Source organism: Rhinolophus ferrumequinum, chromosome 9 (assembly GCF_004115265.2).
Source record: "Rhinolophus ferrumequinum isolate MPI-CBG mRhiFer1 chromosome 9, mRhiFer1_v1.p, whole genome shotgun sequence".
NCBI lineage: Eukaryota > Metazoa > Chordata > Mammalia > Chiroptera > Rhinolophidae > Rhinolophus > Rhinolophus ferrumequinum.
Genome location: NC_046292.1, coordinates 68,673,431 through 68,817,609, shown reverse-complemented (window position 1 = coordinate 68,817,609; position 144,179 = coordinate 68,673,431). Strand labels below are relative to the sequence as shown.

Here is a 144,179-nt window from a genome sequence, read left to right as displayed (position 1 = left end):
TCCTCTTTCTTAAAAGTCTTATAAGGATACTTAGAATTGTTACATTTAGGGCCCGCATGGATAATCCAGAACAATCTGCCCATCTCAAAATCCTTAATTTAATTTTATCTGCAAAGCTCTGTATAAGATAACATTTACCACAGGTTCTGGGGGTTAGGACTTGAATATCTTTATTCAGCCTACCACACTCGTTTTTTTATAAAAATAAAAAACACAGGCATAGTTACTTTATTCTGAAGGTTCACAACCTTCTTAGTTTCCAATAGTCTTTTCTTAACCTTTTTTTTTGATACATCTGTTTGTAATATTGTGGGGATAGAGCCCCAAAAAGCAGTTTCCAGGCTCTCGGCCTCACATAGAAAGGTGCTGGCTCAGGTAGTAAATGGCCATCAACTGTGATCAAATGGCCAGCAGCTGTGGCTAGTTGGCCGTCAGCTGTAACCAGTGAGCCATTGGCCACGAATATAATTGCTGTGGTTACGCTAGCAGAAAAAGGGGGAGCTAGCAAGAAGATGGTGGCTGAGTCTGCAAGTGGCACAGTGAGGGTTGAGAATTGTGTGGCTCCTGGTTCCTGTGTCTCCAACCCAGCCGCCAGCGAGAGTATAGTCACTCCCCTACCTATGGCTCCGTGGGTGTTCCTTTATGGCCTCACCATGTCCTGCGTTTTTATATGGGGAGTGGGACCAGAGACCCCATCTGACACCCCGCATGACAAATATTGACAACTAATAATACAAACAATGCAAATATGGACTGGATCAAATGGACATACATATATTTCAGAATGTTTTATATGGGAATGTTGTGAGCTTGGAAATGCAGACAGAATTTTAAGATCAGGGTGTATATTAGGCTATGATTCCCCCATTCATTCCCCTCCCCCCCACCACCACACACACAGTGTTGCCCTCCAACTCACAGGAGCAGATCCTACAGTTTTATTGAGTCTATGAGATTTTACATCGACTCAGTTGATTAGGTGAGGAATAAACACATCAAGCTGGGCCAGATTTTTTCTTCCAAGGAATTTGGAATTTTACATTCAGAGATGTTAATGCTAATCAATCATAGCTACCACCTGAACTCAGGGAGCAATCCCTTGCCATACATATGAAAAAGCTGAGAAAACTGGTCTACAGAAAGAGAAGAATGCAGCAAATGTTTAGTCTTCCAACAATTACTTCCACCTTCCTCTCTCTCTTTTTTTCTTTCCTTTTTTTTTCTTGCTTCAGCTATTTTAAGTGTATATATCTGTTATTTGCAATGAAAAAATTCTTTTATCAGAACAGGGTAGAATCTTTAGTGATACACACTACTCTGATATTAGAACAGGAACAATGATTGGGATTTACGAGTATGCTTCAAGATGTAGAAACTTCTTGTGGATAGTATCTTAGCTTTAATGAAACAAACTAATCCATATTTGAAGTTTTTCATTTTTTGTGAGGGAGAGACTATTTTACAGTGAATTTCTAGATAGAATTGCATTTTTAAGGATAAAGTAAGGATCCCAATTTATAGGAAAATTCTTTTCTCTACTTTTATTTTTCTTTCATCTCCGGATACCTTATTTTTTACTTTGAAACAATTATCTACAGGTTATACTTTTAAAACAATCCATTTGTCTGTAACTAAGTGGGTTTTTGTTTTCCTTTGCTTTTAAAAAATGAATTTAAGTTTGGAAAAATCTGAATTTTGGTGCTTTTCCTTTATCGAGAGATTGTTTCAAAGTTTAGTGGAAAAGCTTTCTCTAAATTTTATCTCTTTATTGTGACTACCAGAGTTTCATGAAAGAGAATTTTTAAAATTGTTTTCTTCCTTTCTGCTTTGAACACCAATTAGGCACAGAAGACATCTGAATGAACCCCTCAAATATTAACCTTTATACTTGTAACTTATAATGAAAAAAATTAATTTCCTTGTCTGGAAAACAAACTGGCGGTCTCAGGTTTGTCCCATAAAGTTTTGTGGCATATAAAAAAGTGATAGCAAACAAAACTTGAGATTTAAAAATTTCTTCATTTTGGATATTTTCTCAAAGGCTTGCATGATGTAGAAACCTTCCTATATATTTGGTTAAACAATATACATTTTCTGATTGTCTGCTATTTTTGATTTTTAAAAATGGTAATTTTATATTGTTCAACCTAAAAATATTCTCATTTATACATATAATCTTGGTCTGTTTGACAAATACTTTCCGTTGTGTTGTTTTATGTATCTTTTCTTGGATACTTTCTATTTGGTGAAATGTTCATGGCTATCAAATGTATATTTTGTTCATAGTGGTAAAATGAACAAGTCATTTCTATTTCTCCTCTACATTTATAAAATGATTTTCTGAAAAATGTAAGCCATATGTGCTTGTGTAGATTAAATATGAAAATATTACTTTTGTTTTAAAAAATCTTTCTTAAAACAGTTCTCCTATTTTAGCTTTCTTCTCTATGCTTGAATGAGGGACATCTGTTTCTGTTTTCAGTGTTCTTTTGTTACACAACGAAGTCAGATATCAAAGTTCTCCTCCTTCAACAAGGAAAGAATGCTGTAGTTATGGTTTTTATTTCCTTTTATTTATTTTCACTAGTTTAAGAATTACAAATATTGTACAAAAAAGGATGAACTGCTCCCTGGAAAAATCCAAACAATAGGAAGTACAAAGTGAAAACCCCTCTCTCATCTGCCCTATTCCTGCTCTCTACAGGTGACCACTGATTGTCTACTTCCAGACCTTTTCCTATGCACATACGTATACATGTATACATGAATGGATCATTAGAAATGGGATCATATTAAACAGATTGTTATAGAACCTGATTTTTAACCCATTAATAAATCATGAATACATTTTCAGATTTGTGCACCTTTATTGACTACCGTTGTATAACTGTGGTATAATTTATTCAATCATCCTCCACTGATGAAAATTTAGATAATTTCCAATATTTCACTACAACATCAAATACTGCAATGAACATTGAGATGCATGTCTCTATTCTTTCTGTAGCATAGATTCCAAGAGATGGATTTAACTGTGTCAACGGTCTATATATTTAAATCTTTCAAAGGTGTGGCTAAATTGCTCTCCAAAGAGGAAATTGTACCAATTTATACTGCTCTGGTACTGTATGAGAGCACAGTATCTACTCTTATTTTCATTAGAAATTATCAATCTTTAACATTTTTACTAAACTGACAGGCACAATTTGATATCTCATTGTAATTTTCTGTATTGTCTTCCTAATCACTAAAGAGATTAAGCATTTTTTTTTTTAAGTTTTATTGGGGAATATTGGGGAACAGTGTGTTTTTCCAGGGCCCATCAGCTCCAAGTCATTGTCCTTCAATCTAGTTGTGGAGGACGCAGCTCAGCTCCAAGTCCAGTCACCGTTTTCAATCTTTAGTTGCAGGGGGCGCAGCCCACCATCCCATGCGGGAATTGAACCGGCAACCATGTTGTTGAGAGCTCACACTCTAACCAACTGAGCCATCTGGCCTCCCCTAAGCAGTTTTTAAAAGTATATTTGTTAATCCTTTGAGTTTTTTCCTCTATAAGTTGACTAGTCATATCCTGTATTAGTTCTCTATTGCTGCATAACAAATTAACACAAATTTAATGGCTTAAAACACACACATTTATCATCTCATGGTTTCTGTGGGTCAGGGTCTGGGCGTGGTTTACCTGAGTCCTCTCCTTCAATGTCTCTCACAAGGCTATGCTTTCATCTGAAGGTTTATCTGAGGAAGGATCCACTTCCAAGCTCATGCGGTTGTTGGTAGAATTCAGTTACTTGAGTGCAGTTAGACTGAGGGCCTCAGTTCCTTACTGGCTGTTGGTCAGAAGCCACTCTCAATTCCTTGCCATGTGGCAGCTGTTCAATGTATGTGTCACTGGGCTAAAGTAAAGGTGCTAGCAGGGCTGTGTTTCTTACTGGAGGTTCCAGGAAAGAATCTGTTCCCAAAATTATTTATGTTGTAAGCTGAATATTTATGTTGTAAGCTGAATAACATTTCTTTATGGTTATAGGATTAAAGTCTCCATTTCCTTCTTGCAGTTAGCTGGGGGCTGCCTTTAGTTCCTAGGGACCCTTCTGGTCCTTTTACATGGGCCCCGACATCTGTGAGCCAGGAACAGCATGTCAAATCTTTCTCTTACTTTCTGTCTCTCTGACTTCCTTTTTGGCCATATCTTTCTTCTTCATCTTCCACCATATCTCTTGGACTGCAGCTGGAGAAAGCTCTCTACTTTTAAGGGCTCATGTGATCAGATAGGGACCACATGGATATTCCAAGGAAATCTCCCATCTTAAGGTTTAAAATCTTAATTACTTTGCCATATAATGTAACATATACAGAGGTTGCAGGGATTAGGGCACTTTTTACGGTGAGCAGGGCACTCTACCTCCGTATTTTGAGGTCACATTTTGTTACATTACTCAACAGGCTGTGTGAGGTAATCTAACCAGAACAGAAGGGGGTAAGACTAGTAATTGAGTGACTATTCTAGGTCAATGATGATAAGGACTGAAAAAAATAAGAAGGGCTGAAACTAAGGAATAAAATAGATTTTATACCCAGGCTTTGGTAACTGATTAGTTGAAGGGGTTGTAGCCAGGAAGACTCAGGCATGGCTCTCAAGTAGCGCCATTTGGTGGGATAGGGTTACAAGATCAGGCTTGAGGGGAAGATGATAAGTTTCCTGAGGCACTACAGAGATTCCTGAATTTTGTTAATGAGTCATTTATGATTAGCAAATTACTCAAAAGGTTACATTTCTTACTGTTTTCAACATAGTACCCCTTATAGGGATTCTTAGCATGTTAAGAGATTATCTTAAAACACAATTAATAGTATGTACTCACTCCTTTCCAAACTTTAACATTTGATGTGCTAATAGCTTAGTTTTTCTTTGCATAAAGTCTGTCAAATCCTTTTTTCCCCCTAGATATTTATAAATGGTGCTATATAATGTTTTATTCCTGTCCTCTATTTAATAAGACAAATAGTTTTGATACCACGGAAATCACTGAAGGGCACAATAGATGATACAAGAGGAAAGGGCACAGTCCTTCCTGGCCTTGATCTTTGTCCTGGTGTTCGAAGGACGTTACAGGATCAACAAAAGCTGATTAATCAGAACATACTTAAAGCTGGTCCCTGTATTTCAAGGGAAAAGCAAGACAAATCCAGAAAAGGGTACTTGAATGGAAGTGACATTTGTCTAGAAAAAATTAGGAGACGTAGGTTCTAGCACAGGTTTGTTTATTTTTCAGAATAGCTACATTTTTCTAAGTTACTCTTAACAAAACATCTCACATAATCCTTATAATAAATCAGAGAAGTGGGATTTTATTATTCCCACAATCCAGAGGAAGAAACTAAGCCTAAGTGAGGCTACATAACTTGTTCTAAAAACCATAGTTAGTAAGTAGTAGAGATAGAAAACAAACTGATAACTATTTGATTCCAACCTTCAGACTCTTTATGAAGCTCCAGGGCTTCACTCTTGAAGACTCAGGAAGAAAAGGGACTTTCCAAACTACTATTTATATGACTTCACTTTGGGGACTCTCCCTTGATCTACCTGACTGTGTAATTTTCTTTTACCTCCACGTAGCTACACTTACAGCTTTTTTTTGGGCACTTGTCCACAGTTGTACATTATTTGTGTAATTAATATCTGTCTCCTCCCACTAGACAATAAAGTCCACAGATTAGGTACCTTATGGGTTTTTGTTTACCCTTAAATTATGGTTCTTAATTCAGGGCTCAGCACATAATAGGTGCTCAAAAATTATTTGTTCAATAAATGTATGCACGCATGCATGAGTGAATGAATGTTATTTAACTTCTCTAGACCACCAGTCAGTCGTCTTTGAAATGATGCAATCAGGACAGATGAATTCATTCCAAAACACTTTTGTGGGCTTAAGAAATGATCTATAGTTTTCTTTGTAGAAAGACCAAATACAGTGAAAAAATATATCTACTAGAAGTGTGTTTATATGTGTTTATATTTTTCTATATCTATCCGTCTATCTCCTTTCTGTGTATAACATTTCTTTTTCACCTATAATTGTTAGTTACCATTGGGCTGTTAATAAAACCATTTAATAGTGAGAAAATTATTAAACATACAGAAGGATTAGAACACTAATATGTTCTATTAGTATCATTATCATAGTTGATTTTTTAAAATGTGCCCTTTAATATTTGAGGAAACTTTATAGATTTATAAATGTAATTAGGTTAGCTTTATATCTATTTATTTTTTACTGCAAACTCTTTTTATATTTTCTTTGTAATTGAAGCTGATAACACAAAGCATTGAATATACGAGATATAAAGTGTTTATGTTTGTTGTGTCTCATTTATTTCTTATTCTGCAGTTCTGTAATTGGAGCTACAGTGTTACATTTTATTTTCTACAGGCTACTGCTTGCTCTTTTTCTTTAGTTTATCTTAGTGCAAATGTATTTCACTTCCTCAAGTAGAAAAATTGTAAAAAACCTTTTTTTCACTCTCCATAAAGGAAGGTTTGCTGTTATTGCTGTTTCATTTATTAAAGCTACTTTATACCTCTAGTATTTTTAAATATATGAACAATAATAATATTTTTTAAAAATCATCCAGTTGTTTTACGTATTTACAATTTACTTATATTGAGATTGATATTTGAGCGACATTCTTTAATGTATATAAATTGTCTGGTTTGGATAAAAAGACTCATTTCAAGATAATATACTTTATCAATAAAATGCAACAAGAAAAGTCTTAAGATAAACAATGAACTCTAAAACCGAGCAATGTTTTCACCTGTTATTCTTCGTGTATTGAAAATGCTATCATAAACAATTCTTCCAAAGTTTTTAATGATCTTTCAATAACTGAAAACTATTCAGTATTTGAGTGCTTATTTTCTATAAGATTATATATTTATTATTGATGAAGATGGACAAATTGAAGTGACCATTTCTTCAAGTATCTTAAACCCATGGAACAGAAACAGCAGAGAATGATTTTGACCCACTGATCTCTGCAGCCCACTCACCACACTTTCACTGCTTCTCTTTCTTTCATAGTAAACTATCAATGTTAGTGATGTTCTGAATAACTTAGAGTATTTTCCTGACAGCAGCCCTCCCACCTGCCAGTGATACTTACCTTTACCTGTAACTAGTAGCTATAGAAGAAATTCATTCTCATTTAAGAATATATGGTACAGACAAAAAACCTATTTGAAGAAAGGAGTAGAAGTATTGTTGATTTTTTTTCACCTGATAATAAAAGCAATCCACATACATACCTAGGTGTATGGAGAACTACACCATATTTAAGAATTGGAACACTAACTATTGTTAAGATGGCAATTCTCTAAAAACTGTCTTTTAGATTCTATACAGTCCTTAACAAAATCTCAGCAGGCTCTTTTTTTGTATTAATTGAAATGGATTTTAAAATTTGTATGGAAATGCAAAGAGCTTAGAATAGCCAAAATAATTCTGAAAAAAAGAAACATGTTGGAGGACTTTACTCCTTATTTCAGAACATACCATAAAGGTATATTAACCAAAACAATATGATTTTGGCATAAAGATAGACATATAGCTCAATGAAGCAAAATAGAGAGCTCAAAAACAGATGTAAAGTTAATTGATTTTTGGACAAAGGTACCAAGCTAAATCAGAAGGAAAGGTTTTTTGTTTTTTTTTTTTCTAAATAATGGTGCTAGTATAATTGGATATCTGTCTGCAGGCAAAATAAAACCTTAGCTCCTACGTTCTTCACTCATACACAAAAATTAACTTAAACTATATAGGTCTATAATACACAATATAATATGCAATATACCTAAATGTAAATGCTAAAACTATGAAACTTTTAGAAGAAAAGATGAGAAAAATATTTGCAACCTTAGGCAAGCAAAGATTTCTTAGACATGATGCAAAAGGCACAAACAATAACATTGATACATTTAACTTTATCAAAATTAAGTATTTTTGTTCTTCTAAGAACACCATTTAAAAAAAATTAAAAGACAAGCCACAAACTGAGAAGAAATATTTGCAAGACATGTATTTTAAGATGAATTGTATTCCATATATATAAAGAATGCGTACAACTCAACAATAAAAACAAACAACGCTATAAAAGACATTTGGGGAACCTGGTTTACTTACTTCACTCAAGAAGACATACAGATGGCAATGAGCATGTGAAAAGATGCCCAACATCTTTTTGGGTACTACTATGTACCCAAAAGAATGGCTAAAATTTGAAACTGACAATACCAAGTTTTGCAAAAATTTGAAGAAACTAGAATCCTCATACATTGGTACAGCCATTTTGGAACAACTTAGCAGTTTCTTTAAAAGTTACTATATACACCAGAAAATCCACTCCTATGTATCTACTCAAAAGAAATGAAAACACATGTCCTCATAAAACTTTTTTCATAATAGCATTATTCACAATAGCCAAATATATTCATATAATGGATAAATTAAAACTTCAGCAATAAAAGGAACAAACTACTTATATATCTAACAACGTAGACAAATCTCATAAACTCATGCTATATGAAAGAAGCCATATACAAAAGACTGTATATTGTATGATACCATTTAAGCGATAATTTAGAGAGGGAAAAATGATAGAAAGCAGATCAGTGGTTGAGAGTGGGAGAGAAGGTTGATGCAAATGGGTACAATTTAACTTTTTAGAGTAAGAAAAGTTCTAAAACTTTATTGTACTGTTTACAAAAATTACATACATTTACTAAAACCCATTCAATTGTATATTTAAAGTGGTAAATTTTATGGTATGTAAATTATACCTCCATAAAGCTGTTAAAAAAACAAAGAACAAACACACTTAAAGGAAGTAACAGACTGTGAGAAAATATTTACAATATGCAATTAACAAAGGATTAATATGTACAAAATATAAAAACTCCTTTAAAACGATAACAAGTAAAATAATTAGAATATTTAGAAATTAGATCTAAGGGGAAAAATTACTCTCATACTACTATGAACATATCACATTTCTTTCCAGTCTTTTTTTAATGCATGTTATAACAAATGAAATTATAATTTTGTGAGCCAGATATATTTTTGAGAACCTTAAGATTTATTTGAATTATTTGAAATTGTGCTGATGAATGTGGTTAAGGAATCAGCAGTGACCAAGAAATGACAACTTTTCAAATCTCTATCTGGAGGGGAAGCCAGGCATTTTACAAACAATTATAAATAATTAAAGTATAAGCTCTGAGACTAAATCTGAACTCTGTGTTCATTAGCCAATGTCCAATGTATATACACGCCCACCCTTGGCCTTATATCTTCTATGCAGCATCATACCCATAAGGTTTTGTGTTTTTTTGACCCTCGTTCAGTCTTGCCTCTGTTGCCTGTTTTCTAATCTCTTCCTCACTGACATCTGGAACTGCTCCAATATCAGCAAACTGGCCTGCATTCCCAGACTCATCCTCCTCAAACAGGCTATTTAATACTGAAATTCACTGAAGCTCAGCTTAGCCTCCTTCCCTTCGCTATAATCTCTCCCCAGGTGATTGTGATCTATATGCTGACAGTTCCTAAATATCTATGTCCAATCCAGTCTGTACCCTTGAACTCCGGACATGGATATATAATTGCTGACTTGACCTTTCCACATGACATCTTAAAGTGACCTGCAACTCAACATGTTCCACATTTTGAATTTGTGGGTTCTGAATGCCCATTCTGAAAAAAAGGAAGAGACAAAAGGAAGGGAGGGAGGAAGAGAGAGAGAGGGAGGCAGGGAGTGAAGGAGGGAGGAAAGGAAGAGAATGGCACCATAATCTATGCAGTTTTATTAGCAAGAAATTCAGAAATCATTGTTATTCATTGTCTCCTCCTTCCCCCAAAACCCATCTGAGAACTGAATAAATTAAGAGGAAGATTAAGTGTCAGGAAGATAGAGATCAATGTGTCAGCTTTACTACTGATAAAGACCAGGTTGAAGAATGTGACTTAGGTACAAGGCACAAATGAGCTCCCTAACTCTGAACCACACCTTTAGGAAGATTTACCTTACCTGTCTTTGGTAACACCAGACCTCTCCAGCCCTCTCAAAAAACGTGACGCCTATGCAGACAAAGAGGACATGCTCCTTGCAGACAGGCCCGTCCTAAAGGGAAGGTAAGAAGGGCTGAGCCTCGCATGCTGTTACTCTCCCAAACTCATCACTCATGTGGAAGGAGTATGAGGTGAGGCAAGAAGCAAGGAAAGTTTAAGGAAAATCCCTCTTCATGAAAACCAGAGGAGTAGGGAACCGCCCCTTTCTTAATGTAATACAATATCAAAGCCTGTTGATTTTACGTCCGAAATATCCCTGACAACATTACCTTTGTTCTGTTTCTATTAGCACTCCCTGATCAAAGCTAATATCATTTCCCGCCTAGATCTCTGCAATAGCCTTCTCACCATTTTCACTGCTGGAAACATCCATTCTCACCTATTTCTTACCTGTTTTCTACACATCATCCACCGTGATATTTTTCACAATGCAAATCTGATCATATTTTTTCTTCCCCCCCTTCCAGTTTCCCCCTTATCAATGGCTCTTAGCATAAAGACCCCAATCCTTTGCAGAGTCCTCAGGGCCTTGCAAAATCTAGCCCCATCTTCTGCTTCGGGAGGTCTTATAGGTGTCCCCTTGCTCTTTGCTCTCCAGTGACACTGGCCTCCTTTCTTCCTGAATGCATCTGAGTACCACCTGCCATAAGGCCTATGATATGTTGTCCACCTGTGAGAAACCTATCTTCTTCCAACTCACTGTTAATTCCTACTCAACCTCCAGGTTTAGATGAATCAGCATTTCCTTGGGGATGCATTCTTGTCCCATTAAGTCCTTTCAAAGCACCATATACTATTTCATAGCACTTTTTATAATTACAATTTTACATTACATGTTTGATTATTTGATAATTTCTGTCTCTCCTATAAGACTCTGAGATATGTAAGGAAGGTTCTATGTCTTTTTTTCCTCATTAATATCTGTCTCTAGTTCCAGACATAGTACCTAGCCTATAGTCGGTTCTTGATAAATGTCTGTAATATTGAAACACCAGTTTAAGAGGGAAATTAGACATAGAGTGAGGGGTTGTGAAGGTTTCAATGAGGAAACAACCTTTAAATGAGACCTGAAGGCTAAGAGTAGTTAGGTGACAAGAAGAACAAAGGATTCCAGGCCAAGGGAACAAGTAGGAAAACTCATTAAGCAAGCAAGAGCCTGGATAGTGTGTCCCAGGCAACGAAAGCTTCAGAATGATTACAGCTAGGAGAGTAATAAGAAAACAGGTTGGTAAAGAGTTTAGAACGTATCCTAAAGGCAATGGGAAGCCCTTGAAGGGTTTTAAATAAAACAGTGACGTGGACAGATTTGCATTTTCTGGCTATTGTGTGGAAAACTGGATTGGGTGGGAGTGAAATAGACTACATGTGGGGAGACAATGTGAAATCTAGGTGGAGTATGGTGGTGGCAATGAGGAGAGCGAAACAGACTTGAGACATCTATATCTAAAAGGTATAAGGAATAGACTTGACGACTGATTAAATGTGACAGAGAGGGTAGAGTCAGGAGTGACTGCCAGGTTTTTAAATTGGACAGCATTTGAGTGGATGGTGACGCACTTACTGAGACAGGAAACATTGGAAGGGCCTTTGGAAAGGGGACCAGTTACTTTGGGGTATTTTAATTTTGAGGTGTTTTTAAGGCAACCAAAAGAAGATATTCACTAAATAATTGGAAATATGAGTCAGTTGGAAATTAGAGTTCATAACAGAGATCTGACATGGGTTTTGTTTTTTTTTTTAAAAAAAGTGAGAATTATCATTTAGATGGTAATTAAAACCCCCAGGAAATTATTTGTAATGGATGAGACGCCTAAGGAGAGTACACGGAGTTAAAATAGCATCTCAGATAATCTTGAAGAACTCCAATATACGTATATTGGTAAAGGAGAAAGACCCTACAAAGGAGACTGAGATGGACCTACCAGAGAGGCTGCCGGAAACCAGGAAAGTGCGGTGCCACTGAAGTCAAGGGAACGGTGTTTTTAGGAAGAAGTATCCTCCTATGTTGACAGCCCAGTTTCTACAATCTACATCTCAGTTTTCAGGAAGAAATGAATCTAAAATATTTTTCATTTACTGAGCCTTTTTTGTATCGTCTCCCCCACTCCTTTCTCTGCTTTGGGAAACAGAAAAAAATGTTTCACTCTATTACTGTTTTCTAGGGCACCTTTCATATTTTACTATTGTCAATTGCTTCCATGATTATCTTCACTGTTACATCATGACCAGCATGACACCTGGCATATAGTGAGTGGGAGGTATCAATGACAGTTGAGCAAATGAGTGACTCAATCGGTATAAATAATAAGAATATCTATCATTTATTGAATATTTCATGTTTCTGGACATCTGTAATAGTGTTTGATTTGTAATAACTCTTTTAAACCTTGTAAAAACCCTATAGGGGGACATGATTATTCCCATCTTATAGATGAGGAAACTGAGGCTAAGACAAAAAGGGCACTTCTCCAAAGTTAGTAAGTTGTAGAGCTGCAATTCACAAACAAGTCTGCCTGATTCCAAAGTCCATGCTTTTAACCACCACCTCTCCCATGAGAAGTAAACATTCACATTTTCCAGACATCTGTGGAAGAGACATTTTTAAACTGGCAGCTTTCCCAATTCATCTCAAATCATAGCACAAGCAACAGCCTGCTCTCGTTCCAAGAATGCTTTACTCTGGGCCTGAATGAGCCCCCACTGAGTTGCCCTTCCCCATCGCAAAACAATAGGCTTTTCCTTCACCTAAGCCTGTCTGCCTGAACAAACTCTGGCTTCCTAACCAGGAGGTCTGTCTTGGAATCAATACTCTAATTCCATTTTCCCCTTCCTAATAGTTATTATCCCACTTGGCCCATAGGATTAACTAAGAATCCTGTGTGTTAAGTGCCCGGTGTAGTTTCTTACATACTAACTTCTAGTATTGAGCTATAGTCAACACACTAGAATGTAAGCTTCATGAGGGCAGGGACCTTGGCAGTCTTGTTCATAGAATTATGCCCAGTATCATGAACAGTGTGATTCTCGCACCCAGTAGGAGAGTGATAGATAATAATTGACTGAATGAGTCTGATGGTGATGCAGCCCCAAAGTTGGCTAATGGTCATAGCAACACAGACGTGCTGTGCCCTGGCACTTTACAGATAGTAAAATCATAAACTCATGGCTGCCAAATACCTATCAGAAGCTCAACTGAGAAAAAACGTTTTCAGGAAGGTTTGCCTGAACGCTCTGCAGGCCAATCCTTCTAGACACAAACAACAGAGTGAGTGAGGTGAGACAGAGTAAGTTATCTTTGGGAGGAGGGAGGAATTCTTCACAAGTTACTATAGATAATTCACAAAGTAATCTGTCTTAAAAATGATTTAGAGTTATTTATATAAGTTTTCTCTGATTATTTATCTAAATAAAAATACTGAAAGCACATTATAACAACAGGCTCTAAAAACTGCAAAGGTTCCTAAAAGCTAGGGGAAATTATGAATTCCAGCACCAATCTTTTTCATATGTGGTGGGGTGCTGATCAAATTACAGTAAATTCATGGATCTTCTTCTATTTTGTTGTCATTTCAGCAATTTCTTCTGGCAAGTATACTCACAGGCAAAATATTACTAGTTGGCTAGATGTAACCTTTTACACTTAATTATGAATGATGACCATCCTGGAATTTCCAGCCAGATTCCTTATCATGGATTCCTACAGGTCAAACCTGTGCCTTGACCTGATTTAGGTAAATATTTGGCACGTGATTACTTTTCTTATAAAAAATTCATTACTACCTGTAGAGATAGAGAGATTAACACTTCATGTCTTTAGAGATGTGTCAGGCAGAGTTCATTTTTCCCATTTTGTTCCTTAGGAAAATTTCATTGTCACCAGAAAGCTTCCCTCAGGGACTATTGCAAGACCACTTTGTTTTCCTGTACAATTCAAAAAAACTGTTGCTTTTCTGGTCTTTCTTTGCAACATTTTTTTCTTATTAGTCAGGTTGGCTATCACTGCTGTTTTCCAAAGCCTACTGCCAAACTCGTCAATTTCTATTCCCAACCCTTAGGGATTCATTTTTCACAAAAAGAAACATCCTTTATGCATTTGTGCATATTTTTAATTTTAATTTTTTTTTGGATCACAACAGCAGTAGAGGAAATAACATGCATATATTTTGATATACCCTCTTTTTCTTTTGTTACTGTTTAGCTTTCTCTTCCAGTGGTGCCCTTATGGACAGGATATTGGTAGTCAACTAGATTACCACTGTACACTGAATTCTGGCCCAGAATTATAATCTCATATAGCATTTCTTGCTGTCCTCAAAACAGACTTACAAAAGTAGAAAGAGACTCTTAATTTTCTAATCACCCCTCAAAGCAAACGTAATGTGATTTCTAACTCAACATTCCATATATACTATATATATATATATACATATATATATTATATATATATATACACACATATATACACACATATATAATGTATATGTGTGTGTGCATACAGAGGACAGAGGGTGCCAAAAATATGTATACACATTTTAAGAAAGGAAAAAACTGTATTAAAATTGTAATACTCAATATATACCAATAACAAAAGATGAATACAAGTCACGTTTGACTTCTGCAATTACAAGAGGTGCTCAAAGTGGTTACCATCAGTGTCCAGACACTTCCGATCATAGCGAACTACTGCTTGAACATAGATAACATCTTTTAAAATGTGCATACATTTTTTTTTGCACTCCCGGTATATACATACTAATGTATTCGACTATTCGGTATCTGGTATCCCTTAAGAAGATAAAGAAATAATTTAATGTGTCACTTCCATTTGATGCAGTAGTGCCACATTGTTTAATGTGTAAAGATTTCGTAATAATCTGTTATCCGAATGGGGTGAGACAGCAGTTTAGCATTCATCTTTAAGAGAAAGTTTCTTAAATTTCAAGGGAAGGAAATGCCTAAAGCTGTTATGACAATATACTAGGTGGCTGTATACATTTCCTTTTGCCCTTGATCTCTAGTTAGAGAGCCTAGGAATTCAGTGTTGGCCACATATTCTCCCAGCTCACAATACCCACACAAGAAGGAATGCAACATGGATTCACTTTGAAAATGGGGCCATGCAATGGAGCCACCCTGATGAAGGGTGGCCAAGTGATCTGTAGCTGATATGAGTCCCAGGGGTAACTTGTGTTTGGGAAGAGTCTGGTCCCCTGAGATCTGCAAGGGATCAGGATAGAGCCTGGGGAAGCAAGTAGCTTATTTAGGCATGGAAGCCAGAAAGCAGGGACCACGTATATTTATACTACTGTATGTTCAGTGCCATTAGACACCTCAAACCTGAGTCAAAGGGGCTCAATAGATATTTATTGGATGGATGGATGAATGAATGAATGAATGAACAAAAAAATTTCCTTGACATGTCTGGCAAATGGTGGAGCAGATGCCATAGAAACCTGAGCACTCAAAAGATTAAGGAAGCTTCTGAAAGATAAGACATGTTCAGAGAAAAGAGAGGGCTGTTTCTTCACCTGTACTGCTGACTTGTGCTAGAGAAGATTAGATAATGATACAGAAATCCTGTCACTATAGTATCTTGGTCTCTAATACTATCAACAGACGCCTCAGTGGTAACGTGTAAGCTCACCCACTCTCCACAGCAGCTGTTTCAAACTCGCTCCACTCTGCTCAGGTTTTCTACTTACTTCCTTCAGGTCATTTTGTGCAGAAAAGCTTGCTGCCAATTTTACAGACAAAATGGACAGCATCTAGCTAAAGAAATAATCTCATCCACCTGACACACCAAGTAGAAATGTGTTAAAGAGGACAGTTATCTCCCCGCCCCCACGTCCAACTCTAATCTTAACACCGTTCTATTTTACCACTTCAAGGAACTCACTCCTTCCATTACCTCTCTTTAAACATTTTTTTTAAAAAAAGAGTTTTATTAAAGCTCTTTATTGGAACAATAGACTGTGCGTATTTAAACTGTATAATTTGATACGTTTTGACATATATCTATAACTCTGAAGCCATCATTATAATCAAACTAATGAACGTATATCCATCACCTCTGAATACATCCTCAGGTCTCTACAGTCCCTTACCCCCACTCTTGTCTCTTCTTCCTTCTCCACAACAGGCAACCACTGATCTGCTTTTTGTCACTGTAGATTAGTTTGCATTTTCTAGAGTTTTATATAGAAAGAGTCATACAGTAAATATTCCTTTTGGGGGCTGGCTTTATATGTTCACCTACCGATAGACATTTGAGTTGTTTCCAGTTTGGAGCTATTCACTATATAGTGTGTATGTTAACTTCTTAAAGAAACTGCCAAGCTTTTCCTAAGGTTGTTGTAACACTTTAGATTTCCATGAGCAGTGTAGTAGACTTCTAGTTGCTACACATCCTGGCCAACACGTAGAATGGTCAGTCTTGTTAATTTTAGCCATTCTCATAGTTGTGTAGTGATATCTCATGGTGGTTTTATTTGGATATTCCTAATGACAAACAAACATTTTTCCTGTGCTTATTTGACATTAGTATATGTTTAATGAAGTACCTGTTAATTCATTTGTCTATTTTTTATCAGGTTATTTGTTTACTTATTGAGTTTTGAGAATTCTTTATATATTATGGATATATGTCCTTTAGCAGTATGTGATTTGCAAAATATTTCTCCCAGTCTGTGCATTGTTTTTCATTCACTTAACAGAGTTTTTCAAAGAGCAAAAAATTTTAATTTTGATAAAGTCTGTTTTATCAATTTTTTTTTCTTTTATGAATTGTACTTTTGGTGTCATATTTCAGAAATCTTTGCCTAACTGGAACTCATGAAGATTTTCTCCCAGAAGTTTTTTGGTTTAGGTTTTACATTAAGTCTATGATTCATTTTGAGTTAATTTTTATATAAGGATCAAAGTTCAACTTTTTGCATATGGATATTCAATTTTTCCAGTATCATTTGTTGTAAAACTGTTCTTTCTCTACTTTTCACTTTTGCCAAAAATTAATTCACCATGTATCTGTGGGTCTATGCCTAGGCTGTCTATCCTCTACCGTTGATCAATTTGTCTATCATAATGCCACACTGTCTTGATTACTGTTTTCCATGCCAGTTATATCATAGGCCACTTGTCAGCCTATGAATTTGGTTTTCTTTGGATCAGGTTCCCTACTATGGCCCAGTCAGCTGCAGCCAAGTGTTAGAGGGAACAGGCTTACAAAGTACAAAGCATGGCTTCTGAGGACTCTTTCTGTGTGGGCTGAGAACATGACAATTTCCTTTAACATATGCTATCGTTATACAGACACCAGGCTCTATCCCGAAAATATCCCTCTCTCTCTCTCTGCATCAAGTTTTACTCCCTTCAGTAAAATGTTCACACTGTAGACCTTTCTAAAATGCAAATCTGATCACATAATTTCTTTTTAAAAATCCACCAATGTTTCCCACTGCCTTTGGGGAAAGTCCAAGTCTCTCGACCTTTGAGATCTATCTGACTTCTGCTTCCCTTCCAGTTTCAATTGTTACCACTCCTCACTCTCCATGAATGTGCTATACTCTAGCCATATGAATTACTTGCCACTCCCCAAACATGCCACATACTCTTGCTCTTCGGCTTTTTCCACATTGTTCCCTCTGCACAGAATACTCTTCCCCTACTCTTTTCCCCAGTTAGCTTTTAAAAGTCATTTAGGTCTCAACTTAGATATAACATCAATTCAGTTCAGCAAATACTTTTTAAGCAATTAATATGAATTAACTATACTATGAGTAAGGGAGGTAATACGAACACCTAACATGTCCTCATGCAGTGTATAGTCCAGAGGAGGAGGTGGACATTAAGCAAGTAATTATAGTAAAATTCATATCTACAATGATGTAGAAAATAACATAGAGTAAAATCACGTTCCCCGATAACACAAACCAACTATAATGCACCTGACCATTAATCCTGTCCTCTGCCGAGTTCCCATTTTCAAATGCAGTGGGCTTTAGCCTGGAATGGGAAGAGGCAGGTGGAATGGAGGAAGTGAGATGCTGCATTCTCAGTGTTCTCCCAAGCCAGTCCTTCTGGATTCAACAGACGAAATGAATGTCAAGTGACTGGGAGATTCCTGGAACCAGTGCTGCGATCCTGGAATTCCCAGCTAGTCATAGGACCTGGAATCATACCTAGTGTATTCAAGCTGGAGAAGTCAGGTAGGTACCAGCAGATTGCTCTCAACTCTAGCTGAGACCAGGGTGGATTTTGTGCACACAGCCAGTCCCCTGGAGCTCTAGCCAGCAAACTATGTAGGCTCTCTCCAGCCATTTCGTTACTTCCTAATATAATAATATGACCTTATAATTTACAAAACCGAGTTTTTGGGGCCCCATTTGTTTAGTCATAGTAGAGTTGACTGTACATGTAAGATGAGTGAAACAAAGGAAAAGTGTGGAGTGCTGGGGGGATGTGAGGTGAGGGGGTGGGGGAAAGCCTCTCTGACAGAAGGACATTTAACTAAAACCTGAAGAATGAGTAGGAGTTAGCCCCGGTGAGGGAGTGGGAAGATGGTTTTAGTCAGAGACAGCCTTCTCCGAGGAGCCTTCCCTGGTCCCCAGACTGGCTAAGGTCCTCCTTCTTGCTGTTTCTGAGGTGCTACTGGGTGCTTACTCCTATCTTATACTTATACAATGTTTTTTTCTTTGTTTATCTCCTCCATTAGAATGTAAGCTCCTTGAGGTCAGGGACTCAGTAGTTAGGACCCATTGACCTATCAATTCCCTTTGTGTGAAGTAGGAAAGAGGAATTAGAAAAAGACCTTCCCTGGGCAGGGGATTGAAACAGGTGACACTCTGAGCAGAAGAATTAGAAATAGGCTGAGGTAGGCCCTTGGGTGCTAGGATTATTTTGGAAGGAAAGACAGTTTTGTGGGAAAAAGAAGGCATCCTTTCCTGAAGAAAGATTCAGCCCTGTACTAAGGGGCATGATTTGGTGAGTGGAGAACAGGCTGGATTTTAGCATCCATTCACTATTTGGCTGAGTATCTTTGTGCAGTGCACAAACTCCACAACTGTACATAGTGACTGTATGGATTTTTCACTACCGTCTCTTCAATGACTAGTAAAGAGCCTGACACATAGTAGATAAATATATATGTTTTTTAATTTATTGGGGTGACAATTGTTAGTAAAATTACATAGATTTCAGGTGTACAATTCTGTATCACATCATCTATAAATACCATTGTGTGTTCACCACCCAGAGTCAGTTCTCCTTCTATCACCATATATTTGATCCCCCTTACCCTCATCTCCCACCCCCACCCCCCTTACCCTCTGGTAACCACTGAACTATTGTCTGTGGGTAAATATTTTTTAAAAATCAGTCTATAGAAATAAAAGTTTAGATGAACAATCCCAGTGATGTCTTACTCCCATGTGTATTCCAGACTGTCAGCTATGGGTATGGAGGTGCCTGGCCCCAAATGGTGGTGCCATGTGGGAGGCAGTCATTTCTAGTAGAAGGTCACAGTAGCCACTGAAGATAGCTTGTTGTATCAGGGGAGTAATGAGGTAACTGGTAGGACCTATTCCTGAGCATACATGAGACTCCCTTAAGGAACTGTGCAGGGTTGTTAAGAGGTCTGCAGCAACAAGTGGTGTCAAAGTAACTGTGAAGGTTACTTCTGGGTTACTTAAGGAGCAAAGAAAGAACTTGGCATGAACTGTCCTCCAATGTTCTGTAGCATTTGGGAAATTAGCTCAATTATAACGGCCTGATCAGAGTATGAATTAAGGAGATTAAAGCTTGACATTGTTTTAAACTTAGAAGAATGATATATTGGGGCCACTACTAAGTTTATGGAAGTCAATTTACCAAAACAGAATTAGAGGAGTTTCTAGAAACATCAGGCCATTATTCTAAGATATCACTGATTGAAAGATATGCCATTATTTTATGAACCCCTAAGAAAGCAAAAGATTGCCAATTACAAACTATAGTAAAACACATCTTGATTTCAGAGATGTTACAATATTTTTTAAAAAGTGTTACAGGATTGATGACATTATGGATTATAAAATACTCTATCTTTTTGTGGTTTTAATGTATTTTTACATATCTTTAAGGAAAATAAGAGTTATTTTCCTGGTGAGAGCAGACTAACATGTTCAACTTCCCTTGACAGGTACGTCTTCATGGCAGAGTGCAGTTTGCTATCAAAGTTTCATGACACCATCTGTTAAGATCATTTTTGTATAATTCTTTGCTCATTGAGCAAATAATTTGGTATTCCCAGCACCCTTCTCTACAGGGGAGGGAACGTGATGACCAGTCTGCCTGCGTATACCATTGTGTTTGACAGTCAAAACTTTTACTGTAAATTAATATGTTCACATGTGATTTATACATTAGTCTTTTATATGTTTCATGTGTCTGAGCTTGATCAATTCTGGTTTAACTGATTCTCAACCTGCAAAACTAAGAGTGAAACCATAGAGGAAAATGACTCAATGGCATTCTCATCATTATCTGAGGCACTAGTTGAACAATAAGCTGACCTTTTCTTTGTCAACTTTAAAACGTAAATAGCACTTTTTTAAAAAAATTAGTTTATTGGCATGACAATTGTTAGTAAAGTTACATAGATTTCAGCTGTACAATTCTGTAATACATCATCTGTATCTCACATTGTATGTTCACCACCCAGAGTCAGTTCTCCTTCCATCACCATATATTTGACCCTGTTCACTCTCTTCTAGAACCCCCCCTTACACTTTGGTAACCCCTAAACTATGTCTATGTCCATGAATTCTTGTTTCTTCATTTGTTTGTCTTGTTCTTTTGTTGTTTTCAGTTTTATATACCACATATCAGTGAAATCATATGGTTCTCTACATTTTCTGTCTGATTTATTTCGCTTAGCATTATAATCTCAAGATCCATCCATGTTGTTGCAAACAGTACTATTTCATCTTTTCTTATGGCTGAATAGTATTCCATTGTGTATATATACCACACCTTCTTTATCCATTCATCTATCAAAGGACACTTTGGTTGTTTCCATGTCTTGGCCACCATAGATAAAGCTGCAATGAACATTGGAGCACATATGTCTTTATGCATAAGTGTTTTCAGATATTTTTGGTAGATACCCAGGAAAGGGATTGCTGGGTCATATGGTAATTCTATTCTTCATTTTTTTGAGGAACCTCCCTCCACACTGCCTTCCATAGCATTCCCAATCTGCATTCCCACCAACAGTGTATGAGGGTTCCTTTTTCTCCACAGCCTCTCCAACACTTGTTGTCTTGCAAATAGCACTTTGAGTATATGACTTTTGATCTCTTTTACTATAAGATATGTGAGAGCTGAATGTGTTCTATTTATTTTTACATTGTCCAAGAGCCCAGTACAATGCCTGAAACATTGTAGGCACTGCAAGAATATTAGAAGAGATGATGGGTCTGTATCTTCAGTGCATCTTTCGTCTCTGGGTAAAAAAGGATTAAATTTATCAGCCTCCTGGAGACCACAGCCATTCTATGTTGAGGGTGAAGTATGGCAATCAGGAAGGGATCTGACAGTTTGTAAGAGACACTTCAATGTTCTGGAATAAAAAGAGAAATGGATCAGAAAAATAAAGATGACATCACCAAGTTAATTTTTAGACCTGTATTTCTATTTCAGACTAATTGTTATCTAAATCTATTTTTGAAGGTTGCAACCACCATTCTTTTCCATCTTACAATATATTTAGAAAATTTAAGTAAATAATACATGATAGAGATTTTAAGTTTCAATTTGAAGACATTTAATTTCATTTACAATTAAGTTAGATATCAAAGTCCAATTGCTAATTATTATCATGTAATTAAACACATTTGTACAATTTTATCTCTCAATATTGATAACAAAGGAAATCAACACATATAGTGTAATATTTTGGCTTACTATTTTACGTTCATTTTCTTTAGTAAAGCACATGGATCGCTGAAATTACAGATGCCCTTTTTCCTTGGATGGATCTCAACCAAATATTCCGGAACATCTGGAATCTTTCACTTTGGAAAAAATAAACAATGAAGGCATTTCTTAAGTTTAATGTGTGTGGAGTTTGAAGAAGGCTAGTGAGAGTTTTTATCTTAACAGGAGAAGGCTGGCTGATTAATTACCAAGAATCCTGGAGCAGTGGCATTTAACTAAAGCCTCCATTTGTCTCTCAGCCTTGTGAGTCCAGTTGCTAGGTTTCCAAAGTTGATCAGACTCAGTTACTATTTCCCCTTTCTTCCCAAATCCACTGCAGTGGGCTGAGCCACTCCACTGATCTTGTTCACACCATGGTCCCCAGTGATCTTGTATAGCCAATGGACACCACTTATCTCTCATAACCTCTCTGCTACATTTACACAGGATGTGCAGAAACCCTGTTTTGTGCCCACCAGTCCCATTTCCTTTCCTGCAGGACATAGAGCCTAACTACATTCCCCAACCTCTGTCTAGAGTGCTGACTAGAGTGCTGACTAGTGGAAAGTGAGAAGTGACCTGTGCCACTTCCGGGCTTGGCCACTTCACCTTGTCACACTCATGATTCTCCACGTGTGTTCTCTCTCTCTTTGCAGAGGATCCAGTAGAAGATTCTAAGGGGATGGCAAAGGCATATACAAGTATATAACGGTAGGACCTTAGGTGCTTGAATAACTGCTCCCAGGCCTCCACCACCCGCTTCCCACTGACTTCAGTAGAGTGTGATGTGAATAAGAAAAAAACTTTACTATGGTAACCCATGGAGATTGGGGTTATTTGTTGCAGCAGTAAGCTGTTACCAATAGCTCCCTGGCTCTTGCTTGTTACACTCTTGCTTGAATCTCTTCTTATTCCTCTGTCCCTTCATTTCTTATTTTCTTGGACTTTTTCTCTACTAATTCCTTAAATATTTTTTATCTACGTTTCTGTGGCCCACTGTTTACTTTCTCTATATGTGCTCTGTGAAAAAGCTCATATACTCTCATGGTCTACTTCGGATAACTGAGAGTTAGAGTAATAAATGTGTTCTTAAATATTAGATATAATTTTTACTAAATATAGTTATACTAAACCTATTTTGTACCCTGTTTTACAAGGTTTTGTTTAACGATGATTTTGAAATCTTTATTTTCTGTTTCCTCATCTTTCCCATACCCTGGTAAATTGAGAGTTGATGATACCTTTTTGTCTAGTTCTTTTATTGGACTATACAAAGCTCCTCATTTATTTAACAACTACGTATTGAATATGTACAAGGAACTGTCTTATTTCTCTTTTTGCTGACAGTGCCTAGTACAGTACCTTGCATAGAGTAAGCAATTGGTGAATATTGGTTGAATTGAATTATTTATTGTATGCCCATTATGTGTAAGGCTCTGTGCTGAGGTTACCGTGAGACAAAAATAAGGTTTGATGTATTTACTTCTTCATCTCTCTCTATGTCAAACATCCTCCTACTCCACCCTAATTAATGAACATATTATAATATTTGCAGTTTTACAGATGAGACTGCCTTGCACTTTTGGTACTCAGAGATGGGTCCAGAACCATCTCTTGTGAGGTCCTAAGACAAATCCAAATTTTGACTTGACTTTATTACTAGGATGGTAGATTAATCAAGTGTTTCATTTTTTCTTTTTGCCTGGAATTCAGAAGTATTGGAATGTTGAGAATTACCTGCTTTTATCCAACAAAAACAATTGCATTTCCTTTTTGATTAAGTCATTTGAGACCACAGCTTATTTGAATATTTTATTGGGTAATTCCATTCACTGGAATAACTAATGGATTCATATATTGTCTAATATTGTCAGATTTTAACATATTAACAATAGCCAGGTCTTTCTTTCTTTCGCTCTCTCAGCCTCTCTCTCTCTCTCTCTCTCTCTCTCTCTCTCTCTCTCTCTCTCTCTTTCTCTCTCTCTCGATTCTTCATCAGGTGAATTCATCAGAGCACTATTTTATTATAGTGAGTAGATGTGCTTTGTGAATTTTCTCTCGGGGCCAAACTGTTTTTTACATCTTGATTTTCGTTCTCAACTACAATTTCCTTTTAATGTTTTTAAATATTTTGGCATTGAGCCACATAACTGGTTCTTGGATTTTTCCAGTTTGCCTGCTTTTTACAATTTCTTTACACATTACCTTATCCAAGCTTTCTGCCCTTATCTAGTTTTCTCCCACTTATAGAAAGTTTTTTGACATATATTTTGTTTATAAAATTTCATCAACTATTACTACTTTGACTATTACAGTTACTACTATTACTATTTCTTTAGTATTGCCATTTAATTGTTGAATTCTAGTATAAACAGCTTCATTAGTGAGATAAGTGTCTGATCATGATTGAGTTGTAAGTAGTTCTACTTTCTTGTGGTATGCTCTGTCTGCACATCAGTCAGTCAGTAGTGTACATCCACAACTGAGTTTTTTTTGTTGTTGGTAACTGTTTCTGTAGTGATACAATATTGTGAGTATATCCATAGTACATAGTACTTTTATTGTTTATTGTAAGTCAGTATTAAACTGAGAATGTCCAATTTTAATGGATTCTGTAGATGAAATGACCCAAAGGACACCCCACCATTGGCTGAAAAAATTTTTTTTTAATATTTTATTGTTTATCGATTTGTGTAAGTGAAGAAAGAAAAATTGCATTTTGAAAGAGTCCAAAGAGATGTGTGACTTTGAAAAAATTACCTAACCTCTCTTTCCCTTATTAGGTTGGAATGAGTTAAACAATGTTTGGCACATAGTAAGCGCTCAGAAGTGTTAGCTATTATTATAAACGAATGCAGCAAGTATATGTATCTGTTGTTTGGAACCTATGTTTGCTGCTGCTGCTGCTGAAGTCACTATCTTATAGGAAAAAGAATGTTTCCTACTGTTCTCAAATAAGTGTAATTACAGTGTATTCTTCTGAATGCCAATAACATCTTGAAGGTTTGGAGGAGCACAGATTATGATAGCTGCTAAACTAATGAAAACTTTTTTCCTTTTTTTAATGAGAAAACAGAGATTCAGAAAAGCCAAAGAATTTATTAAGGCAGGACTAGAAGATTGCTCTGAACTTGGTTCATATGAAACATGTTAGCAACTTCTTGTTTGTTCAGTTCAAAAGCAAAGACAGAAATAGCCTCTAATTTGTGTTTCTCAAAGTGTGAAACTCTGCCCTCAGACTCCCATAGTGGATGCTTGTTAAAAGAAAGATTTCCAGAACTCTCTTGGGGCCTACTGATTCTTTGAAGGTTAACCCATGCTCGCTCAGGTGCTTCTTATATCGCTTTAATTTGGAGACTCATGCACATTCAGTAATGCAGAGAGAAAGTATCATCAGACTCAAATTGGACCAAACCCAGGGCACCTTTGAGGGTAGGCTGTTCCGCTAATTGAGATGCCACATTTGATGCTTTGCCTGGCCATCAAGCATCTCCCAATAATTGTTCCCCTTCAAATCCAAAAACCTTCCTCTGCCATTACTCTGCAGTCGTAACTGGCAACTTGAGTTCTTTAGCTGTTTTCCTCAACAGTAGGAAAAGAAAAGGAATCCTGGCACGCTAGTGATTGTGGAAATCAAATATGGGCCTGTTCCACCTTAAAGAGCCTAGGCTTGCCTAAGTGTTTGGGTCTTGCAGAGTTTGGGCACCACCATATTTGGAGCGTGCCTACTTTGGGGCGGGAACCTCCTTGAGAGTGATTAGGTCAGCGCTGGGGGAGGTGACCTTGTTTGGTTTCTGGCACCCGACAACAGAGGTGCACTGTTTCTGCTCCCCGGTTTGTCTAATTGGCCCAGGAGCTCCACCAGCGCGAAGCTGCCCAAGAGCTCTTCACTGGCCACCCCCGCGGCCCGCAGCTCGGTAGAGGCGGGAAAGCAGCGCGCCTGCGCCGTGGGAACCGGGGCCGGAGGCGAAAAGCGGGGAGCGGAGGGGGGCCGTTGGAGCCGAGTAGCGTACAGTGCAGCGTGTGACGCGGGGACGCCGCGCGCTCCCAACGTCGCCCCGGTTTGACGCACACGGCACCAAACTGTGAGTTTCAGGGGTTATTTGGTCGGATTCGCCGGGACCCGAGTGGGTTTCGGGACTCTGGGCTGTGGCGGCGGCGGGACTGAGGGTGGCGGAAGAAGTTGGGGGACCCGGCCTTCGGCGCTTGGGCCCGGGGAGCTACGCCCTAGGCTGGGTCCCAACCATCCAAAAGGACGCATTTTGCCGCACAGGCTAAGATGGCGGCGGCGGCCGAGGAGGCGGAGTTGGTGCTATACAAGGAGCCCGGGCCCCGGGTTCGGGGAGGTGGCGGCCGCGGCGGCCGCGGGGGGCGGCGGAACCTGAGGTGAGCGGCGGCCGCCGCCGCTGGGCGGGACTCGGCGGAGGCGGTAGGGGGAGGACCTTTCCACGGCGGCGTCGGAGGACCCGGTAGCGGACACAAAGGGGCTGAGCTGGGCACTAGACTTGGGGGTTTTGTTTAGTCACATGAAGACGAGCAGCCAGTGAGCAGTAGGGGGAAGGGGCCCAGATCTGGCGGCTTGGGGAGCCTGGCGGTCGCCATTGCAATGCACTGAGTAACGGGGCGGTCCGAGAGCAGTCACCAAGCCCTCTCTTCGTGGCTGCCCCGGCTTGGCCAGAAGCGCCAGCTCTAGCGTTAACTGTACACATCCCTCCCCTAACATGGGACCAGGACCGCATAGCCCTCCCCTCCCCCTGTTCTGCAAGATCTTATGCCGCTAGGTGTCCGGGAAGTAGCAGCAAGAGGTAAATCGCTCAAAGTGTTTGGGTTGCCAGGGGCTTGGTGGGTGTCCAGCTAAAGCTTTTTGCTTCTCCAGGTCTGATTCCCTGGCCTTTGTGTCCCTGGGAGCTTAATCTCTGCCAGAGGAAAGCAGGTGTGCTCCACTTCTCCCGTGAACCTGAAGATGAGTTGTCCCAGACCCTTCTCAGTGATTGGAAACTTAGGTGGTGGAGCTAAAGGTTTCTTGTTACGAGACTTCCGCAGACGACTCTCGTGTTGGGATCCATCCATGGTTTAGCAACATTAGTGGAAAACTTTTCTTGAACTGTTTTAAGTAATACTGACGTAAATTTAGTTGTTATAGAACTTTTATGTTTAGACTTCAAATTTTGTGTGGTCATTGAGAAGTACTCAACAAGGGATAAATTCAACTGGGGGCCTGAATGATGGTCCTGTTTTGTATACAAATTAAATAATTTCAACAGAAATACCAAAACACCATCATCTATTCTGGCCAGTCCTGACTAATGCCAGGCTTGTTGCATCCGGATGATAGATTAAATTTGCTTTACTAGTACATTGCCTCTCTGCAGTAGTTTGGTTATATTTTTTGGTCCTGCAAGAAGTAAAGCATTTCAAAAATAGACAACTCAAGTTGCTCAAAGCGAGGAAACCGGCTGTTTGCCTTCAGTGTCATGTGTAAGTATCCAGGGAACTTGATGGCAGCAATATTGCATTGGTAGGTTTGGAAAGAAAAAAATAGTTTTTATGAAAAAGTTATAATTTAGACATTTTAATAGGTGTAACATGAAGTTTTGACTAATATTAATGCCATGGTATATATCTATTGCTGTTAAAATTATGGCAGTGTAAATGTTAGAATTTCTAACAAAGTTATACTGCGCTTAATGGCTGCATTATACTTTGTATATTGGTATTAACTAATTTTTGAAGTACAAAATTTGGAAACAACTCATGTTTTGACCATGTCACATTAACAAAATTATTCAAGTGACTGAAAGAATACTTAAACACGTTTCGATCACTAACTTTAGATCTCTGTTCAAATTTCAAGTTGAACTTTTCAACTTTATTTAAAATTTTCCTTTTCCTTTTATTTTCCCTCCAGATTTCCCTGCTTTTAGCTTTTCTCCTAACAGAGAACAGTCTTCTTGTATTAACAAATAGGCAATATTAGCATTAGCAAAATGTATTACTGAATTACACAGTTTTAGAGTGGAAGGAATCTCGAACAACTAGTCTTACTCTCTTATGCTATATTGAAGGTCAGAGATGATTAAGTTAGTGGCATAATGGAAAATTCTCAACTTCTACCCCATTGCTGTTTTCATTGGTTATGTTGCTGGCATGAGAAGGTGACTCTGTAACTAATAATGGTTAAAAAGTAAAACAAGGAAGTGTGTTTGAGAATACTTGTTAATTAGGTGCTGTTTATTAGAACTGACAAGTTAAAAGACATTTAACATGATATGATAACTTAGTTTTTAAAATACTTCCAGTGAAACAAATTCAGATAAAAAATAACACATTTCAGAGCAATGTTGCTTTTGAATTTGGGGGTTTTCAAAAAGCAATCTTTTTATTAAAACTTTTATTTATTTTAAGTGTGTTTTTCCAGGACCCATCAGCTCCAAGTCAAGTAGTAGTTTCAATCTAGTTGTGGAGGGCGCAGCTCACAGTGGCCCATGCGGGGATCGAACCTGTGGCAACCTTGTTGTTAAGAGCACCGTGCTCTAACCAACTGAGCTAACCGGCCGCCCCTCAAAACCCAATCTTGATTTAAAAAAAAGAAAAAAAAAAAGGTAGCTTGATAAACTTCTTGGAAAGTTTGAAATAACTGCCATTATTACCAGTTATTACATAAGAAATGAGATGCTGAAAACAATGGTGCTAGTGCCTTTCATTTTGTAACTGTATTTTAGTTGGGTAAGTTAACATGCCTTTTAATACTGGTTCTAGTTAGAAACAACGTAAGACTACTGCTACTGAGTAGTAGTTCTGTAAAATCTATTAGGAAATTCTTTCAACAAGTAGTAAAATCATTTATAGTGGAACGCCATAGTTATCTTGAACTTTTTTGGATATCAAATTTAACAAAAATGGTTAAGTTGTATGGAGGTTTTAAAGCTTTTATTTAAGGTGCATTTAAATTATTGCCTTTTCTAAGAAAGTTGGTAAGTTATTTTTAAATTTTCAACACTATATGAGTGGATTTAATTACACGCTAGTCTTGTGATAATTAGAATTACTCCCAGAATATTTACAATTATAAAGTGAATCTGTCATTTGCAAACCTTAAAAATTTTGCAGGTTTAATTTGTCATTCAAGTTATAAGGGGGAGAGTTTTGGTTGTGGTTGAATTGACATTGTTTTGGATAGCAGGAGGAGAAAAGAAAGACTGAAGGACAGTCACTAGAAGTGATTGGGATATCTGCACTTGAGAGAAATTGGTTGTCAGAAAAGATCAGATTCACCTTTCTCTCATCCCAAACACAGTTAGAGTTTTGAGTTACTTATTTAGACTCTTTCTCAGGTTGTGATTCCAAAGGAAAAGAGTGGACCTGATTCTTGTAGGAATGTTTTTCTCGTGACTGCTTGCTTTGCAGGCAGATCTTAAGGCAGCTGTAGTTTGCACTGAATGCAGAAATTGGTATGTTGAATTACTCAGTCCTAATTTTATAGAACATTAATTTTAGGAGTCCTTTTAAAAAAAGTGTTCTTAATTTTTAAAAACATCGATTGCCCTATAAAATAAAAAAAACCCATGAGAATAAAAGATGGCTACTGTAATATTTTGAATAAATATTCAAATGAGCTTTTTTTTTTACATTTATTTATTAATCCCTCTGGTATAGAGAATGTTTGTTTTGTAAATATTAAACAAACTTAATGAGATGTAGCACTGATTGAAGCAATTCTAGAAGTAGTGTCTTTTACTTTAGGTTTATTAGAGGGAAATAGCTGCTTTTAATAGTGTAAGCCATTTACACCACTGAATTTTGAGAGAATTGAGAATAATCAAACAAATTCTAGCACTAGCTCACCCTGCTGGTTGGCTAAAGTATCTCTCTTCTTTCCCCTCTTAAAAAAAAACAACAAACAAAAACATAAAGATCACTTGAGACCTAGATGATAAAACACCAAATTCAATTCATAGTCTCTCTTCAGGGAGGTGGAGTCTCTATGAAAAAGGTTTTCTCATCTCATCTCTAGGGCCTCAGTTGCTCTCCTGTTAAATTTAATTTTTTCTTAGATCTGCCAAAGTTGAACGATGGAGTTACTATTCTCTTTGAATTTACTGGGAACTCTTAATGTGATTATGGGGAGTTGGTATGTTTTTGTTCTTTTAAATTGAAGACATCCTTTGACAATTGAGAGATTTTAGCAAGAAAAACAAGTTTTGTGAGATAACTTCCCAGGAGGAGAAAAGCAGAGGATTTCAAAAGGGAGAGAAGGAGGATAATGTCAGGGCAGAAGCAGCAGCAGTGCACACTTCTCTTGAATGGGGAAAGGTGAGACTGGATTATGGTTAGTGTTTCTAAGAGATTTCCTTTACACTCTCCCTCTACTTACTAATCATTGTTCTACTGCATCTACAAGCTGTAGCCTTCCCATTCATTTGGGATTCTGGGAACTGTGATCTTGTGAATAACTTTGTGAAAAGTATAGATCTGATTTGTTCCTTGAAATTTAAGGAACAAATTAGTTAGTCTAGATTGTAGTGCAATTGAAGTTGGTTAGTGATAAATAAAAATTTTAGGTTATTAAGTGTTTTACTGTGTGTGTCATTCATTGACGTTGCAAATACAGCTTTTAAGACTTTGTTCAAAATCCAGAAACGTAAATGTTATGAGCCAAACTTATTATTTAAAACAAAACAAAACTAATGTTAGGATTAATTTATAGTTTACAAAACACATTTACCTATATTTTATCAATTATTGATCAAATTTTTTAAAAGATTAACATTTTTATCCTTCCATGGTGTTTATCCTTTTATTCAAAAGCATATCTTTTTCATCAGTTTCTTGAGGAAGATGTTAAATATAACTAGTACTTTCAAAAAACCATTTATTGGGGCGGGAGTGATTCCCAGTTGTTGAATGGTTTGTGAAAGTAGATAAAAACCTTGTCAAAGTTGGGATAATTGCCTGTTGCTCACTATCGACTTACTGAATATTATGTACACACACAAACATATGTAAGTTTATATATACACAGAAAATCATAGTTGCATTTCTAATTATGTACATGTAAATAAAGAGGCAGGATGAGATAAGATTTGAAAGTGTAAGCCTTGAAGTACAACTGGTGAGGTTAAAATCTAGCTGTGTGAGCAGTAGGTAAGTGGATTTAACAATAATACTGTATTACTAGCTTTCTGATATACAGCAAATGCTGAGTAAATGTTATCTTTTATAATAGTAATTGCCATTGTTTAATTATTTTTTGAAATTTTCACATGTGATTTGGATTAGTGTACTTTTGTCAGTGTTTCATTTTTAGATCCCTATCTACAAAGGGAATGCTGTTATAAAGGAAGTCAGAGGTAGGCATCACACTGTGCCTCATACAGTTTTAACATTTTAACAGTTCAGTATTTCAGGAACACATTTCCCTTTTATGACTGTCAGCTGATGAATAAATGCACTTGGGAATGGGTACATTTTAGTTAGGTTATTTCTCAGTCAGTGTATTGATACATATTTTTTTTTTTTTGGTTACAGCTTCCTGAATTTCTTCCCTCTAAATTTTTGATCATGAGGATGGTGGTGACCATTAGCAGAGAGAAGAGGGTGTGTGACTATGTGTATTTGTATGTAATGTACATGTAAACCCCAGATGAGAGTGAGGAGTGACTTCAACAGTAGCTAGATTTTGGAGAGGCATGTTATCTTTTCGTTGCTTGATTTTTCTCAGACAGCATTTCCTTTTACCATTTTCCACACCACACTTTGTTTTGTATATGTCTGTGCTGGTATGGCCTTAAACTTACTTCTCCCTTTAATTTTTCTTCTGTTTACCTCCCTACCACCAACACAAATTTTAAGTTAAAAAAAAAATATAAAAGGCAGCTAGTAAAAGTAATTTTAAGTTCACTTGAGGGGTGTGAGTGTGAATTACTAGAAGTTTAATTGTGCTTAAAAAATACTTTCAGCAGTTTGAAAAATAAAGGGGGGAATTCACCCATAATCTTAATCACCATTTTATATATATATATATATATATATATAATCATTAGTGTTAAAGGAAAGGGAGATAAAACTGATACTTTTTTTTAATACTGTGATGTGTATATTTCCATTTTACATGCAAGGGAACAGACTCGGGTCAGAAAGTTAGTAAATAATAGAGCAGCCAAGTTTGAATCTAGGCCTATCTTGATTCTACAGATGAGACTTTCTATTCTGCCTTCCTGTCCTTTCTATGTATTTGTCCTTTAACCTAATTATATAATTTGTAAGTTTTATCTCCTACTTATAAAACTTAACATTGTAAGCGCATTTTTTTTGCCTACCCTTATTTCAAATGGTATCTTATTGCCCACATTGTTTATTCATACCACCATATAAAGGCTCTTTGTCTGGGCTGTTGGACATTGGTACAATGATATTGGTCAAAATGGAAGCTGCCTTTTTCTTTACGGAGTGACTAAGAAGAAAAATAGCTTAATCAGAAATAATATATCTGGGATTAGAAATGCTGCTGGTTTAATAATAACTATCCTTTCTGGGGAGACATTTAACTCAAAATTGGCTATATGTAAAATGTAGATGACATTTTCAATTTATAGCTGTATGAGAACTGAACTTAAATTTTTATACTTTTCAATGCTTTAAGCTTCTTTGTTAAACTTTTTAAAAAGGATATTAAAAATAGGCACTTAATAGTTTAGTTACTATTAATAATTCCTAATGTAATAATCCTTTATGGCGGGGAAAAAACTTAATATTGAATTTTTACACTCATTTTTACAGTCATATAAAAGATAGTTTGTGGGGCATTTATAAATAGATTGTATTAGGTTAGCATTACCCAATAGAGGTATGCTAAATGACAAATGTGATTTAAAATTTTCTATAGCCATGTTAAAAAATAAAAAGAAATAGGTAAAATTAATTCTATTAATGCATTTTATTTAACTCAGTATATCCAAAACATAATATGTAAACATGATTGAGATATTTTGCACTTTTTTTTCACACCAAGTCTTCAGCATCCAGTGTGTGTGTATTGTACTTGAGGCACATCTCAGTTCAGACTAGCTGGCTTCAAGTGCTCAATAGCCACATATACTATATTCAGCAGTACAGATACAGATAGTAAGTTCTGTACAAGTATGAAGAAAGGATAAAGTAGAAATTGAACCGAGCCTTAAAGGATAGCTGAGAAAAGAGTGTTATGGCGAAGAACATTCCTGCAAAGTGATGGGAATTAAAATGGGAGCTATAACTTGAAACCAGATAACAGACTGGCTTGAATCCAGTTTAGGGAATTTGGTTTCTATGGTGTGTGTGTGTGTGTGTGTGTGTGTGTGTGTGTGTGTGAGAGTGAGATATTCTATGTCGGAAGGTGCCTAATCCATGTATACGAGCATTTGAATGAATATTGAATTAATATTTAAGTGAATTAATATGAGGCAAAATAAGAAAAATTCTGGAAGAATACTAAAAAACTTTGTGAATCTTCTAAAAAGAAAGAGTTGCATTTAGGGAATATTCGTGTTCTATGATTAGCTATATGATGGAGATGATCAAAAATGAGAGATTTTTGGGTTTGACCATTGATGACTTTTTAAAATGTTTTACTTAGATATAACTTACAGAAAAGTGCTCATATGATGAGTACAACTCAAAGAAATTTTACATATAAATATACCCAGGTAACTTCTCCCCCAATCAAGATATATAACGTTTTCTGCACTGAAAAAGGTACCTTATGTCCCCTCTTATTAATTCCCCCTTACCAGAATTACCACTATTCTGTCCTCTTATCACCATAAGTAAGTATGGCTTGTTTTTGAACTTGCTTATGGCATATTTGTCTTCCTTTCTAAGGGTAGTGAGAATTGATTCTAACACGTTTTCTATTCTTGTTTGGCATTGTGTGAATTTGGAGGTTTTTTTCCAGTGTGGTTTATATCACTATCAGAGAGATGTTTCATAGTTTCATTAATAGTAAATAGTAAAGAGGTTAGCTTTATCATTAGAAAATTTGTTTAGAATGTAGAAATTTGAATTGCTTCTACAGATAACATTAATTGTCTGGCTTGCTTTCATTCTAGTATTCTCTAGGCATATAGCCAAGAAGTAGGTAGAGGTCTTGGATTGCCTCCTTATATAGATGCCTTTTGGAACCTCTTTAATAGTAGCTTCTCGGCATTATGTAAGTTAACTTTCAGGCATTTCAGGTTACTTAATAAGGTATTTGAGTATTTCTGGTTGTGATTGTAAGGGTAGGAATAAATTGGTGTACTTATGGTTACAGGTAAGTATTCACTCTCAACCAGAAAGATTTTGACATTTATGAGTAAGGAACTAGAATGTTACCTTCTGGACAGTTGCACAAAAGTTTGAATGATTAAACATCCAAGAAGGGCACTTTATACACTGACAAATGAAATGGAATTACTGATCATGATTTTTACTTCTGGTGCTTGAATCAGTTTTATTTTTCAAATGAAATTAATGGTTACAGCATTGTTTTCCATAAATATTGAGCAGCAGAAGCCTTGTGGTAGTGTGATAATTAGTGCTTTTGGGATAAGGATTTTTTTTGAAATATGTATTATAATAAAGTTGTAAAAAGTATATAACAATGAAAATATGTATCTTCACGTTCTAGTATGCCTAGTTTTGAGGAAAGATGTTTTATAAATTGTGCAGAAATGGACATGAAAATACTTTATCATTGTTTGGATTATGAATGCTTTTGAGCTTAAGAATGAAAATATATAAAGAAGTGGTGAAGTTTTATTTTTTTGAATATGTAATAAGTTTGTTTAATATATACTTTTGCTCCAAGAATTTTAATAGTTATCTTGAAGAAATAAAACCTCATCTGTCAACTTTTCTTATATAGGTTTTGTATTTGTCAACTATAGAACGTTAAAAGCAAAATTGGTTAGACATTGAAAAAGTATGTTATCTACACAATATTAAGACTTTATATAATAACCTTTTTGGGCTAGATTTCAAAAACCAATTAGAATGTTATTGATTAACAGCCTAAGAGCTGACTTCAATGTGTAAAAAATACACTTACGGGGAAGGTTTGTTTTCACAAAAAAATGAATGTTACATTTGAATTTAGTTTGGGAGATTTGATTTTTTTGTATTCAGAGAAACCTTGTTTTATGTGTTTATATTTTATCTGATCTTCGCTTGTCTTAATTGAGTTAGTTATTACACAAAATTCACTTAGTACCTCACAAGGGGTAAGAATGCAGATATGCACAGCAAATGATATGGTTACTGCTCCAAAGATCTCATGGATCTAAGACAGATCTAAGACACTACTGAAGAACACTCAATAATGAAACATTTGAATTGAAACTGAGCTGACATAATATGAATGGCATATAGTAAGGCTGGATTAATTAATAAAGCTTCTTGGCAGAAAATTTTTATTTAGATTTTGAAAAAGTGATGTATATAGATTGGTGCAGAGGGAAGGCAATATTAGCTAGGGGGGAAAGCATGTTAAACACAGAGATGGGAATTGTGGAGTGCAAGCTTTTTCCTTGCTCTAAGTATATTCGACTTTAAGTGAATTTAATGAAAAAATAAAGTTGGTAAGATTAGGTCCTGAGTTGAAGGAACCTAAAGAAATTTGAATTAGACACTAGAAAATAAGGAGTACTGAAGACCATTGAACAGAAATACATAAAGAAAAATGAGAAAGATTAGCAACCAGAAACAACATGATTGGAGAAGAGATTGAAGTGAGAAAGGCCAGTTAGAGGTTATTATTGCAGGGGTGGGTCGAGGATATACAACGGAGCCAAAAAAATGTATATATGTTTTAAGAAAGGAAAAACCTGTGTTAAAATTGTGATACTTAATATATACCAGTAACAAACGATGAATACAAGTCGTGTATACATGTTTTTGGCACCCCGCTATACCAGAGTAAGGGGGCGGGGGCGGTGGTAGTTTTAAAATAAAGTGAAATACTTCCTCCTAAGTTTGTAGTACAAAGTTAAAATAAGAATGGAACAATTTCTTTTTCATCTTCCGGTATTAAAAATAAATTTACCTGGACACAGTTTGCAAGTACATTATTAACACTAATTGAGGTCCATCTGCCTTATTCTATAAAAAAACTGATGAGCTTTTTAAAAAGTTTCATTTGAAAACTTACAACCCAAGAAAGTTATGCTATAGTGGTATTTTCTGAATAGCTGGTACTGTGAACTAAAAAAAAAAAAAAAATTGAGATGAAGGGTAAGAGGAACTTGTAATTGCAATGCCGTATTTTGAGTTATAATAGTACATTTTAGCCATGGTTTAAGAGACATTCTAATTGGTATAAGAGTTCGTGGGAAAACAAGAGATAATAAAAATTAACAATCTGGACTACCAATGTTTAAAATTTATTTTAAAATAGATACTTGTTTTAAAATTTAGGAACAGTTGAAAACACACTGCTTTTATGGGGGGGGGAATCCCTAATATATAGTTCCTTTTGGGCAGTAGTAGTTTTTGATATTTATGATGTAAGGTACTTGTTTTTAACAGGAGTTTTTAAGAGTTCTTGAATGTATACTAGTATGTCTTATAATGAGTAAGGTAGTTATTAAAATAGAATTAGGAAAATTTGAAAAAGTTATAGAACATAATTTAAAGACTCGTTTCTGCCTTGTTTAAAGTTAGTAAATAGGAAGAATTTGGGAGTTAATAGAATCTTAGAGTTTTAAGATAGAAGGGTAGTCTTATGACAAATTTACATTTTAACGATTCTCACTGTAATAGGTTTAACTTTAGTTAGTAAAGAAGTTAGTGAGATTTTTGGCAACATGGTAAAATAATGAGTTACATTGGACTCCATCCATATTACCTGTTGAAGCATATCAGCTAAAGCAAAAGAGAATAGATTGTCCTCTAATATCACTGGGAAAATAGATTTCATCCACACCTCTGAAATGAAATTTCTGTATAGATAGTATGGATTTCTGTATAGATGGAAAGGGGGTTTCTGTATAGGTAGTATGGATGAAAAGGGATGATAGCAGAACTATTTACTGTTCCCTGATTATCCTATAAACTAGTGGTATGGTAGTAGGAAGCTTGTCTGGAAAATCCTGCCCTGAACTTCTTTCTTAAGTAGTTCCCTGTTTATACCTAGTTGTTTTGCAGACTTCTTGGAAATAAACCCCTCCCCACCTGTGTATGCTGCCTTGGGTCTCTGCAAGCTGAAAAGCCATTAAAAAAATCACGACATGCATGAGGAGAGGGAGCAGTTTGAAAGGGATGGGGACTAGGAAACCAAACTGACTATTTCATATACATTGATGCTGCTGAAACAGCTCATACAGTCATGCAAAAAAAGAGGTGGAGAAGATAGAGATAAATTTCAGTGGCTGTGGTGTAACCAAAAATGTTGCGCTATGTCAGTGAATGTCTTAATGGTAGCAGTGCCATAAACAGTAATACACTCCTGGTTCATCATATTTTCCAAGCCCCATTCACCGACTTTCCTGTCAAGTTTGATTACCTAATACTTTTCCATCAGCTTTTTCTTAATTTAACTGGAATCGATTGCCTCCCATCCCCTTTCCAAATTGGATTAAAAATTCTTATGTGGTTTTATGAGTTTTATCTAAGTCAAAATGCCACAAACGTTGAAAATAAAAGAATGTCAAAAATAATACTATTAAGTTTCATCGACATTAAGCAAAGGATAAAGCTTTTCTAGGCCAAAACTTTTGAGTGAAAAATAATTTTTTAAATTAATAATTAGTACTACTAAACAGTATCCCGCTTGAACTTTTGTGTGATAAACTAATAGCACTGAAACATAGGAAATAGAGTTTTTTTCTTTTTTTCGAGAAATTGATAACACCTGTCATTTTAGGAGACTATAATTCACCTCTCAGAATTTAATCAAGCAAACAAAAATTAAGTCTGTAAAGATTTGAATAGCAATATGCTTTATTTAATAGATGTATGTCAAACTTTGTTTTCAATAGAGAATACACATTTCTTTTAAATTCCTGTGAATTTTTTGAAATTGTGCTTTAGGATTCTTAAAGGATTTGAAATTTTAAATAAGAGAAATCGTATAGAGCAGTATTTTTTTGTCTACACTATAGTAAAACTAGTTAAGCCAAAGTGGTTGTAACTACTTGGACGATTAAAACTCTGTTCTATTGGAACTCGAGCTTAAATTTCATACTACAGTAGTACCTCAGTTTTTGAACGTAATCCATTCCGAAGACCATTCGAGTTCTGAAACGTTCGAAAACAGCCGACAAGTAGGCTTCGGAATCTTGCACTCAGCAGAAGCTGTGTGACATGTTTGATTTCCAAGGCGTATTCAAAAACCGAAGCATTTACTTCCAGGTTTACGGCGTTCGTAAACCGAAATGTTCATCAGTAGAGACGTTCGCAAACCGAGGTACTACTGTATTCAGAAATGAACAACAGTAAGGACGTAACACATCAAAAGTGATGAAATGAATATTCATTTAAATATGGTAGATTAAGTCACCATTTATTTGCTATCAAATCTCTACCAAAATAAATGATGGTTTAAAAAAAAAGGCATAGGGTGTCTAGGACAAAGAAAACTGGAAAGTTGATAACAAGTAAAATTTTAGAAGCTGGAAAGCAACAAGTGGTAACATTGTAGATCTGAGAAAACTGAATTTTCCCCTATTAGTGGGGAAGGCCTAGAATTGGTGATAAGTAGTAGCGGTGGGATGCTTCAGAAATTGGGGGCTGCAGGTACCTTGAAAGAATTCTGTAACAAGCAAGCAACGCATAGTGCCAGGAATGGGTCTGGGGTCTCTTCAAGTTTCTTCTCTGATATTCAAAGGGAGTATGTCTGTTCTTGGGAACACGAGGCACAGCTCAAGTTAAGGGTGTCAGCCTCTTTTCCCCTCCTAGTGCTGAGAATACTGGATATCAGGCTTCTAATCTCAGAATATAAAATTGGAAAATTCATTCTGTTATAGCAAACTGATCATCAGGAAAAAAGATCAAATAATAACAGATTGGGGTCCACCAGGGAAATGGCCCAGACTGTGACTCCTATTAACAAAAATTCTTGGCAACTTTTAAGTGTTTCATTTTAAAACGTGAGATTGAGGCTCATTGAACATTTGAGGATAGAGGATAACCCCTATATGAAAGAGAACAAGGAAATACTTAGGTTGGTGTAAAAGTAATTGCGGTTCAAAAGGTTAAAAAAAAAAATTGCAAAAACCGTAATTACTTTTGCACCAATCTAATAAAACAGTTCAAGAAGATAAAAAAGTTACAGGTATCTTCGGAAGTAAAGGGGTAGTTATATCTTTGAAACAAGAAAGGATGCTATAAAAAAAAATAACGGTCCTCAGAAAACAGCCCTTAGGCATTTAGAATATGAAATAGGATTAGAATATAGAATACGAAATAGTAGAGTTAGAAATTTAGAATATTAAATTCTTAGTAGAAGGTTGGGAGGTAAAATTGAGAAAATCTCCCACAAAGCAGGAGAAAAAGAGATATAAAGTAGGAGAAAATAAAGTTAGGATCATACTTGGTAAGTACAATGTGTGAAAAATAAAAATTACAGAATGGGAGAAAATGGTGAAGGAAATTACTTTAAGAATAATGAAACAAAAACTTGAGTTTCCACATTAAAAGGGCTCACAGAATGCTCAGCATGTTGGTTAACAAAACAACACATCAAAGTACATTATGGTGAAATTTGAAACATCAGAAATAAAGGGAAGATCCTAAAAGCTTTCGGATATGGAGCATACAAAGGATTAGGAATCACTAACATTGGAAAGTGATCGATAATGGAATAATGTCTTTAAAACCCCGAAGGAAAGTTATTTCCAAACTAATTCTATACCTTACTGTGAAGTATGGGAGTAGGCTAAAAATTTGAAACCTAACAGGTAAGAATATTATATATCTCAGGAAGTTGCTAGAGGACATGGGTTCCATCAAAAATGATGAGGTAAATAAAAAAGATTTAGGATCCCGTACAGGAGGAGAAGTGAAGAGAGTAGGATGATGGTGAAGGGAGATCCAAGGAGAGTGCTGTTCAAACAGCCTGAAGAATAATCAGTTCAGATTGGACAGGAGGGCAAAGGGGTCTAGATGGTATAGAGATGCGCGTGTGCAGTGGGGTTTCCGTGACTATTCATAAGGGATATTTGTAGTTTTCCTATGATGTTTTTGTTTGGTTTTGGTATGAAGGTATTAATGGCCTTGTAAAATGAAGCGGTGGTCCCTCCTTTTTGGGGGGGGGTAAGGGAAGAGTTTGAGAAGGATTGGTGTCAATTCTTTAAACAGTTAAAGGTAGATTTCACTAGAGAAGCCATTCGGTCCTGGGTTTCCTTCTGGGAACTTTTTCATTGCTCCCTCAATCTCTTTGCTTGTGATAGGCATATTCAAAATTTCTGTGTTTTGATCAGTTTTAGTAGTTTATTTTTTTCTAGGAATTTTTCCATTTTATCTAAGTCATTTAATTTGTTGCCATACAGTTTCTAGTGTTCCCTTATAATCCTTTTTATTTCTTATAACATCAGTAGTAATGATCTCCTTTTCATTCCTGATTGTAATAATTTGTCTTTTTTCATGATCAGCCTTGCTGAAGGTTTGTCAATTTTCTTGGCTGTTTTCAAAGACCCAGCTTTTGGTTTCATTGATTTTTCGCTATTATTTTTAAAGTTCTGTTTTGCTTATTTCTGTTGTGGTCTTTGTTATGTCTTTCCTCTGTCTGCTTTGGGTTTAGTTTGCCCTTTTTCTGGTTTTTTAAAATAGATTTGAGGTTTTTTTTAAATGTGAGCATACATAGTTATAAATTTACCTTTAAACACTGCTTTCACTTCATCCCATAAGTTTTGGTGTATTATGTTTTTGTGTTCATCTCAACATATTTCATAATATCCCATGTGATTTTTTTTCTTTGACCTATTGGTTATTTAGGAGTTTGTTACATAATTTCCACATACTTGTTAATTTTCCAAATTTCCTTCTTACTTATTTCTAGGTTCATTCCGTTGTGTTTGGAGAACATAGTTTGTATGATTTCAGTTTTCTTAAATTTATTGAGACTTGTTTTATGTCCTAACAGATCGTCTATACAGGAGAATGTGCACTTGAGATAAGATGTATTCTGCTCTTGTTGCGTGGAGTGTTCTATAGGTGTCTGTTAAGTCAAATTTACAGTGTTCAAGTCTTCCTTGTTGGTCTTCTGTCTGGTGCTACCCATTATTGAAAGTGAGATATATAAGTCTATTTTTGTTTGTTTTGTATTTCTTTCAATTCTGTAAGGTTTGCTTCATATATATTCTTTGTTGTTAGGGGTTATATATGTTTATCATTGAATATAATTTTTGGTGGATTAACCTTTTTATTATAAAATGTTCTTTCTTGTCTCTAGTAACAACTTTTTTCTTAATGCTTATTGTGTCTGATAAGAGTATGGCCACTTGAGCTCTCTTTTGGTTATTATAGTATAAAATTATATATATCTCTTTTGGTTTGTATAGTATATATCTTTTTCCATCCCTTTACTTTGAATTTATTCAAATCTAAACTGTATCTCTTGTAGACAGCACGTAGTTGGGTTTTGTTTTTTTACCCATTCTGCCAGCCTTTTTGATTGAAATGCCCAGTTAATTTGCATTTAATGTAATTACTGATAAGGTGGGATTTATGTCTGCCCTTTTGCTGTTTGTTTTCAGTATGTCTTAAAATTTTTTCTGTTATTCTTCTTTTCCTCTACTATTGTCTTTTGTGATGCTGAATAGATTATTTTCTATTACCGTTTAAATGCCTTGTTGATTTTTGCACTGTATATTTTTTCATTTCATAATGATTGGTCTGGAAATTACAATTAGTAACTTTATTTCACTCTACTTTGGATTAATAGCAATTTAATTTCCATAATACACAAAAATTTTGCTCTCTTACATCTCCATTCTTTCCTCTTTTTTGTCCTATTCTCATGAAAATTACATTTTTTTTTTAATTGGGGAAGGGGAACAGGACTTTATTGGGGAACAGGGTGTACTTCCAGGACTTTTTTTCCCCCCCAAGTCAAGTTGTCCTTTCAAGTCTTAGTTGTGGAGGGCACAGCTCAGCTCCAGGTCCAGTTGCTGTTGTTAGTTGCAGGGAGCACAACCCACCATCCCTTGCGGGAGTCGAACCGGCAACTTTGTGGTTGAGAGGACATGCTCCAATCAACAGAGTCATCCAGGAGCTCTGGGGCAGCTCAGCTCAAGGTGCCGTGTTCAATCTTAGTTGCAGGGGGCACTGCCCACCATTCCTTGCGGGACTCCAGGAGTTGAACCGGCAACCTTGTGGTTGGGAGCCCACTGGCCCATGTGGGAATCGAGCTGGCAGCCTTCGGAGTTAGGAGCATGGAGTTCCAGCCACCTGAGCCACTGGGCTGGCCGAAAATTACACCTTTATATATATTTTAAATCGGATTAAAAAAAAGTCACAAATTAAAAAAAATATTCCTTTTTATATTTGCCTACCTAATTGCTTTTACCATGCTCTTTAATTTTTCAGGTGGATTTGAGTTACTATCTAGTGTTCTTTCATTTCAGTGTGAATACATTTCTTGTATTTCTTATACAGTAGGTCTGCTAGCAACCAGTTTTCTTATATTTGTTTATCTGTGAATGTCTTAATATCTCCTTTATTTTTGAAAAGTAGTTGTAGACTTTTGGTTGACAGTTTTATTTTTTCAGTACTTTGAATATATCTTCCCATTACTTTCTGGTCTTTATGGTTTCTGATGAGAAATTAACTGCTATTTTATTGCGGATCTCTACATGTGACAAGTTACTTATCTCTTGGTTTCTTTCAGGATTCTCTTTATTAGCAGTTTGATTATGGTGTGTCTCGGTGTGGATCTCTTTGAGTTGATCCTATTTGTAATTTCTTGAGTTATTTTGGTGTTTAGATTAATGTTTTTCACTAAACTTGGGGAAATTCTAGTCATTATTTATTCAAATATTCTTCTGCCCATCTCTTCTCTTCTGGTAATGCCATTGTGTGTATGTTGATATGCTTAATGGTGTCCCTCAAGTATTTAGATTCTGTTCCTTTTTTTTCTTTTTGTTTTTCCTTTCTGTTCTGAAAAGTAGATAATCTCAATTGACCTTTCTTCAGATTCTCTGATTCTTTCTTTTGCCTGCTCAAATCCGATGCTGAAACCTTCTAGTGAATTTTTCATTTTAGTTATTGTATTTTTCAACTCCAGAGTTTTTATTTTGTTCTTTTTTTCTTTTTTTTACTTTGTCTTTATTGATATTTTCTGTTTGTGACACGTCCATATCATACTTTCCTTTAGTTTTTTAGAAATGGATTTCCTTTAATTCTTTGAGCGTGTTTAAAATAGCTGATTGAAATTTTGTCTAGTGAGTTCAATGTGTGGGTTTCCTCAGGGGCGTTTTCTGTTGACAGCTCTGTGTGTGTGTATGTGTGTGTGTACATGCACACACACATGTATGAGTCATACTTGTTTTTTTTAAATATTTTGTCATATTTTGTTGAAAAACGTACATTTAAAATAATGTGGCAGCTCTGATAAACAGGTATTCTCCCCTTCCCACTATTTGTTGTTGTGTTTGTTCAGAGGTTTTTCTGAACTAATTTTATAAAATCTGTGTTGTTTTTATCATGTGTGTCCCCTGCAGTCTCTCTGCTTAATTAGCTTGGTGGTCAGCTAATGATTGGGCAGAGGTTTCCTTAAATGCTTGGGACCATTAAGACATTGGGACCAGTCTTATTGAGAGCTTCTGTGTGTGTTCCGACATGGCAGCACTGAGCCAGGAAGTTTGTAACTTTGCCATACCCTTCACTTCCGGCTGGTGCAGAGCTTCCAGGTTAGCCAGAGGTAAGTGCTTAGGGCCTGCTCAGGCCTTTTCCTGAGCATGTGCACAGCCATGGCCATGTGCCCTTTGCATGCATGTGGCCGTCTAGACTCTCAGGAATATATTTGAACTTCTCTGAGCCCCCAGTTTTTCTTTTTTAATTTCTTTGGTTAGCCTGTTGCTTGTCTCAGCTCTTATCCACTGCCTCAGCTACCATTTGAAACAATTGCCTCTGATTGTTTTTGACAAATACCTTTGGAGAAAAGACTGTTTTTTGCACTGTCTGAGCTCTGAGTCAGGTCAAATTAAGATAGCTTTGGGAGTGAGGTCTTCTAGGAAACTACTAGATATGTCGAATAATGACAGTCCTCTGGGAATGGGATAGTGAAAATGCTCCCACCCTCTTCTGCCCCCATCAGGTAGCTACCAGGCTGGTGGTTTTCCCTAGACTTGTGGAATATTGGCTTTCAAAACTATGGTTCTTGGGTGTGTGGATGGGATTAGGGCAAAATAAAATGTCACAGAATTTATTGGTCTTATGATTTAGCCATTTTTCTTGAATAAGTTCTCCCAAGATTGCTGCAAGCCTTTGGTTAATGTCTAGAGTTTTGAAAATATTGACTCTATTTTGCCAGTATTCTTGTTGATTTTATGGAGGAGATTTTGAATGTCCTTATTTTGATGTTTTTTGCTGATGTCTTACTTTTGAGTTTTGAGAGCTTTTAGATTTTAGATATGAGTCTGTTGTTTGAAAACATTTTCTTCAAATCTGACACTTAAAAAAATCCTCTTAACAGGTCTTTCATAGAGTAACATATTTTCATTTATGAAGTGTAATTTATTAAGTTTTTCCTGTTATGTACCGTGCTTTTAGTGTTGATTCAAAGAATTTTTTCTAGTTCTAGATTCTGATGATTGTTCTTGATTACAAGATTAATAATTTTTCATTTCACACTTAAGCCTATAGCCTGTTTTGAACTAATATAGGTATAATGTGTGAGATTCAGTCGGTATGTTTTTTTCCCCTCTATGTCCAGTTGCTCCTACACCAGTTGTTGAAAAGACTTTTTTCCTCCATTGAATTGCTTTTGCATTTTTAGAAAATCAGCTAGCTATCCTCATGTGGAGTTATAGTATAATTTGGGAAAATTACAGGAGGGACATTAAAAGAGTTAAGTTATTTTCTTATGTAGGAGGCAATCAGATCCAAAATGAACAATCAATATACCAGTATGACAGTACTGTTAGAAATGGGGTGGGGTGGGAGGATTAGGAAAAGGGTGGTGGGTAGTGCTGTTTTTCATAACAAGCTTTATTTGATTTTAAAATATGCATTTGTATAACTTTAATTAAAAACAAAATACTGTAATGCCAATGCATTATTTAGGGGAAAATTCAAAGCCTTAAATATGTTTATTTTTAGTTTTGAAAAGTTTTTTTTTGTGTGTTAAGATTTTATTGGGGAAGGGGAACAGGACTTTATTGGGGAACAGTGCTTCCAGGCCTTTTTTCCAAGTCAAGTTGTTGTCCTTTCAGTCTTAGTTGTGGAGGGCGCAGCTCAGCTCCAGGTCCAGTTGCCGTTGCTAGTTGCAGGGGGCGCAGCCCAGCATCCCTTGCGGGAGTCGAACCGGCAACCTTGTGGTTGGGAGGACGCTCTCCAACCAACTGAGCCATCCGGGAGGCAGCTCAGCTCAAGGTGCCGTGTTCAATCTTAGTTGCAGGGGGCCCTGCCCACCATCCCTTGCGGGACTCGAGGAATTGAACTGGCAACCTTGTAGTTGAGAGCCCACTGGCCCCTGTGGGAATCGAACCGGCAGCCTTCGGAGTTAGGAGCACGGAGCTCCAACCGCCTGAGCCACCGGGCCGGCCCAGTTTTGAAAAGTTTTTACTGTGGAAATGATACTCAGAATAATGTATGGAAAAAATATACAATTTAAGTATTCAAAAGTGTATACCTGTTTAATCACCCACAATCAAGAATTAAAACACTGCCATATCCTCTACTCTGGTCCCTACAATCACACGTCTCCGTCTTTCCTTAGGAGACTACCAGCCTACCTTTTATGGTAGTCCTTTTTTTGCTTTATGTTTTTATGAGTTAAAACTACAGTTTTTCCCCCCCCCCCTTTCTTCTGCCTCCCCTCCCCACTCAGGTTCAAGCTGTTGTTTCTCACCTCAGTCTAGTTGTGGAGGACACAGCTCCCTGGCCCATGCGGGTATTAGGAGCTTTGCGCTCCCCCCAGCTGAGGCAGTCGGTCGCCAGTCGTCTGTCAGCCACTCACGGCAGCTCTCGCAGGCTGCTGGCCTCTTACAATGGCTGCCGGCCACTCATGGTGGCCCATGGCAGCACACAGCAGCTCACGATGGTTGCTTACCACACAAGCTGGCCGCTGGCCACTCATTGTGGCACACGGTAGCCGGCGGCAGGACACAGCAGCCCAACGCTGCGCACGCCAACCTCCGGTACTCACAGCAGCCCAGCTCCAGGGAGAGCTGTTGTTCCAATCCTAGCTGAGAGGGCGCAGCTCACTGGCCCATGTGAGAATTGGACCTGCGAGCTGGTGTTAGGAGCGTGGCACTCCAACCACCTGAGCCACCAGGCCAGCCCCTAAAAATACATTTTTGAACTATATATATATTTTTCCTGTTAGGAGGTTTATATAAATGGATCCTTCTTTTGTGAGATTCATCTCTGTGTTTGCATACGTATAACTGTAGTTCACTAATCATTGCTGTACAGTATATTATTTGAATATTCCACTATTTATTAATTTTCGTATTGATGGAAATTTGGGTTGTTAACAATTTTAGGCTTTTGTGAATAATGTTGTTATGCATTTTCTTGTACCTGTCTCCAAGTGCACACATGCACACGTTTATATTTAGTAAATACCTAGGAGTTTTAATAGCTTGGGTTTAGAGTGTATGTTAGATCTCAGAAGACATTTAAAAACGTTTTTTCCAAATTGTAATAATTTATAGTCTCATCAACAAAGTTCCTTTTTCACTTTATCTTCATCACTTTATATTGTTAATCTTTAATTTTAGCCATTCTAGAGGGTGTGTAGTGGTATCTCCGTGATTTTATTTTCCATTTCCCTGATCCAAATGTGATTGCACCTTTTGTTTATTGGCCAGATTTTGTAAATATTTTGTGTGTATTTGAAAAGTGTGTATTCTGCAGTTTTTTGGGTGCAGTATTTATATGTGTTAAGTCAGTTTTGTTAATCATGTTGTTCAAAACTTCTACATGCTCACCAATTTAATTTCTGCACTTTGGTTCAATTAGATTTGTTAAAATTTTCTACTGCTGTTATGGATTTGTCTTTCTTGTGTGGCTATTTTTGTTTCATATGTTAGAATCCGTGTTATTGAGGCACACAAATTTAGAGTTGCTTTATGTTTCTGATGAGTTGATTCTCTTATCATTGTTTTTCATTATCTTTAGCAATGTTTTTTGCTTTGAAGCCTACCTTGATTGATAATAACATAGCTATACCGGCCACCTTATAGCTAGTGTTTGTGTGGTTCATTTTTTCCCCAAAACTTTTATTTTAAAATTTTCCGTTCCTTTATGTTTTGGAACTGTTGTGTATACACCATATTGTTTTACTTTTAGTGCCATCTAACTCTTTTAATTATAAAGTTTATTTAGGTTTCATATAATTGATGTATTGAGGCTTAAATGTATGATTTTGTGTGCTTTCTATTTATTCTGACTTTGTTGTATTGCCATCTTTCCCCCTACTTCCTTCCCCCTCTTTTTTTTACTCTGTTTTGTCTGCTGCCCACAGGTCTGATTTTTGTTTATCTGAATGTGTCTTTTTTTACCTTCATTTTTGAAGGATAATGTCACTAGATATAGAAGATATTGTTCCGATTCTCAGTTATTTTTTGATGATAAGTTAGCCATTACTTGTATTGTCATTTCTCACATGTAACCGTTAATTTTTCTCAGGCTGCTGTCAAGGTTTCTTCTTGGGCCTTTAGCAGCTTGACTGTTATGTATATAGAAGTGGTTGTTTGTGTTTATTCTGCTTGGGTTTGTTGAGATTCTTGGATGTGTAAGTTAATGAATGTTGTCTACGAAATTTGAGATGTTTTTGGCTATTACTTCTCTAACAAAAATTATTTTGTACCTTTTCCACTCTTTTCTCCTTCTGTTACATCTTGCACGTCTTTGTTGAATTGGGTTATATCTATGTTGGACTACCTGAGATTGTCCTACCGGTCTCTGAGATTCTGTTAACTTTTCTGTAGTCTTTTCACTGTTTCTTTGGTTTGGACAATCGTATTACCCTAGTTCAAGCTTACTAATTCTTCTTCCACATCTAAACACCTCCTTCTGGTAAATTATTTCAGTAATTTTTCTGCTTTTTGCTTTTTATGTAAAGTTTCATTAATACTTTGAATGGATTTTAATTTTAATAACAGAATAACTACTTTGAATTCTTTATGTGCTAACTCCAAGATTCAGGGTACTCAGAATTAATGTCTATTGACTCCCCCATTTTCCTGAGTATGGATCAGATTTTCCAGTTTCTTTGCATATCCTGTAACTTTCATTTGAAGAACTGGACATTATGAACAGTTTTAGTGACGCAGGATTGTTAATGTTCTTCTGAGAATTACCGGGTGAAGTTTATAGTCAGATTTTGAGTCTTTCCCTGTGGTTTTCTTCCTTCTAGGGATTCTACTAATTACAAACTGTTCTGCTGGGCATGGGTTTTATCTTCTGACACTTCAACCTTGTAGGGCTTCAGCTTTCTGCTGAAGCAATGCACACTGTTGAAAAAGCATCAAACTTACAGTACAACTCTATTTTTCAAGTGAAGTTTTTTTTTCTGGCTCTGCCAACTTCCCCACCCCCCAACCCTTTCAGTTCTTTGTGTATACATAGTTTATCAGTCATCCAGTGATTTGGGCGGACATTTATACTGAGAATTTTTGTTTTACTCCTCCTCTGATCCTCTCGCTGCTATGTTCGCTCAATTTAAATTTTCATCTGCTTTTCCAGGCCTAAACTTTAGGCCCTATGGTGATACTATCTTTTTCTTTTGTTTGCTATGGCATGCCTGGGGTCTCCAGCAGTCTAGGGTACCTTAATTAAATTTTAGGGATTGAGATTTTTTTTATTTGGCTACCTAGATGTCTTTAGGTAAGGCTGTGGTACATGCAAGGAAGAGTTAAGTCCTTTGGGATCTCAAATAGTGGGCAGCTTAGCGTGGTTCTCACTATTTCTGAACCTTGTTCTCCCCTTTTGGTCCCTCTAGCTCTACAATAATATCATAAATGATTAGTTTGTCAGCTGCCTCATCTCGATTGGCAAATAATCCCCAAGGCAAAAACATCCACGGGTGCTGGGTTTATATCTGTAGGATTCCATCTTGTCTTGGATCTTGGCCTGGTCATTCTTTACTGTTGTATTACCTTTTTGACGTTTTCAAGTTGAAGATTTTGAATATTTTGTTTAGTTTCTCTAGTAGGTCTCAGTAGGCGAGTTGATAAGTATTACCTGTTCTATTACTGCAGTTACTTCATGTGTGTTTGGATTGATAGGTGCATGCAATATGAGGATAATGTCTCCATCTCTTGGTTTGGATTTTTTCTGTGGTGGCTTCATTCTTAAATGTATTATCTCCATGAGGTGTCAAAGATGGCCACTGGCTGCTCTGACCTACATTGTTCTCATAGCTGTTAATTCCACTGAGGAGTGTACCTTCCCCAGTGCTTGCAAACATTCTGAGGAGGATTCCACATGCCCCACTTTGGGCTATTCCCATCCCTGAGCAGATTACTGTGGCTAGGAGGACAAGGTACTCTGATCAACCTGGGTGTCACCTGTTCATGCGTTGGTTCAGAGGCCTAGGATTGAGTAAGAGTGTTTCCTTAAAGGATAATCAGAGTGCCATTAACATAAATAGGAAAAGGAATGTTAGGCAAGATAGCAGATTGCCCTGTGACAGTTTTCATAGATTTTTGGAGTATCCTGAAAAATTTCATTGTATGGCTGAATTCAGTAAAGCTGTCTAACAACAAAGTTGAAAAACTATAGTTGACTGTTAAAATTACTTGTAAAAATGATTATGCTAAGTTTACATATCTCTGAGATTGACAAACTGATGAAATGTTTTGTAGAGTCACTGCTAATAAAAGAATAAAAGACACTGTCTTTTATATTTTTTAAACTTTTGCGATCAAAAGTTTAGAGGCCTAGATCAATTGTTAATCTAAGATAACTCTTCTGTGGATAAGGGTAATTTAATATTGTATCTCTAAGATAGTAGTTGTGGTATCACTTGCAAGTGTTGAAAGATTATTCATTTGTATCTTTACTCTTGGTTGTAAATGAGAATGTTTTATATTCATTATTTCATTCTGACTTGCTGTATTAGCTATTGCTGTTTAACAAATTATTCTAAAACATGGTGGTTTAAAACATTTATTACTAGAACAAGTCTATGCGTTAGCTAGGCAGTATTTCTGGTTTTTGCTAGGCTCATTTATGAGACTGTTCAGCAACAAGAAAGGAAGGTGGCTTTGCTGCTCTTGGCTGGGTTCTCTAGCATGACCTGGGGTGGGACATCTGTGCCATCTTCTCATCCTCCAGCTGGTCAGAGTGGACTTGTTCTTATGGTAGTGGTGGCAGGATTCCAAGAGGAGCAGAAGAAACCTAGCTCAGACTGGCAGACTGTGACATCTGCCTCATTCTACTGGTCTTCCTAATAAGGTCAAGCCCAGAGTTAAATGGTGAGGGAAGAGACTGCCTCTTGATGGGAGAAATTGCAAAGCCTCATTGCCAAATGAATGGATAATGGGGTGCTGCAGAATTGGGGCTATTTTTGAAGACAGTTGTTTTGATTCATATTGTAAAATTAATTTTCAGTTGTTATTTAGTTCTAGGTTGAGTCCCATTATTTTCAGTAGGAATTGTGTTTAAGTATGGAAGTTGGGGCAGGTATAAATTACATCAATCTGTTCAGTAGTCCAGATGACTTTAGTTTTATTTGTTTTATAGGGAATGTCTGATGAGATTTTGGAAACATTGTTTGTACATAGAATTACCAGTGGTGGGGTAATTGTAGTACCAGTTGGAAATGTTCAAAGATAATTCATTTGTACCTTTATTTACTCTTTTGGTTATAAATGACAGTGTTCTTTTTGTATTCATTATTGCATCCTAACTTTCTTAATTCGAGATTTGACTTCATTTTTTCCTCCAAGTTTATCATTTTCATATTGTGATTTTTAAAAACATTAATTAAAGGATAATGTATAATAAGTTACACGTTTAAAGTGTACAGTTTGAACAGATTTGATGTCTGTATACACCCACAATATCACCACCACAATCAAGATAATAAACGTATTCTTTACTCTCAGAAGTTTTCTTGTGCACCTTCATACCCTTTTCCTATTCATTGGTCCTCCCCTTAATGCAGTATGTAATCATTTTGTCCACATAGTTTAACTCCGCATCATTATTCTTAGATTCATCCATGTTGCATATATCATAAATTTAGTACTACTTATTCATTATAAAGATGTAATGTAAGGATTCACGTTGTTGGGACATTTTCCCCCCCAGTTTTTGGCTATTACAAATAAAGAGCGTTTGTATGTAAGTTTTTATATGAACATCTGCTTTCATTTCTTTGAGTAAATACTTAGGCGTGCAATGATAGGTGACCATTTAGTAGGTGTGTGTTTGACATTTTAAGAAATGGTAAAATTTTTTACAAAGTTGTACCATTTTATTTTCCTGTATGAGTTTCAGTTCCTTCACATGTGCATCAACATTTGGTATGGTTGGTTTTATTGATTTTAGCTATTCTTATAGTTGTGTAGTAATAACTCGTTGTGGCTTATTTGCACTTCCCTAATGACAAAGGATGCTCAGTGTATTTTCAAGCACGCACTTGTCATTCATGTATCTTTGGTGAAGTGCTGCTTGAACTTTTCTGCCCATATGGTAATTGGGTTGTTTGTTTCATTGTAATTGAGGTTTTGAAAACAGACTTGTTGACATGTGATTAACATATTATGAAGTACACATATTTAAAGTGTGTAGTATGGTAAGTATTGAGATAACGTATACACTTGGGAGGCCATCACCACAAACAAGATAATTAATATATTTGTCACCCCTAAAATGTTCCTTATGCCACTTTGTAATTCTTCCTTCCTGAACCACATGCCCCTTTGGGGTCTGGCTTTCAAACAGCGTTTAATACAGGGTTACTCTAGTCAGGGCTGCCTGAATTAAGAGGTTTTCCACTCTGTCTTAAGGGAATAGGCATTATTTCTGGCTTTGTGTGAGACTAGGGCAATAATCTCTCTTATGCTTTTGGGTGGCTCTTTTTTTGGCCTTAGGTACTGGATACTGAAAAGTGTTTTCAATCTGTGCAGTTGTCTTTTCTCCAGTACTCTGCAATCTTTAGCTGTCTTGGCTTTTTTGGACTTTTAGCTCAGTCTCCTCAACTTAGGGAGACCACAGGCTCTGCCTGGGTACTCCTTCTAGGCAGTAAGTTGGGAATTATTGGAGAGCTCACCTATTTTGTTTCCTTTCTTTTAGAGTTCACCTTTGGTAGTTCCCTAATATCTGACAACTGTCATTTCATATATGTTTCTGGTTTCTTAGGATTTTCAGGGAGAGGACAAACTCAGTCCCTGTTACTCCATCTTGACCTTTGTATTTTTCTTGGTATTTATTTTTTAAATTGTGGTAAAAATACATAAGATTAAATTTACCATTAATCATTTTTAAGTGTACAGTTTAGTGGTTGTACAGCAGTCCTCTAGAATTTTTATATTGTAAAACTGAAAATCTCTCCCCCTACTGCCAACCCTTGGCAACCACTTTTCTACTTTATTTTTCTCTGATTTTGACTACGTTAGGTACTCATATGTGTGGAATCGCACAGTATTTGTCCTTTTGTGCTGTGCTTATTTCACTTAATATAATCTTTCCAAGGTTCATGCGTAATGTAGTGTTACAGGATCGTTTTCTATTTAAAGGCTGTATGATTTCCATTGTATGTATACCACATTTCCTCTATCCATTCATCTGTCAGTGGGCATTCAGGTTGCTTTCACTTCTTGGCTATTGTAAAGAATGCTGCAGTGAGTATGGATATGTAAATATTTCTTTGAGGTACTACTTTGAATTCTTTTGGATATATATACCCAGAGCTGGGATTGCTGGATCATACGATAATACTATTTTTAATTTTTTGAAGAACTGCTATACTGTTTTCCATAATGGCTGCACTATTTCACATTTCCACCAGCAATGCACAAGAGTTCCAGTTCTCTGTATCCTTGCTAACACTTGAGATTTTCTGTTCTTTGGATTGCGGCCATCCTATTGGATATGAAATGATATCTCATTGTGATTTTGATTTGCATTTCTCATGATTAGCATTGCTGAGTGTCTTTTCATATAGTGTTGGTTATTTGTATATCTTTTGGATATTTGTCTATTCAGAGATCCTTAGCCCATTTTTAATTGAGTTATTTGATTTTGTTTTTTGTTGTTGTTGAGTTGTAGATATTACTTATATATTTTGGATATTAACCCCTTATCAGATACGATTTGCAAAAATTATTCTCCCCTTCTGTAGATTGCCTTTTACTCTGTTGGTTGTTTGCTTTGATGTACAGAAGTTTTTGATAAGGATTGCATTGAATTTTAGGTTGCTTTGGGTACTATGGATGTTTAAACAACATTAAGCTTTCCAATCCACGAACATAGGATGTCTTTCTATTTATTTGTACCTTCTTTGATTTATTTTAGTAAAGTTTTATAGTTTTTCTGTGTACAGGTCTTTTGTCTCCTTGGTTAAGTTTATTCACAAGTCATTTTTTTTTATGCTTTTGTAAAGGAGATTTTCATAATTTTGTTTTTTCGGATTGATCATTATTGGTATATAGAAACAACTGATTTTCATGTACTGATTACACATCTTGCAATTTTGCTGAAATCATTTACTAGTTTTAAGATTTTTTTTTGTTTCGTTTTTAAGAATCTGTAGAGTTTTCTACCTAAATGATCATGCTATCTGCAAACATAATTTTATTTCTTCCTTTCCAATTTGGATGCCTTTTATTGTTTTTCGTATTATTTTGCTCTGGCTAGTACTTCCAGGACTATGTTGCATAGAAGCAGTATGAGTAAGCATCCTTACTTTCTTGATCTTATAGAAAAAGTTTTCAGTCTTTCACTATTGAGTATGATGTTAACTGTTGGCCTTTCACATATGGCTTTGATTATGTTTAGGCAGTTTGCTTCTGTTCTTAGTTTGTTGAGTGTTTCTATGATGAAATTGTATTGAATTTTATTAAATGCTTTTTCAGAATCAGTTGTGGTGATTGTGGTGTCTGACCTTCATTTTGTTAATGTGGTGTATTACATTGATTTGTTGAGCCATCCTTGCATTCCAGGAATAAATCCAACTTGTTTCACTTTGTGTAATTCACTTAATGTGCTGTTGAACTTGGATTGCTAGTATTTTGCTGAGGATTTTTGCTTAGTACCCATCAGGGATATTGGTTTGTAGTTTTCTTGTTGTCTCCCAACACTCACTTAAACAATATCCCAATTGTACTTTTAAGTACTTTCTATAAAAATTATAAAATCTTCTTTTACAGGAAATACAGTGTTTTAAATGACCTGGTTTGGCTCTTGGGGAACAAATGCAATCAAAAGTTTTTTTCCCTAGACTTTAAAATGTAACTATGACCAGAACAAGAGAAAAAAATTAATAGAACAGTTGAAGTCCGAGTTATCATGTTTCCCCGAAAATAAGACCTAACCAGAAAATAAGCCCTAGCATGATTTTTCAGGATGACATCCCCTGAACATAAACCCTAATGCGTCTTCTGGAGCAAAAATTAATATGAGACCCAGTCTTATTTTCAGGGAAACATGGTAGCTATTGTGTGGGATGAGTTTGTGTGTACTTTTTTTTATTATGGTAAAATGTGCCCTTAATAAAATTTAACACTGTAAGCACTTTAAAGTGTACAGTTCAATGGGATTAAGTGCATTCTTATTGTTGTACAAACAGGCACATCCTTTTTTATTAGTCTGCTAGGGCTGCTATAACAAAATACCACAGGTAGGATGGCTAAACAGTAGAAATTTCTGGAGGCTAGAAGTTCAGGATTAGCGTGTTAGGTTTGGTTTCTGCTGAGGCCTCTTTCCTTGTAGTTGGCTCTCTTCTGTCTGTGTCCTCACATGGCCTTTTCTCTGTGCATGCATCCCTGGTGTCTCTTTTATAAAGATGCCAGTCATGTTGGATTAGGGCCCACCCTTGTGACTTCGTTTAACCTCGGTTACCTCCTGAAAAGCCCTATCTCCAAATAGAGTCACATTGGGTTTAGGGTTTCAACATGAATTTTACGAGGACACAATTTAGTCCATAACACCTTTTATGTAGCGCTTCTAATTTATTTTCTCGAGAACCTACAATCAGTATATTAGTTTCCTTGGGGCTCTTCTAACAATTTACTACAATCTAGGTGGCTTAAAACAACAGAAACTTACTCTCTAGAAGCCAGAAGTCTGAACTCTGTATCACTGGACAGAAATCAAGGTATCAGCAGGGTTGTTCTCCCTGCACAGGCTCTAGGGAGAACGTGTCCCTTGCCTCTTTCAGTTGTTGTGGTTGCTGGTGTTCTTGGCTATGGCTGCGATCTTTAAGGCCAAATTTCCCCATCTCCCTCTTTATAAGGATACATGTGATTGTATTTAGTCTTCATAGATGATCCATGATAATCTCTCCAAGACTTTTAATTACTCTTGCAAAGACTTTTTCTTGGGGAGTGAGGGGGCGTATAAGGTGGGATTCACAGGTTCCAGGGATTAGGATGTGGATGTCTTTTGTTGGGCCTATCACACTTTGATTGTTGTCACTTTGATTTATAGTTTCGTTTGTAATAGTTCCCAATATCCAGTTCTGGGTGGGTAAAGGTTGGTGGCAGTGAGTACAGAGAAAATACTCTCTTTTCTTCTAGACATTACACAGAAAACTGTCTGTGGTTCTCAGTATGTGGTCCTGGACATAGCAGCATCAGCGTCACTTCAGGAACTTACTGGAAATGCAAATTATAGGCTCCACTCTTAGACTTATATAATCAAGAACTTTTGAGTGTGGGGCCTGGCATTCTGTATAACAAGCCCGAGAGATTCTGAGCATGCTCAAGTTTGAGAATCACTTTTCTAGATTATGGATATTATTAGTATTAAAACCAGATTTGCCTTCTTGTCTAACTCTTTTACTGCCTAAAGCTAATACTTAAATTAGTCTAGGACTTAAAGTCCACAGACTGTTTTTTGTAGGGATGCAAACATTTAGTACCAAAATTTTGGTGCTGATAATGAAGTTAATTTATTCATCCAATAAAAGGTTGCACTTGGCTGATTATCGTCAGTTGTATTTTTACTTAGACGTAGTTACTTCGTAAAGCAGCATTACTGGATCCAAAAGTGATGTGAATTTTTTTCCTTTGGTCTTTGAAAATGTGAATTCAACTCATTAGCCTGAATTTTATTTTTTTCTCTTCTACATTCCTATGTAAAATTTAGGATACAACACAAAATTTCTGTAGTCTTTGAGCCTACATTGTTACGCCTTTATAGTATGCCATTCAATGAAAGTGCTAATATGAGATAAAAGAATTCTTGTCCACACTGTAGTTCAGAAAATACATGAGTAAACTAGGTTGATACAGAGCTATCACTAGTTGCTATAGCAATTGAGAAACACAGCTTTATGTAGTTGAAGAAATTAAAGAAGGATCTGTCAGGGTGACTGAGCTTAATATTGAAAAACTAGTAAAAATATATTAGGAAAGTTAGAGATAAGATGGGTATAGCTCATCATGTAAAGACATGAAAGCTGAGAGCATGGCGGCTCCTCTGGGAGTCAAAGGGGTTTGGGACAGTAGAAACGTGGAGTGAATGGGAGAGGAATGATTAAGGATCAATAGAGATGGCTGAGATCATTGATGAGTACTATTGAAGGACTGGAAGCATAGGTCTGACATCTTCAAGACAGCCATTGCAAAATGATTACTTAGATATTTATGGGAAGGATGAATTTGAGATGATACTGAGTCTGGAGATAGCACAGTTACAGTAATTTCGGTAACAATGGCAGTAGGTATGGTGGTGCCATTTTTCAAGAAAAGAATTCAGAAGAGTAACAAGCTGTTTTCAGGTAGGGGACAGGTGTAGAGTTCAGGCCAGGAGAGAACTGAGTTTTCAGAATTTATGGAATGTGATGAAATTAGAGGTCGGTAGATTTTTGAAAACTAAATTTTCAGTGGAGTTTTGGGGTAGAGGTTGCATTACACTAGAGTGAAGATTAAATTGAGGAAGTAGTGAGTATCAATGTATGCTATTCTCTGGAATAATGATCTCTGGCATTTAGTAAGTACTTGGTGTTAGCAATTATTATGGTTACTGTTGGTATATACTTTTATGCCATCTCATTGTATTTTTTTCTTCAGCTTTTTGGCATTTTTTTTGGTATATACTCAGTAGTATTAGATAAAGATTGATCTAGATAGTAGTGTGTGTTTTTTGAACAAATCCTGACTTTAATTATGGTTATTGCCATATCATTAAAATTAATGAAAACAATTTTGTAAATTTATTTTGAGAACTAGAAAGTTTAAGTTTTTTTTATTTGAATAGATTATTGTTTCTCAAGATAATGATACTTTGCAAGTTTCCTGAATGTAAAAATGATCATGTTTTAGTTGAGCACTTTTTCAGGTAGATGTTATATTAAGAAAAAATTTTGATTTGCAGTTTTTAATTTAAAAGTATAGTGTGTCATAGATGCACTTATTCATACCTGAAGCAAAAAACTAAGTGATGGTTTTACCTGTATTCTTTCAGGTTTGATTTAATTTCGAATGAGATTATTCTTGCAGCAAGATGTTAATAAGGCACAATCTAGGTAAGTAGAAGACGACTTTGTTAAATGTTACATACTAAAGTAGGAGTAATATAAAATGTTTATTTTTTAAAAATGTGCTTCCAAGTTCAGAATCGAGGTTTTAAATAAAACTTTGAAATACGAAGAATTGACTATTTGATGCACTTGGTCCAGTTTATTTGATGGGAGTAAAAATACAGCTATCAAATTGTGGAGCTAAATTCTTACTTTTCCTTTTTATATTGAATTTTAGAATTTAGGTGTGCAGTCTCCATAGACTATAAAACATGTTAGAAAATCAAGTTGGTGGTTGGTTTAGCCATTCAAAAACCAGTTCAATAAGAGATTTGTTAGATTGCTTCCGTGTTCTCCTCTTAGTTGATTATAGTACTTTGGTAGTCATTGCTTTTGTGAATTTTACTTCATTAATGAAACACTTCCATAAATTGGTTAAATTATCCAAATTCTGATTTCGTTATATAATGTTCAGAATTATAAATGATTGTTTTGATATTTTTCTTGTGGGTATCTCTACTGAATGATTTTTCTAATTTAGCATTCTGATTGGCTTTAATTTTTAAAGATTGCTGACTTTCACAATGTTGAACTGTAGTCATGTTCTTTTGGTCTGGTATGTGAAAGATTACTTTTTAATGATATAAACTGTTGACATGTTAAAAAAGACACGTTTACTGTCTATTGGTATGTGAACATGGCTTCAGGATATAAACAGATTAAGAAGAATACTTTGATAAAATTGCAGTTAACTTGGTTTTTCTCTAACTAGGTGTTTCAGCTGCCAGAAGCTTGCTGATCTCAAAGTTTTTTTAAAAAAAACCCTAGTTGAGAAGTACTGTATTTGAGTGATATGTCATTAAATATTATATTCTCAGTAAGAGGATTAGGCATATTTTGAGCAAATTTTTGCTTTTATTGCTATTATGTAATAGTAATACTAGTTGTAGTTGAAGAGTAATCTCTCTAGGTCATGTTAAGTGCTCGTTGTGCCTCATTAATCTTTATAGTACCTCTTCTAAGGTAGGAAATTTTTATTTTTTGGTTAATAGTAAGCGGTTTGTTTTTCTTTAGGAAGAGTACTTTATTTGCATAGCGTTTATTATGAATAACATTTGTCTATATAACTTCCTGAAGAGGAGAAGCAGCTAGACTTTTGTATTTAAGATCTTCTAGGGAATTTGCTTATTAGTTGAATGGGCAGTGTCTCTATTGGAGTCTTTATTCTGATTTCTTTATGTTAGAAATTGCTCATGGGATGACACTGGTTTAATTTATTCTGATCTTATGCCACCACAATTATATATACATTTTTTTATTTACTTCAAATTCATGTATAGTAAAATGTGAAAAATTTAAAGTATAGAGTTGCATGAGTTTTTACATATATGTCCACATGTGTAACTGCCATCTAGGTCAAGATGTAGAACATTGTTATTGTCCCTGAAAGTTCCTCTTGCTCTTCCTTTCGAATCCAGTAGGCTTTCTTCCTGAGGCAAGCATCTTTCTGAATTCTATCAGCATACCTTAGTTTTTCCTTGAACTTTGTGTGTATAGAATAATATAACATGTACCCTTTTGTATCTGTTTTTTAATTCAGTGTTTTTGAGTTTCCTCCATGTTGTATCAGTAGTTCATTATTTTTTATTGATGAGTAATACTCTATTGTATAAACATACTGCAAATTTTTATGCTTTCTCTTTAATTTTGTTCCTTGGATTCTTCAAGTCTCTGACCTCACTTTCCAAAATTCTGCACTGCTTGCCTTCCTCTAGTTGTCTCTTTCATTGACCACCATCACCTGCCCAATAAAATGTTAAGCTCTATAGGAAGGCATACAGTGATCTCTCTGTAGCTATTCCAGAATGCCTAGAATTAACTAAGTAAACAAAATATGTTTCCTATTCCTAGTTGTAGTCATATGTATCTGTTGTCACTCTTCCCCACCCCCTTGCCTGCCAGCTGCCAGTGTCCTTCCTGCTGGATGTCCGCTTCTCTCCTGAATTAGTCCATCTCAAGCACCATGTTGGCCTTTGAGCCACGCCTGGCCATACTGCAGTAGTCTGTTAGCTCTTTGAAGGTAGATACCGTATATGTCCTAGTTATCTTATGATCACAGTGCCAAAGTACTGTGTACTTTGTGAATGTTTGTTAAACATGAACAATGAACAGCGTTCTCTCTCAGACAAATAGGGATTCAGAATGTTTGCCGGAATGGGATGGGGGCATTGGCACTTTAGTTGCTCTTGGGCTGTGGCAAGGAGCCAGTGAGAACAATACAGAGGCAGCAATATAGGCATTATGGAAAGAGAAATAAAATATCCCCCAAGTGATCTTTCAGTCCAGTTGCAATAAAATGACTAGTCATTGTTAATTTTGATTACTCTTTTCCAGGTGAAGGCATTAATCCATGTTATGGAAATTAAAGTGTTTGCTACTGTAATAATAGTATTCTCTTTGTGACTTTGTACTAGTTATTTCCTTAAATCTTTTAAAAGATGTGTTAGACTAATACAAGTAGAAGATTAGGAAGACTGGTCACATCTGTAAAAAGTAAAAACAACTTTTCCTTATTTTCCTGAGGGTAAAAAACTTGGAGTGGAGGAAGAAATTGAATCATAGCCTGGAATTGTGATAAACATTTTTGATTCCTATAGCTTAGAAAGCTTGCTGTTTGCTAAAAAGTATTTTTTAAAAAAATTTTGTTTTGTCATTGTAGATCTGTAATATATTTAAACAGTATGTTTTCCTAAGAAATGAAACTTTAAAAAAAATGTAAAGCATTTGCACTAGTTTTCTTCCATATTTTAAATTCGGCTAGTTGGGTTGGCTATCGTAGTCACCTGGGGGATTTTTATGCCTGAAGCTTGATTGCCTTCTAGCAAGTCCAAAGCAAGGAGCGGTTCATTCCCACTGGGATCAATTTGTTGCTTTTCCTCTCTGCAGCTTCTGCCGTAAAGGTTGAACAGAGTTGGACATTGACCCCATCTCATGCTGTTCCTCTATCTCCCTTCAAGGATTTTCTTAGACATAGATTTTTATTAAATGTAGACCCTCACTTGTTTCTTTTGTTTCATCCTGGATGTGAAATGTGTTTAGTTTTCTTTGTTGTTGTTGATTAATTTGAGTATTCAGAGAAATTTAACCTTGTGATTGCTTGACTTATGTGTCTTTAAAATATTTGAGACTAGTTTTTCTCAGAGGCTGTTACGTATACCTCAGTTTCAGACTCTTCCACTTGATTTTGTGCTTCAGTATTTTATGTACCGTAGTCAACTGCTTCTAAGCTTTTCCATTTTGCAGAATCCTTGAATTCAAGGATTTGAAGTTCTTTATGCATGTTTGTCTTACATTAGTTTAATTTCCTTAATTTCCAAGTTAACTATCTGTGCTTCAATTTTAGTAGCACCATAGATGTGTTACCCAGTGTTGTAATGTGAAAAAGAACCTTTTAATTAATAAAATTATGTGTTCTTCATTCTTGATGAGACTGCATAGTGTACATTTGACCTTTTTCAAATATATTGCCAAGCAACATTTAATATTTTCAAAATTTTATTTTTTAAATGAAATCACATTTGTTTATATATGTGAGCAAATAGTATAGAAATGTTTAAAATAAGATGTAAAACTTTCTTCTCTCACCCAGCACTGTACTCCTCATAAGTTACCAAAACTAACTGGTATGTATTCTACATCTTCCCGTTTCCATTTACCAGTATATCTTGAACGTTTTACAAATATATGTTACATTTAATAAAATGCAACTTTTCTTATTGATAGACATTTGGGTATATCTCAGATTGTTTTCTGCTTGAATAAGCAATGTTGCATATTCTTGACTGTTGTATATTCTTGAATAAGCAATGAATATTCTAAATATTCTTGATTGTAGAGTATCTGTAAGATAATTTGTAGCAATGGATTGCTGGGTCAGTGTATATGTGCATTTAATTTCTGATACATATTGCAAAATTGCAATGAGGTTGTAGCACTTAACATTCTTATTAGTAGTTTTTGAGAATATATGTTTCCTACACCCTGCTGAATATTAACTTGTATTTTAATTCTTGCCAATCTATTCAGTGAAAAGTGTTTATTTAAAGTATTTAAAAGTATTTATTTGCATTTCTTTGTGAGATTCCTCAAAGGTTTGAAATGTCACCTTCATCATATCTTAATTCCATGGAAAAATACATAATTTGCAAAGGTTGTTTCCTTTGTTATTAAATCCATCAATTAACATACCTTGGTGTTTTATGTACTGCATTCAATTTTTAATGTTGAATAACCAGATTTTAATAAAAGTCATATATGCTTATGAGTGAGCAAATAGCTTTCTTGGTTCCCTTCGTACTGTTTATTCGGCGTAAATATTTCCTGATGGTGAATTTCTTTATAATTTGGCAAACATTAATGTTAGCATAGTCTATAAGTAAAAATATAATAAAAGCCATTACTAAGTATTAAGTTAAATCTAGATTAACAGCATGCCACTCGAAATCCATTGTCTTTTGCAACTCAAGCATTAGAAAACTCTCCTTCTTTCTGTTTTTTTTTTACTGCCTTTAGCATATGTGAAAATATGTAATAATTAGCATCAGATCCAGCTTTAAAGTCAATGAACTCCTTTTTTCAAATTCTTTAATTCTAACAAGTGCTAAATTTAAGACCAGAAAAAAGAGAGCTGAGGAAATCCCTAACGTTATCATAATGGTTTCTCTGAGTTATTTTTAAGGATTAAGATAATTGCCTTTTGGGGGGCTGTTTTTTGGTACATTATTTTCCAGTGTGATGCCTTTACTCCTGAATATGTTTATATTTCTCTTATTCTTCATCTTAAAACTCACCCTTGGTTTCACTATGTTGTTTCATTTGTTGAAAGGGTTAAGGAGGCAGCGTTGATCTGTTTTTAAGCTGAGTTGTCAATTTATCTTTCCAAAGAAAGTTTCATCCATGACTCTATTTATTACAAAAATTTCTAGCCAAATCTGAATTGTTTTGCAACTTAACAGTTAAAGGCTAAGTGGCAAATGTCATTTCAATATCTGAACAGGAAACCATAAAACTGCCTTGTCAGACCAAAGAATTTTGCCGTTGCTGTACTTGAATATTCTATGGTAGGTCTAAACTGTAAATAAAAGTGCTAAATAAAACAAAGCATTCAGTAAGCCTTTATTGAAACACAATGTTCTAGGCACTATGCTATATGTTACATATGCACTGATAATTAGACTTCTCAGTGCCGTGTATTATGTTACAAGTCATGAACAGAATACTGTCAGATATGTATGGTATAGTAGGACTACAGAGGGAATTTTGAAGGCAAATATCAGGGAAGGCTTCATAGAAAGAAGGTGACATTTGAGTTGGACCCTGAAGGACACAAAGGAATTTCGATTATAAGATGACTGTGGGAAAAAGTGGACAGAGGAGGTGTGAACTAAATTTTAGTTTCCAAAAATTATTTTATAACACAGTTTCATTTGACTTAATGTCCATGTTGTCAGAGTTACTGGCATTTTCTTAAGTGTACTAAAGCTTACAGTTGACTACAGCTTAGGAATTCATTGAATTGTTTCTGTTTTTTCCCAAACTTTTAAAACAAATTAAAAGTTTGTTTGAACCCACCAAGAAATAAATTATACTGTGAAAGCCTCCATACTTGCCATTAATTTACAAATTACAATATACACTTAAGGGTGTGAGGTTCATAAATAATTGAAAACTGACTTGAGGTCAGGTAGAGAATTAGAACCTAAGTCTTCTGACCTCTGATCTACTGCTCTTTTGAAAGGACCATTAAAGTAAATACTTGAAACCTTTGAGTCTTCTAGCTGGACTGAGAACTTGAGGCAGGCCTACCTGTCACATGATTGGTATTCAGTAAATACTTATTTAATATTTTATTCATTCAATGTTTCATGAGTTGGTTATTGTAGTTACATTGATTTTAGCTCATACTTGATATTTGTTATTAGTCTGAGGAGGAAAGATGACTAAATATGTAATAACAATAAAATGTGATTAGTATTGTGATAGTCTGTGTTCCTGAATGGCAAGGACCATGTCTGTTTTATTAATATATAAACACTTAGGACAGCATTTTATTCATAGGCATTTAATATATTTTGAGTGAGTGAATGGAAAAATGGCAAGACCTCCCAGAAATGACATTTAAACTAAAACTCAGAGGAACTGTTGGTGATTTATCTAGATAAAAAGTTAGGGAAAGACTGTTTTTAGCAGGAGAAATATAAAGTGGAAATGATGAGAGGTAAGAGAACGGGAAGATTGGTAGAACGGAAGGAAATGTATGTTTTGAGTGTAGAGTTCTAGATCAAGTGAGGATGTGGCTGGTGTCGAGAGAAGACAGAGTAAAGCTTGAGCTCTTATTGAGGGTTTTATAAACCACTTTAGGGAGTTTGGGTTAACAGATTAATGAAACACCACTGAAGGAGTATAAGTGTGAGGAAGTGATGTAATTAGATCTGTGTTTCAGAAAAGGTCCCTAATTAAAATGTGGAGAATGCGTCTGAGGAGATGCTAGATTGGATTCAGGATGACCAGTTAGTACAGGGAGGATGCTCATCTGACTTTAGAGTGGTTGATAGTGGGGATAAGATACGGTTGGATTTGAGAGAGATTTAGACAGCGGGATACATCAGCTTTGGTGATTAATTATAATGGAATTGGGGGTAGGAGAGTAAAGGAGCAGGGAGTTAAGGATGGTATTCATGTTTCTTTCCTGGGCAGTAGTGCTGTATTCACAGGTAGGAACTGTGGAGAAGAAGCAGGTTTATAGAGAACACGAGCTAAAATTTTAGATTCTTTATTTTGAAGTAGCTCAAGACAGCTAAGTAGAAATGTCAGGAAACCATGAACCATAAACCAGGTGGAAGTTAGATATGAGACCTATAACTTAAGAAAGAGATCAGCATTAAATCTTCATAATGTGTCACAGATTTATTTTTTATTCTGGTATCTCTGCAAGATACTACAAAGCATCTTTTCTAAAATATTCACTTGACCTAATGATTGTTGAAAAATGACTTAATCCATATAGAATTATAGCTGGTGTTTTTATTAGAGATTCTGGCCTCTGCTTATTCTTAATTAAACAAGATTTAATACCATTAATGAGTAATTAATCATGCTACTGATGGCAAGAGTCTTACCAAAGATACTTAAATAGTTAAGGGTGTAGTAAATGTGTTAAGTCTTGGATTTCCATTAATACTGTCTAATACATAGTAGCTAAACATGAATTCTGATAATACTCGATAATGCAGACATTTTCCAGCATGGGTAGCAGTTTAGGTTAAAGTGGTCCTGAAGTCTTTAGGTTAATCATGATTCAGCAAATCATTCAGATACAAGATATACGAGGTTGGACAATTAAGTTCATGAACTCATCCTAGAAAAAGTGCTACATACCTCATTGCTGAATTACCACTACAGTCACCTTTGAAGTACTCCCCTTGAACCTGTGCACTGATGCCAGGGCCTAGTCCGCCCTTCAAAGCAATTTTGGAACTTTTTTTCTGGAACGGCCATCAGAGCTGTCGTCGTATTACCCTTGATGTCCTGAATGTCGTCAAAATGTCTTCTTTTCAATATTTCCTTTATCTTCAGGTAAAGAAAGAAGCCATTGGGGGCCAGCTCAGGTGAGGAGGGAGGGTGCTCCAATACAGTTATTTATTTACTGGCTAAAAATTTCCTCACAGACAGTGCTGTGTGAGTTGGTGTATTGTCGTGATGCAAGAACCATGAATCGTTGGTGAAAAGTCCAGGTTGTCTAACTTTTTCACGGAGCCTTTTCAGCACTTCCAAATAGTAAATTTGGTTAATTGTTTGTCCAGTTGGTACAAATTCATAATGAATAATCCCTCCGATATAAAAAAGGTTAGCAACATTGTTGCAACAAGTTTGTGAACTTGATTGTCCCACCTCGTATATATGTGAGAGTAGGTAGGACCTTGCCTGCCTTGTTCACCATTGTACACTCACCATCTAGAGCAGTTCTTGGCACAGAGGTACTCAAAGATTTGTTGAATAATCAGTCAGTATTTACATATAATGTTTAATATCTAATCAAATTTTATTTTTAGTCAAATGGCAGCAGTGGCAGACAAGTTAGTTCTTCCAACTTAAAAGATTGTGTTAATAACTTTTGAGTAATGTTTTCCCTGATTAAGTTACACTATAATTATTCGTATTTATACTGCCTTGTTTCTTTGTATTTCTTTTCCAACAAACAGACATATTTCACTTTCTAATAAACATTTTTAATGGCAGTAGTGAAACCTGTCTTCTAATAAAAACATAATCAGTTAGGACATTTTCATTTGTGTATTCTGACATCACCATGTCTAAACTGGATTGATTAGTCACTTTTACTTTTTCAAAACCTGTTCTTCTTGCTAGTGCCCCATTCTCTTGTTATCAAGATCAAAATCTGTGAATATTTACATTGTTTATTTTCTGTCATGAAGATTTGGTCAGTTACTAGGCCTTTTTGCTTCTACTTTATCAACATTGTATGTATCATTTCTTTCCATTCTCATTGCTGTTTTGTTTATGGCATTCATCTGTGAATGATAGGTCTTTGCTCACTTCATTTTGTTTGTCTAATTACATTTAATTCAGCTTTTTAGGGAGTTATGTTAACCTGCTCAAAAACATTAAACTTCTTAAGGATAAATTTTAATTCTTAGATCTTATAATCAGGAGCTTCCAAATCATGTTCCAATCAACTTTAACAGTTTCATCTCCTGCTATTTTTTTATAAGCATGTTACTGCAGCCTAATTGATTATCATTGCTCTTAAAAAATCCTGACACTTTCACCATTATTCATATCTTTCTCATCAATCTCATCCTCAGTTCATCTGTATGCTTAAAATTTAACTATCAAAAAAAGTTCAGCTCAAATCTTGCCTCTGTCTTGAGGTGATATAGTTCTTAGGAAGTCACTTTCTATATCTGCAGTAATTGTAAACTGAACCACCCATTGTTTGAATGACTTAAAAGCATGAAAGATAATAAGATACTAAACGTTAACATCTTCTACAGAATCCTCTACAATTGACAGGCTTTTATATTTCTTTGACTGATTAAAAACTAAAACTGTGACAATCTTAGATTTTTTTTTTAATTTCTTTTTAAATTGGGGAATATTGGGGAACAGTGTGCTTGTCTAGGACCCATCAGCTCCAAGTCAAGTCGTCGTTTTCAATCTAGTTGTGGAGGGTGCAGCTCACTGGCCCATGTGGGAATCAAGCCAGCGACCTTGGTGTTACGAGCACTGCGCTCTAACCGGCTGCTGCCCCCACTTTTTTTTTTAACAAAAGTTTATGTATAGTGTTTACTCTTTTTACACTTGACAATTAGATTTTTTTTTTTTGTCTTATTGGTTAAAAACCAAAACCATGATAAGCCCAGATTTATTTTATTTAACATTTATATACTTTATGCTAGGCATTGTTATAAATACTTTAAAAATGTTAACTTAATCATCAGTTTTCAGATAAGAAAACCGAGATACAATGAGTTTAATGAGTGGGAGTTAAATGAGTGGGAGAGCTAGGATTTGAATCAGGTAATTTAACTTCAGTGTCTGTGCTTTTATAGGCTGTTAGTACTGCCTCTCATTAGAGCCGTAAAATAATTTAGCTATGAAGAGAAGAACATATACAGAAAAATGCTATAATGAAATATATAATCTTATCTCATTTAGACCCACTCATTTCTCCTTCATCCTCAGGTTATTTTGGAGCAAATCTAGATACTTATTGGTCCCCACCCTACCCAGATTGGTAATTAAAAAAAATATATTGATAAACTTTCGTACTTAGAAAAGGTTTAAAATAAGCTTGCCTTTTCTACCAAAAATCTTTCCTGGAATTTGACAGGATTTGCAATAAACCTATAGATTGATTTGGGAAGAATGAATTTCCCAATCTATACATTTCTATTTAGGTCTTTGATTTCTTTCATCAGCATTTGTAATTTCAGCATACAGATATTTTATGTGTTTTGTTATACCTGAGTATTTTGTTTGGATTCATTGTAAGTGGCATTGTGATTTTAATTTCAGATTCATATGTTCATTGCTAGTATATAGAAATGTAATTGATTTTTATCTTTGAGGTAAAATTCACCTAAAATAAATTATTAATTTTAAGGTATAAAATTCAGTGGCCTTTTTGATTTGCAATATTGTGCAACTATCACCTCTGACTAGTTCTCAAATATATCATCACTTCCCAAGGAGGACACCCTGTACACATTAAGCAGGCACTGCTCATTCCTTCCTCCTCTCAGCCCCTAGGAACCTCTAATCTGCTTTCTAGCTCTGTAAGTTTACCTATTCTAGATGTTTCAGGTAGATGGGATCATACAATATATAACCTTTTATGTCTTCTTTCACTAAGGATAATGTTTTTTGAGGGTCATCCATGTTTTAGCATATGAGTACTTCTTTTTTTTTTTTTTTTAATGCCTGAATAATATTCTGTTAAATGGCTATGCTACAGTTTATCCATTCATCTGTGAATGGACATTTGGGTTGTTTACACCTTTAAGCTATTGTGAGTAGTCTGTCTTTATGCCAGTACCAGAATATTTTGATTCCTAGCTTTGTAATTTATTTTGGAGTTAGGAAGTATGATACCTGCAATTTTGTTCTTCTTTTTCAAAATAATTTTGGCTATTTGGGATCCCTTGAGATTTCATACGAATTTTAGGATGAAGTTGCCTACTTCGGCAAAAAATAAATGCCATGGGAAATTTGATAGTGATTATTATGTTGAATCTGTTGATTGCTTTAGATAATATGGACATCTTAATACTAAGTTTCCCAGTCCATGAATACTGAGTATCTTTCCATTTATTTGTGTTTTTTAAAACAATTTCTTTCAGGAATGTATTGTGGTTTTTAGTGCACGAGTCATTCATTTCCTTGGTTCCGCTTTTTTCTAAGTATGTTATTCTTTGTGAAGCTATTCTAAATGAGATTGTTTTTCTTAACAGTTTTTTGTAGTGTTTTGAGTTTCCTGCATAAGGTCATGTTGTCTGTGAACAGAGATAATTTTATTTTTTCCTTTTCAATTTGAATGCTTTTTATTGTGTTTTCTTGCCTAATTGCTCTTGCATGGACTTCCAATACTATGTTGATTAGAAATAGCAGTAGCAGACCGTCTTGTTTTGTTCCTGATCTAGAGGTAAAGCTTTCAATATTCACTATTGAGTATGAGTTTAGCTGTGCGCTTTTTATGAATGGGCTTTATCATGTTGATATAGTTTCCTTCTATTCCTAGTTTATTGAGTGTGGTTTTTTTCCTCCTGAAATGGTATTGAATTTTGTCCTACTCTTTTTCTGCATCATTTGAGATGATCATGTTATTTTTCTCCATTCTGTTAATGTGGCATATTACGTTGGTTGAGTTTTATATGTTAAACCATCCTTGCAGTCCAGGAATAAATCCCACTTGGTTGTGGTATATAGTAATACTAGTATGTTGTTGAAGTCAGTTTGCTAGTGTTTTGTTGAGGATTTTTTTTTTTTAACCAGTATTCATCAGGGATATTGGTCTCTAGTTTTCTTTTGTGTCTTTGTCTGGCTTTGCTATTGGTACTGCTGGCCTCATTGAGTAAGCTTGGAAATGTTTTCTCCTCTTTAATTTTTTGGAAGTGTTTCAAGAGAATTGGTGTTAATTCTTCATTAAATATTTGGTAGAACTCTCCAGTGAAGCTGTCGGTCCTGGACTTTTCATTGTCAGGAGGGTTTTGATTACTGCTTCAATTTCCTTACAGTTGTAAGTCTGTTCATATTTTTTTTTCTTTTTTAAACAGCTTTATTGAGAAATAATTCACATTGTTTTTAGTATAGAGTTGTACAACCATCACCACAATCAATTTTAGAACATTTTTATCATCTTAAAAAGGTCCTGTACTAATTAACAGTCACTCCTCATTTCTCTTCAACCTCTCTCTAGACAATTACCAAACTACTTTCCATCTCTATAGGTTTGCCTATTCTGGACATTTTATATAAATGGAATCATATACTATGTGGTCTTTTGTGAATGGCGTCTTTCATTTAGCATAATGTTTTCAACATTCATCCATATTGTAGCATGTGTCAGTACTTCATTTCTTTTTATGGCTGAGTAATATTCCATCCTATAGATATGCCATATTTTGTTTATCCATTCTTCAGTTGATGAACATTTGGGTTGTCTTCCACCTTTTGGCTATTATGAATAATGTTGCTGTGAACATGCTGTTCATATTTTTTTTAAATTGCTTTATGATTCAATCTTCCTAGGCTGTATGTTTCTAAGAATTTATCTGTTTCTTCTTGGTCATTCAGTTTTTTTGGTGTACAGTTGTTCATAGCATTCTCATAATCCTCTTTGTTTCTGTCGCATTGTTTATAATGTCTCATTTCTGATTTATTTGAGTCTTTTTAGTTAATGTAGTTAGACTTGTTAATTTTGTTAACCTTTTCATAAAGCCAACCCTTTATTTCATTGATTTTCCTATTTTTTGTTCTCTATTTTTATTTCTGCTCTGACCTTTATTATTTCCTTCCTTCTGCTAGCTTTTACTTAAGTCTTCTTATTTTCTGATTTTTAGAGGAGTAAAGTTAGGTTGTTGATTTAAGATCTTTTTTAAAGTATTTTCAGATATATACTTCCAACACTGCTTTCACTGCATCTCACAAGTTTTGGTATGTTGTGTTTTCCCTTTCATTTGTCTCAAGGTATTTTGTAATTTCCCTTTTTACTTCTTTTTTGACCCATCGTCTATTTAAAAGTATGTTGTTAAATTTCCACAGATTTGTGGATTTTCCAGTTTTGTCTGTACTATTTATTGAGTTCTAGTTTCATTTCATTGTTATCAGAAAAATATGTTTGTATCATTTAAGTCTTCTTGAAATTGTTATGACCTTTTCTTGTGACTTAACATGCTGGAATATGTTTTATTTGCACTTGAGAAGAATGTATATTCTGCCGTTGTTGGGTGGATTATTCTGTATATGTCTGTTAGGTCTTCTTGGTCTGTAGTGTTGTTCCAAGTTCTCTATTTTCTTATTGATAATCTGTGTTGTTGTTCTGTTACTGCTTTGTTTCGTATTTAATTGATCTTTTTATTGTACATCATTGTGATTTCCTTCTCATTTCCTTTTATGTATATTTTGCAGTTATTTTCTTGTGTTTGCCTTGGCAATTACAATTAGCATCTTAAGCTTATAATAACCTAGTTTGAATTAATACCAACTTTGTTTCAGTAGAGTAAAAACTCCGTTCTTCCACAGCTCCGTTCCCTCCCGTTTTATTACTATCCCAAGTTATATCTTTATACCACAATAATAGGGTTTTATGTTTAGCTATGTAGTTGCCTTTATCTTTGTTCTTTATTTCTTTTTATGGCTTTCTATTGCCATACAGTACCTTTTTATTGATGTCTGAAGGACGTCCTTTAACATTTCTATTAGTGGTTAACTCGCTCAGCTTTTGTTTATTTGGCACTGGCTCAATTCCTCTCATTTTTGAAGGACAGTTTTGCTGGATATAGAATTCTTGCTTGACAAGTTTTTTCTTTCAGCACTTTATAAATGTTTTGATGCTTTCTGGCCTCCATGGTTTCTGATGAGAAATTAGCTGTTAGTATTATTAAGGATCTGTTTCATGGGACAGGTTGCTTCTTTATTGCTGCTTTTATTATTTATCCTTTGTCTTTGGGTTTCAACAGTTTTGTACTAATGTGACTTAGTCTGGATCTCTTTGCATTTATCCTACTTGGAGTTTGTTGAGTTTCTTTGATGGTTATGTCTTTTATTAAATTTTGGATGTCAATAGCCATTAATTTCGGAAATATTGTTTCTGTCTCTCTTTTTTTTTACCTCTCTAAATATGTGGGTACACTTGATGGTGTCCACAGGTCTCTTCATCCCTATTAATTTTTCTCCATTGTTTTTTTGTCTTTCTGTTCCTCAGACTGCATAATTTCAGTTGACCTACTTTCATGTTCACTGTTTCTTCTGCTTGCTGAAATCTATCTTTGAAACCCACTAGTGCATTTTTCATTTTAATTATTGTTCAGCTCCAGGATTTCTATTTTGTCTCTTATTTTCTAATAAATTTTTGTTTGATTTCATTATTGATATTCTCTATACTGAGACATTATTCTCCAGGCACCAGTTAGTTCTTTCAGTGTGGTTTCTGTGTATCTTTTAGCATATTTAAGACTGCAAATTTAAAGGTTTTGTCTATTCAGTCCCATGTCTGTGCTACTTCAGGGACAATTTCAATTGATTTTTTTCTCCTATGAATAGGACATACTTTCTTGTTTCTTTGCATGCCATGTAATTTTATTGAAAAAACTAGACCTTTTGAAGATTGTTATGGAGTAATTCTGGCCATCAGGTTTTTCCTTCTGAGGTTTTTTTGTTACTTCCTTTGAATTGTAGTGTGACTTCTAAATTTTTTTTAAGCTATATTTTTGTCATGTGTCTTTGGAATCTCTGTTCTTTTAGTTTGTGGTCACCTCGTGGTTTGACAAAAATTTCCTTAAATGCCTGGAGCAAAAGAGAGCGGAGGAGGGGAGGGAAGGGGAGGAGCGGAGAAGACAAGAAAGAAGAGAAGAGAGTGTAAGAAAAAAAATATATTTTCTTTTTTGTTTGGGCACTCCTTTAATTCTTAGCCAGATTACTTATAACTCTGCCTTACTCTTCTCTTTCTGCTTGCACTAAGTCTAAAAATTAACCAGGGGTAGAAGCTTGGAATTTTTCTGGTCTTTTCTGAGCAGACACTGGGGCGTGGCAGGGATTTCTAGGTCTTTCATTCTATTCACAAGCTTTTCAAAGCCCTCATTCACCAAGGTACCCTTCTTTCCAACTTTTAATCTTTCTAACATCCTCTGCTTTGCTGCTTTTCTGTGTTGAGGTATTTTTGAGTTAGATGAAACAAAAGCATGTGCATTTTGTTACTCCGTAATTGAACCCCCAGACAGGTCGAAGCACACATGTGTGTTTCTTTTGGAACAAGGTTGGCTCTGCTCTCTCCAGAACCAGGTCCTCAAAACAAGAATGCTGGCTGATGTCTTTTTCACTTTTGCAGTACTCTGCAGGGGGTTGGAGCTCAGCTAATTTAAAGTGCTACGAGACTTATCTACGATTTTTAAGTCGGATTTTTCTTGATTCAGCATTTGCTTTGTTGCTATAAACCTTTTACTATTTTCCAGGGTTTGGAGAAAGTTGCTTGTTCTGAGAATTTCGGCTCTTTTTTTCAGTTTTCACTGGCGGGGGTGAGGGACGGCGGCGGGGGCATGTCTTTTAATTTTTCTTCTGTATTTGTCAGAGTTCTCCAGAGAAACAGAACCAATAGATTGTGTGTGTGTGTGTGTGTATACTGGGTGTGCCAAAAAAATGTATGCACATTTTAAGAGATGTTATCTATGCTCAAGCTGTAATCAGAAGTGTCTGGACGTTGATGGTAACCATTTTGAGCACCTCTTGTAATTGCAGAAGTCAAACGTGACTTGTATTTGTCTTTTTTTATCAGTGTATTTTGAGTGTTGCAACTTTAATAGTTTTATCCTTTCTTAAAATGTGTATCGGGTTTTTTTGGCACCTTTTGTATACATATATATACATATACATATACTGAATTGGCTCATGCAAAAATGGAGGCTGACAAGTCCATAATCTGTAGTGTGGGTTGGCAGACTGGAGACGCAGAGAAGAGTTGCTGCTGGAGTTCAAGTCCAAAGGTTGTCATGCTGAAGACTCAGGAAAGATGTTGGGAGTTCATGTTTGAAGGCCATATGCTGCAGAATTCTCTCTTGCTCCGTGGAGGTCTTTTGTTCTGTCCAAGTTTTCACCTGATTAGATGAGGCTCACCCACATTATGGAGGGCAGTCTACTCAGTCTATCAATTTAAATGTTAATTTTATCCAAAAACAGCTTCACTGAAATTTCCATAATAATTTTGACCACGTATTCGAGCACTGTGGCCCATCCAAGGTGACATAAAATTAACCGTCTCGCACACTTTGCCATTTTAACTGACATCCTGCAGTTGATTTGTATGTTTATCTTGTATGTTCTGTCCTTGCTGTACTCCACTAGTTCTAGAAGGTTTTTTGTCAATTTCTCGTAACTTTTTAGGTAGGCAATGATGTGTCGTGCACATGAGGGCAGTTTAATTCTTTTCCTCTCCAGTATATATCCCTTTTATTTCTTATTCTTGCCTTTTGTAGTGGCTGTAACTTCTAGTAATATGTTGAATTAGAATGGTGAGGTTGGACTTTTTTGCCTGGTTCCCAATCTTAGGTGGAAAGCATTTAGTCTTTTACTATTAAGTATGTTAGCTATAGATGTTTTGTAGATGCTGTATATCAAGTTGAAATAGTTTCCCTTTATTTCAAAAACTGAGAGTTTTTTTTGTTTTTTTTTTTAATCTTGAATGGGTGTCGGGTTTTTATTGATATGGTCTATGATTTTTTTCTTTAGCCTACTGATGTGGCAGATTACATTGATTTTTTTTTTTCTTCAAATGTTGAATCAGTGACATACTGTGTCACTACCTGGAATAAACTCCACCTGGTTATGGTGGATAATTTTTTTTTTTTACTTTTATTGGGGAACTTTGGGGAACAGTGTGTTTCTCCAGGGCCCATCAGCTCCAAGTGATTGTCCTTCAATCTAGTTGTGGAGGACGAAGCTCAGCTCCAAGTCCAGTCGCCGTTTTCAATCTTTAGTTGCAGGGGGCACAGCCCACCATCCCATGCGGGAATTGAACCGGCAACCTTGTTGTTGAGAGCTCGCTCTCTAACCAACGGAGCCATCAGCCCCTCCCCTCCAGAAGCTTAGCGGCAGCTCATTGTCTTCAATCTAGTTATGGAGGGCGGGTGCAGCTCACTGGCCCATGTGGGAATTGAACCAGTAACCCTGTTGTTCAGAGCTTGCACTCTAACCAACTGAGCTATCCGGCCACCCCATATAATTGTTTTTATACATTGTTTGATTCATGTTGCTTATATCTTAGAATTTTTGCATTTAAGTTCATCTAAGATATAAGTCATAGTTTTTATATTTGTGTACTGTCTGGTTTTGGTAACAGTGTAATACTAACTTCATAAAATGAATTGGAACATGTTCCCTTTTCTATTTTCTGGAAAAGATTAAATAGAATTGATGTTAATTCTTTTTTAAAATTATTTAAAATAATTTTCCAGTTTGGAATTCTCCAATGAAACCATCTTGACCTAGAGATTTATTTTTGGGGAGAGTTTTACAATTCTAAAATTCAATGCCCTTAATAGTTACTAGGCTATAATATATTAATTTCATATTAAGTGTGTTGTGGTTGGTTGTGTTTATTAAAATACTGGACCATTTCATCCACATTGTTAAATTTATGTCTGTAAAGTTGTTCATAGAATGTCCTTATTATCTTTATGATATCTAGAGTCTATAGTGATATCCGATTTTATTATTAAATTTGTAATTTTTATCTTATTTTTGTCAGTCTTGCTAGAAGTTTATCAAGTTTAATTGATTTTTTTCATGTAACTTTTTGTTTCAGTGATTTTTCTGTTATATTTTTGTTTTCAATTTCATTTATTTCTATTATATTATTTTTTCCTTTCTGTTTGCTTTTGAATTATTTTGCTGTTCTTTTTCTATTGGTATGAATGTTCCTCTTCTCAAATGTATCAGTGATATAAATTTCCTTGTTTGCATTGTTTTGGCTATATCTAATATTTAGATAAGTTGTATTTTATATTAAGTTCTCTTTAAAAAACTTTTAATAGAATATTTGAGGCATGGGTTATTTAGAAGTGTTAATTTTCAATTGATAGAGATTTTCCTGTTTGTTTTTTTCCCACACTATTGATTTCTAGTTTTATTGTGGTCAGAGAACACTGTATGATTACTATTGTTTTCAATTTGTTCAGGTTTGTTTTATTGCTGTGGATATTGTCTGTCTTCATGAGTATTTCATGGGCGCTTCAAAAGCGTATTCCTCTGTTACTAGGTGGAGTGTTCTATTTGTGTCATAAGATTTTGTTGGTAGATTGTGTTCATATTTTTGATATTCTTGCTTATTTTCTGTCTAGTAGTTTTATCAGTTGCTGACAGAAGAGTGTTAAAGTCTCCAACTACAGTTGTGAGTTCATCTCTTCTTCAGCTTTCAGTTTTGTTAGTGTATTTTGAGGTTCTGTTATTTAGTATGTACGCGTATACACTTAGGATAATTGTGGCTTCCGGGTTGGTTCATCCTTTTATCATTGTTTAATGTCACTCTGGGTTGCTAGTAATTTTCTTTGTTCTGAAGTCTACTTTACCAGAAAGTAATATAATCACTTTTGCCTCTTTAAATGTTTGTTGCATGGTGTATCTTTTTCCATACTGTTATTTTCAGACTACGTGTGTCATTGAATTCTAAATGAGTTTCTTGTAAGCAACATATAGTAATGTGTATTTTTTCCACTCTGTCATTTTCGTTTGAAGATTTTTATTAAAATACAGCTAACATACAATACTATATTAGTTTCAGGTGTACATCATAGTTATTCGATAGTACCCACCTGGCACTATATTATATTTCCTATGCTAAAGAAGTGATCACATAAGTCCAGCAACAATGTGGCACTGTACCATGCTATCACAATATTATTGACTATATTTCTTATGCTGTATATTATATCCCCAAGACCTGGAAATTTAAACCTTTTATTTATCTTTTCCCCCCTTTTAAAATTTTTTCAATTAGAATTGACATTCAATATTATTTTATATTAGTTTCACGTGTAACAGCATAGGGGTTAGACATTTATGTAATTTATAAAGAGACCCTCCTGACTAGTACCCACATGGCACTACACATAGTTATTACAATATTATTGATTATATTCCCTATACTTTACATCCCCATGACTGTTTTATAAGTACCAATTTTTATTTAATCTCTTCACCTTTTTCACCCTGCCCCCAACCCCTTCCTATCTATCACCCCAATATATCTAGTACCCATCTGTGACCATACATAGTTATTACAGTGTTAATTGACTATATTCCTTATGCTACATCCTACATCCCCTTGACTGCTGTATACAACCAATTTGTTCTTCTTAATCCCTTTCAATTTTTCACCCATCCCCATCCACCCTCCCATCTGGCAACCATCAAAATGTTTTCTCTATGAGTTTGTTTTTATTTGTTTATTTTGTTCTTTAGGGTACGCTTATAAGTGAAATTATATGACATTTGTCTTTTGTTGTGTAACTTAATACACTCAGCACAATACCCTCTAGGTCTGTGTTGTCACAGGTGACTGGATTTCTTTTTCTTTTTTTACGGCTGAGTAATACTCCACTGTATATATGTACCACCTCTTCTTTATCCATTCATCCATTCAGGGACAGCCAGGTTGCCTTCATATCTTGGTGGTTGTAAATAATGCTGCAGTGAACATGTGGATAAGCAAGTCCCCTCGAAGTAGCTTTTGGGGTTTCTTTGGATAAACACCCAGAAGTGAGATTACTAGGTTCTTCTTTGTCTCGTTATAGCTTGTGTTTAAAAGTATAATTTGTCTGGTGTAAGTATTCGTACTCCAGCTTTTTTTTTCTCATTCCATTTTTCGTGAAATATCTTTCCCATCCCTTTACTTTCCATCTGTGTGTGTCTTTCAGTCTGAAGAGAGTCTCATGTGGGCAGCATATGGAAGGGTCTTGTTTTCTTATCCATCAGCCCACTGTCTTTTGATTGAAGCTTTTAATCCATTTACAGTGTAAGTAATTGTTGATAGGTATGTAGTTATTGCCACTTTTTTATTCATATATGTTTTTTTTAATGTTAAAGAAGTCCCTCTAACATTTCCTTGTAACACTGTTTTAATGGTGATGAACTTCTTTAGCTATGTCTTGTCTGGGAATCTCTTTATCTATCCTTTGATTCTAAATGATAACCTTGCTGCGTACAGTAGTCTTGGTTGTAGGTCCTTGCTTTTCGTCACGTGGAATATTTTGTGCCAGTCCTTTCTGGCCTGCAACGTTTCTGTTGAGAAATCAGCTGATAGTCTTATGGGAACTCCTTTACAGGTAACTAACTGCTTTTCTTTTGCTGCTTTTAAGGTTCTCTATTTGTTTTTAACATTTGGCATTTTAATTTTGATGTGTCTTGGTATGGGCTTTTTTGGGTTCATCTTGTTTGGGACTCTGCTGTTATATCTGTTAGGTTGGTGCAAAAATAATTGCGGTTTAAAAGGTGAAAATAACTGCAAAAACCTAATATTTCGTCACTAGATTTGGGAAGTTTTCTGTCGTTGTTTCTTCAGATAGGTTTTCAATTCTGTGCTCTCTCTCTCTTCTCCTTCTGGTACCCCTTTAATATGAATGTTGGTATGCTTGATGATGTCCCAGATGCCCCTTCTACTGTCCTCATTCTTTAAAATTTTTGTTGTTGTTCTGATTGGGTGTTTTCTGCTACCTTATCTTCCAAATCACTGATTTGATCTTCTGCTTCTTCTAATCTACTGTTAATTCTAAGGTATTCTTCATTTATGTCATTGTATTCTTCATTTCTGGCTGGTTCCTTTTTATTTTTCTATCTCCATTTTTATGTTTCTTATCTGTTTGTTTAATTTCTCCCTGAGACCATCAAGCATCCTTATAACCAGTGTTTTGAACTCTGCATCTGATAGATTGCTTGTCTCCATTTTATTTAGTCATTTTCTGGAGCTTTGTTCTGTCTTATTTGGGACATATTTCTTCATCTCCCCATTTTGGCTGCTTCTCTGTTTATTTCTATGTATTAGATAGGGCAGCTATGTCTTAGTAGAGAGTCCTTACGTAGTAGGTGTCCTGTGGGGCCCAGTGGCCTTAGAGCCTTTCCAACTGCTCCTTGGGTGTGTTGTCCTTAGAGGTGGATGGGTGATGCTCCAGCTCGTTTCAAAGCTGGCCACTGGGTGCACCAGCCCTATGGCCACCTGAGAAGAGGACCTGCTGCAGGTCAAGTCAGCTGCAGCCTGTGCCCCACCCGGAGTCACCCAGCAGGAGCCACAAAGCAATCTGCAAATGTCTGTCTACTGTGCTGTGTATGGAAGTGAGGGTAAGCTGTGAACCAAGGCCAGCTGCGCTAGTTATGGAATTAGGACTGCTTAGCCATAGCTACAGGAGACGGTCAAGCCAAATGCTGCTTTTCTGGGTTCCTTGAAGCTTTGAGGGATCCTAGGGAAATCTGCAGCATGAGCCAATGCAGGTGATTTGTACAAAAAAGCCACTGGAAGTGGCTTGGGTGTTCACGAAAGTTGGGTGGGACAGAGTCTCAGATTCACCAGGGTGTGGTGAACTATTACCGTTATCCAGCTTCCTTATCCCAGATACGGCAGTGCCTGTGTCTGTACACTAGGAAGGGGGAGAACTCAACAAAAAACAATGGCCTTCACCAGTTCCTAAATCTGTGAGAGAGCTGCCCCTCCAGCCCCCGTCCTGACGCCAGTCAACTTAGTTCCCCACTATATGTCCCTGCCACCTTTCCAGCTGCTGCCCCAGCGCTGGAGCTCAGAGCAAGTGATTGTATGAGTAAGTCTGGTGCGATCTCTTTAAGAGACTCCAGCTGCTCTCCATCTCAGCCACAATCACTGCTGGTTTTCACAATTAGAAATTATGGGGACTTCTGTCCCTGGCACTGGAACCCTGGGCTGGGGAGTCTGGTGTGGGGTTGGGACCTCTCTCTTCTCCTGGGTGGGGGACCTCCACAGCTGAGATATCCCTCCCAATTTGTAATGGTCACATGCAGGTGTGGGACCAGCCTGTTTCACGTCTCTGCACCTTCTACCAGTCTCAAAGTGGCGTTTTCTGCATGTTTTTAGTTGTAGGGCTTTCGTTCAGCAAGATTACAGGTGATTCTCAATAGTGGTTGTTTTGTAGTTTAGTTATAATTTTGATGTGGCATGAAAGAGTGTAAGCACAGTGTTTTACCTAAGGCGCCATCTTGACTGGGTGTCATTTTCTTTCTTTTGATTGATGTATTTAGTCCGTATACATTGAAGATAATTTTTTATGTTTCCTCCGATTGTCATTCCTCTCTTTCTCTTTGCTTCCCTTCTTTTGGGTTACTTGAACGTTTTTTAAGGATTACATCATTTATTAATAGTGAATTTTTGACTCTATCTCTGTAATTTTTATAGTGGTTTGTTCTTCTGCCTGTTAAAATATACATATGTAGCTTATTAAGAGTTTATTGGTGTCAACGTTTTACCACCTGGAGTGAAGTCTAGAAATTTCACTTCCATTTGCCTTCCCTTTACCGTCCTCACTTTTAAATATCAGTGTCTTGATTATCAGATTGCAACTTTGTTTCAATCATTAAAGACAATTTATAATAAAAAGCATAGTCTGTTCTTGTTATATATACTTTTGTTCTTTTTATTTATTTTTTCTTTCCATATGTTCCAAGATTTTTTTCTTTTATCATTTCTTTTGTGGTTGATCTTTTGCCAGTCTTTAAAGGTAGGTCTGCTAATGACAATATTTTTTTAGTTTAGTTTTCTGGTTTGTTTGTTTGACAGTGTTTTCATTTCCCCTTCACTCTTACAGAATTGTTTCACTGGATATAGAATTGACGGCTGATAGTTCTTTTATTTCAGCCCTTAAAAAATACTGTAACTTCTTTCTGATTTCAGATGGGAAATCTGTTATTCACATTGGTTTTCTCTGTAGGTGATATGTTATTGGTTAATTTTCAGATGTTTTCTTTGTTTTTAGCTTTCAAATGCTTTAATTATATGTTTCTTGGCAAGTATTTGTTTAGGTTTTTCTTGTGTAGGGTTTATTCAGTTTCTTAGATTTCTCATGTATCTTTCACCAGATTTGGGGGATTTTCACCCATAATTTTTTCATATATTCTGTTAGCCTCACTTTTCTTTCTCTTTTCCTTCTGAGACTCCAATGATATGAATATTGAATTTTTCGTTATTTTTCTCACAGCTCCCTAAGGCTCTGTTCTTTAGTTTCTCTTTGTTATTTAGATTGAGTGTATCCTATTGTTCTGTCTTTAAGTACACTGATTCTGACATCATCTTTATTCTACTATGGAGCTTATCCAACAAGTTTTTGAAAATGTGTTGTTTGTATAATTTCTATTTGCTTCTTTATAGGTTCTGTGTATTTGCTTAAGAAGTTGTAGCTTATTGAATCTTTTTTATGATTGCTTAAAACACTTGTCGGAGTATATTCTGACATTTGATTTTTATCATTGGTGTCAGTTGATTTTCTTTCTCGTTAAAGTTGTGATTTTTCTGATTCTTTGTATGACAGGTGATTTTTCTGTTCTGTACATTTTAGCTATTTTCAGAGATTCTGGACCTTTAAAAATTTAACAAGTATATACCTGTTCAGATATAGCATGCAGGTCTTGGTCTACTTTTGTGGGCTGTGGTTTCAGTGACAGTCTGATTATCTAAGTATTGTTTTTATTTATGAGTACTTGATTTATTTCATGCCGCAGGAGCTCCCACTCGTCCCTGTGGGTGGGGCTGTAGAGAGTGGAAGATGCTTTCTCAGACCAGGCCACCTGTTGCCTTTAGGTGAGGAGAGGTAGTCTCTGGTGATACAAAGAATGCTTTCAGGTTTTGGTGCTTTTTGTGGGATCCCCTTGCGAATGCTCCCCATCTTCTGGGTAGGGGAAGGCAATCTCTCACCTGACAATGAAGGACAGTGCTTTTATTATCAGCAGAGCTTCCAGTTGATACCCCTTGCTGCTTCTGCTAAGTTTACCTGGTTAGGACTACTGATTGGTCCAGAGAAGAAATGAGCCTCCCTGAGCTACCCTTTGGTGCTTTATTGGGAAACAGTGGACCCGGGTCACCTTCTTCTGTTGGGTGCAGGATCATAAGATGTCCTTCTAGTATTCTCCAGTCCCAAGGTCCCTAGCAACATTCATCTTCCTCTTACCACCTTTGTTTTATCTCGTGTTCCTGATTTTATAGTTGTACTGAGTGTGTGTTTGGGGAGGAGGGGGGCGGGGGGAAGTGGAAGGGATTATTTCGTAGAAATCATTAGGTTTAAAATCTTTAAATTACTTGCCTTTTTAAAAAATAGTAGCAGGGTGGCTGGTTAGCTCAGTTGGTTAGAATGTGATGCTGATAACACCAAGGTTGCTGGTTCGATCCCTACATGGGCCACTGTGAGCTGCGCCCTCCTTAAAAAAAACAAAAAAACAAAACATATGTAATTAGTTGGTATATCAGAATGTAGCATCTGTTATAGAGTGATAGTCCTCAAATATTCTAAATGACAAAAGTAACCTTTGAATAATTTGCCTGTAATTTTATGGTAATGCTTTGGAAAGATCTAAGAAATTTTACAATTACATAATTTTTAATTTTACTTATATATATATATACCAATTATAAAGAAGTTAAACCTTAACTTATATTTACCTGTCTAGTTTTTTTGTTTTTTTTTTAATTTTTATTGGGGAACAATGTGTTTCTCCAGGGCCCATCAGCTCTAAGTAGTTGTCCTTCAATCTAGTTGTGGAGGGCGCAGCTCAGCTCCAAGTCCAGTCGCCGTTTTCAATCTTTAGTTGCAGGGTGTTCAGCCCACAATCCCATGCAGGAATTGAACCAGCAACCTTGTTGTTAAGAGTTCACACTCTAACCAACTGAGCCATCTGGCCACCCTACCAGCAGCTCAGTGGCAGCTTGTCCTCAATCTAGTTGTGGAGGGCGGCCACAGCTCACTGGCCCATGTGGGAATCGAACCGGCATCCCTACTATTCAGAGCTTGCGCTCTAACCAGCTGAGCCATCTGGCTCCCTCTATATTTACCTGTGTTGACCACTCCTTCCAATCTCAGAATATGCCTGAGTAGTTCTAAATGAAGTATTAGGAAATGGGAGAAAGAACAAAAAGCCTGAAAGAGAATTCTACTCTACTTAATTCTTATGCCAAAATGACTATAAAACAGTTGTTTTTGTAGTGACTCTTCTCACCCATTCATACCTGCCACAGGTAAACAGGTGCATTAAATCTGCAGGTTAGAGAAATATTTCTGATTTCTGCTATTGGCTGTCTTTGAAGATATTTACCTTAGTAGTATCTCTGCAGTATATTATTATTTCTACCTACAGTGATAATGTTGGCAAGGATTTTTTTAAAATTTGTTTCTAGATACATATGTGGTCTGGAGAGATGTTTGGCCACTGAACTATTGGAATTTCTAGAACATTACCACTTGCTTAAGGAATGTGAAACAAAATATTTGAAAAATTGGAAAGTTTTATGGAGTCTTAAATTATGTAGGCTTGATCTATTATTAACTCAATATTTAGTCCCTCTCCCCTCACTCAGGGGATGAGGAAGGTGGGACTGGAAAGTTTCAAGATTCTAATTATGGCTTGGTCTTTCTGGTGACCAGCCCCCACCCAGGAACCCACCAAGAGTCACTTCATTAGAACAAAAGATACTCTTATCACTAAGGAAATTCCAAGGGATTTAGGATCTTTCTGTAAGATTTTCCTATCACTCAGGAAATTAGAAGGGTTTTAGGTACTTTTTGTTAGAAACCAGGGGCACAGACCAAATACATATTTATTATGTGTCACAGAGTTCTTTGTGTATTTAGGTATATGATTTACTAATATATTCTCCCATTCCACAAGTTCCTTTGGTTCACAGAAGTTTTTAAGTTTGACTTAGTCCCATTATTCATTTTTACTTTTGTTGTCTGTGCTTTTGGTGCCACATCCAAGAAATAATTGCCACATCAAATGTCATGAAGCTTTTTCCCTATGTTTTATTCTAAGAGTTGTATAGTTTTAGCTCTCATGTTTAGGTCTTTGATCCATTTTGAGTTAATTTGTATGTATGGTGTGTCTTAGTCTATTTGCTATGGTGTAACAAAATGCCACAGACTGGATAGGTTATAAACAACAAAAATTTATTTCTCACAGTTCCGTAGGCTGGAAGTCCAAGATCAAGGTGCCCGCATGGTCAAATGTGAGGGCCCTTTTCCAGCTCGGAGACTTCCTCTTGTGTCTTTACATGGCAGAAGGGGCAGGTAGTTCTCTAGAGCTTCTTTTATCAGGGCATTAATCTCTTTCCTCATGACCTAATCACCTCCCAAAGGCTCCACCTCCTAATACTATCACATTGAGTGTTAGGATTTCAACATATGAATTTGGAGGGAACAAAAACATTGAGATCATAGCATGATGTAAGGTAAGAATCAAACTTCATTATTTTGCATGTGTTTATCCAGCTTTTTCCCAGCACCATTTGTTGAAAAGACTGTCTATTCCCGTCATATGGTCTTGGCATCTTTTGACATATATGGTCAAAAATCATTTGACCATATATGTGAGGGTGTATTTCTAGGTTCTCTATTGTATTCCGATAGTCAGTATGTCTTTATGCCAGTACCACACTTTTTAAAAAAAAAAACTTTTATTTATTTTAAGTGTGTTTTTCTAGGACCCATCAGTTACAAGTCAAGTAGTTGTTTCAATCTAGTTGTGGAGGGCACAGCTCACAGTGGGCCACGTGGGGATCGAATCAGCAATCCTGGTGTTATGAGCATTGTGCTCTAACCAACTGAGCTATCCGGCTGCCCCCAATACCATACTGTTTTGACTACTGTAGTTTTGTAGTAAGTTTTGAAATTAGGAATTGTGAGACCTACAACTTTGTTCTTTTTCAAGGTAGTTTTTATCTATTTGGGGTGTCTTGAGATTCCAAATGAACTTCAAGATTAATTTTTTCTCTGTCCGTAAAAAAATGCCATTGGGATTTTGATACGGATTGCATTAAATTTGCTTTGGGTGGGACATGTTAACATTATTATGTCTCTCAGTTCATGAACGTTAACTGTCTTTTTATTTATTTTGTTATCTTTAATTTCTTTTGGCAGTGTTTGTAGTTTCCACTGTACAAGTCTTTAGCATCCTGCGTTAAGTTTACTCCTAAATATTGTTGTTTTTGATGTTATTGTAAATGGAATTGTTTTCTTAATTTTTTTTCTCAGCTTGGTCATTGTTAGTATATGGAAATGCAGCTGACTTTTGCATGTTGGTTTTTTCTATCATTGTTTTTTTCCAGTTTTATTGACATATAATTTACATGTGTTGCTGTATAAATTTAGGGTGTACAGCATAATGGTTTGGCTTACATATATGTGAAATGATTATTGCGATAAGTTTAGTTAGCATCTATCTCATAGGTACAATAAAAAGAGAAAGCAAAAAAAGATACAGAGAAACAGGAATTGTTGGTAAAAATAAAAATTGGTGCTGCCACTATGGCAAACAGTATGGAGGTTCCTCAAAGTATTAAAAACAGAACTGCCATATGATTTAGCAATTCTGCTTCTGAGAATTTATCTGAAGAAAATGAAAACATTAACTCACAGAAAGATATCTACTCCCCCATGTTCATAGCAGCGTTATTTACAATAATCAAGACATGGAAACAACCTAAGTATCTATCCATCAATGGATAAACAGATAAAGAAATTGTGTATGTGGGGTGTGTGTGTGTATGTGTGTGTTAGATTCTACATGTAAGTGAGATCATACAGTATTTTTCTTTCTCTGCCTGACTTATTTCACTTAGTATAATTCCCTCAAGGCCCATCCATGTTGTTGCAAATGGCAGGATTGCCTATTTTTTATAGCTGAGTAATATTCAGTCATCTATCTCTCTTTCCTCTCTTTTTCTCTCCCTTCTCTCCCTTTCCCCCCTCCCTCTGTCTCACACACACACTCTCACACACACACACTCATAGACAAAGAGATCAGATTTGTAGTTACAAGAGGTAGGGGAAAGGGGCTTGGTCGAGAAGTACAAACTTCCAGTTATAAGATAAATAAGTACTAGGGATATAAGGTACAACATGATGACCGTAGTTAACAATGCTTATGATATATATGAATGTTGTTAACAGAGGTCCCTAGGAGATTCTTTTTTTTTTGTGTGTGTGTGTGTGTGTGTGTAGTCTTTTACATATAATACATATGTATATAATATTTTAATATTATTTAAAGTTAATAGTGCCAGAATCACATTTCCAAATTCTTCAGAGGGAGACTGAGCATCTGAATTTTTTAATAGGTCTCCAAGTGCAGACCTGTTTGAAAAACCTGTTCAAGATGATTCTGACTACATATTAGAGTTGTCTGTGAGTACTTAAAAAATACTGTGGACCTTAGCAAAATTGAATCAGAAATGCCAAGGAAGAAGTTCTGCAACCTTTGTTTTTGAAAAGACAAGTTTTTTTCTGAAGCACAACTAGGTTTTTTCTGAAGTACAACTAGGTTTTTTTGTGGACCACTAGTCCACAATTTTCTTGGCCATAGAAAAGGACAGTTAGCAAAGTATTTTAATTACGGTCATTTGCAAAGGCCTCAACTATAAGATTTTTTTTAAATATTATGGGCTGAAAGGAGATCCGTATGTGTTTTCTATATCTGGCATAAAGTAGCTAACTAAGTTGTTTTCTTCTTACCGTTGAGGAAATTGACGTGTGTACCAATCCATCTTATTGCTGCATAAGGTTGCAGTACTATGGGTAGGCAGGACCAGATTTTTTCTTAGGCAAAACCTAGTCATATGCCCAAACAGATATTCTTTAGGCCCCACCACTTAGCAGAAAGCATGGTAGAGATGATCTTTGTATATTGAATAAAGCAAAAGTTACTAGTTATTCATATATAACACAATAATATGGAACCTTCATGTGTAATAGGTCTGACAATTAAGTTCACGAACTCATCCTAGAAAAAGTGCTACATACCTCATTGCTGAATATCGCTATGGTCACCTTCAAAGTACTCCCCTTGGGAAGCTATGCACCGACGCCAGCACCTAGTCCACCCTTCAAAGCAATTTTGGAACTCTTTTTCTGGAATGTCCATCAGAGCTGTTGTCGTATTACCTTTGATGTCCTGAATGTCATCAAAATCTCTTCCTTTCAACATTTCCTTTACCTTCAGATAAAGAAAGAAGTCATTTGGGGCCAAATCAGGTGAGTAGGGAGGGTGTTCCAATACAGTTGTTTGTTTATTGGCTCAAAACTCCCATCACAGACAGTGCTGTGTAAGTTGGTGCACTGTTGTGATGCAAGAGCCATGAATTGTTTGCGAAAAGTTCAGGTTGTTTTTGTCTTTCATGCAGCTTTCAGCACTTCCAAATAGTAAATTTGGTTAACTGTCCAGTTGGTACAAATTCACGATGAATAATCCCTCTGATATCAAAAAAGGTTAGCAACATCGTTTTGACTCTTGATTTGGACTGACGGAACTTTTTGGTCGTGAAGAATTGGCTGACTTCCATTGTGCACTTTGACGCTTTGTTTCAGGGTCATAGTGGTACACCCATGTTTCATCACCAGTGATAACCCGGCCCAAGACATCGTCTTGCCTCTCCAAAAGGTCTTGGCAAACTTCGACTCTCCTTTGCTTTTGTTCATCGGTGAGCTCCTTCGGGACCATTTTTGTACACACCTTTCTCATGCCAAAATTTTCAGTTAAGATTTTCCTGTTGCTCGGTCGATGTTTACTTCGTCTGCTATGCTTCTCCCAGTCAGCCGATGATTTTGGCGCACAATTTGATGAATTTTTGCAGTGTTTTCATCAGTTCTCCTCGTTCCTGGCTGCCCTGACCTCTCTTCATCAGTGACACCTTCTCTCCCCTCATAAAAACGTTTAATGCATTTGTACACTGCCGTTTTCTACATGGCATTATCCCCATCAACTTGGACTAACGTCCCCGATTTCACTTCCACTCATGCCAAGTTTAACAAGAAATTCAATGTTTGTTCATTGCTCTAATTCAAGCTCTGACATTCTTGTGACGGCACACAAAAACACGCAACAATAATGCCACTCAGCAAGACACTGCCACATGTCAACACGAACACAACTGTGAGACATTGATATACTAAGGTTATGAGACCTTACTGAGCTATTTGTACAGTGCTGCCAATGTAAGCGCATGGTGGCAAGTTTGCGAACTTAATTGTTATACCTCGTATGTGCTTCAGTGTTCATTGCAGCTTTATTTACTGTGGCCAAGACATGAAAACAACCAAAACGTGTCCTTCGCTAGATGATTGGATAAAGAAGATGTGGTATATATCTATACACAATGGAATACTATGCTGTAAGAAAAGATAAAATAGTGCCATTTGCGACAACATGGATAGATCTTGAGATTATTATGCTAAGCGAAGTAAGTCAGACAGAAAAAGTTAAGAACCATATGATTTCACTAATATGTGGGATATAAAACAAAGGAACAAGGAACAAGACAGACAAAGAAACAGAAACTCATAGACACAGACAATAGTTTAGTGGTTACCAGAGAGTAAGGGGGTAGAGAGTAGTAGATGAGGGTAAAGGAGGTTAAATATATGGTGATGGAAGGAGAACTGACTCTGGGTGATGAACACCCACTGTGATATATAGGTGATGTATTACAGAATTGTACACCTGAAACCTGTGTAATTTTACAAAACAACTGTCACCCCAATAAATTAAAAATAAAAAATAAAGACTGTAACAGTGTTCTAAAACCTTCAGATTTTTACTGTGTGTGTGTGTTTCATTAATTTCTAAAGCAACTTAAGTCTTTTAAGAAAATACGGATTTAAAAACAACAAGCAACAAAAAGTAAGCACTACAACATTATATTCATAGTTCCTTGCTTTCTAAGAAAAACTTAACATTAAAACTCTAAATCCATCATAGTAATACATACTTTGCCCCCAAAAGATTGACGTCTTTTGTTTTTAAACTTTTGTGCCAAGCTATTCTACAGTCTTATTAACATTTATTGAACGGTTGATTTTCCATTTCAGTATTCTAGTATAACTTTTGCTGTTGCTTCAGAGTGGTATTTTGGAAAAAGAATTTACTACCACTTGGTGGCACTCCTTGGCTTAAAAATGAATCAGAATGTCTGCTGTTAAGTGTGTGCTGTTCTACATACATGTTTAGATTCAGAGGGGATCTATTTGATATTAAGTGACTTTTTATTATGAATGTTTGATTCTTATTTTGTATATAAAATAATAATTGGCATAAAAGTGAGTGTTATAAAATGCCATGTGGAATATAAAAATATAAATCAAGACTTAGTTTGGTGGGGAGGGAAGCATACAAATTTTTTATATAAATCTCCTTTATTTAGTTCAGGCATCATTTATATTTTGCCTTAATCCTCCTTGTGTCTAAATGTTTGAAAAATATATTTTTAATATTAGAAACAAACATCTTTAATATTACCATTTTCTAAGATGTGTGTTTTATTTTGTCTTATATAAAGCTAAGAAACAGGATTTTTTTCAGGTGATCAAGGTAATGTAACACATAGAAAAGCAAATTTAAATATATTTCATTATGTCTTCCTGCAGCATACTGAAAACTCAGCCCTTTTTAAGATACTTAATTAAGATATTTAATTAGACAAAGGATCCTGAACTGTGAGATGTGGAAAGTTATGTTCCCAGACATGATTTTAATAGCTAAATTATTTTTGTAATTATTTATTTCTAGGTTGCATATACAGCATATAAAAGGTATCTTTTTAAAAAATTGGAATTTAATACATACAAGAAAGTGCACAGCATGTATGTATACAGCTCAGTGAATCACCACAAAGTACCACCACAGATCAAGAAGTACAATACTACCTGCAATCCAGAAACCGCCTATGTTTCCTTTCCCAATCACTTTCCCTTTTTAATTTCCTGGAGTAACCACTGTCCTGGCTTCAAATAACACATATATAGCTTTATTTTGAAAACCTGCGTTTGGACTTATATGTAAATAGAATTATATAGTAGTAGTATTTGTCTGCTTATTTTGCTTATCAACACTATGTTAGGGAGATTAGTGGATATTTTCACATGTAGCTATAGCTGACTCGTACATTTACTTTTGCACATTTGGATTGGATAATACTGTCATATGAAGAGTCTTGTACATGTTTCTTGGGTACATTTATGTTGAGTATTACCAGGAGTAGAATAGCTGGGTCGTTCATGTGTACATGTTCAAATTTGGAAGATAACACAAGAATTGTTTTCAAAGTGATCATACCTGTCCATCAACAGGATATGAGGGTTCCTGTTGCTCCATATTCTCACCAGTACTTGGTATTAATAGCCTCTTTAATTTAGCCCTTCTGGAGTATGCCTTTCCTTGATTCCAAATGAGATGGAGTACTTTTTCATAAATTTATTGGCTGTTTGGATATCCTCTTTTGTGAAGTTTTCTCTCCCCTACCTTTTTTTTTTTATTATTACTATTGAGCTTTCTATATTACTGATTTATAGGTGTTACATATTTTATGAATGTGACACCTGTTTTTTCTATTGGAGTTTCTGTCCTTTTGTTTTTAGGAGTTTTTATACGTGCTAGATAGAAGCCCTTTGTTTAGTTACATTTGTTGGGAAAATATATCCCACTTTGACTTCATTTTCTCTGCATTAATACTCTCTTTTGATTAAAGGAAGATCTTAATCTTAATGTAGTCCGATTTATCATTGTTTTCCTTCATAGTCAATGCTTCTTGTGTACCGTTTAAGAAGTCTTTCCCTGCTCCAAGATTATGAAGATATTCTCTTGTGTTATCTTTTAGAACAGTGGTTCGCAACTACAAGCAATTTCCTTCTTCCCTCACCCCACACCTTTCATCACCTGGGTGGGACATTTGACAATATTTCAAGATATTTTTAGGTTTTACAACTAGGTGGGTGGAGTACTCCTGGCATCCTGTGGATTGGCTAGGGATGTTGCTAAACATCCTACAGCGCACAGAATACTACAGCGCACAAACAGCTACCTAACCCAAAGTATCACCAGTGCCGAAGCTGAGAGATACTGTCGTAGAGGCTTTATTGTTTTGCTTTCTACCTATTGTTTTGCTTTCTACCTTCTTCCTGGAACTGAATATCGTGTATTATTTTGTGCATTGTTTATCATGTACTTAGATTTACCTTCTACCTTGAACTGATTCTGAATATTATGTTCAGAAGATTCTAAATATTCTTTTTTTATTATGGATACACATTTTATGCAGCATCATTTGTTGAAAAGATTGTCTCCTCTCTGCTCTACCATGTCTCCCTTGTCGTAAATCAAGTGACCTTATACACGAGTCTGTTTCTGGGATCTGTCCCCCCCCCCCCCCCGTTGGTCTACTTTATCTATCCTTATGCCAAAATGACCCTGTTTTAATTTACATGACATTATAACCAGTCCTTATATTTCAATAAAGCAAGTATTTCCACCTTGTTCTTCTTGACTCTGCACTTTTATATAAATTTTTATAGTCACATGTCAGTTGTATGAAAATTGAATCTTTTTAAATTTGATATAGAGTTGACATCTTCAAGATACTAAGTCTTCCAATCCATGATGTCATATTATCCTTTTATTTATTTAGATCAGTGAATCTCGCACTGTGTTCTCAAGACCCATTTAAATTCTTAAAAAGAACTTTTATTTGGTTATATCAGTGTTTCTCAACCTTGGCACTATTGTTATTAGGCCAGATAATTTTCTGTTTGGGGGAAAAAATATCCCATAAAATATTAATGTAAATAACATAATTTTATGAAAAATATACTTTCCAAAAGTGAGAAGAGTAGCATTGTTTTTACATTTTTGCAAATCTCTTTAATATCCAGAAGACACCTGGATTTTCATACCTGCTTCTGCTTTAATCCATTGGGATATCACAAGACATATTCTGGATGACTGACTCCATTATACACTTGTAAAAGAAAGAGAGTAAAAAAAAGCAAATACGGTCTTAGCATTATTATGAAAATATTTTGATTTTTGAGGACCCCCTAATAAAGTCTCAGGGACCCCCAGGGGGTCTGCAGACCACACTTTTGGTAACTATTGCCCTAGAGATTGCAATGTGCATCCTTGACCTATGAGTCTAATTAAGGTATTTCATATCTTCCAGACAATGCAAGGAACCCAGAACACTTTGATTCCATTAATTCCCCCTTATCCCTTGCTCAGTGTATTTGCTATAATACTCATGTATTTTTACCTCCACATATATATTTTAATCTCCATAAGACATCATCATCATCATTTTATGTCATTATTTTAAATTTACCCACATAGTTACCATTTTTATCACTTTTTATTCCTTCTTGCATCTTAAGTTCTCCATCTGTGATCATTTTGTTTTTTTCCCCAAAGAACATCCTTTAGTATATCCTTTGATGTAGATTTGTGCTGAGAAATTCAGTTTTTGTTGTATAATCATGTTTTGCATTTCACCATCACTTTTGAAGAATAGTTTTTTCACCAGTTAGAATTTCTGGATTGGCAATTTTTTTGTTGTTGTTTTGAACAAGGATGTTATCCCTTTGTGTTCTGTCTTCTATTGTTTCTGTTGAGAAAGTAGTTGTTACTCTTGTCAATGACCTCCAACCAGAAAGACGAGCAAGAACACCTATAGTTGAACAAGATTTTTACTTGTTGCAGTGAGGAATTCTGCACACTATAGGGAACCTTTGTTCATGATTTTAAGAGGGTATTGGAAAGAACCTATTATAAAATTTGGACTTTGGTTGGGTAATTTTAGAGAGTCTCTAAGGAAGTAGAAGTTTGCTCTAAATTGGATGTTGTCAGAACATAAGGACATTTTATGATTGCCCCCTTTCCTTTTTAATTGAGGTGAAATCACATAACATACATAAATCATTTTAACTGTACAGTTCATTGGTAGTTGGTATATTCACAATATTATGCAACCACCCCCTTTCGTTTCAAAACTGTTTCAACATCCTCATATCCACTAAGTAATCATTTCCTGTTTCCCCCTTCCACTATCACCTGGTACCCTTTAGTTTCTGTCCCTATGCATTTGCCTATTCTCGATATTTCATATTAAAGGAATCATAATATGTGACCTTTGTGTCTGACTTCTCTTAGCATAATGTTTACAAGTTTCGTACAAGTTGTAGCATGGACTTCATTTCTTTTTTGGCTATTTTGAATAATAATGCTATAAACATTCATGTACAAGTTTCTGTATGTACATGTGTTTTCATTTCTCCCGTGTGTGGGGGGGGGGCGGGGAGGGGGGAGAGAGAGAGAGAGAGAGAGAGAGAGAGAGAGAGAGAGAGAGAGAGAGAGAGAGAGAGAGAGAAACTAAAGACATGAAAGAGGACTTCCAGAACTGCTTCAGAAAGTGGCAAGAATGACGGGATAAGTGTTTTTGAAGTGAGGGGGAGTGTTTTGTGAGGAATTAATGGCTGTGTATCTTTTGCTTTAATAATTTTTTTTAAATTGAAACATTCATCGTATTGTTTGATCACACCTCGTATATCTAGTAGGAGTTGAATAGGTGGGTCATACGTAATTCTGTCACCTTTTTCAGGAAACACCAGACTTTTCCACAGCGGATGTGCCATTTTGCATTCTCACTAGCAATGTTTGAGGTTCTCTATTTCTCATTTCTCATCAACACTTGCTGTTTTCCTTTTTGTTTTTTCAATTTAAAGGTATTTTAATGGGTGTGAAGTGGTATCTCATTGTGGTTTTCATTTGAATTTTTTTAATGACCAAGATGTTGAACATGTTTTCCTGGGCTTGTTGAGCATTTATATATCTTCTTTTGAGAAATGTCTGGGCAAGTCATTTGCCCATTTTTTAAATTGGGTCGTATGTCTTTTTGTTGTTGGGTTGTTTATATATTCTAGATATTAAACCCTTGTCAAATATGTCTTGATAATGTCCTTTGATGCCCAAGCTTTTTATTTTGATGAAGTCCAAATTATTTTTTTCTTTTATTCATCATGCTTTTGTTGTTAAATCTAAGAATCCATTGCTAAATCTGATGTCATACAGATCCTTCCTTAGGCCTTCATCTAAGAGCTTTACAGTTTGGCTCTTACATTGCTGATCCATTTTGATTTAATTTCTGTACATGATACGAGATAGGGTCCAGCTTCATTCCTTTGCATGTGATTGTCCAGTTTTCCCAGCACCATTTGTTGAAAAGCCTTAATTTTTGCCCATTGAATGCCCTTGGCAGGTTATTTAAAAAATCATTTGGCCACAGATGTTTGGGTTTATTTCTGGATTCTCAAATCTATTCCATTGGTCTATATGCCTACCCTTATGCTAGTACCACACTGATTACAATCGCTTTGTAGTAAGTTTTTAAATCAGTGAGTCCTCTTACTTTATTTCTTTTTTAATATTATTTTTGCTCCTCAGGACCTCTTGCAGTTCCACATGGATTTTAGGATCAGCTTATTTGTTTTTGCAAAAGAAAAAAAAAAGGCCATTAGAATTTTGATAGTGATTACATTGAATCTGTAGATCATTTTGGGAAGTGTTGCCATCTTAATACTTCATTTTTGAATACATGAACATGCATGTCTTTCCAATTATTTAGGCATTCTTTAATTTCTTATACCTTTCAGCATTGTTTTGTAGTTTTCAGTGTACAAATCTTTTGCCTCCTTGGCTACATTTATTTCTAGGTATTTTACTTTAGATGCTTTTGTAAATGAAATTATTTTTAATTTCCTTTTTAGATCATACATTACTAGCATAGAGAAACACATCTGATATTTGCATATTGATCTTATACCTTCAGATTTGCTGAATTTATTGTATTAGCCCTAAGAAAAACTACAATATCCTTGATCTGTTGACTTTTGTGGGAGAAGTGTTTAAAGCCTCCCCCTGTGATTGTCAGTTTCTTCTAATACTAATAAAAGTTTATTATATGTACTTTGTAGCCATTTTGTTTTATGCAGAAGGGTTCATGAATGTTATATCTTGGTAGATCTTTTTTAATATATAATATTAATTGGTATACTTTATTAATATATAATATCCATCTGTAGCAAATTTAGTGTTTTTGTTAAATTTCATTTGATTTTTGAGAGTCGTGACATCTTTGTTTTTAACATTTGTCTAGTTTATCTTTTTGTCGTTTTATTTTTAATCTCCGTGTTTCTTTTATAAACCACCTATAGCATCCTTAAAAACTAAACAAATCAAATATGAATGCCTTTTTCTTTATTTTTTTAATTGATTCAAAAAAAATTTTTTTTATTGGGGAATGTTGGGGAACAGTGTATTTCTCCAGGGCCCATCAGCTCCAAGTTGTCGTCCTTCTGCGTAGTTGTGGAGGGCAAAGCTCAGCTCCAAGTTCAGTTGCCTTTTTCAAATATTTAGTTTCAGGGGTCACAGCCCACCATCCCTTGCGGGAATTGAACCGGCAACCTTGTTGTTGAGAGCTTGCACTCTAGCCAACTGAGCCATTCGGCTGCTCCTCTGGAAGCTCAGCGGCCGCTCATTGTCTTCAGTCTAGTTGTGGAGGGCGCAGCTCACTGGCCCATGTGGGAATCGAACCAGCAACCCTGTTGTTCAGAGCTTGCACTCTAACCATCTGAGCCATCCATCTGCTCAAATGCCTTTTTCTTAATATATGAACTTTTCATTTACTGTGAATACTGATGTGTTTGGGTTTTTTCTGCTATTTACTGTGAATACTGATGTGTTTGGGTTTTTTCTGCTTTCTTATTTTTATTTTCTCTTTGGTATGTTCCATTGTTGTTGCTTTTTATAAATTTTTATTGGACTGGTCAAATTTTCTTTATTTTTTTAATTCTAGAGATTTGAAACTTTTAGGTTGGTGCAAAAGTTATTGCTGTTTTTGCAATTTTTAACCTTTTAAACCACAATTACTTTGGCATCAACCTAATATAGATCTTATTTAATGATTTTCATTAGTTACCCTTAAGATTTTAACACATTTTAAAAAAGATTTTCATTTAATCAGTGTCTACTAGTCTAACCTCCCATGTTGAAGTCTCTTTGGATCTTAGCTCCCATGTTATTAAGTATTATATGCTTCTCGTTTCATAGGAATCTGTTTTGGACAATTATCAGTGATACCATTTGATTAGTGTTAAGAAAATTTTTAAATTTCCCTGACAGATTTAATTGCATGTTTTAGTGGTTTAATTGCTCATTAATTTTATTGATTTTTATGTCTTCTTTTTTAATATATTCTCTCTATGCCTGAGTAGGTTCATGAGTAATTACCTCATTTGTAGGTGGTAAACTTTTGGAATTCTTGCTTGTCCAAAAATGTGTATGTTTTGTTGTTATACTTGAATGCTAGTTTATCTAGTTACAGAATTCTGGCTTGAAAATTATTTTCATACCTTAGAGCATGATACTAGCAAAAATGATAAGAAAGTGGGGAAACAGGCATTTTTATACTTTGGAGGTAGACATGCATTATTGAATAGAAATTTGGGGAAATGAGGTGGAAATGTGCATTAAACTAAAAATACACATAGAACTTTGAAGAACCTATGTTATTGAAATTAAAACACTACTATAAGGCTCTACAAGGATATTTATTGTATCGTGTATAATATAATCCCATTTCTGTAAAGATAAACACAAAACAAATAACATGTATATGTGTCTGTATGAAGAACAAAAAGGCGGATATACCTGACTGTTACATTGGTGTCTGAAGTGGGAGAGAATGGGAAAGTAGAGGAGATTGCAACAAATATGTTCTACTTTTGTAATATTTTCAGACAAATTTTATTTTAAAAAATCACTTTCCTTCAAAAGTCTGACAACACTACTGATGATGAATTGTGTATTCTTGTTACTTTGTAGGTAGTCTAGTTTTTGTTTTGTTTTCTGGAAATGAGTGGAATTTTTCCTTTTATTCTCAGAGTTCCAAAATGTCCCCAGGACTTGTTAAGTGGCATGTCTTTTTCTTCCTCCTGCTGAACACTCCTTGAGCCCTGTTAATCTGAGGATTTCTGTTTTTTGAGGTCCGGATTTGTTTTCTGTTGTGTCATCTTCTCCAGTCCCCTAGTTTCCTCTATAATTCCAACTTGGTTTAATTTGTGGATCTAGACTTTGTGTCTCCTAACTTTTCTCTTATTATTATTTTTAGCCCCTTATTGCCCCTTTTTTAAAAAAAAATTGTGTTCAGGAGAAATACCTCATTTCATCAGCTGTATCCACTCTGCTGTTCGATTTACGTACTGGGGTTGTTTTTGGTTTCTGGTTTTGTTCTGTTCTTTATTTTCAAAGTAATTTTTCATTTCAAAGTTCTTTGTCAGCCTCTTCCTCAAAGCATATTGTACTTCTTTATTTAAAACACAATAACACAGAATCTGAAGATAGTAAGTATATATTGAGTATATTTACTTCCTCTTTTTATTCTAGTGATTAAACATAATTTTAACAAGCATTTAAATTTATATATATTACCATCACTATTAATAATAAGTTTATCTACAACCTCATTGTTGTATAAAATAATAAAAAATACACTTAACATGAATTTTAGTCATTTTTAGATCCCCACACACTCAACCTTTTGGAAAAATTTTTCTGAGATGGTGGTGAGTGGTAAAGTTTTAGAGGCTGTGTGCCCTCACATTTAAATATTATGTTATGTGTGTCTGTATAGAATTCTATAGTCAAAATAATTTTACTCCAAACTCTGAAGTTATTGCTCCATTGACTTAACACTTAGTTTTGAGGGTGAAAAGTCTGATGCTATTCCAATTCATATTCTTTTGTATAAAATCAGTTTTTAGGTTATTTGATTGTTTTATTTGAGATTACTCTGCCATTCTTTACAGCACTTGTCGATGACTCTTCTAGTTTATGGTTTTATCTGCCTTGGTATGTCTCTCTCTTCTAGTCCATCTGCTTTCATTTCATTGGTGTTTTATGAGAGAGGAAAGATCAGTTCATGTCCTTGATAGACACTAAGGAATCAGAAACTCTTAAATTCTGATTGGGCACTTCATATCCTTTTTCATTAGAACACTGGGTCAAGCGCTGTAATTCCCCTCTTTATTGCTTATTGAATAATTATTTCACTGAAGCCCTGCTTTATCCCCACAGGAGTGTTATTATTCTAGCCCCAGCAACTCTTAAGATATGCTTCTTCTTCTGACTCTAGCTTCTACTCATATATCCTGTTTATTATACCCTGGGAGTGGTATAAAGTCCCAGGTATCTCTTTCTAGAATAAATTTCTGCTTGTGAAGGCCTCCTTCATCGCTAGGAGCAGTGCACAAATTAAGTGTCATTGTTCCATAAATGAAACAAGTTAATGGCAAAGGTCATAGGGAAATAACACTTACTGAGCGATTACTAAATGGCAGGCCCTATGCTACATGTTTTATTTAATCTTCACAATTCTATAAGTAGGTTTTATCTTTGTTTTATTGATGAAGCCACTGAAGTTTAGGAAGGTGGAGTAACTTCATCCAAGCTAGAAGTTATGGAGCCACTTTTCAGACCCAGGCATGTCTATCTGCAAAGAGTCTCTTGGCACCGCAGTGTTTAAACTTTAGCCCGACCATCTGTTTTGTGACGCTTTTCTTAGCCATGGTATTTTATAGGACCTTGTATCTCCTCTGAAGTATAGAATGTATAATCTGTATTGCTCACTGGGAACATAATGTAGTGCTATTTATTGACAGCAGTTTTTTCTACATGTGTGTCCTGTATAGTCTTCTTCAGTTAGATAGCAGTACAGTAAAAAATAAAAAACAACTACCAGTGATACCATTTGATTAGTGTTAAGAAAATTTTTAAATTTCTCTGAAATGATCTCAATTTTAAATGTGCTTTAGTCACCTTTTATAAAAAAGTAATGTACTAATGATAACATTTTGGTTTTATGAGTTCTGTAAATCTTATGGTTCAAAATTGCTACTCTTGACCAATGCCATCATTCTCTCTTCCTATGAGTAAACCCGAAGGAAATTATTTAAATCATAATGGCTTGAAAAAGGCTATACATTTGATTACTAATAACTATTTGCACTTTCTAAATGTTATGTAATGTTTTCTGTAACATTTTGTGGTGGAATTTTGTAATTCACAATAAATAATTGTCTCTGGTTTTATAAATGAAATTCCAAAATTGAACATTCAGTATTTAAAAACTTGTTAGCAGCTCAAATGTTAAATAAGAAAAAAAAACTATTGGCTGATTTGTGAATTGCCATCTCTCACACACCCACACACATGTGTGTGTGCATGTGTGCGTGTGTGTGTGTATTTTAAAAAACTGGTCTTTGAGAGGTACATATTACTACATACTTTGTTTCAAGGAAAGCAAATTTCTGTATTTCAATTTTTACCACCCTACATGAAGATAATTGTAGAGTAGTGATTACCTTGGAATAGTTTTTTAGAAGATAATTGGATTTTTGGGGGCAGATTTTAGAAAGAAAAAAATGCGCATTGAGTAAATGATAATATCAAGAGGAGAGTTCACATTTAATAAAAATATTATTTTATAAAAAATAAAATTTCTAGTTTTGTTTTTCTAGTTCTCAATGAGAATATCTACACTTTCCCATCTAAATATATCTACATTTCAATTTACATACTAGAGTTTAAATATATATAATATAGGTGAAAGGTTAAGTATTTGTTACAGATTATTACAGAATTTCTTTTTATAATCTGAGCCCTCTTTCAATAAAATGAAATTATAAATCAGTGAAATTTATTCTCTGGTTGTCATTATGTTCAAGTTTACTTCCCATTAGACTATAAATGTATATTTATATTTTCTAAATATGATTAATATGTGATTGTCAAATGAATTAAAGTAACTTTTGTAATGAGATTTTAGTTTATTAAAATCTACAAAAGTTTTTTTAATGTATATACAGTTGAATCTGTGAATTTTTGAATTTGAAAGAGCAAAATTGTTTGAGGTTTAGAAGAAACTAGCATAACATTTGTTATGTTCCAGGCAACCTATCTTAAGGCACAAACAGCCCTTCACCTGTTGTGAGGAATTTCTTGAAAGCCACAATTGTTTGCATTTGTAGTCATGCCACTAACTTTGATGTGCATACTCTAATGGGCCTTGATCCTGTGGAATCATACAGGGTTGGGGCAGAAGTTTCATCAGTAGTACTATTTAACGTTCTTAACTTTTAAGTTCTTAAAGAAACTTCTAGCCTTTCCTGAATAGCCATTAGGCAAATAGACATCTGACATTGAAGCTGATTTTGTACTCAAAAGCTTCCTTTATCACATTTTCTTATCTCTTGCTGATTATTGTCAAATGTATAGGCACAGTAATTTTTAATGGTGGAATTCTCTATGTCGTTCAGAATTATTTCAACTCTAAAGTAGTTCATTCCATATGCATATATAATATGTATGTTATCACTTGAGGTATGTTTTTTATCTCTGTTTTCATTCCTAATATAATTATACGTTGTATCTTCCTAGGACTTTTAACATACTTCTTTTGCACTTATTGGACATGATCGGTTAATATATAAAAAACATCCCAAGACTATGCAAACTCATCATATACTGAAGAACACCAAAAGCAAAAATAAAATACTGATTTATGGCAGTTAATATATTTTTGACTCGTGTTACACAATTGTGGTCAAAAGTTTGGTTTGAAAAACATATAAAAAAGTTATCACTCATTTTACTTAAAAAGAAAAGAATTACTCTTGTTAGAACAATGCGCACAGGTACGTTATTTACCCAATCAGAACTGAGATGATCACTTGTTCTGACCACATGCAAGCATAAACAACACAAGTAGTCAACCCATGCTGAATATGACTTAGCACTCTCCACTGGTTGCAGCTGTAATTTATTGCCTTGCCTTTTCGAAATGCAAAATTCTCCATTAGGAATTAATCTTTGATTAGTGACTATCCATTTATTTTTCTATTACAGTTGCTTCTCCTTAATTACATAATTTTGCCAGATTGTTAAAGATAGCACTTCTGTAGTCCTCCCCACCTTCCTTTTGTCCTTCCGTCTTGTAGTTACCTGCTTCAGTTTTACCATACAGCAGCCTCTTGATACATGTCTCGTTATATTTTGTATTTACTATATACTTTGCAGTTAGAATCACTTTGTGTTTCTGAGTACTTATCATCTAGTACCTAACTATTTGTAACATCTTTTTATTAAATAATGGAGATTAACTACATGGTATCAGGAACAAAACTATTCAAGTTTATTCAAGTTTAATGTAATTTGGTGGTAGGTGGTAAAATCACTTATAGATCATTAGTTTGTCACATCAGTGCCACATATTGCAGACAGGAAAGCATTATGTGCCCTATGTATTTTGTTTTTCTGCTCATTATCTATGTATTTTCTAGATGTTCAAACTCAGTGACAGTGTTTTTTGGTATTGCCAGTAGAAAAAACCTCTTTGTATGTAATTTTCATGATGCAAATGAGCTCTGTGGCCTCCGTGTGTTAGTCATTTGGTGACATACTTTCCTTGTTCAAGACTCAGCTTATCCACATATTACAAGTTAACTAAAGGATTATTTCAGGTAATTTTGAATTTAGACAAGGTTTTTAAAGTACTATAGTGTATTTCACTAATGTTTTTTAGCTCCTTATTTGAAGTTATATTAAATGTTAATAATGTAAACCAGTCATTAAACATATGTAGTACATATAAGGAAGAACCTTAGAAATCATTTTATCCAACCTCCAATGCCATGTTCCCTTCTGCATTGTTCCTGACAAATAATAGTTAAGCCTCCTGAGCCATTCAGTTTACTGTTGTGTAAGAGAACCCTTTGCATTGTTATATGGTTCCTGTTTCTAGGTTTTCTTAATCTAGAGATGAAATCCACATTTTTATGGTTCAAACACATTAATTGTGTTCTTCCTTCTCTACTCCAAATCTTCAAACATTGAAAGATTGTAAATTGTATTGGTTGTTAGGCTAAACATACCAAGTTTCTCTTCATTTTCATTATGTGGCATGCCAGATATGCTTATATGAATGTTCTGTATTTTTTTAGTGTTTCCTCTCAGTGTGACATCCAGAGTAAGAGACTACCTGGATAATATGGTTATATGGTATACTCTTGTCTTCACTTGGCATTGTAAACTAGGTGAGACTTAGGTATATATGTGTGTGCATTGAGTATGGTATATGTAGACCTAAATGCTGCAGTAATTTTAGATGTAGTATTTCAGTTAATTAAGATTTGTTTTGCAATTAGAATGACAGTTGTGAATGGTCTTCTCTTCTTAACCCAGTCTCATATATGGCCAACTGAAGTTGTCATGTGTTCCCAAGGATAATTTAAATGAACATAGAGTTTATGAAAATCTGACAAATCCTAACTGTAAACCTACTCTGCTTGTGGGCAACATTGTAATTTATTCATAGCTGTTTAGTATAGTTATTAATGTACTAATGTAGATTAAGAGCAAATTGTATTATATTTTTGTGTGAAATTAATACTACATGACAAGGTTGGCATTATGTAATAAGTACCCACAAAATATTAACCTACTTGCAATAAATACAATTAATAATGTACATAAAAGAGTGAAATTAAGTTAATTTTCTATCAAAAAAGAATTCATGAACAGAAAGTGGACAGCATAGATTTGATGACAGGAAGGTTGTATCTAATCTGAATTACTGAGTGACCTAGGAAGCTTGCTCAGAGGGATTACAGAATAATTATGTTAATATGCAATTATCACCTCATTTCTTCTGTAGTAACCTCAAGATGTAGTGTACTGAGGGTGTTACAACAAGTGCTGATAGTTTGCAAAAATACTGATGTTTGAGATTTCTGAGACAATAAGTCTAGCTTGAGGCATATAAGTGATGATCTGTCATCTTGAAGACAGATCTGACCTTTGTACCTCTTTTCTAATGCTCACAGTATATAACTACGGGCAGTTATAGCTGTAGAACTCATCATGATTTTCTAGAAAGTGAAAGATGTTTTATGTAGATTTAAAATTCCATTTGCAGCTTTTTATAAAGCATGTGAGTTTTTTAAAAGAACATTTTAAAATTCAGTTAAAAGAAAAATCCTATGGTTATGTGATTACATAGAGGACATAATAGTGTCTAAACATTTTATAAAATAGATCCTAATTGATACAGCAAATTCATTGAAATTTAGGGAGTCCAAACAATATAACATTAGTGTGTTTGTTAATTTATTAGTTTCCCTTTTTTAAACTTAATGAATAATGCCTACCTTCAAATATGTCCCCTACTTAGTTATAGTAATATAACCTGCTACTGATGGCTTTGCTATGTATATTTGAATATATAAAGATAGTTGGAAAAGCTATATGAGAGTGCGAAATTAGCTTATAGGTCAAATGTTTTCTTGCTTGGATTCATGAATGTAGGGAAGTAATTTTTTAGGTCAAATTCTAGATCCATTATTCAGTACAACATATTTTTGATGATTCATTGTTCCTCATTGTATCTCAAAGCAACACCTATGAGTCTTGAATACTGTTAAGAAAAAAATGTATTTTGAACATTTTTCAGTGAAAATGTATTCTGAAAATTAAAACAGGAAGATTTTTCATTGTTGCTAAAATACTAGTTTACTGAGTCAATTTCTTATAGCATATTTTTAAACCGATGGAGTAGGTTTTTAATATTCATGTGCTAATAAAAAATTCTGAAAAAGAAAGACTTTTTGAGTAGAAATAATTATTAGTTTGGGGACAAGTAAGGCATATTTCATTATGTAGGTGTAAAGGAAAACTTTGATTGTTAAAGACCTCGCTTTAGATTTTTAACTATTTAATTTGATCTTTTGTTTTTCTTTTCACTGGATGTGTTTTATAGAGAAAAGATCTGTTATGCACATATATTCTTTGTATGTTTTTGAGCAAAACAGTTGGTATCTTCAGCATGTTAACTCACTGAAGGCTCTTATAAAGCCATTTTGGTAATGAGGATACAGTCTTCAAGCCGACATGATATTCTCATAGTTTGTCACCCTGCTGTTCAGGGGGTACCAATGAAGTTGCTTTAAATGGGAAGCGTCTGTTCCATCTCTGAACCTCTAACACCAGAACAGATGGATAGAACGTGGAACATGGAAGGTTTTACCTCTGAGGTGGTAACAGTGAAGCCACTCATTAACACTGAATTTACCACTTCGTTAGCAACGTTGCTTCCTGTTGAGAAAAGCTAATACAGCCTTTCACATTGACTGAGCATATATTTGTCTACCTCTGTGATTATAATAAGTAGGAACAGAAAGTGCCTTTCAGTATAGTTTTTAAAAAATTCTGTTGTCCATTTCAGATTTATGAGATTGTTCCTATTTGGGCATTCAACTTTTTACACCAAATTTAATCAGAAATCTCAGGAATAAATAATAGTATAGCATCAATGTTTGCTTTTCTTTTCATTGACGTTTTGTGTACTCCTTCCTAACACATTTATGTGCTGCCCATTTTTAACTTCTGTGTATGTGATGAAGAGACTCCTGCTGGGTGCTGCATTAGCACCATTTTGGGGTGATACCATTGAATATGATCTTATTGGAAGTCTATTTTTATTACTGTGGAAGTTTGCCAATCTAAGAACAGAATTCTGAGACCTTGAAGGGGCAGAAAAAAATGATTGTTGGTATAAATAATACCAAAGAAAGATATTTGTAATAGGTACTTGTAATGTGTATTGTATTAAAGAACACATCTGTTCGTAAGATAAGGTCAAATTTATGAGTGCTTGTTCCAAGTTGTGAAATAAGAAGAAAGCAATTAGAAATAACTATTTTATTCTTGATCTAGACTTACTGTTTTCCAAAGCATACCATGAAAGACATTAGACATAATAAACTTTATTGAAAATGTTTTCATTTCTAAATACCGAATTGTAAGTTCCTGCTGTTCTAAAATGGTATTACTCATTATACAAATTAAGAATACTATGAAAGAAAATGGAAGACTGTTCTTTATCTGAGAGCAGGAGCCTAGGTCTGTCTTGCTGACAACTGTACCCCTCATACAGGAGCAGTGCTGGGCACCTAGAAAGGGCTCATTAGATACTTGGAGAATGAATGAACTGTACTTGCTACTCTGTACAAAAGGAAGGGAACTACAGAATTTTATGCCAGTACATCAAATAGTTAATACATGGGGTTGCCAAATAGCAGGTTGTTTAAATTGATTATTGCATGTTTTGAAGGCCTTGCTGCAGTTGGTGAGTCAGAAAATCAGAACCATGATGGAATTTGCACTATTTGAACAGGGGACCCAAATTCCGCAGGAAGAAAACTGTTTTCCTTCTGTTACTTTAGGAACTTTTGCGTTGATTTCGCAATTGTGTTTGTAGTCCTTATTCATCAAATATGGCCTGAGCGCCTATGCCAAGCACCGTGTTAAGTTCCAGAGATATGAAGGTGACTGGGTCACAGTCCCTGCCCTCAAAGAGCTTCCATTCTTCCAAAGAGATAGGCAATTCCTGTATAATGTGGCCATTTCTTAGAGCAGGATAAAAACAGGGCGCAAGGGAATTCTTCGTAGTAAGGGCAGTAGTTATAGCCATGTGTGTATACAGGTTTCCCAAACTTTTAGAAGTCTTCTTAAAAAATATTCTGCTATCTTCCCATAATGATTAAATATTTTGTCAAAATGCCTAGATAAAATTTTATGTTTTATATGAAGTCAACTAAAATCCTAACTTATTTATGATGATTTAGAGTAAAAAGTCTTAGGCCATTGCAGTAAACTGTCAGATCATACATAAATGGGATAACTGCCTTTAGGAAATGCCTAGAATTTGTGAGCCCAGGTTATGAATATTTAAAGTAACATAACCCTTCATGAATTTTGACTTTGCTCATTTAGAACTAAGAATAATTTACATAAGGGATGAATGAAACCCTGTGAATAAAACATTTTTTAAATCAGTAGAATTTTAGGAGAATGAAATATTGAGAGCAAAAAAATTCCTGTTTCATGCATTAGCCATTGATGTTGATAGCAAATGTGTTCATTCAAGTAAGGTTCTTTACTGAATGGTGTTTTGTTAACTTTTTCCAAGAATAAACTGTTAAGCGAAAAAAATTCACATTATTCTGTAGTATAGAGTGACTGTCCTTAATAAATCAACTTAAGTAAGGTAATTTTATTAGCAATCTCTATATGAGATTTTAAAGTTGTTTTTTTTTTCTCTAGTCTGTGGCATCTTTATTTATATCGTATATAGCTCTGTGTATGTGGTTATGCTGCTTTTCCCTAGACATTTTGTGTATATACAGTATTGCGTTGTTGTGGAGCACAAAGAAAAATATTAACCTTTGAGACACTTTTAAAGTCTTTCTATTTTTCAGTGTTTCTTCATTCTTAGGAAATTATTAGGATCTCGATATAAAGAGTATAATTGAGCTAATAAAAATGTGTACTTTCAACTCTCCATACATTCTAATAGTATTTTTCGTTCATGCAAATCTAAATTTCTTTTTTCCATTTTCTAGACTAAATGTGTTAAATGGCCTTGCCAACAATATGGATGATTTGAAGAAAAACACCGATATTACTGGTGCTAAAGAAGAACTCCTAGATGACAGCAATTTTATCTCAGACAAAGAAAGTGGAGTTCATAAACCAAAAGATTGTCAAACATCATTTCAGAATAGTAATCCATTCACTCTGCCTGAAGAACTGTCAAAGGACAAATCTGAAAAAGCCTTAAGTGGAGGCCAGTCTACTCTATTTATACATGCTGGTGCTCCTGCTGTTTCTATTGAAAACGTTATCTTGCCTAAAGGAGCTGCTGTTAATGGACCAGTTTCACACTCCTCCTTAACTAAGACTTCCAATATGAATAAAGGCAGTGTTTCATTAACCACTGGACAGCCTGTGGATCAGCCAACAACAGAATCTTGCTCAACTTTGAAGGTGACAGCTGATCTTCAGCTGTCTCCCCCGCAGAAAGCAAGTCAACATCAAGTTTTATTTTTGTTATCAGATGTAGCACCTGCTAAGAATCCAACCCATTCCATTAAAAAACTACCTACCTCTGCTTCAGTTGGTTGTGACATTCAGAATTCTGTAGGGAGTAACATAAAGTCAGGGAGCACTTTAATAAATCAAGTAGAGGTGGGTGAGGATAGTGAAGAGTTATTGGTAAAAGATGATTGTGTCAATACGTTAACAGGAATTTCCTCAGGTACAGATGAATTTAGGTCAGAAAATGATACAAACTGGGACCCCCAAAAAGAGTTCATTCAGTTCCTTATGACTAATGAAGACACAGCGGATAAAGCTCCAGTTCACTCTAAAGTAGGTCTAGAAAAAAAGAGAAAGCGAAAAATGGATGTAAGCAAGATAACTCGTTATACTGAGGATTGCTTTAGTGATTCTAATTGTATACCCAATAAGTCAAAAATGCTAGAAGTAGACTTTCTGGAACAGAATGAAGAACTACAAGCAGTAGACTCACAGAAATATGCATTATCAAAAGTGAAGCCTGAATCAACTGATGAAGACTTGGAATCTGTGGGTGCTTTTCAACATCTAATTTATAACCCAGATAAGTGTGGAGAAGACAGTTCACCTGTTCATACTAGCACTTTTATTTCAAATACCTTAAAAAAGAAATGTGAAGAAAGTGATTCAGAGTCACCTGCTACTTTCAGCACCGAAGAGCCATCTTTCTACCCCTGTACAAAGTGCAATGTGAATTTTCGGGAGAAAAAGCACCTCCACAGGCATATGATGTATCATTTAGATGGGAACAGTCACTTTCGTCATCTTAATGTCCCAAGGCCATATGCTTGTAGAGAATGTGGACGGACATTTCGAGATCGTAACTCACTTTTAAAGCATATGATTATTCACCAAGAAAGAAGACAAAAGTTGATGGAGGAGATTCGTGAATTGAAAGAACTTCAGGATGAAGGAAGAAGTGCACGATTACAGTGCCCTCAGTGTGTGTTTGGTACCAATTGCCCTAAAACATTTGTGCAACATGCTAAAACCCATGAAAAAGATAAAAGGTACTACTGCTGTGAAGAGTGTAACTTCATGGCAGTGACAGAAAATGAATTGGAATGCCATCGAGGCATTGCCCATGGAGCAGTGGTAAAATGTCCTATTGTCAGTTCTGATGTAGCTCAGAGGAAAACGCAAAAAAAGTCTTTTATGAAAGACTCTGTTATAGGATCATCCAAAAAATCAGCCACCTACGTATGTAAGATGTGTCCTTTTACTACTTCAACCAGAAGTATTTTGAAAAAACACACGGAATACTTGCATTCATCATCATGCGTTGATTCATTTGGTAGAGCTCTTGGACTTGGTAAAAGAAAAAGCGACGTCCTTGAAGAACCTGTAGATACTGAGAGCACTAAACCGTTAGCTAAGCAGCAGTCAGCCACATTTCCAAAGAACTCTGCTTTAAAGCAAGATGTAAAGCGAGCATTTGGATCATCCTCACAGTCAAGTAATGTTTCAAAATTCCATAAGCGGCCACACAGAATACAAAAGGCTCGGAAAAGCATTGCCCAGTCTGTGTGCAATCAAAACAATTCTCACAAGACTGTAATGAATAAAAGCAGCATTGACCAAAAACCTAAGTATTTTCATCAAGCAGCAAAAGAAAAATCTACTGCCAAGGCAAATAGCAACTATTTATATAGACACAAATATGAAAACTACAGGATGATCAAAAAATCAGGTGAATCATATCCTCTGCATTTCAAAAAAGAAGAAGCTAGGTCATTAAATTCTTTACATCTGTTTTCATCATCAAGTAATTCTCACAATAGTTTTATTTCAGACCCTCAAAACTCTGATACCAAAAGGTCAGAAAGCTTCAAAGATCATAGGCGTGTATCTGTAAAGAGAAGAGTTAAGGAATCTAAGAAGGAAAGTTCTACTGGAGGAGAAGACTTGGATAGCTACCCAGATTTCCTGCATAAAATGACTGTTGTTGTTTTGCAGAAACTTAATTCTGCAGAAAAGAAAGATAGCTATGAAACGGAAGATGAAAGTTCCTGGGATAATGTTGAGCTAGGTGACTACACTACACAGACTATAGAAGATGAAACTTATAATGATATTAATCAAGAACATGTAAACTTATTCCCTCTATTTAAAAGCAAGGTGGAAAATCAAGAGTCTGGAGAAAATGCTACCCTAAGTTATGATCAAAATGATGGATTTTATTTTGAATATTATGAAGATGCTGGAACTAATAACTTTCTGCATGAGATACATGATCCTCAGCATTTAGAAAATGCGGAAACTTCATTGTCAAAGCATAGTTCTGTTTTTCATTGGACTGATTTGTCTCTTGAGAAGAAATCGTGTCCTTACTGCCCAGCAACATTTGAAACAGGTGTTGGGTTGTCAAATCATGTCCGGGGCCATCTTCATAGAGCAGGATTAAGCTATGAAGCTCGCCATGTTGTATCACCCGAACAAATAGCCACAAGTGACAAAATGCAGCATTTCAAAAGAACTGGCACAGGGACACCTGTTAAGCGAGTTAGAAAAGGTAAGTTTTCATGTAGATAACTTGTGCTAATGTGTCTGTATTCAAATTCAAAGGATTTCAAAGTTTTGCTCAAATTTGGTCTTTATTAGCATCACATAATGTCATATTTCAGTTAATTGGCTTTAAGATGGTCAATTTATAAAAAATTCTGATACCACTCTTAAAAAATTTTTTTTAGCTATAGAGAAGTCTGAAACCACTTCTGAACACACTTGTCAGCTCTGTGGTGGTTGGTTTGATACTAAAATTGGATTATCAAATCATGTTAGAGGCCACCTGAAAAGACTGGGAAAGACCAAGTGGGATGCTCACAAATCTCCAATTTGTGTTCTGAATGAGATGATGCAAAATGAAGAAAAATACGAAAAAATCTTAAAGGCTTTGAACAGTCGTCGTATTATTCCCAGACCATTTGTAGCTCAAAAACTTGCATCAAGTGATGACTTTCTATCTCAAAATGTTATACCTCTTGAAGCATACCGTAATGGCCTAAAGACTGAAACTTTATCAGTGTCTGCATCAGAGGAAGAAGGGCTGAGTTTCCTAAATGAATATGATGAAACAAAACCAGAACTGCCCAGTGGAAAAAAGAATCAGTCTCTTACATTGATAGAACTGCTTAAAAATAAAAGGATGGGAGAAGAAAGGAATTCTTCTATCTTTCCTCAAAAGATCCATAATCAAACTGCAAGAAAGAGATTTGTTCAGAAATGTGTTCTTCCATTAAATGAAGACAGTTCATTGATGTATCAACCACAAAAAATGGACTTGACTATGCACTCAGGTAAGAGGACATTTATGACTATTATATATAATTTAGACGACTTAATTATGCTTGCTTTATTGGAATATTTGTAGAAAATACTTGCGTAGGATCTTTTTAAGCTGCTTTTTTTTGCAGAGCAAAGATTGGTTATACTGTCATTTCTATAGAAATCAGTTGATGCACATCAGCACTGAATTCTCTGTGCCTCATTTCTTGGTCAAAATGTAAGGTGAACAAAAGCAAAAACAAACAAACAAAAAGCCGATCTATAAAAATAAAATTTGCTATGACCGGGAGATGGTTCTGTGGATGGGAGGTTGACGTTGTTCAAAAGCATAGCATTACCGAAAAGGCAAGCCTCTTACATTTTTGCCAGTGCTCAGAAGTGATAATGGTTTCAAGATTTAGCTGTTGGTTTTCCTGCAGTTTAGGTAAAACAAAACAAAACAAAACAGACTCTTTAAACTGAATGGATTGCTGTCTGTTGTGTGTTGTGATTAACCCAAAGAAACTTCTTCTCCAAGTCCTCATTGTATTGTGGGATAGTTTGGTTTCGGAGAACTGTTGTGCGTGTAAAACATTAGTTTGGGATTTTCGATTTTATAATAGTTCTACCGGAACAGAAGAGAAGTTTTGGTTTAGTGCTCGTGCACCAATAGTTTTTGCTTTTCAAAGGAATGTTTTGCGTATGTTGGCAAATGATGTGGCAGATAAACTAGCCAAACTTGGTGTTGCTAAGTCTGGTTTATACTTTTAGACTAGGAAAATTTTAAGTGTCTTTATAGGTTTCTTTTGGAGGTTAAGAATGTTGAAGGTTAACCTAGATGGTCTCCTAATTTTAGCCCTGAGTTGAATGTATCTGAGGTAAAAGTTCATCAGTGAATTAATGCTGAATAAAATTACTGTAATGTTGATTTGTTTACTTTGGGCAGACATTGGGATATCCCAAATATTGGCAGTGCAGTTTTGATTTAAAGAAAGATTACCTTGTATTGTGAGTGGTCTGAAAAATAGTTGATCTTATATGGGCTTCTGGTTAATAGGGCTCTTTCCTTCGTCTGAAGTCTTTCAAAGTCACTTTTTCAGAAGGATAAAATGTAAGGAAAACGTGTCAGCTGTGTTGACCAAGGTGTAGTACACTTCAGAGAGGTAGAGCACATCCATGGCTATTGCAGTAATGTTGAAGACATCAGTGGAAACGTGTTGGGGGGATGAGGGTTGTCTGAGAAGTTAGGGGTGTTTTATTGTGTCGATATGTTTTCTTTCCTGTGATGACTAAGATGCCAGTGTGTTGATCATTTGTTTCACACAAAGATTTTAGCAAAAAACTTCAAATCATTACCTTTCATTATTGATTGCGCACTCAGAGTAATGAACGTATAAAATGCCCTGAATAAAATGTCGTGTGTAACAGCTGTTCAGTGGTGTGTTTTACCACCTTTCTCCCAGCCGTCATCAGAAAGCCTAATTTAGTATTGAGTCTTTTACGGTTTTGTGGGTAAAACACTTTAATTACCACTTTGTTAACTAGACTTTTTCATTCTTTTTATTGGTAATGTTATGAGCTTTGAAACTTCTTAACAGAACTGTGCTATCCAAATCACAGGGTTGCATTTTAGGTTTAGGAAGTGATCTGCGTAACACAGAAATCTGCAAGGAAGTGATAATAGATGTTAAATCTAGAGGAGCTCCAAGGTTCAAGACACTCTTCTTCCACCTTTCCAGAGAGCATGGGTTGGCTCTAAATACTAACTACAAACTAATAATAGTTAACTTAATCCCCCCTTCTCATTTTAATTTAAGCTAACTCAGTGAACGTTTCTTAAACCATCTTTATTATGGTACGTTTCATCACGCTTTTAGCTGAGAAAATTTCACTTTTTGAAGTGAGAACTGGATTATAGTTTTCTTTTGAACGATAGGTATGCCTGTGAAGCTTAGAACATGTGTGCATTGCAATACGACGTTTACAAGTGCTGTTAGCCTGTCCAACCACTTACGCGCTTATGCACGAAAGAAGAGTGATGGACTTTTGACTGTTACAGGTATGTTTGAACAGATAACACAGCAAGTCTGTTTGATCCAGTACACTTTTTTTTTCCCTCACCAGACTGGCGCTAATTCAGGTGATATTTGTAGCTTTCTTTGGTACGCAGCATTGGAGTCTGAATACACATTAAATTTCAGCAACTTGTAAACTGTTAAGATATAATTTTAAGCAAATTATTATTATTTTTTTCATTTGGCTCTTACTGACTTGGAGAAAAAATAATCAAATAGAGGTGTGGAACTTTTTTGACTCTACATTATTCCTATTGATTTTTAAATACTACTTTTTGACTTTTAAATTTAGTTTTGTTAGTCAATTCCAATAAGACACCTCTCTTAGGTAAAAAATAATAATAATAATAATAATTCTCGCTTAGGAAAATGCTTTATTAGGAAAGAAAATTATCATGAAATTTGTAGCTTGATTAGAAAACTAAGCAAACTAATGACTTTTTATTAATCTGTAGATCAAATCTTTAAAGGGACAGGCCTTAATAATGGCCCATCTTGACAACTGAATAGATTTTTCTTTTATGCCCCTGAGCTATATTTAGGATTAATAAATACGGCTGTGCACATAACATGCACATTTCTGTGTTATTTTTGGTTGGTTAGCCCAACCTTGCAGATACCTCTTGAGATTGCTAGTTTGCGGCAATTTTCTTAGCTTATACATGTGTAACACTGCTTCTTACCCTACAAAATGCCTTGCTTTTCATTTGTAGCCTTTCAAGCTGCCCTGCTTTATTTAGCAGATCCTATTTCTCTCACATCTTTGACTATACCCTCTTTTCGAAATAGATCTACACAAATCCTTTTGCCTAAAATTCTTCTTCCAATCTCTTTATTTCTTTTGCTCTTTTAGATCACTGCCTTCTGCTTTCTAGTTGTTGTTTTCCCAACTTTTTTGTTTTTTCTCATGTCTTTCTATGGCTTACTTCCAATATATTCTTGCTACCATAAAAATACTTGTATTCATAGTAATGTCTTTTTCTGCTTCTTTGCTTTATCCTTTGACATGATATACAAATGACCAGGGATGACTGTTGACCGTTTATGTTAAAAGGAGGAGAATAGAGTAAGTTGTGCTTTACTGGATTAGTCCTCCTACCTTGAGGTTTTAGTTTTTATGATATGATTCCCACTTTCTTCAGGCTTGGAAGGTGATTACAGACAGTAGAGGCAGGGAAGCAGTGAAAATAAAAGACTGGAGAAACAGAAAATCATCATTATAATTATCACAGTCACTAACTTTAACACTTACTATGTGTCAGGCAGTGTGCTATGCAGCTTATGTGCCTAACATTTAATTTTCACAACCACCATATGAGTTACAGCTACTGTAATTCTCTCAGTTTTATAGAAAATTAGAGCTTAGAGAACTTAAAGTAAGTTGCCTAAACTTACATATTATAAATAGCAAATTTGAAATTCAAATCAAGGCTGTCTTACCATAGACTTTTGTTTTTAATCACTACTATCTGTTATCTAACACAGTGAAAGCAATTGAAAAATCCTAAAATAAAGTCAGGTTTAAGGCATGGAGCATTCTGGTGAAGTCTGAATAAATTGGAGAAGGGATCCAAAAAATAGGACTGGATTAGATTTTGGAAGATTTTAGAAAAAAATTCTATTCTGTCAATTCAGGCACATTAGCAACGCAGATCTGTCTGGTGCAGATTTTGTAGTCCACTAAAAACTGCTTTTACCTCATCTGAAATATTTTCAGAACATAGGACTGTTTATAATTAACTGGTAGTAACCCTCCATTGACCAAGGTAGTATTCTAATGATTACTTTATTATCTAAAAATTTCAATATTAGAGAAAAAAGTAATATGCAATAGAATGAATGGGAATACATTTCTTTGGGCATCAAGGAAAAAAGGGCACATTATTTTAAAAATATCATTAAATACTAACCAAAATGTCAGAAGTATTAGAAAATGTAAAGTGTATTTGGCAGTGTTAAGACAAAGAGAAGGGAAACAAAAAGCTGAAGAAAAAGTCCAGGATGATCTTTTCCACAACCCATACCCACTTTTAAGAAAAATAAAAAACTCATGCTTTCTGTTCTTGGAAATTCTGAAAATTTCCCCTGATTTTAAAAATCTTCTTGACCAGCAGAGCTATACAGAAGATGTCTTTGCTGCTTATTCATGCCAACTAAGTAGTTTTTTTTTAATCAGCTTTAATAATGCTTTTGTTTTCCAAATGGAGAATTCTGTATTATATTTATAAACTCCGCATGCCTACTCTCTTCCCCTGCATTAGCTTCACTAGTATAAAGCACAGGTCCCAGCCTATGGTCCCTTTAAGGGATTCATCAGTTCATATGAGCATTATTTTTTAAGAATATGCTGTTTTGATGAATAAAATACAAAATCATTTGTTAAAAACCTTACCTTAATCCAAGTATATCACAAAACAGGAACCAGTGTAAAGGGAAAATGGGTGGGACTAAATAAAGCCTCCATAAGAATGTCTGGTGTCTATATCCTTAGTTCAACCTTCATTTGTGTGGATTTTTAATTATGTGGCCTACTCTTCAAGAAAAAGCTTAGATAGCCCCAGGCTAACTGCTAAAAACCTGCTTGGTCACCTGTGACAGAATCAAGTCCCAAGCCTTCTTAGAAAACCACCAGCTCCTGGCCTCTTCTCTGGGAACTGGTAGCCTGTGGAGGGGGAGAAATACGCTAGTGGCCTGAATAGACTGAAGAGGATGTGACTCGAATACTTCTAGTGTGATGGTTCTCAGTTTGGGGGAATTATTGACCTTTTTGAGAATTTTATGAAAGCAGTGGGCCCATCCCAGAAACTTAACGCACTTATTCATCACAGATAAAAATTTTTCTATATATAGGCTTTGCATATCTTTTGAAGGTTATCATTCATGGACCTCTCCCTCTGGCTGAAAACTGAGAAAGGGGAAATGCCAAAATAAAAATGAAGTGCAAAGAACACAGAACTGGGAATCAGGAGCCCTAAGAAATCTTTTTTTCTTTAAGAGTTAAAAGATGCTTGAAATGCCAGAGCTGTGTAACATCAAAACCAATTTTCTATGGTTATAAATATAAATTAAAATACAATGTTCTTCATAATTTTGGTAAAAGGAAATGATGAAGAAAGTAGGAAAGCTTTGGAACTGAAGGCATGGAAGAGGTAGCCATACTTGGGACAGAGTTAAATTGTCAAAGAAGAATAAACTTCACAGATTAAAATTTTGCCCTGAACTGACCCAATTTATCATCTCTTGGGCAGATTCAAATAAATTGTTGACTAATTTCCATGTGCTTTCAGTTGTGGATAATTATTTATGAAGCTATGTTACTTTTTAGTGGATACTTGTCTAAGGAGACTAGTACAAAAGGTTTGCTTTATATCCTATATTGTAAGCTCAAGGCATAATTCTTATGCAAGGTTTTATTGCAATTACCATGTTTCCCTGAAAATAAGACCTAGCCAGACGATCAGCTCTAATGCGTTTTTTGGAGCAAAAATTAATATAAGACCCGGTCTTATTTTACTATAAGACGGTTCTAATATAATATAATATAAAAGACCGGGTCTATATAATATAATACAATATAATACAGTACAGTACAGTACAATATAATACCGTGTCTTATATTAATTTTTGTTCCAAAAGATGCATTAGAGCTGATTGTCCGGCTAGGTCTTAATTTTTAGAGAAACACAGTAACATAGACAGCACTATTGGTAGATTTATTTTTCAGGTTTTGTTCGCTCATACAGACTGGTTACTGGTTAATTCCTTATACAGTCTAATAACATTATTTAATTTTCATTAAAATTCAGAAATTTTATATATTAAATGCTTTTAGACTTTTTAACTATTGGCCTTTTAATGTTTAATAATGTTTTAATTAAGTGATACCTTTTTTATACTGGCAATATTAAGAACACAATATTACTAAATTATTAACAGAATGACCATATACACTGATTTAGCTCTGTTGTCCCAACCAAATAATAGTGCCTCTTTCATACGAATCCTGGATTGGACAATAAATTATAATAAATTGGTCACCCTGGTTATTAAAATTTCTAAAACATTTTAAATGAAGGCAAAGTGTATTCTGTCAACTTAATCTGCAATCAGGAACCAAAACAAAAAAATACTTTGAGGTCAAAGTAAGCATGAACTTCAACAGGTGAAGAAAGGGAGATAATTAAAATCTTGAGTAGAGAGAATCTTGTGAAAGGAAGTATATCAGTAAGATGAATGCATGTTTGCACAATCTGTTACCTTGAAAAGAAGAAAGAATAACAGCGGTGTTCAGCATTTTTATGGGGACTCTATTTTACATCTTGACCCTGTACACCAACGCACAGTCATATGCCTGCTCATTCATTCACTCACCTGAATTGAGTGTGATATACTGTAATATTATCTGTTTTATTCTTTTTCATTAAAAATTAATGCTGGTTATGACCCAGTAAGTGGATTTACTACCCACTAAGAAGTTACAACCCCCAGATTGAAAATATCCCCCTTATGTGACTCTTTTCTCTTAGGGACTGGTACTGACTAGAATCAACAATAGTAATATTTTAGAAATCATAACACTTCTGTGGGAGCAAGTAAATTTCCTTTTCTTATTGAATTCAAATGTTTATCTGTAGATCATATTTTGTTACTCAAATGCTGATCTTTGGTATTTAAAGTAAATTAGAAATTTCTATTTACTTAAAATTAATGTAAGAAAAATATTCTTATATGCAAATATATTTAGGGGAAGGGCTTCATTTTATTGTTTTCAGAACACTTTCATGGTAATATTCTGGAAATAAAGCATGATTGTTGCCATTCCACAACAGCAGACTCACCGTCATAATTAGAGAGTGACTTTTCCAATGAGAAAAAGAATAACTTAATAAGTACTGGAGTCTTTGAATCAATACATACATATCCCTAGTGCAATATATCTACATGCATTTTTAGTAGAGTCATTGTTTTATTTTCATACCATTTATTTTTTGTTGTTTGTATTTTTGAATTACAGTTGACATCTGATATTTTACATTATTTTCAGGTGTACAGCACAGTAGTCATTTACTTTTCAGTAGAATAGTAGATTGCATATTGCTTAATAGGAGCTTTCCTTATTTTCAGCTGTAATGATATAATTGGCCGTAGAGGCCTGCAACAAGTGCTGATGAACGTACAGCACAGTGCCCAATGCTGAGTTGGGTGTATAAGTCACCAGAACAGTTATTCTTACGTTAGGGAAAGTCCTGTAGAAACACTTTCTGCTGTGATGGAAAGAAAAAAATAATCTTGTGAAAGCTTCTCAAGGTGCATTAAATTACTTGCCCTTTGTATGAGTGTCTCTGCAGTGTCTTTTTAAATATTATTAAAATATTGTATCTTCAAGAAATTGCATGCTTTTATAGTGATTCATTCAACCCAAAAGAATACAAAGAGAAAGTTTTTATTTTCTTATTCTGATTAAACTCTCAAGGAGCAAATCAGCTTCTAGTTAAAGCAAATACCTTGATAATTCCTCCAAACGGGGATACATGATGGGGGATACATGAGCAGTATGAGACATGTCCCGGTCATCAAAGAACTTAGGAAAGGATTATTGGCAACACATACAAAACTATCGAAATTATAAAACTGTGCAAGATAGTATACAAATAAATGGTGTGTAGGATGTAAATGTTGTAGGAGTTTAAGGCGTTTATTTTAGTCCAGGCCTTTTGAGGGGAGCTGGGAATTAAGTTGTGTTCCTTTCTTCTTGCTGCCTTTACTACTTGTCTCATTGTTAAACAGAGCCTAAAAAAGAAAAATACTTCATGCAGGTATGTTTCTTGTCATGTTTAAAATGAGAGAAAAAAATAAAACCAGCAGTCGAAGAGAAATTTCATTCATTCATTCGACAAAAGTTTTAGTTGTATTATACCTGGACTGGGCTAGTAGCTCTGAAGCTATAATGACCTTGCATCCCAGCTGCATGAACGTTATCATGATCCAGTAGGATACTGTTATGAAAGCTTTATAGTGTCCCAGCCAGGCCCTGAACTTGAAGGATGAGTAGTTTTAGGAAGAAGAGTTAAGAGTAGACCATTCCAGTTAGAGAGAAGAACATAGTGTGGCACAAAGGGATGAAATTTGGAGTTCAAGAGATGCTGATAGATTGAGTTAAAGGTATTTGGGAACACAGTGATGCAGGAAAGATAGGGTCAGTGCTTTGAATACTTGTTAAAAAATTTAGAAAGTCCTTGAAGGATTTTTTTAAAATAAGGGAATGATGTAGTCAATCTTGTATTTTGAAAAGCTATCCCTGATAGAATGAAAGATGTATTTTCTTGGCTATACCTTATCTCTGTAGTGCTATTTTTTCATTAAAAGTGTATATCCGTTATATTATGTATCTGCAACAGTAACGTGTCATTTATGCAGGATTACCAAGGTAATGAATTGTTTAAGTTGAGTAAATTTTCCAGGTAATGGAAGACTAGTGTCAAATTTGATTTTATCCTAACCATTTTGATGATAATGTTTCTAAAACATTCTTATTTCTGCCTTGTGAAACGGTAGACTGAATATGATAACTTAATCATTTGAGTAGTTAAAGCCACCTTTATGGATACTAATTGTTTTAGTATGCCAGCAAGAATTCGGCCATCTGCCCACAAGACTCAAAAGTTACTGGGTGATTTATTTACCAATTCAACAAGAATTTTTTCAGCTCTTCCTGTGGTTTATACATTGTGCTAAGTACTACAGAGATAAATTGGGTCTTACAATATAGTAGAAGCACATATATACATAACTGTAACACAAGACAAATTGTAAGTGTCGTTGGAGAGATGTGCTTGAAATACTGTGGAAAATGAGAGGAAGAGGAAGGTACTTTCAGCTCCACCAAGACCCAGCAAAGCTTTTGGAAGTAGCATTTGATTTGGACCCTGTAGGGTAGCTAATGGAAATGGAAATGGATGGAGGTCAGGGGTAGGGAGGGAGCGCATACCTGGGGAAGGGAGCAAGTTTGGAAAATGTGGGAAGTTTATTGAAAATACTAGGAAGTAGGAAATGAAGGAATAGCCATGGATAGGTAAAGGACATAGGAGCTGGAATGCTAATCTATGGTGTTGGAATTAATTTAGTTAGGGGCTAATAAAGGTGGTGTGGTTTTTTTTAAAGAATTTGCTTTTAAAGAATTTTTTAAAAAGAATTTGTAAAGCTTGTAAAACTGCCTTTTAAATACAAGTTAAAGGATTTGGTGGGGAGATGTAGAAATTGCAGGTGAGGTCATTTGAGGAGTCCTGACTCCGGACAATGACAGTAGGAATGTAAAGGAAGTGTGACAGATGTCCGGATGATATTATGGAAGTAACAGTAAGCAAAATTTGGCAGATTGGTTAGAGGTGGAAGAATATGCGGAAAGAGACAGAAATAGCTCAGGTGTTAAATCTTGTTACCAAGAGGATGATTATACCAGTACAGTTAATGCATCTGCTTCCATGGGGCTGGTAAGAGAAGGGTAGTTTTCGTTACTTCACTGGCTGTCATGCAGCACTTCACCATCCAGCTATCCACTGTTACAAAGCAAATCACTATACTTACTGAATTAGTAGTTTTGTTCTTAGGAGAATGGAGCCTAAGAATTTTGTACCAGTGTAGCATAATAGATTTACATTTCATGATGCCTCCTTTTGCTGGCCATTGGTTATAAAATTTAGGAATTCCTTTTGGTTGATAATGTCTTTTGACCAACACCTTGTTTTTCATAAAAATCTTAACTAGTCTCCTAGCATTTCTGTTGGTTTTGTGACTAATTCTCTTTAGTTTTGCTTTTTGTATCTTGTTTTGATTTATTAACAATTGATTTAACCTGGATTTGATATACTTGGATTTTTCTAACATGTCTAATACCTTTATATCCTCAGTTGCAGTGTTGTTTGCTGTGATTTCTATTCTAACAATTTTTTGAGGTCTATTTATAATCTGGAATAAGATAGTTATGCCTTACAAAAACAAGGCGTTTTCCTGGCCAGAGCTAAAGTGTAAGTAATCTGCTCTAAGCGACTTTATGGAAATTACAAGGTAGTACGCAGATGTTCTCTTTGGAGGTTAAGGCAAGAGGATGACTCGTTGGAGACTGGTGGTCCCTCCTTCTCTAAGAAGTAGAAAAGCTGGATTCACAATTTCTTTGTTGTGTCTGGAGTTTGAGGAATAAGTAAATTCTTGCTGTCCAGTGTCTAGAATATATATTTTAATTGTGGCCTTAGCAGGAATTTGCCTAAGACAGAACATACCAGCTCAGCACCATGTTTGATTATAGATTGGATTTTGGCTGGAATGTGTAAAGCACCTCAAAATTATTTTAAAATCAGATCTATTGGGATCGTGGATTTGTGACATTTGGATTTACTATTATAATTATTGTGAGCCCTATCTAAGTTGAACAGGACTATATTAAAGGTAATTTGATGGGAAATTTTACAGTAAGGCAGTTTCGTTTCTTAACTAATTTTGTAATCAGGAACAATTATTTAATTACTCCTAAATACGAAATTATACTTTTGGAAATACTGAGACTTTTAGAGGCCAGGGAGTGATTATACTCAGGTCATTCTAAACAAAAGTGATTTAAAGCGCATTAGTCACTATGTATTTTAATGTTTATTCCAATTTTAGACTTCATAGACAAGCGGTTGATAATAATAAGCACCTATTTTGAATAAAACAGCATGCAGGTCCACCATCGTAAGGAGAAATTTTAAATGTCTTTTTTTAGTTGTCACCACAGAGAAATAATATATTTACTCTCCTGACCAGTAAGCAACTTGTAGCTGGGGTATTGTTAGCTTTTAACTTTTGGCAAGCTGGAAAAACGTCTGCCTTCAATTCTCTGTTTATGAAAATGTGTGATGAAGTATCATATTTGTTTAACTTTTCCTCTCACATCTTGAAAAACTTGCTCAAAATATTCTTTTACTAGTCATCCCCTCTACTTTGAGATAACAGAGGCTTCTACAAATTAAATGTGCTTTTTCTTCTCCCAAGGAGACCCAAGTTTAAATAAAGGCTGCCTTCATTTGTTTTAACTCTTTCTCTGAACCAAGGATATGAGACTGTTGGTACCCTTAACACAACCTCTGGACTTTATAGGGCAAACCCAAGCTACCTGTCTCTTCTAGACTAATATTGTTAAACTATAAAGTTCATGCTTAAAGCAAAGGAAATCTGCTTTTCAGATATTTTGCATTGCATTCTATTCCAGGTAAAATGTTACACCATGCAGGATCTAATTAATTTTGCCACGATTGCTCTGTGATTCTAGGTTAGTTTTTTTTTTTAGTTATTGAGAATGGAAACTCAAAAAAAAATTGATGAAAGTAACTTAGGGTACTGAAAAAATACCCAGTTTTGGAGTGCAAATATCAAGGGAAAATAATGAAAATACACGTTTGAAGTTGCTAATTGTGTATATATAGGCTTATATATATAGGCTGATTGGAAGGGCAACAACATTGCTTTTCATAACAATAATCCACTTAAAAAGAAACTGCTATATATGTACGTCTTGGGAATAATGACTGGTTCAATTATGGCAGTATAACAGGAGCAAAGAATTGGTATTGGGAGGTAGGGAAGTAAGTAAGGCCTTTCCAATTTTAATGGACTGAAGGAGAGTGGGATTTAACAGTTGTTCTTAATAGCTGTTTTTTTGTTTGTTTGCTTTTTGTTTTTAACGGGCTACGAGATTAAGAGGGAGACCTGAGGGCTGCCTTTTTCATTTACGGTGGTAGGTACTTAGTACCCAGAACTGTCCACATCATTTGCAGGGTTCAGTGCAAAATGAAAATGTAGTACCTTGTGTTAAAAAATTATTAAGAATTTCAAGATTGCAACAGCAGAGCATTAAACCAAGTGTAGGGCCCTGTGCGACATTGCAATGTACACCCTCTTCTAGGCACTTTATGCAAAAAGAAAAAGGTACACTGAAGAAACAAGAATTTGGCTTTTCAACAAATGGCTTTCCCTATCCCCCCATCCCTATGTTATGCAAGCTAACATTTCTCTCCCCACCCCTCAAAAAAGCCATGCTTCTTTTTCAGCTGAGGCTGAGGGAAAGAAAATGCTATTTGCATAGTCTTTTATGTGTTTGGGACTTACGAACCTTGAAGGATTAATGGCAGCAGCTAATCTTGTTTGTTTATCCATCTCAACCCTGTACCCTTTGGGGCTTATGCATCCTCTTTCCACCTCACGACTGCCACTGCCCCCTCCACCACCAGCTTGTTAATGGTGGTGGAATGATGGCTTACCTGGTCATGTCATTTTTGTCCTTACTGTCTTCCTGAATGAGTTCGTAGTTTCTATTGTCTACCCACCTTATACAGGCTGACTAGATGGGAAAGAAATTTTCTTCTCCCTAGTAAAGCGATTCCATGCCTCTTATTTTGGATATATATAAACTGGCCATTATATTAAGTTTCACTTTACCTCAGAGATGCCAACATTCATTGAGGAACAAAACAGATGAAATGCAGCTTTTAACTGAACGGTCAGGGGAGCAGAACTGCAAATAAAAGTACTTTGCTGGTGAATGTTAATGTGGTTATGATGTGCTTCTTTACCACAGAAGTTTCAGGTGTTTTTAAGAAATAACTCCTCATTCTTGGAGGGCATTTGTGTAGTGAATTAAAAAGAAAATAAAATTAATTGAGACAGTTATTGTATATAATGGGCAGAAAGATGGAACCGGCAAAAGGACTATTTCATAAAGTTAGAGCCCAAAGAAAATTCTTTTTCTTCTATGTATAAAACTAAATAATGTCTCAGAAAACAGTCTTGAATTTGTATGTTATGTTATTGACTGATTTGTTTTTCACCAATCCAGTTTAGTGCTTTAGACATAGATGTTGTTCTTGTGTTTCATAGCACAGCGTATCGTGTTTTTTTAAGGGCTTATAAGTCTATTGTATTCCTTACTCCTATTTGATCAAAACAGCTTGTTTACCTAAAGGTATATTCTAAAAATTTTTTTAAGTGACCTTACAGCTCAATTTATTCTCCTCGCAAGTAGAATATTCCCGGTAGCAATTTAAATCCTTTATAAATCAGATAACTGCAAATATTTTCTTTTTACAGTCTTCTGGTTAAAATCGATCACTTAAACATTTTCTGCCACCCTGAATAGGAACCTTAGGAATGTTGGAGTTAACTGAGTTTGTTCCTTTCTAAAGAAGCAATTATACTTAAGAAGAAGAAAATTAAGAATTTCTAAAACTAATTTAGTATTTTTTGTAAATTTTAAGTAAAGAAACAATGTTAGATTTAAAGTACTGTGGAACAGGAAAAATGGTGTTGTATGTGTTTTGTTTTTTGACATTAACAAGTAAGTGCAAATAAAAGCTTTGTATACAACTGTTTGACAGGTTATTAAACAACTTTGTTAAACCTTTGGCTGTTTATCAGTTAATATTGATAAGCCAGCCCCATTATATTAAAACTGAATGTGTTAGTGATATTCTTTTTTTAATGTACTAGTGATTCCTGGTACAGTCCAGAATAAAACTGCTTTTCCCTCTAGATATAATAAAATCTGTAAAATGAGAACATTTATATAATGGACATGTTTGTACATCATTTTTTTTATTTGATGGAACATTTTGTGTAAATCATTTTTTTCGTATAGAGAATACCATATAGCTGTTCCCTTTGTGTGCATATTAATATGTTAAATACTCATTGTAAAAAAATTTCTTTTTTAAAGATTTTTCTCAATTGTTTAGGCTGTATTACAAGGGTAAATAAAGGTTTGATGTTGGTATTAGAAAAAACCATTCTTCTAAAATGTATTCATGTTTTACCTTTTAAATAAGTAAGTGACATTTCAAGGGCTAAGACATTTAAAAATGATCATAGAGATACTCATAGAGGTATTTTACTGAAGTATTTAGGTATAATTACCAGTGGACCCAGGTTTTTATCTTTTATGGACAAGTTTCCAAGGATTCCCAGTGCATGTGATCTCTAAACTTACTTGGAACCCTCGATACTGGAGATAATGACATGTTGGCAGAGTCGTCCTACTTTCCAAAGTCATAATACCTTCAAATATTAAATACTGTTAGGTTGGTGCAAAAGTAATTGCGGTTTTTGCAATTACCTTTGATCTTTTAAACCGCAATTAATTTTGCACCACCCTATTACAAAAACTATGACATTCTCATTGAACGTTTAGATCTGATCATTCATAAAACAGCCTAAACTTCACAGTTCCTAGAGTCCATATAAAATCAAATTAGAAAAATTTTTTTCCTCTATTAAAGTCAAAAACATTTTTACACTTCAGAGTAAACGTGTCCAGTTGGAATTGAAAAGTATCACAGCATCTAAATGTAAGTTGAACACTTTGTAACAGCTAAAACAGTCTTTTGCATACTTCTTCCTTGCCCTCTGCCCTTCTACCTCAATTTGTTCTACAACCTAACGTTAGTATTCTGTGAACAATATTTTAAAGGATTGTTATAATGTATTCTATTTGTATCCTACAGTAATTTATTTACAAGGGAATTTGAATACAGTGTGGCAATTTTGACAACCAGCAAGCTCATGGAAGTAAGATTCTACCTATAATCTCAAGATGTAGCAAATGCTTACTCTGTTCTAGGTAACAAAGACGGATTGTGTGTGGTTTACCTTATAAATAAGGAAAGATTAGTTGACATCTAGCCTTTGAGTTCCTCAAACTCTTTACTTCTAGTGTATGAATTGCTTTAAAATTCATTTAAATTCAAATTGCTCGCCAGTGCAACTAGGAAAAAGAAAGTGCTGATTATAAAGTACATGATACCTCACTGTTCCTACTGGATGTGAAGAACCTAGTTTCTACAACTAAACTAGACTGACCAGTGAAGAATTTAGCAACATATGCATTTAAACAAATGAGGCAGAGTTGTTCTACTGGAATACTACCTGTATGACATGATGGTAGAACAAATTTCCGTTCATATGCTATCTATAATAAATGTCAAAGGTTAAATTACTGGGTTTTCTTTTATTTTTTTACTTAGGAAGTATTTGTTGAGTTCCTACTATGCTCCAGGCTCTTTACTGAGGTAACTAATGAGAACCTTATAAGATTTTTCTATTCCAGCTTTTGGTTGAAGCTTTGAATTAGCCATCCTTTAATACTTGACTTCCTGTAGTTCTTATTAGATTCTTCTTCTGAGGATAAGCAGAGAAAGACTGTAGGCCCTAGATTTTACTTTTAAAGAGGCAGGTGACAGGAAGTAGAAAACAGCGGCTTGAATGAGATTTAGACTTGTCGTGGTTTTTAATTTTCTGTATGACGTTTCCATTAGTATGGCCACTTGACTATTGTAAGGAACTATGTTTACTAGTTTTGTAATAATAACATCTATTCTTTTGGAATCTGGACTTTGAACAACTCATTTCACAGAATCATTGAACAGCCAGTTCCTATTCTCTCTTTCCTAGAATTTTTCCAGGGGATTCAGCGGAACAGAAAAAAAGCTATTTGTAACTCTTCTGTTACATTTGTTTCTCTCCCCCTAGGGATCCCTAGATAAAAACTCTTACTTTCTCTTCCTGTTAATTGACCAGCAGCACCCTGTAATACTATCATCCGTTTATCCAAAGGAATGGTGTAGATGTTTTCAAAGACCAATAAAATGTTATATCCTGACTATTCCTACCTATAAAAAGTTCTGTATTTCCTTTCTTAGATTTTGTGGAATAACTGATGGAAAGAAAAGAGAAAATTTTCAAGAATAGCACTTAAATTTTGATCCACTTTAATATAAATTTCCCCCGTTTTAATCATTTTGAAAATTGCTATAGCAGAAAATGTAAAATGAAAAAAAAAAGTAAAACAAATAGCATTAATCTTCCAATCCATTTGTAAACTTACATGAGATAATCTGATTCATATTTATTTTCTAGTAAAATGAAACATACATAATTGTACATGCCATTCTGGTTGAGTTAAAAAAGGAAAGTTGAGCTTTTTTTGCCCTTTCAAATGTAGGACATCATATAATTTTAAGAGCTATTTCTTACAAAATTCAAAGTGATTTGCTATAAAATTGATTTTTCATTGAACTTTTTATTGCATTGTTGATGTTCCTTTACTAAGTTTTTAAAGCATGTAAGACCTACTTAAATGGAGTAGTAATCAAATGCAAACTTAAATAAAAGGCTATAATTTTCCTGGAAATTAGGAAGATTTAACCAGATGTTAGAATAATGTGTGTATGAGCATAAGAGAAAAGATTACCATTATTGTAATAATTGACCAATTTAGTAACTTCAAGTTATTTAGTTACATTTTCTCAGTTCTGGTTTGGTATGGTAAAGCATTATTTAGAAAAGCAGTGCAGGAAGAATGTATGCAGATAGCATTACTGCTGTTTGTGCATGCTTCAGGGAATACAAATAAATACAGACTTCCTAACTTGATTTACATGGTCTGACCTCTCTAGAAATGTTATGTATGTGTGTATAAGTACATACACACATGTGTATGTGTATATATGTATTTATATACACATCTGTATTTTGGAATATATAAGACATGTTAAGTCTTTCTCTTCCCTTTTTAAGCCTTAGATTGTAAGCAAAAGAAATCAAGGTCAAGATCTGGAAGCAAGAAGAAAATGCTGACATTACCTCATGGTGCTGACGAGGTTTACATTCTCAGATGCAGGTACATGCCTATATTGCCGAATCTACTTAGTTTCTTCAAATTTTTTGTTGAGATGTATTACTTGTTTCATTTGGGATTTTTAATTTGTGGCAAAGGTGCATTCTTAACAAAATATAAATGAATTTTTGGGGACAAGCTTAAAATCTTATTCAGTTCATAATATGTTGTACTTCAGTTATTAATGGATCAACTTTTTTATATTAGCTAGGAGCCTCTATGATGCTGTGAATTATAAAAGTAGCTTTTTTTGTTGTATTTTACTTATTTGCTTTGTTTGGCTTGGTATTTAATTGTCTTGAGTTTCTGCTTATTGGGAACACATTTTCTCCATTCATACATCTAAGTATAGCTATACAAACCATTCACACCTCCTTCCATACTCACCCTTATACATTTTAAAGAATTCTGAATTGCGGAAGAGTCTTTTGAAAAGGATGGTATATTTTGGAAATAGAATTATTTTAAATGTATTAAGATGTGTAGGTGTTAAGACGTTTTATGTAATATTAACCTAGTAGTAATGTTCCCATTTCTGCAAATTTACGAGAGTTATGGCTATTAAAACATATGAATTGGCAGTTTTGGTATTGCATTAAATCATTTTGACTTTATATATATTTAGAAACTATTGTCAAGTACTATCTCTGATATAAAGTTTACTTATTATATTTTTGGATTTAATGGGTATTGGTTTTAAATAAAGGGAATTGGTCATGTTAAGAGAACTATCATCAACTTCTTCTATAGGTTTTGTGGCCTAGTCTTTCGTGGACCATTGTCTGTTCAGGAAGACTGGATTAAGCACTTACAACGACACATTGTAAACGCTAATCTTCCACGGACTGGAGCTGGCATGGTGGAAGTCACGTCACTATTTAAAAAGCCTGCCTCCATTACAGAAACTTCATTTTCTCTACTAATGGCAGAAGCAGCTTCATAGAACAAGGAAACCTTTTAAATAGCAAATTTGAATTGGATGTAAATTTGAAATTCTTTGTCTTTTTTTTTTTCTAAGTCACATTAAATTATCCGTTTATAAATACTAAAGCAGGAAAATGGGGAAAGGTGAAGTAACAGTGACATCAGAACAAATTGAGTACTTCAAACAGTAAGTAGTTTATATATTTTATATAGGATGGCAGATGTGTTTTTAAGGTTACTGGGCTTTGTCAGTGAACTATATTAACGCAGTAAACGATCAGTACATGTAAGCAGTCATTAATAAACTGTTGCACATGGATACTTAAAGACAGACTTACTGGAAAATTATGTTTTCTGCAGTGTTACCAGAATCAAGGTTCTGTTTCTTCCCCACAAGACTTGCATTGAAAAATAAGATATTATATTTTGTTTGTATGTATTTAGTGTTTTGTATAATACCAGGAACCGCTAACTAAATTTACTCAATTTAGGGCATTAAATATCATGTATTTCATAGATTGCGACTGTTCACTCAAATAGGGCAGAGTACTATTCTATCTAGATGTGTAAGTGTTTTTTTTAAATCACATGGAACGGTTTTTTTTATACTAAAAAGTGGAGGGAGATTTGTTTAAACAAGTATTTCTAAAAGAAATATGTACATAGTCCTGGAAATTATTTGTGGTAAGGAAATATTCTTTACTCCAGTTGCATTTCTCAGACAATAAAGTGGTGCGTCCATGCTACCTCCTACTTTGTCAACAAAGATGCTATTTACCCTTTACATTTTTGTATCATAATAGATTTTAAAAATCTAATGTTCTTTATGGCAAGACATCCTTTTGTTAACAGATTTATTTCTTTTTAGTGTTTTACCTACAATTTGACATGCTTACAGGACAGGTTTGCCTCTTACTTTATTTAACGTTGTAGAAATGTAATTAATAAACAATGCTCACTACACAATTTAGAATAGGATTTCTCATTTATATTCTCTTCCAAAATTGATCAGTTAGCAAAACTTAATACACCGATTGAAATATTTCTACATATGATGAGAATGTTTACAATTTAAATTTTAGAACTTGTTTTGGATGTGATTATATGTACGAAAATCGTGTAACACTATGCTTATGCTAAGAACCGACATAACAGAATTACTGAAATAAATGTGCTGTGAGGAATGGAAAATATGGTGCAGGTGTCTTGGTCATGAAAAATCGTGATTCTTCTTTTAAACTTTTTTTTCAAAAGCAAATTAGTTCTTTTAAGCTGAAATCAGATTCCTTTACAAATAACAGTTTTTGTATGCAAGCACCATTTCATTTTATTTCATGTAGTATGGCTAATACTATAGTTGAAACAAGGATATGCATTGATACTTTTCTTCGTATGTAAATAAAGTTAAAAACATTAAATAAGGAGTATTTTGGTAGAGTATATACATACCTCACTGCCAGTGAAATTGCTTTCCTATGGTATATCTCCTTACCAGAAAAATCTCTAAATAAAAAAAGACTTAAAGAAAATTATAATGTGTATAGTGTGAAGCATTTCTTATTTTTATCACTGGTGGAAATAGTCCACTTGAGGTTGTGTTTCATTTGATTTAAATTGTTTATACTTAGCAAGTTACTTTATTCACATACCTGATTGTAAAATTAGGAAGTGTACTAAGTGGATCATTCAAGGGTCTCCTGATCCCTCGGGTACAGATAAGGGAAAAGTACTTGTAAGTCATTTTCATTTATTGAAATGCCTAATAGAAACTGTATTTTTCTTTATAAAGATGAGACTAACACATCAAATTACTTTTGACTGAAAATATACTAAATCTGTATACTATTGTCTCTTGAGCAAGTTTCATTGAGTACATTTTTTTTAATTGGAAGACATACTACATAGCAAATAGAGTTCAGAAGTTTAAAAAAATAAAAAAAGAAGATTCCTGGTGGGAAGACTAGCAGTCACTAGAGCCCCTTTTAGCTCTAATTTTAGTAGTTCTGCAATTTTATCTTATTAAGCCAACTATCAAGATATAGGAATACAAATAAAAGAGGTAGTTTGACCACAAATTTCATGAAAAATCGATATTAAATTTTTTTATGTTAACTTATATTTAAAACAATTATTTCTCCTTTTAGATCTAAAAATAATTAAAATTCAAATTAGAAACAATAAATAGAGGGGTTCTTGAAAAGTAAATTAAACAAAGAACATTATGCATAGTAAAGATATTTGGATTACAAAATTTTTAAAATTCTTTAAGAAGCAGTTTAGTTTTTTTTATTGGGCAGCTAGAAAGTTAATGATATATTTTCATTTGACTTCCACTAGAAGAAAATTATAAAATGTTGTCTTAAGTTACATGATAGGCTTTCATGTCAAAATATGGCCCGATTCAGTATTCAATATTGCCTGATTTTCTTTTAATTCCTTTATTATTGCCTAAGATATTTCAGCTTCTTTAGTACTAAAGCTTTTTCCTTTTCAAATCTGGTTGAAAGTGTGGATTTATTTAATAGTATCAAGACCAAAAAGTTAACTTCTCCAAAAGTAATATTTTCCACCATGCTTCTTTAGAATGTATTAGAACCATGGCATAGCTAATACCTCTATTCATCTCTGTTTTAGATTTCACATATTAAATATGGGTTAGGGAGATGATAGCTTTTCAGTAGTAATTTAATAGACTTTTCTAAAAGACATACATATAACCTCTCATGTTAGTCCAAACATGTTAAAACATGTTAGTCCAAAAGATAGCTTTGATTTGTTTTTCCTTACAGGAAAGTGTAATATATGTTCATTTTAGAAATATTAGGAAAATGAAAAGGTGAAAAATGGGGAAAATCACCTTTGCTATCATTACTCAAAGACATTTACTTTTAACAGCTTGTTACATTACTTTCTCTTGATTTACTGTTTCAGTATAATTGTGATTGTGATGTATTATAATGTATCTCGTTTTCCCAAAGTTCGTTTTATATTTGAGTGCTGCATTGTTTTAGACTAAACTTCAAGTGCTAGATATGGAGCTTTTTCCAACACGAACAACTAATTCTCTGATTCTCCAGGCACCAACAATTCAGTTCTGGCACTGACTACCTGGAATTAGCATCAGGTGCCGTGCTTTAAAAAGTTCAGTCCTACAAGACTGCCCACATTTCAGATACCAGTAGCAAGTATAAAGTCACCTGTACTTCTGACCAACCAGCTCTAAATTGGGGATTCCCACACCCCCACCCCACTTCCACTCCCCACCCCTGCTTAGCTTCAGTAATTTGCTAGAATGGCTCAAAGAACTCAGGAAAATATTTGACTCTGCCAGTTCATTCTAAGGGGTGTGTTATTAAGGAATGGCCAAATGGAAGACATGCGCAGGGCAGGGTACGCAGGGAAGGGGGTGCTGCGGGACTCCATGCCCTCTCTCTGTGTGTGTGCTGTCCTCTCAGCATCTGGATGTGTTCAACCCGGAAGCGCTCTGAACCCTACGGATTAGAGGTTACTGTGGAGGTTTCCTTATGAAGGCATGATTGATTAAATCACTGGCCATTGGTAATTAACTTAGTCTCTCTTCTTCCAGAATGAATTACCAGCTGTGCCAGCACTATTTACTAAATGGTTCTTTGTTTAACAATTGAACCACTACTTTTGTCACATACTAAATTTTCATATAACTTGGAATCAGCATCTGGAATCTCTGTCCTGTTCAGCTGCTCTTTTTGTCTTTTTCTAAATCAGTAACATTTGATTACAGAGGGCTTTTTTTATGCTGTGTTTTGATAACTGGCAGAGTAAGGGTCCCTGTGTTCCTCTTTAGAATATACTTAATCTCCTTCACTGTTCTCCCTCAGTGAAATCTTTAGAGCGATTTTACTACCCTTCTCTTTTGTTTCATGAGTTCAAGTCCCTTTTCACAATCCTGAGACGTCGGTCCTCATCTATGCACATTTAATTTTACATGGCTAACCAGGGTTTCCATTTCTCTTATTCCATCTTGAGGTCTGTTTCCTAGTTTGTTTCTTACTTTTGCTCTGAAGGGTGAATAATAAATTGACGGAGTAAAGGATCCTTTTCTCTCAGGGCTTATGGATGCTGTTTGTCTCAGGGTGCATAGGCTGGCTATTTCGTTGCCAGTCTGACTTTTTTCCTTTTAAGTAACTAGTTTGTTCTGCCTGGATGTTTATAAGGTTTTCCGTGTATCCTTAGCGTTCTGGAACTTGACCAACCATGCCTAAATGTGTGCTTTTCTCATCAGTGTAGCCTGGAACTTAGCAGACTGCCGTCTTTCTAACTCAAGTAAAATTTTCTATTATCTGTTGAATAATTTCATCTTCTCCATTTGTTCCTTTTTCTTCTTCTAAAAATCCCATTATCTCTTTGTTCTATTTCCTTGCTCTAGTGTTCACATCTTTTGTCTTGATTTTCTTTTTTGTAAGTTTGTTTTGTACTTTGAGATATTTCTTGCGCTGCAATGACCAGCCTACTCTTAAATTCATCATTTAAAATTTTGTTTCGAAAGTGTTACTAAACTTTTACAAATGTGTGTGTATGTATGCTCACTACACTTGAATCTCCTTAAATACTGTTATTTTTATTCATGTGTTTGTCTTCTCTAGCATTTCTATTTTACTGATTTTTTTTTCCTGTGTTCTGATTATTCTGCTGGTTTTTGTTTCTGGTTGCTGGGCTGCCTTAAATGGGTTATTTTTCTTTTTTCAGCTCATTAGGTTCAACTCTGTTTTTTGGGATATCCTCCATGTTAATAGTTCTCCAGCAGTGAAAAGTGAAGTGGCAGTCCCTGCTGAGGTCCCTGAATGGCATCCCTCACCTCTCAGCTCTCTGGGATCTCTCAGTCTCAAAGTCAGGGAGCATTCGATCTTCCCATTCAGTTCCTTCAGAAAGATGCAGTACACTTTCCTCCTAGTCAGGGAAGTATATGTAGTACACTTTCTTCCTAGTCAGGGAAGTGTATGCAGTACACTTCCCTCCTAGTCAGGGAAGTATATGTAGTACACTTCCCTCCTAGTCAGGGAAGAGTATGCAGTACACTTTCCTCCTAGTCAGGGAAGTATACTGCATCTTTGAGCCAGATATCCCTCATAGTCAGGCTCTCCCTAGGACCCACCACCTTCTGGTTCTCACCCCTCAGCTTCAACACATAGAGAAGAAAGTTCCGTATCAGTTGCCTTTCCTCTCAGACAGGACCCCCAACAGAGCCCCAAGCCTATTCTGCTTCCATATTATTTTTAATCAATAATTTATTTTAACTCTTAGATTTTTATTAGTTTCTCTGCCCTCCATGGTTTGATATATGCATGTTATCCTCTTGGAATTATTTTTGTTGGAATATATCCTTAAGGAACTTTTTTCAGAAAGGGCTTATGGGGGATAAACTCTTTGAGTCTTTGTACATCTAAAGATGTATTTATTTCCAATTTGACTAGGGATCAAATTCCCTTAGACTTCTGAAAGTATTCTTCCATTGTCCTCTTATATTCAGTATTATGGATAGCCTGGTACCAATATGATCTAATTTCTTTGTCAATCATTGTTTGTTCCCTCTCTGGAAATTTTAATATCTTTTCCATAATATTTTGAAAGTTCACCATGATGTGTCTTTATTTTTCATTCATCCTGCTCAGTACTTTGTGGACCTTTTCAATTTGAGGACTTAGGTCTGTTTTCAGTTCTGAGATATTTATTTTTATTATTTCATTGCTGATTTCTTTTTATGCTTTCTGTTATATACTTACGGAACTTCTTCAGGTGGTATATTAGAACTCCTAAATTTGTCTTCCATGTCTCTTACTTTTTCTTCTACTTTTTTTTTTTAATCTCTTTGTCTTTTGCACTGTGCTCCGGGAGAATTTCTTAGCTCAGTCTCCCAACATACTGATCAATTCTAAAGCTATGTTCATTCTGCTAATCAGTCTATCTGATGAGTTGTTTTGGGGTTTGATGTTTTGGTTGGTTGGTTTTTCTGGCACTCACACTTTTTATTTATAAGTTCCTTAATTGTTTTTCTTAAGAGCCTGTTTAGTTTCATGGATGTAATTTCCTTTTGGCTTTCTCAGGATATTAATCGTATATGTTTTATGTCTTTTTGTTCTATTGATTGTTTTCTCAGGGATTAATTTTGTTGAGTTTGATGTCTTTCTTTCATGTTGGTTTCCCTCAAATATGTGGTGATTCTTGCTTGTTTGATCATTTTGCATTTCAGATTTCTTATTAGATTTTCTGCACATGTTCTAGTAATTAGCCTGTTTCTGGTGTTTATAGGAAAAGAGTACAACCAGTATGAAGTCTTCTAGAAGTGTAGACTACATTTATTTTATTTATTTATTTATTTATTTTTTTTTGGTATTGTCAAGAAATACCATGCCTCTTTCATGGCTGAAGTAAAACCATCTGAACCTCTGGAGTCCTTCCCACCTTTTGGAGCCATTTTCCCATGCATAGTTTGAGTTAAGATTTCATCCTTCAATCAGATTCCATTTACCTTCTAATTTTTCAGGAATTACCCAGAATTTCTGATTAATCAAAATACACTTTTTTCCTTTCCCAGTACTGTTACAGACTTTTAAATTTTTTTCTTTATGCCAGTTTTTAAGGATTAAGAGGATCCTAAGTATATGTTCAATCCAGATCTTAATCCAAACTTCAGAAGCTAATCAGTAAATTATTATGAGTTTATAACCTTCCTAATTCACCCAGATCACTTCTCCAATGGTTTTGTAATCATTGATAAACTTCTCAGTATGATACACAGTTTTGTGACATACTTTTACGTGAAAACCTTTTTTGGATTGATAGGGGAACAGTTCATGTAAATACATTTTGCTAAACCGTTATGAAATCATGTTAGAAGACGTGGTAGTTTCAAAACAGCATTCGTTTTAGTTCTTCAAATCCTCTTCTTTCCTGCATATAACTTATGTCAGCCCTTTTAGAGTCTCAGATTAGAGCTTTCTACTCTCTGTAGTCACTAAATATAGAGTGCCAAAAAAAATGTATACACATTTTAAGAAAGGAAAAAACTATTCAAATTGTAATATTCAATATATACCAATAACAAAAGATGAATACACGTCATGTTTGACTTCTGCTACTACAGGAGGTGCTCAAAGTGGTTACCATCAGCATAATTTTAATACAGTTTTTTTCCTTTCTTAAAATGTATATACATTTTTTTGGCACCCTCTGTATATTTCATGAAGATGCACAGAAATAGATAAGAAATGAAAGTATTTGGTTATTTTGGAAGTTAATCTAACACATAGATGATTAAAATAAGTAAATCTTTTACCCTGTGATTTAAATTTTGTATTCTGCTCTTTTACTTTTTATTTCATTGTTTTTAGACAGTGACATTTATTGTTATTTATTTCTCTTTGCTGTAAATGACCAAGCTGCTAAATTGAAATGTCGATTGTGGTATCATTTCAGAACTGAAACATTATTTAGTAAAGGTGAAAAATATTCTGCTAACATGGTTTGTCGAGACCCCTGCCATTATTTACATAGTATTTTCAAGCCCTTTGAGAAATCCATAGATCATAACTTATGAGATCTTCTCACCTAGAAAGTCAATACAAATAAGAACTTAAGGCCATTCACTGGGAACATGAAACTTATGTGCCCTTATATATAACTTTAAAGCTCCATTTCTCATTAGACATCTGTTGTATGGCCTCTTCCAAAACAGCAGGCAAATGCCTTCTCCCTAAGACTAACCCTATGTACTGTTTGAATTGATGATTGGGAACTCTGGTAGAATACACAGTCCACTGTATGGTATTGGGCCTACGTAGTTTAGAAGAAAGTCAATTCTTCACATAGTTACTGCTAAAATCAAAGGGTTTTAAATGGTAATACTAGCACAACAGTAAATCTTACTTTATTGTCATGACCCATTTTCTACATGATCTACTGAATTGCCTAAAAACACAGGCAAAATGAAGTATGTGCAGCTAGCAGTGAATAAATTCAGTTAGGGCTCACTTTATGTAAGCTCTGCCAATAACCTTAATAAATTTATTAAATTTTATACCAATAACCTTTATAAACTTGATAACTCTTCAGAGAGAAGAAAGGTCTGATCCTATGTGTTCTTCGTTGCTACTTCTAGACTCTTCTCCTTTTCTCCTCTCTAAAAATCTTCAGCTTTGAAGCTCATACTATCAGACCATACTACTCACTACTGCTCCTTATTGCATTTATCTGACAATTTCTCAGTATACCACAGCCTTGAAGATTTTAGCTCCTCGTTAGTCTCTGCAACATAACCCATGTCCTAAACCTTGAAGATTTCAAAATCTATGTGATAGTGACATTAGAGCAAATTGCCAAAGAAGGCGAGGGACTTCGTCATGCAGTAATCTTGGGGAAAAGTGAAATGGGCCGAGGGAACAAGTGTAAAGACTGAAGCAGAGCATGCTCAGTGTGCTGAAGGAACAGCAAGAAGGTAATTATGGCTGGAGAATAGCAAGGGGAAAAGTAGAAGATAAAGTCACGGAAATAATGTAGAGCTATGTCATAGGGGGCCTCTGTGGCACTGTACGGCGTGTAAGATCGTGAAGCCTCTAACAAATGTATATGCTTTATCTTACTTTCATCTTTCACTCTCATGATCATGCCCTAAACCTTGTCCGTATCCATAATTGCAACCCCATCTTTTTTCTCAGTTTTAATATTCCTACTCTCTGAACATTTTCTGTTCTTCCAATTTATTTATTCTCCCTGAGTCCCGTAATTCTTCATCCCAACCAGGGCCTATAATTCACTGATCTTACCACCTTTTTCCCTGACTCTTGTTCTCCCTTTCTCTTAACCAGATTGTATTCATCAGTCCCTCAGCTCTTGTCATCACTCATCCCTTGTTCCTCTCACTTTGTGTACTCTCTTGACAGAACCCCAACCCCAGTTCAACCTGCTCTGCACACTTAGGGTGTTATTTTCTCCCATCTTTAAAAACGAAACGAAACAAACAAACAAACAAAAAACCCTCTTTTGGCTCCCACTACCCTCTCCAGCTACCACCCATTTCTGTTTTTTCTTTTACAGCAAAATTACTTCTCAGAGCCAGATACAATAATGATAACATTTATAATAACATTTATTGAGCATTTGCCATGTACCAGGCACTATTCCAAATAGTTTACATATATTAATCTTATTTTTTTTTAATTTATTGGGTTGACAGTTGTTAGTAAAATTACATAGATTTCAGGTGTACAATTCTGTATTACATCATCTATAAATCCCATTGTGTGTTCACCACCAGAGTCAGTTCTCCTTCCATCACCATATATTTGATCCCCCTTACCCTCATCTCCCACCCCCCACCCTCCTTACCCTCTGGTAACCACTAAACTATTGTCTGTGTCTATGAGTTCTTGTTTCTCATTTGTCTTGTTCTTTTGTTGTTTTTGGTTTATATTTCATTCTCATAACAATCCAGTAAAGTAGGAAATACCATCTTTTACAATGAGAAAAGGTCATGAATAGCTTACTTTCCCAACAACTGGCAAATAGTGAAGCTAGAATTCAAATCCAGGCAGTCTGGCATCAGAGGCTATGCTCAACTATTAACCAAAACAAAGTATTTCTAAATCTCAGTTCTCAGATATGTTAGCAGCACATTCCAGTTTCCAAGAGTGAGTACCCCGTACCCTAATCCTCGTTCCTCATGAGCGGTAGTGCTGACAGGTGCTGACTGCCTGTCGTGGCATTGTAAGGTGGAGTTTCTTATGTAACCAGAGGGTTAAAAGTGATTGCTTCGAGGCTGAGGACTCTTTCTCTCATGTAATCTTTTGACTTTACCTCTTTTTGGTTTCCTTGTGCTTTGTATTTCTCACTGGTAAGGCACTCAAGGCTGCCTGTATCTTTGGTAGAAGCTCCTAGTATGCTAAATAGGAACCAGAGTGGGGTCTAGGGAAAAGGAAGTATAGGAAAGAGTTCTCTGATCCTGGTGTCTGGTCCAGGAAAAAGAATCCCTGAGCTGAATCAGATTAGTAATAAACAAAATTTCTGTCTCTGAATTGCTACTTTGGAATCTGGTGGCAGTAAGTAGATGGTGGATTAAAAAAAAAAAAAAATCGGGAACCTTCCAGTACCTACCAAAGGGAGGGGGGAGGGACCAACTAATGACATAATTATAAAATTCTTCAATTTGAGTTATTTTCTTTAGACCCTAAGCTGACATTTCCTTAGAGAACTTCTTAAAGAATTGCCTGTAATCCATTATTAATTTGTCACTTCATACTTATATCATCTTTGGAGAGAGATAAACATTTAGTAGGAGTATTTTATAAATAACTGCTGATTTAAAAAACTTTACATCGTAAATCCTCAAGATCAGTTAAGTTTTTAAGTTTTAAGAGCAAGGAAACGTCAGAATCACTGTGGCTGACGAAGCCCCTTCTCGTGGCAGACATGGCCGAGGTCACATGCTCCTTCCTAAACAGTTACTGGCAAGGCGGAAGCATTCTTATGAGTGATTGGCTTTTCCCTTTCCTGAGTGCAAGAGATTGTGCAGTCAACCACCATTCCTACAGGGGAGTTGTTAGTATTTCTTATTTACTGTTTTTTGTTTGATTTGTTTTTTTGGTTCCTTCTCGAAAGTTCTCATCAGAAATAGTTTAAATCTCCCATTATAATATAAAACAGGCAGGCTTTTCTCAGCCATGTTGTTGCCCCTGTACCCCATTATATGTAGTTTTATCTTCCTGTACCCGCATGTGTTTTAATTACAATTTGCAAGACTGTTGAAATTTTAGGGGTGGCTGGTTAGCTCAGTTGGTTAGAGCACAGTGCTCTTAACAAGGTTGCCGGTTTGATCCCCACATGGGCCACTGTGAGCTGCGCCCTCCACAACCAGACTGAAACAAATACGTGACTTGGAGCTGATGGGTCCTGGAAAAACTCGCTTAAATAAATAGAAGTTTAAAAAAAAGAAAAAGGAATTGATGTTAATATGAAATCACTAAAAGAGAATAAAGAATTGACCTACACACTATAAGGGTGGAATGTAAACCCAACCATTTCAGAAGTGATTACTTTTCACTGTGGAAGTTTTTCTTTCTTAGAAAACATAAAGCTGAATAATTTTGCCAAACAGGCCTAAACTTGATAAACAAGCTCCACTGATCCTTTAGGAATCATATCTGAAATACTTCTGTCTTGAGTTCTAAAGAAAATACATAACTTGGTAGAAATTCTTGGCTTAAGAGTTTTAAATCCTATATGCTTTGGGGTGAGTTGATCTCTTACTACACTTCTGTCTTAGGGCTTTGGCATAATTACTTTTAGTAAATAAAGTATTTTCATATTAATAGTTTAAAGAAGAGCAGTATTATCAAGAATTGCAATGGCCAAGAATATAACTTAACAGTCTGTGGCCCAGGATTTCACCATAATGAATCCAGTTGTACCTGTGTTGGAAGGTAAGAGAAGGACTTTTTATCTGTGTTAAATGTAAATACTAATCCTTATAGCAGGTACTTCAGGTTGATACAAGTAGTGTAGATGAGGACAAAAATCATATTTATCCTAAGAAATAGTCCAGAGGAATTAAATGTATTGAGTAGGAGCGAGCGGTAGGTAGAGAAAACAGGAGGTTTGACAAAGCTGAACAGGTGAAAGAGTCTTACTTCTGAAAAAGGTGATCAGAGAGTAGAAATAGCACTAGATGTTGTTAGGAAGGGGACTTCGTTTAGAGCAATTTCCAACTCAACCCAGTGGATATGCTTGAAGAGCCGACTGACAGAATAAAAAAACAAAAAAAGAAAACCACCTTTGCTTTCTTATGGACTAGAGCTAAGGGAAAGGGAGGTATTCCGAGGGGGGAATTTTTGTTTAAATTGATGCAGGAAGGAAGAGAACTTCTGTAGCAAGAGTAGCTGTTTCTCTGTCATTGCCACTGATTCTCACATAGCTACTTTCTCTGCTACTGCAACTGTCAGAAACACCCAAATGACAAACAGATGATTTTTTATTTTACCGAGTAAATACAGTATTCCCCTGAACATAAGAAAGAAGACCTTTTTTTCATGGTTTAAAAAACAGAAAATAGACAGCATTTCCTACCGCGGTCAGTTGATGATGATGACGTCACAATGGTGATAATGACAAAGGCATATTTGAAGCCTAGTGGCTGTTACAGGAAGGAAGTTGGGAGTAGTGGAAAGAATACTAAACCAACCGTGATTTTTAGGCCTGGCTTGTTCCCTGTCTTAGCCAAACCCAGGACCCTGAATTCACGCTGTGTTTATTTTCCCTATGACTAGGAACCACTTCCAAATGATCTCTTGTCCTTCTACCTCTAACATTCTGTAATTCCAATAGCAGGTGTCCACGCTAACCCTAATAAACTAGCCTGAACAGTATCAAGAATATGAAAAATAGCATAAAGAGGAAGGTATCCTTTTAATTAAGTGTATGCTTAATTGTAATTGGTTTATGTAACAACATCATTTTCTGGAACCTCCATACCTCAGAACTCTACCATTGCAGAGTTCATTTTCACAAAGATAAAAGGCAGAACTGATAACACATCATATTGCCTCATGGAGACTAGCAATTAGACATCAAGCCAGACAAAATCACAAGGAGAGTCATAAATAAAAGAGAGATTTAATGTGATTTAAATACCGTGACTGAGTTGCATTCAGCGTCAGCCTTGTCACCAAGTCCAATGTGACATCATCCTCTATAGAGATGTATTCTAGCAAAAGACTTCTGCACGCCATCTGGCCCCTAACTCAGGGAGCACATCTCACTGAATGACACATAACCCAGTGGGATGCACCAAATTTGCTTAAACATGAGCACATCCTCTTCTCATAACAAAGGCTGTTATGACCCTAATTTTATATTCTGTAAGCTATGTTCTGGAAATTATTAAAACAACAGTCTTCTGGGTAGGCCTATAAACATTTACTGATCTTGTTTCCTTTGTCAGAACCACAATTTCAAAAAATATATATATTGTAAATTTCAGCCTAAATTGAGAAGCCAATTAGATATGCTTTAAATTTTTCATTAGTTGTGGTAAAATACAGAAGTGAAAAAGAATGATGTGTGACTAGGTAATCTGACCCTCCAAACACCGAGTTTGAGTTCCAAAAATTAGAGTTTCTGTTCTCTGTTACAACCTATTGGGAAGTGTATAAAATGAGCACTACTCGAGAAATTTCTCTAAGATTTTGACTTTTTAGTTTATACTTTATGATTTCAGGCATGTTCCACAATAAAGACAATCCCGTCCAGTCTTTCTAGACTCTGAGATAGGGTCTGCTGGGCTTCTTTTACTCTATATTACTTTGGAAGTATTTTACACTTCAAGAGGAACAGTAGTATTTGCCTAAATGGAAAGTATTTTTCCTTTAAGCAGATCTTTGGCATTCCTCAGACTGCTAAATATTTATTAGCTGTTGGGAAGGAAAGGAGACTATATTATAGACTCTTCTATTATTTTAAAAGCACCCCAAATCTATAGATCACTAGTTCAATACTTAAGACTTTCTGACAGTTAAATGCTAAAGAAGGAGCATTATGTAGAAATGGGGATAAATTTTTCAATAATCATTTTCTTCACAAAGTTATATTCAACTATAACCCTTTCTTGGAATAAGACGAGAGAACCTAGTCAGCAACTGAGCTGCATTTCACAGAAGTAAAATGAAATGGAAACATCATCCTTTCGACTCAAAGAAGAAGGAAAATGGCCTCTTTATAAATGAGAAACAAAAAGTTCAAAATGATCTGAGAAGGAATATTAATAAATGTTAATGCCAATTTCATGTAAACATAATTAGAAACTTAGAGGGGAAATGTGACTAATCTAAAAAATAATAAATTCTCGGGAAAGCCTACTTAAGTTGGACTTCTTCAGGTCTACAGTGTTGATAATGTGTTTCGTGTTTCAAGAATTGACCTAAAATATTGTAGATCCAAATGATAGGGGAGCCACCATTGTGATGGGTGGTGAGGTGAGTGCAGACCCCAAAAGAGCATCATAATGTTGATATTTTCAAATGTCTAGTCACTTGGACTTTCTAGTCTGGAAAAGCACTGAAATTAGGGGGAAAAAAAACACACCAAAAACTTGAATTCATTAACAAATTTAAAAGAGCAGTAGGCTGGGTAATAACAGTTTTAACATTTTAAATAATAAAGCCTGTTTAGCCACTCTAATACTGGCCCAAGCTTCTATCTTGAATGTAAGCCCCACCCCAATATTAAGGGCCATTATATGGAAGAACTTGACCAGCTGTTCTCTTTCTCCCCTGAGTTCCAATCAATAAAAAATGGGCATAAGCTTCAGTGTGAAGGATTTGGGCAAAGAATGAAAGAGAATATTGTTAATTGTAGTGGGGTTATTTAGTAAGTGAATCTTACTCTGTGGAAGTCTTGTAGAAAGTCATTACTAGCTCACCCAAAACACTGTCTGTCTGTGGCATGGGTAGCCCTATAGTAAAAGATGTGGTGAATTGCACATGGCTCTGAGCTGGGGAATAATCAATACAAACACCAAATAACACAAGATAGAAGCATGAAAATACATAACCACAGAAATGGGAGCTATGTATAGGTGACCATAGTAACAGTATTTTGCTAATTAAACTCGAGAAACATTCTAACTGGATAGCAGAGGAGACTTCGTTTTTAGCTTTTGTCAGTTGACACAATTTTGAATTGAGTCTGATTCTCATTGGCATCTATGATCTGTAGACAGTTTCTAGAACAGCCTTCTCCTGAAGAAAATTTCCAATCAAACATTTGGCATTAGTGGAATATTTTTTTTATCAAACTGTCATAATGTATAGCCTTTGACATCCAGAAGATTCACGCTGTCTTAGAGACTCGGAGAACTCTACGGCATTAGCTCAGTGCCAGGTTGTTCCACTGAAGGCGTAGATCCTGATGAATAGAATCCTGCGAACTAGGATACCTCACTGAGATTGAATTGTTTCTGCTGGTATAGATACAGGAAGATTATGGCATTTTAGGTTCGAATTTTTAGACTTCATTCGAACAACCCGTTAAAAACCATACCGTCTGTACCTGTAGAATCACAGATTAAACGTAAGACGTTTTAGTCCTGTGCAGTGATGTGCTAGTAAATGTTTAATATTCGGTTTCCAGGCAAGGAGTGTGTTGGGGTGAAGGGACACACAAGTACCTGATTTGTAGCATTTGCCGATTTCTATGATGTAAATGCTCGCACCATGGCCACCAGGAAAGCTCCCAGAAAAACACCACTGAAGGCAGAGCTGGGAAGAGCTGTGCACAATGATCCCTTTTGCGCCAGCACACCAGTGGTCCTGTGTTAAGTGGACTTAAAGCTTCCAAGTGCAGAAGCATTACTCCGTGTCATTCAATGACAGCCACCATTGTCATTATCAAGCAGAACTTCGGCCTTGTGACAAATGCTCTAAAAGCAAACCAAATATATGCCCTCTCCTCCATCTGCAAGCTGTGATTTTTAAATCCTAAAGATTTCATTATTTCACGGCAGATTCCCCCACGACACTGCTTTTGTAGTAATACCATCCAGTCCCTCGTATGTTCTGACTGCCATGAACAGAAAAAGGAATGCTTACAGGTTAACAGAACTGATGCTGAGGAGCAGTAAGCACCACCTTCAGAATAGAAAAATATTTTGGAGGCACATTTTTATTTAGGATTTTGGTACGTTTGGTGTTTAAGAGACAGATAACACCAAGAGATACTACTTAGCCTTCAGTAAACGCCTGGCTGGAAACACATGTCACAGCAGTTCCAGGTTGTCTCCGTTTTCTGTTTCTTGGAAACAGTAGAACTGTTAACAGTAACATGTCAGTTGGTTCCTGGCCCACCTCCTACCTCATTCCAAGACCTGCACTTACCTTTCTGACCCCAGAACACGTGTCTCGTATCTTCAGTTTCTCTGTAAAAGACTTTCTGCAAAACAAAATGGCATTAACTTTTCCAATGCCACAATGTCCAAATGGCTTGAGTTCCTGCCTCAAGTCTTTGGTAAGGACTGGAAAATCTAGTTGCTGTCACGTTCACTTCTGTATTTAAAAGACAAAACCATTAGGCAACTTGCCAAAAACCTCCCCTGAAGTTTAGGGGAGAAAGTAAATGGATTCTTAGGACATAGTCATTCCATTTACAATATGGTTAACCTTCATTCTAAACTGGTAACGTTCATAACACATTTACAGTGAACTTGCACACTCCCACTACACAGTAGTAACATTGGTAACGTAAAATGTCATTGTCCAGTCTCAGAACCTCTACCAGTGATGAATATGCATTTAGTCAATAAATAAGTGATTGGTGCTTTCTGTGGTGAAGCATTATGGAGTCGGTCAGGATGAATTAAGACCAACGCATTAGTATTTGACTTAGAAATGCACATATTTAGACTATATGAAACTCTTTATTTTCTCTCATTTTATCAGTAGAAGAGAATTTAAGCT

General features: G+C 35.4%; 1 protein-coding gene across 14 annotated transcripts; it reads left to right on the top strand.

Annotated features, from left to right (window-relative positions):
- The first annotated feature begins 25,876 nt into the window (after positions 1–25,876).
- On the top strand, positions 25,877–129,236 carry ZNF644 (zinc finger protein 644). Of its 14 annotated transcripts, none has more exons than XM_033114242.1 (8): positions 25,877–26,161; positions 31,605–31,673; positions 57,837–57,897; positions 106,230–109,255; positions 109,434–110,039; positions 111,944–112,066; positions 126,681–126,783; positions 127,531–129,220. In XM_033114242.1, exons 3-8 carry the CDS (start codon positions 57,854–57,856, stop codon positions 127,721–127,723), a joined length of 4,095 nt encoding a protein of 1,364 aa, XP_032970133.1. In that variant the 5' UTR covers positions 25,877–26,161; positions 31,605–31,673; positions 57,837–57,853; the 3' UTR covers positions 127,724–129,220. The 14 variants fall into 14 exon arrangements, with proteins under 14 accessions (XP_032970133.1, XP_032970129.1, XP_032970128.1 ...); XM_033114238.1 differs by lacking the exon at positions 31,605–31,673 and adding an exon at positions 26,953–27,554; XM_033114239.1 differs by lacking the exons at positions 25,877–26,161; positions 31,605–31,673 and adding exons at positions 26,237–26,462; positions 26,953–27,554.
- Positions 129,237–144,179: the final 14,943 nt, after the last annotated feature.

Bases quoted from the DNA above. Each gene is read 5' to 3' on its own strand.
- ZNF644 (XM_033114237.1), top strand. From the start codon at position 57,854: ATGAGATTATTCTTGCAGCAAGATGTTAATAAGGCACAATCTAG. The intron at 57,898-106,229 runs GTAAGTAGAAGA...TCCATTTTCTAG, and splicing joins GTTAATAAGGCACAATCTAG to ACTAAATGTGTTAAATGGCC. The intron at 126,784-127,530 runs GTACATGCCTAT...CTTCTTCTATAG, and splicing joins GTTTACATTCTCAGATGCAG to GTTTTGTGGCCTAGTCTTTC.